General features: G+C 39.4%; 10 protein-coding genes across 20 annotated transcripts in view; 6 read left to right on the top strand and 4 right to left on the bottom strand.

Annotated features, from left to right (window-relative positions):
• The first annotated feature begins 44,429 nt into the window (after positions 1-44,429).
• On the top strand, positions 44,430-56,183 carry mier3b (mesoderm induction early response 1, family member 3 b). 6 transcript variants are annotated; one of them, XM_085475669.1, is made up of 14 exons: positions 44,747-45,058; positions 45,873-45,897; positions 46,110-46,255; positions 46,419-46,541; positions 46,697-46,820; positions 47,831-47,904; positions 48,029-48,101; positions 48,263-48,411; positions 48,580-48,661; positions 50,465-50,559; positions 50,652-50,779; positions 50,890-51,044; positions 51,136-51,537; positions 56,124-56,183. In XM_085475669.1, the coding sequence occupies exons 1-14, from the start codon at positions 45,050-45,052 to the stop codon at positions 56,138-56,140; spliced, it is 1,602 nt and encodes a 533-aa protein (XP_085331795.1). In that variant the 5' UTR covers positions 44,747-45,049; the 3' UTR covers positions 56,141-56,183. The 6 variants fall into 6 exon arrangements, with proteins under 6 accessions (XP_085331797.1, XP_085331798.1, XP_085331795.1 ...); XM_085475670.1 differs by lacking the exon at positions 56,124-56,183 and adding an exon at positions 52,100-52,839; XM_085475671.1 differs by lacking the exons at positions 44,747-45,058; positions 56,124-56,183 and adding an exon at positions 44,430-44,446 and having other exon boundaries at positions 51,136-51,831.
• Positions 54,074-59,291, bottom strand: elac1 (elaC ribonuclease Z 1). The gene is made up of 5 exons (XM_085475674.1): positions 59,012-59,291; positions 58,456-58,662; positions 57,195-57,253; positions 56,088-56,298; positions 54,074-55,912 (listed from the first exon to the last, which is right to left on the bottom strand). The coding sequence occupies exons 1-5, from the start codon at positions 59,166-59,168 to the stop codon at positions 55,434-55,436; spliced, it is 1,113 nt and encodes a 370-aa protein (XP_085331800.1). The 5' UTR covers positions 59,169-59,291; the 3' UTR covers positions 54,074-55,433.
• Positions 59,292-60,941: 1,650 nt separating this feature from the next.
• Positions 60,942-80,735, bottom strand: me2 (malic enzyme 2, NAD(+)-dependent, mitochondrial). 4 transcript variants are annotated; one of them, XM_085475664.1, is made up of 15 exons: positions 80,584-80,735; positions 75,001-75,169; positions 68,170-68,303; positions 67,913-68,062; positions 67,280-67,355; positions 66,956-67,117; positions 66,614-66,827; positions 65,980-66,077; positions 65,590-65,703; positions 65,330-65,441; positions 64,969-65,111; positions 64,744-64,846; positions 64,544-64,614; positions 63,711-63,809; positions 60,942-63,465 (listed from the first exon to the last, which is right to left on the bottom strand). In XM_085475664.1, exons 2-15 carry the CDS (start codon positions 75,112-75,114, stop codon positions 63,304-63,306), a joined length of 1,752 nt encoding a protein of 583 aa, XP_085331790.1. In that variant the 5' UTR covers positions 75,115-75,169; positions 80,584-80,735; the 3' UTR covers positions 60,942-63,303. The 4 variants fall into 4 exon arrangements, with proteins under 4 accessions (XP_085331790.1, XP_085331792.1, XP_085331793.1 ...); XM_085475666.1 differs by lacking the exon at positions 80,584-80,735 and adding an exon at positions 80,482-80,500; XM_085475667.1 differs by lacking the exon at positions 80,584-80,735 and adding an exon at positions 80,068-80,087.
• A 2,783-nt stretch (positions 80,736-83,518) lies between these two features.
• Positions 83,519-102,345, bottom strand: mapk4 (mitogen-activated protein kinase 4). Of its 2 annotated transcripts, none has more exons than XM_085475660.1 (9): positions 101,705-102,345; positions 98,519-100,170; positions 98,056-98,231; positions 90,606-90,750; positions 89,207-89,289; positions 88,613-88,691; positions 88,169-88,388; positions 87,771-87,936; positions 83,519-87,247 (listed from the first exon to the last, which is right to left on the bottom strand). In XM_085475660.1, exons 2-9 carry the CDS (start codon positions 98,883-98,885, stop codon positions 86,276-86,278), a joined length of 2,208 nt encoding a protein of 735 aa, XP_085331786.1. In that variant the 5' UTR covers positions 98,886-100,170; positions 101,705-102,345; the 3' UTR covers positions 83,519-86,275. The 2 variants fall into 2 exon arrangements, with proteins under 2 accessions (XP_085331786.1, XP_085331787.1); XM_085475661.1 differs by having other exon boundaries at positions 98,519-100,167.
• A 5,543-nt stretch (positions 102,346-107,888) lies between these two features.
• tspan36 (tetraspanin 36) lies at positions 107,889-113,924 on the bottom strand. The gene is made up of 7 exons (XM_085475663.1): positions 113,713-113,924; positions 110,614-110,805; positions 110,296-110,370; positions 110,044-110,142; positions 109,464-109,613; positions 109,104-109,187; positions 107,889-108,715 (listed from the first exon to the last, which is right to left on the bottom strand). Exons 1-7 carry the CDS (start codon positions 113,764-113,766, stop codon positions 108,641-108,643), a joined length of 729 nt encoding a protein of 242 aa, XP_085331789.1. The 5' UTR covers positions 113,767-113,924; the 3' UTR covers positions 107,889-108,640.
• Positions 113,925-116,924: 3,000 nt separating this feature from the next.
• Positions 116,925-117,772, top strand: LOC146697137 (histone H1.5). The gene has a single exon (XM_085475659.1). The coding sequence runs from the start codon at positions 117,008-117,010 to the stop codon at positions 117,566-117,568; it is 561 nt and encodes a 186-aa protein (XP_085331785.1). The 5' UTR covers positions 116,925-117,007; the 3' UTR covers positions 117,569-117,772.
• A 5,379-nt stretch (positions 117,773-123,151) lies between these two features.
• LOC146697136 (macrophage-expressed gene 1 protein-like) lies at positions 123,152-126,567 on the top strand. The gene is made up of 2 exons (XM_085475658.1): positions 123,152-123,637; positions 124,433-126,567. The coding sequence occupies exons 1-2, from the start codon at positions 123,188-123,190 to the stop codon at positions 126,104-126,106; spliced, it is 2,124 nt and encodes a 707-aa protein (XP_085331784.1). The 5' UTR covers positions 123,152-123,187; the 3' UTR covers positions 126,107-126,567.
• A 5,732-nt stretch (positions 126,568-132,299) lies between these two features.
• Positions 132,300-135,716, top strand: LOC146697135 (macrophage-expressed gene 1 protein-like). Its single transcript, XM_085475657.1, has 2 exons — positions 132,300-132,749; positions 133,585-135,716. The coding sequence occupies exons 1-2, from the start codon at positions 132,300-132,302 to the stop codon at positions 135,253-135,255; spliced, it is 2,121 nt and encodes a 706-aa protein (XP_085331783.1). The 3' UTR covers positions 135,256-135,716.
• A 1,964-nt stretch (positions 135,717-137,680) lies between these two features.
• LOC146697134 (macrophage-expressed gene 1 protein-like) lies at positions 137,681-138,853 on the top strand. The gene is made up of 2 exons (XM_085474234.1): positions 137,681-137,751; positions 138,130-138,853. The coding sequence occupies exons 1-2, from the start codon at positions 137,681-137,683 to the stop codon at positions 138,851-138,853; spliced, it is 795 nt and encodes a 264-aa protein (XP_085330360.1).
• Positions 138,854-141,929: 3,076 nt separating this feature from the next.
• The window catches only part of LOC146697133 (perforin-1-like), a 3,119-nt gene continuing 2,202 nt past the window's right edge, over positions 141,930-142,846 (top strand). Inside the window, exons 1-3 of one of the 2 annotated variants that reach the window (XM_085475655.1) lie at positions 141,930-141,989; positions 142,220-142,495; positions 142,668-142,846. The exon at positions 142,668-142,846 is cut by the window's right edge and continues 93 nt beyond it. In XM_085475655.1, the coding sequence (XP_085331781.1) occupies positions 142,226-142,495; positions 142,668-142,846 (449 nt within the window). In that variant the 5' untranslated portion in view covers positions 141,930-141,989; positions 142,220-142,225. Of the gene's footprint in view, positions 141,990-142,217; positions 142,496-142,667 lie in introns of those variants that run through there. The other variant, XM_085475656.1, reaches the window with a different exon arrangement.

Below are 142,846 nucleotides of genomic sequence, written 5' to 3'. Positions count from 1 at the left end.
TGACAAAATTCTTTCACCGTGAGCGACAGCAATGTCTAGTCTACCAAATTCTCAGTTTTCATGCCTGTGGAGCTTATTATATGGACGTGGTGACAGTGGAAAGACACCATGCTCTTCTGATTTTCAAACGAACCTTCTGAGCCATTTTAACATTAGAGTCTATGGAAGAGTTGGAGGGAGGAGGCTGTGCATTGGTGACATTTATGAAAGAACCATAACACCTAGGACAATAGTAAACACATTGGATGAAAGAGGACAGCCATGGCTACGTTTTGAGGGTAAAATGGCGGCTGTAGAGCAAACGCTGCGGACACAGCAGCAGTTTTAAAAAAGATTTTAAGATTAATTTTTTTGCTCCTCTCACTCTAGCAGTTGAGCTGCCTCACTCTAGCCCCAACATTCCGTCCCATACACACCCATTATAAACTCTGAAACGGGTGAAAAAACATCATGAAACTTAAACTGGAACTGAAGAAAAAGTATAATAGATATTGAAAAGATAAATACAAGTTGAATAGTTGAATGTCTTGTCTTCGTTTTAAAGTTTGAATGGTGGCTCTATGTGAACGTATGTTGAAGTAGTAAGAGTTTAAAAATGAGTAAGTTGAATGAGAATTTGAAGGGTCTCCCCATTGAAATACATGGGAAATTTTTGTTGAATAAAGTTGAATAAAATTAAAAATATAAATGTTAAAAATGAGAAAAATAGAAGCAATGTTGTCCAAAATAATAGGAATCTAACGATGTTTGAATGGTTTTTCTAAGTTGAACGGTTTTGAAGGAGTAGGCTTTCAAAAAACGTACGGAATACAGAATAAAATATAAATATAACTAGAAAGTGCATTTTCTGAAGAAACTGCAGTGTGAATGCTTGAATCTGAATGTATGCACTGAAATGAATTAATTGCTGAATTTTGAGTTAAAAATATTGAATGAGATAAAAAAAAAAAAAAAAACAAAAAAAAAAAACGAATTTAACCTGAAAACAAAAGTGCTGAACTGCTAAAAGCTGAAGGTTACACAGAAGAAGGAGTTGGAAAAAAACTGAAAATGTTTTAAATGTAAATTAGAAAACCCTAAGAAATGAGAAAAGAACATTTAGAGTCAGAAAACATCTGAATGAATATTAAAAGGTCATATTCTTTGAATCACTGAATGACTCAAATGTGATCCCTCCACTTTGATCCACACAGTTTAAAAAGTTTAAATGCCTGAGCTTTGAAAGATACGGTGTTGGAAAGAGAACAATAATGGCGACAATTTGAGGGTAAAATGATGGCTGTAACACTGTGGACACAGCAGCAGTTGAAAGAGAAGTGCTTAAGATGGATCTTGGTACAGTGGCAGGCAGAGCTCGTTAAGCAGGCAGGTGTGAGCCTGGTTGCTATAGTGACCGCACCCAATGGCTCCATACACACGTACACAGACATGCGCCTCACTTTTGCTGCTTAAAATGAACAGAAAAGTCAGGCCGAAACAAATCGCTCCCAAATGAAAAGTAAAAGTCGTATTGACAAAATTCTTTCACCGTGAGCGACAGCAATGTCTAGTCTACCTAATTCTCAGTTTTCATGCCTGTGGAGCTTATTATATGGACGTGGTGACAGTGGAAAGACACCATGCTCTTCTGATTTTCAAACGAACCTTCTGAGCCATTTTAACATTAGAGTCTATGGAAGAGTTGGAGGGAGGAGGCTGTGCATTGGTGACATTTATGAAAGAACCATAACACCTAGTACAATAGTAAACACATTGGATGAAAGAGGACAGCCATGGCTACGTTTTGAGGGTAAAATCATACCTGTAGAGCAAACGCTGCGGACACAGCAGCAGTTTTAAAAAAGATTTTAAGATTAATTTTTTTGCTCCTCTCACTCTAGCAGTTAAGCTGCCTCACTCTAGCCCCAACATTCCGTCCCATACACACCCATTATAAACTCTGAAACGGGTGAAAAAACATCATGAAACTTAAACTGGAACTGAAGAAAAAGTATAAAAGATATTGAAAAGATAAATACAAGTTGAATAGTTGAATGTCTTGTCTTCGTTTTAAAGTTTGAATGGTGGCTCTATGTCAATGTATGTGGAAGTAGTAAGAGTTTAAAAATGAGTAAGTTGAATGAGGATTTGAAGGGTCTCCCCATTGAAATACATTATAAATTTTTGTTGAATAAAGTTGAATAAAATTAAAAATATAAATGTTAAAAATATGAAAAATAGAAGCAGTGTTGTCCAAAAGAATAGGAATCTAACGGTGTTTGAATGGTTTTTCTAAGTTGAACGGTTTTGAAGGAGTAGGCTTACAAAAAACGTACGGAAAAATAAAATATAATAATAATAATAATAAAGATTAGAATAACAATACTGTGAATGCTTTTCAAGCATTCACACTAATAACTAGAAAGTGCATTTTCTGAAGAAACTGCAGTGTGAATGCTTGAATCTGAATGTATGCACTGAAATGAACTAATTACTGAATTTAAGTTAAAAATCTTGAATGAGATAAAAAAAAAAAAACCCGAATTTAACCTGAAAACAAAAGTGCTGAACTGCTAAAAGCTGAAGGTTACACAGAAGAAGAAGTTGGAAAAAAGCTGAAAATGTTTTAATTGTAAATTAGAAAAACCTAAGAAATGAGAAAAGAACATTTAGAGTCAGAAAACATCTGAAAGAATATTAAAAGGTCATATTCTTTGAATCACTGAATGACTAAAATGTGATCCCTCCACTTGGACCCACACAGTTTAAAAAGTTTACATCTCTGAGCTTTGAAAGACAAAATGTTGGAAAGAGAACAACGATGGCGACGTTTTGAGGGTAAAATGATGGCTTTAACACTGTGGACACAGCAGCAGTTGAAAGAGAAGTGTTTAAGATGAATTTTGGCAGAGTGGCAGAGAGAGCTCGTTAAGCAGGCAGGTGTGAGCCTGGTTGCTATAGTGACCGCACCCAATGGCTCCATACACACGCACACAGACATGCACCTCACTTTTGCTGCTTAAAATGAACAGAAAAGTCAGGCCGAAACAAATCGCTCCCAAATGAAAAGTAAAAGTCGTATTGACAAAATTCTTTCACTGTGAGCGACAGCAATGTCTAGTCTACCTAATTCTCAGTTTTCATGCCTGTGGAGTTTATTATATGGACGTGGTGACAGTGGAAAGACACCATGCTCTTCTGATTTTCAAACGAACCTTCTGAGCCATTTTAACATTAGAGTCTATGGAAGAGTTGGAGGGAGGAGGCTGTGCATTGGTGACATTTACGAAAGAACCATAACACCTAGTACAATAGTAAACACATTGGATGAAAGAGGACAGCCATGGCTACGTTTTGAGGGTAAAATCATACCTGTAGAGCAAACGCTGCGGACACAGCAGCAGTTTTAAAAAAGATTTTAAGATTAATTTTTTTGCTCCTCTCACTCTAGCAGTTGAGCTGCCTCACTCTAGCCCCAACATTCCGTCCCATACACACCCATTATAAACTCTGAAACGGGTGAAAAAACATCATGAAACTTAAACTGGAACTGAAGAAAAAGTATAATAGATATTGAAAAGATAAATACAAGTTGAATAGTTGAATGTCTTGTCTTCGTTTTAAAGTTTGAATGGTGGCTCTATGTGAACGTATGTTGAAGTAGTAAGAGTTTAAAAATGAGTAAGTTGAATGAGAATTTGAAGGGTCTCCCCATTGAAATACATGGGAAATTTTTGTTGAATAAAGTTGAATAAAATTAAAAATATAAATGTTAAAAATGAGAAAAGTAGAAGCACACCATTCCAAAAGAAGAGGAATCTAATGGTGTTTGAATGGTTTTTCTAAGTTGAACGGTTTTGAAGGAGATAGTCGGCGAAAAACGTACGGAATAGAAAATAATAATAAAGATTAGAAGAACAATACTGTGAATGCTTTTCAAGCATTCACACTAATAAAGATTAGAAGAACAATACTGTGAATGCTTTTCAAGCATTCACACTAATAACTAGAAAGTGCATTTTCTGAAGAAACTGCAGTGTGAATGCTTGAATCTGAATGTATGCACTGAAATGAATTAATTGCTGAATTTTGAGTTAAAAATATTGAATGAAATAAAAAAAACAAACAAAAAAAACAACCCGAATTTAACCTGAAAACAAAGGTGCTGAACTGCTAAAAGCTGAAGGTTACACAGAAGCAGAAGTTGGAAAAAAGCTGAAAATGTTTTAATTGTAAATTAGAAAACCCTAAGAAATGAGAAAAGAACATTTAGAGTCAGAAAACATCTGAAAGAATATTAAAAGGTCATATTCTTTGAATCACTGAATGACTAAAATGTGATCCCTCCACTTTGATCCACACAGTTTAAAAAGTTTAAATGCCTGAGCTTTGAAAGACACGGTGTTGGAAAGAGAACAATAATGGCGACAATTTGAGGGTAAAATGATGGCTTTAACACTGTGGACACAGCAGCAGTTGAAAGAGAAGTGTTTAAGATGAATCTTGGTACAGTGGCAGGCAGAGCTCGTTAAGCAGGCAGGTGTGAGCCTGGTTGCTATAGTGACTGCACCCAATGGCTCCATACACACGTACACAGACATGCGCCTCACTTTTGCTGCTTAAAATGAACAGAAAAGTCAGGCCGAAACAAATCGCTCCCAAATGAAAAGTATAGGTCGTATTGACGAAATTCTTTCACCGTGAGCGGCAGCAATGTCCAGTCTACCTAATTCTCAGTTTTCATGCCTGTGGAGTTTATTATATGGACGTGGTGACAGTGTAAAAACACCATGCTCTTCTGATTTTCAAACCAACCTTCTGAGCCGTTTTAACATTAGAGTCTATGGAAGAGTTGGAGGGAGGAGGCTGTGCATTGGTGACATTTACGAAAGAACCATAACACCTAGGACAATAGTAAACACATTGGATGAAAGAGGACAGCGATGGCTACGTTTTGAGGGTAAAATCATACCTGTAGAGCAAACGCTGCAGACACAGCAGCAGTTTTAAAAAAGATTTTAAGATAAATTTTTTTGCTCCTCTCACTCTAGCAGTTGAGCTGCCTCACTCTAGCCCCAACATTCCGTCCCATACACACCCATTATAAACTCTGAAACGGGTGAAAAAACATCATGAAACTTAAACTGGAACTGAAGAAAAAGTATAATAGATATTGAAAAGATAAATACAAGTTGAATAGTTGAATGTCTTGTCTTCGTTTTAAAGTTTGAATGGTGGCTCTATGTCAATGTATGTGGAAGTAGTAAGAGTTTAAAAATGAGTAAGTTGAATGAGAATTTGAAGGGTCTCCCCATTGAAATACATGGGAAATTTTTGTTGAATAAAGTTGAATAAAATTAAAAATATAAATGTTAAAAATGAGAAAAATAGAAGCAGTCATGTCCAAAAGAATAGGAATCTAATGGTGTTTGAATGGTTTTTCTAAGTTGAACGGTTTTGAAGGAGTAGGAGTACAAAAAACGTACGGAATAGATAAAATAGAATAACTAGAAAGTGCATTTTCTGAAGAAACTGCAGTGTGAATGCTTGAATCTGAATGTATGCACTGAAATGAATTAATTGCTGAATTTTGAGTTAAAAATATTGAATGAGATTAAAAAAAAACAAAAAAAAAAAAAGATTTTAACCTGAAAACAAAGGTGCTGAACTGCTAAAAGCTGAAGGTTACACAGAAGAAGGAGTTGGAAAAAAACTGAAAATGTTTTAAATGTAAATTAGAAAACCCTAAGAAATGAGAAAAGAACATTTAGAGTCAGAAAACATCTGAATGAATATTAAAAGGTCATATTCTTTGAATCACTGAATGACTCAAATGTGATCCCTCCACTTTGATCCACACAGTTTAAAAAGTTTAAATGCCTGAGCTTTGAAAGATACGGTGTTGGAAAGAGAACAATAATGGCGACAATTTGAGGGTAAAATGATGGCTGTAACACTGTGGACACAGCAGCAGTTGAAAGAGAAGTGCTTAAGATGAATCTTGGTACAGTGGCAGGCAGAGCTCGTTAAGCAGGCAGGTGTGAGCCTGGTTGCTATAGTGACCGCACCCAATGGCTCCATACACACGTACACAGACATGCGCCTCACTTTTGCTGCTTAAAATGAACAGAAAAGTCAGGCCGAAACAAATCGTTCCCAAATGAAAAGTAAAAGTCGTATTGACAAAATTCTTTCACCGTGAGTGACAGCAATGTCTAGTCTACTGAATTCTCAGTTTTCATGCCTGTGGAGTTTATTATATGGACGTGGTGACAGTGGAAAGACACCATGCTCTTCTGATTTTCAAACGAACCTTCTGAGCCATTTTAACATTAGAGTCTATGGAAGAGTTGGAAGGAGGAGGCTGTGCATTGGTGACATTTATGAAAGAACCGTAACACCCAGGACAATAGTAAACACATTGGATGAAAGAGGACAGCCATGGCTACGTTTTGAGGGTAAAATCATACCTGTAGAGCAAACGCTGAGGACACAGCAGCAGTTTTAAAAAAGATTTTAAGATTAATTTTTTTGCTCCTCTCACTCTAGCAGTTGAGCTGCCTCACTCTAGCCCCAACATTCCGTCCCATACACACCCATTATAAACTCTGAAACGGGTGAAAAAACATCATGAAACTTAAACTGGAACTGAAGAAAAAGTATAATAGATATTGAAAAGATAAATACAAGTTGAATAGTTGAATGTCTTGTCTTCGTTTTAAAGTTTGAATGGTGGCTCTATGTGAACGTATGTTGAAGTAGTAAGAGTTTAAAAATGAGTAAGTTGAATGAGAATTTGAAGGGTCTCCCCATTGAAATACATGGGAAATTTTTGTTGAATAAAGTTGAATAAAATTAAAAATATAAATGTTAAAAATGAGAAAAATAGAAGCAATGTTGTCCAAAATAATAGGAATCTAACGATGTTTGAATGGTTTTTCTAAGTTGAACGGTTTTGAAGGAGTAGGCTTTCAAAAAACGTACGGAAAAATAAAATATAATAATAAAGATTAGAAGAACAATACTGTGAATGCTTTTCAAGCATTCACACTAATAAAGATTAGAAGAACAATACTGTGAATGCTTTTCAAGCATTCACACTAACTAGAAAGTGCATTTTCTGAAGAAACTGCAGTGTGAATGCTTGAATCTGAATGTATGCATTGAAATGAAATAATTACTGAATTTAAGTTAAAAATTTTGAATGAGATAAAAAAAAAAACCCCGAATTTAACCTGAAAACAAAAGTGCTGAACTGCTAAAAGCTGAAGGTTACACAGAAGAAGAAGTTGGAAAAAAGCTGAAAATGTTTTAATTGTAAATTAGAAAAACCTAAGAAATGAGAAAAGAACATTTAGAGTCAGAAAACATCTGAAAGAATATTAAAAGGTCATATTCTTTGAATCACTGAATGACTAAAATGTGATCCCTCCACTTGGACCCACACAGTTTAAAAAGTTTACATCTCTGAGCTTTGAAAGACAAGATGTTGGAAAAAGAACAACGATGGCGACGTTTTGAGGGTAAAATGATGGCTTTAACACTGTGGACACAGCAGCAGTTGAAAGAGAAGTGTTTAAGATGAATCTTGGCACAGAGTGAGAGAGAGAGCTCGTTAAGCAGGCAGGTGTGAGCCTGGTTGCTATAGTGACCGCACCCAATGGCTCCATACACACGGACACAGACATGCACCTCACTTTTGCTGCTTAAAATGAACAGAAAAGTCAGGCCGAAACAAATCGTTCCCAAATGAAAAGTAAAAGTCGTATTGACGAAATTCTTTCACTGTGAGCGACAGCAATGTCTAGTCTACCAAATTCTCAGTTTTCATGTCTGTGGAGTTTATTATATGGACGTGGTGACAGTGGAAAGACACCATGCTCTTCTGATTTTCAAACGAACCTTCTGAGCCATTTTAACATTAGAGTCTATGGAAGAGTTGGAGGGAGGAGGCTGTGCATTGGTGACATTTATGAAAGAACCATAACACCTAGTACAATAGTAAACACATTGGATGAAAGAGGACAGCCATGGCTACGTTTTGAGGGTAAAATCATACCTGTAGAGCAAACGCTGCGGACACAGCAGCAGTTTTAAAAAAGATTTTAAGATTATTTTTTTTGCTCCTCTCACTCTAGCAGTTGAGCTGCCTCACTCTAGCCCCAACATTCCGTCCCATACACACCCATTATAAACTCTGAAACGGGTGAAAAAACATCATGAAACTTAAACTGGAACTGAAGAAAAAGTATAATAGATATTGAAAAGATAAATGCAAGTTGAATAGTTGAATGTCTTGTCTTCGTTTTAAAGTTTGAATGGTGGCTCTATGTTAATGTATGTGGAAGTAGTAAGAGTTTAAAAATGAGTAAGTTGAATGAGGATTTGAAGGGTCTCCCCATTGAAATACATTATAAATTTTTGTTGAATAAAGTTGAATAAAATTAAAAATATAAATGTTAAAAATATGAAAAATGGAAGCAGTGTTGTCCAAAAGAATAGGAATCTAACGGTGTTGGAATGGTTTTTCTAAGTTGAACGGTTTTGAAGGAGTAGGATTACAAAAAACGTACGGAATACAGAATAAAATATAATAATAATAATAAAGATTACAACAACAATACTGTGAATGCTTTTCAAGCATTCACACTAATAATAATAACTAGAAAGTGCATTTTCTGAAGAAACTGCAGTGTGAATGCTTGAATCTGAATGTATGCACTGAAATGAATTAATTACTGAATTTAAGTTAAAAATCTTGAATGAGATAAAAAAAGAAAACCCCGAATTTAACCTGAAAACAAAAGTGCTGAACTGCTAAAAGCTGAAGGTTACACAGAAGAAGAAGTTGGAAAAAAGCTGAAAATGTTTTAATTGTAAATTAGAAAAACCTAAGAAATGAGAAAAGAACATTTAGAGTCAGAAAACATCTGAAAGAATATTAAAAGGTCATATTCTTTGAATCACTGAATGACTAAAATGTGATCCCTCCACTTGGACCCACACAGTTTAAAAAGTTTACATCTCTGAGCTTTGAAAGACAAGATGTTGGAAAAAGAACAACGATGGCGACGTTTTGAGGGTAAAATGATGGCTTTAACACTGTGGACACAGCAGCAGTTGAAAGAGAAGTGTTTAAGATGAATCTTGGCAGAGTGGCAGAGAGAGCTCGTTAAGCAGGCAGGTGTGAGCCTGGTTGCTATAGTGACTGCACCCAATGGCTCCATACACACGCACACAGACATGCACCTCACTTTTGCTGCTTAAAATGAACAGAAAAGTCACGCCGAAACAAATCGTTCCCAAATGAAAAGTAAAAGTCGTATTGACAAAATTCTTTCACTGTGAGCGACAGCAATGTCTAGTCTACTGAATTCTCAGTTTTCATGTCTGTGGAGTTTATTATATGGACGTGGTGACAGTGGAAAGACACCATGCTCTTCTGATTTTCAAACGAACCTTCTGAGCCATTTTAACATTAGAGTCTATGGAAGAGTTGGAGGGAGGAGGCTGTGCATTGGTGACATTTATGAAAGAACCATAACACCTAGTACAATAGTAAACACATTGGATGAAAGAGGACAGCCATGGCTACGTTTTGAGGGTAAAATCATACCTGTAGAGCAAACGCTGTGGACACAGCAGCAGTTTTAAAAAAGATTTTAAGATTAATTTTTTTGCTCCTCTCACTCTAGCAGTTGAGCTGCCTCACTCTAGCCCCAACATTCCGTCCCATACACACCCATTATAAACTCTGAAACGGGTGAAAAAACATCATGAAACTTAAACTGGAACTGAAGACAAAGCATAATAGATATTGAAAAGATAAATGCAAGTTGAATAGTTGAATGTCTTGTCTTCGTTTTAAAGTTTGAATGGTGGCTCTATGTCAATGTATGTGGAAGTAGTAAGAGTTTAAAAATGAGTAAGTTGAATGAGGATTTGAAGGGTCTCCCCATTGAAATACATTATAAATTTTTGTTGAATAAAGTTGAATAAAATTAAAAATATAAATGTTAAAAATATGAAAAATGGAAGCAGTGTTGTCCAAAAGAATAGGAATCTAACGGTGTTGGAATGGTTTTTCTAAGTTGAACGGTTTTGAAGGAGTAGGATTACAAAAAACGTACGGAATACAGAATAAAATATAATAATAATAATAATAATAATAATAATAAAGATTAGAAGAACAATACTGTGAATGCTTTTCAAGCATTCACACTAATAAAGATTACAACAACAATACTGTGAATGCTTTTCAAGCATTCACACTAATAAAATAAAAAAAAATAAACAGAATTTCAATGCCAACACTCAGTCAAGTCTGCAAATTTTCTATAAAAAAGGTCAGCAAAGATCATAGGTCTGCCCAAGATTGCACGTCTTCAGTGTTGACAGGAAAATTATGACACTGTTTTATAAGCCTATTTATTGAACCTGTGCTTTCTTGTTCTCTAATTGCATGGTTTGGAACCTTAAGTGTGCAAAACAGACACAGATTACAGAATGCTGTGAAACAAGCAAATAAAGTGAACAGTGTAATCGCAGAACTGTTTTTGACCAAAGGCCACTTTGGAAAATATTTACTTATCTTCATGATGAAGTTTTAAACTAAGCATCACAGGCAACCCAGATCTGGATTTTGTATTTTGCAGGTTTAGATGGCATGTAGTGACTGAAAGGGCACCGGCCCCTAAATTGCATCAGCTGCTCACCAACATTATGGCAAGGATTGTAGAACAAGGGAAGGCGGTGCACTCCCACGACCCATTGCAAGTCTGTCATTTCAGTTATCAAAACAGAAAACTAGATATAGTGTAAATGTTTTCCAGAGACATTGTGTTATGGAAAAGTTGTCTGCCAGTTTTTGCATCGCACTGGGATTCTGTGGATTCTCCTTTAGGTCTGAAAACTCCAGCAAGAATAAAAAGCCCAAACTATGCATGTAAATGGGTTCGATCCATCTTCTTCCACCTTTTTCCCCTATACATTATTGCAATCTAGAACGATTTTCTGGATGTCATCTGGGTTGATGTCCTGGACATGTTGGCCCTGGTTGTATCTTTGTCACATTGACAGCACTGCAGTGCGACACAGTCAAAGAGATCATTCAATTTCACTGTTTTTTAACATCCATATTCATCTACTTCCTGTCTTTTGATAGGCTGGCTGCTGACCAGATTGTTTTGCTCAAGGTCGATTGCATCCTCATCCTGAAACTCACTATCAGACTCTGAAGTGCCAGAAATGTGATCTTTAAATTCTGAAAACTCATCCTCTTCATTATCTCCTGCAGCTTCACTCTTTTCGAAAATCAGTCTTGCGAACAGAGACCTTTTTTGCCATCTTAACTGTGATGCACAGACAAAGCTATTTATTTGGTGTGCCCCACCTCCTGATTTGCTGAGTGTGAGAAAATATAGAATGGTTCTCTCAAGACAGTCAGTACAAGACAAGGCAGCACAGTTTTATGCAATTCAAAATTTGTTGTGTCATATCACAGCAAATTGGGCAAGGCCAGGAAGTCACAGGTTGAAATAATACTAAACTCAATTGTGTACCTGAGCACCACAAACGTTTAACCGATGACATGTTCAAACACATCAGTATCTATCGGCTTCTTTCTGATGTGACAGTTAAATGTTTAAAGTAAGTGCTTGTTGTGTTGTAACAGGATCAGGAGACTGCTCTGCTAAGGCTTTATTTTGAGCCACAATTACAGAGGTGGCCCAAGCATGTCTCACATAAAGTTCAAGAGCATGAAAACAAGCGCGAATACTGAAACTGCAGGTTTTGCAGATTTTATCTATTGTCTTTATGATAACCTTGCCTTCCTGCTGTCAGCTGCAGGTTTGAACTGACAAGTGATTTTGGCACAAACTAAAGATTGTTTAGTAAAGCAAGAATGCCATGGTGTTTCCTGCGTGTGACTGTTCCTTTGAAAGCTTGTTCATACCAGTTATTAGTTGCTCAATGGCATACCAACCTTCCCAAAACTGACTCACCTTTCTATTGCAGGCAGTGAGGTGAGAATTAAGGCGGGGTTGCATCAGTGTTTACCTGCAGTGTCTTAATATTTCAGAGGTAAAATGGCTCTCTCTCTCTCTCTCTCTCTCTCTCTCTCTCTCACACACACACACACACACACACACACACACACACACATCAAAGCCCACATTACTGACAGTGCAGGACTGTGTTTTTTCTACGAATGAAGAGATAGCATCAGCATGCCAGAAGTGTTGCTTAAACAAAACAAAACAAACAAAATTTCATTTATTTATTAATTTATTACAGAAAAAGACTGTAAAATCCAGTTGTGAATATAACCTTATTTTCCATATATACAGATAGTTAAGGTTACAATATATGTACCATTTTCATTTTCAGTTCGGTCATGTGTGGGGTCGTTATAGCAATGTGGCCAAAACAGGATGTTGAGGCGATGGTATACCTGTTGCTCAGTGTATGGCTTTTTGTCGGACTCAGTGGTGTTGTTTGTTGTGCAGCCATTTCCCTCACTGGTAGCTTTTAAAAAAATGGCGGTTTTGATTTTCGTGAGGGAGATGCACTGATGACTAATCGAATGATGCCATATACTAGCCAATCAGTGTCATGCAGTCTGTTGATGTCACATTTTCAGATGGCCTCAAATCACTTAGAACCCCAGCCGAGTAGGTACTAAAAAAGTACCTGGTACCAAGGTATTACTACTTAATGGAAAGCCCTAAAAACAGAGTGGAAGTTGAGTTGAGCCAACCTGAATAGTTACTAGTAAAAAAAAAAAAAGGCTACCAGTTTGTGACACACATTGCACCTACACATAAATGACAACACACAACACTCTTTGATTTAATAAGAGATACTCAGTTTAAGAAATTTACTCATCATATTTACTCATTGAATATGTCTGATATAAATCCTCTGTCGTTCGTGTCCTCTTTTTCAACAGTGTTTAGCAGTTGAGGTTGCTCCTAACAAAGATCGAAACCTTCTTCTTCTTCTTCTGTTGAAATTTACAGTAAGCTAGACACAATTGCTCGCTGCTTCCTTTTTTTTTGCAATTTTTTGTCATGCCTTTAGTTGAGCTATAACTAAGCAATCTAGATTTAAACAATAAGTATTTCAATTATTTAAACAATTTAACATACAATGCCTCATTAGGGTTCGGTGTAAGGTGTGTTAATTCCTATTGTTATCGCATCCCCTTCACAAGCCTCTGTAACAATGTTACATTTTACATAACTGTTACAACTACTACTAATACAGGCCTGGTGATAGTCCTATAACAAAGGTTGATCGTTACCACTAGTTTCATAAGGACATTTGTTGATTCATTTATTGAATAATAGTTTTAGAATGTGATTTGTGTAACACGTGTTAATTCCAGTGACTGAGAGTGTCACTCGCTATGCTGTTTTTATTTGACTCATGTCTTGCACATCATATTATAGGAGTGCCAAAGACCAGTACAAAATATGTAAAGAATTTTAACAGTTTTAATCATTTTCCCGTAATGATCAAATAACAGCAAGACACCACTAAGATATGACACAAGCAGCAAAACAGTGGCACATTATCACAGTGGCATATGTCAGTATGAAAAAGAATTTGCATGCGAGATGTAGTTTATGAAACTGGAATGAGTAAAGGATAGGAGATTTTTTTTTCCAATGACAACTTCGCTCATAATTGAGAGGTGGTTTATAAGACTGCTGCTGATCATGGTGCGATGGAAAAAGGTAATATTTAGTATGTTTGTTGTTAGATTGTACTTTATGAAGTGACCAGAAACCACAGATGATGCCAAATTAGTGACAAACTTAAATGCATCTTTCCTCTCTAATGTTGTTCTCTTAAAATGATTCAGTTGAAAATTTTGAGCAGCATGCAACTTACAAGTATGTGTTGAATATGAGAAGATCACATGGTTTGTGTGGCGTCAGTGTCATGGTCCCAGGTTTGAGTATGAGAATATATCTGAATATATTTGAGTTTGAGTTCCTGTTCGGAATTTATTATTTCTGAAGTTTTGAAACTTTGGGTTCCTGATTTCATTTCTTATTCTATTAGATTGTGACTTTCATTTCTGGCGATTTTATTACAGAGTTTTTGATTCCTTCATCTACTTTATTTGGGTGATAAGTTTTATGACCCTGTGTTTTGGTTTTTCTCTTGAATTTTATTACCAGAAGTAAATTACCTGTAGCAGCTTCAGTTCCTTCAGTGTTTCCCTGTTTATTCCTCCGTCGCTCTCTTCTTTCTGTGCCTGTTCCCCTGTCTACCTCTTGTCTCTGTGATTAGTATTTGTCTTTTGTTTGGTTTAATTTCCTTCAATATCTTGCAATATTTTAACTTCCTTCCCCGTCTGTTTGGTTTACATCTTGATTTTGTTGTATTTCCTGTTTTACTTTGGCAGTTTCTTCTCGTTTTGCTTCCTCCTTGTCTGATTGTCTCAATCAGCTTCAACTGTGTCTCATTCACCACCTTTCTTCACTCGTCAACTCTCAGCATATATAAATAGCCCAGTATTCTTTTCCATTTGTTTCTTTGGACCTCAGTTTATTTTCTTCTTTCATGCACATCACACAGTTTATCCTGCCAGGTCTCTGCAGTGCCTTTTGCTCATATCTGTTGTCAATAAAACTCTGCCATCCAAAGATTCAGCACATTGTGTTTGAGTTTTCTTCCAAATACAGCCTTTGACAGTGAGATGTGAAATCTGCAGAACTGACCACATTTTTTCCTGTAATAGATCCCAAGGACAACATCAAACCTTTGATACCTCTTCACAGTGTTGCCCGAGGGCCAAAACTCTGCCTTTATTTCTCTGAGCAGCCCTTGTGTGCAATAAATAGCGAAAAGAGAGTGGAAAAACATGAAGGCTTGGATGTTGTAGCATCACTGAAATTATGACATTTGTGCAGCAGGGGCTGAAGCACCCTTCTTTGCTTGAGTTGGCACTGAAGTGTGAATTACCATATTCTGCTTCAGTGGATATTTGAATGTCTTTACAAATGCCATCTGGGTTGCTAAGATGCAGCAGGTATTCAGTGAGAAAAAGAATAAGTCACAGCATGGTGCGGCCCAGTCCCTCAAGGGTGTAGTGTTTATAATATGTGCATGGACATCGCGTGGAATGTTTTAACTTGCATACTTGCACCACACACATTCATCTATGATTGATGGTAAATGAAAACGCTGTTGCTATCGACTCTGAAAATTCAAGGTGACTATGCCACACTATGCCCCCTCCCCCACCCACCCTCTTCTTTTGCTTTGTCATGCTGTATTGTAGCGTGCTGTTGAACACTGTGTTGTGTGTCGTGATGTCTCAGGTCTGCATTGTCCTTAAGGACTTATCACAGGCAGAGACTGAGACAGGCTGCATTACAGCTCTAATGAAATCTGTCAGAGCAGACTGCACTCAGGGGCAGCTTGCAGCAGCAGCAGCAGCACTACTTACCACCACGCAGGGGAGTGAGAAAGATAGCGGGGTGGGTGTGGGGGGACAGGATGACAAACAAAGCTGGGTAGATATTTAGCAAGTTGGGTTTTTTTGTGAAGTTATTTGTTTGTTTGTGTGTCTCTTTCAGTAATTAAATTCTGATGAATAAAGCTTCCTGCCATGCCGGGGTGCCTCACTCCAGTGGCTTCAAACTAGAGGAGCAGACACCCACAGCTTCCCCGCTTAGACCGACTGGGACTGAACTGAATACTAATGCGAACAGGAGGCAGAGAGAAAAAGAGATAGAAGAAGCCGGATGCTGGAGTTAGTGGGGAGGGAAGAAGAGAGAGCTAGTGTGACAGGAAAAACACAGGGAGGGATGTTAAAGAGTGGGTGCGAAGAGAAATCCTTAAGACCTGAAGACTATGAAGGGATTGTCGAAAGAAGATGTGACGTGTGAAGGTCAAGAATGTGAAGCATGACTCATGAATTATAGCAGCAAAACGGGAGAGTTCAGGATGATGAGAACAGCACGCAGTGATATGAGGACACATCTTTCTTAACGTCAGTGATGGAGAGCGTTAGTTATTTTAAAAAAGCATTCTTAGGATTATCGCTATCCTCTGTTATACCCAGATGGGTGGTCCTTATTTAGTATGCACCTTTATGGTATTTTAGTGACCTGTTGTAGTGTATATAATGTACAAGACAGATTGTTAAAAAAGTGCAGCTTTCTCTAAAAAACCGTCATAGCAGAGGGAATACTGTTGGAATTTGAAGAACATCTTGGTATGAATCATGATTACAGCCCAAACTGATTGAAACCATGTGATAACAAAACAATGGTGAGTACTGAATGGGAGCGAAGCAGCCTGGGGTAATGCTGCTGAATTCAAATTCTGATGCAGTGTCTGCTTCTTCTCTCTCTATTTACAACCTTAAGCAGCAGCTAAAATTTCGAGCGCCTATAACACACACGCACACACAAATATTTCCATTAGAGCACATGAATGAAATATGACATCATCCCTGCTCACCACATAATCTTCAAGGTTAATTAATATTCATTTTTCACTTCAGCACTGATCGCTGAATGGGAAAGCAGGTGCTCTCTGTTCCTCATCTGGTGCATTTCCCCCATTTTCATACAGACAGTTTGCAACGTGTTTGCAGGCATAAGTGCTTTTTTTTGTGATGATGATTCTCTGGCTCCCATGACATTTTATGCCCTATTACCAAAAGCAGCCTTTCATTTTTAATCTGGACGGCTGTGATTTGATTTAACCACCTTTCGTTTCTGTTTTCTGGTCTTTGTCTCTGTTGCATCCTCTTCTTGCTCCTGTAGCGATCAGCGCCCCCCACCACAAAGGTTACATTGCACACGTTATGCAACCACAAAGAAACACTATAAATGAATAGAGATCTTTGCCAGGGTCCATTAGAAGCTCTGAAATTCATCTTAGAAGCGGTCCTGTTGAATTATTCATCATTAATGAAGGCTGACAACATTATCGAACGCCAAAAAATTTGATAAATGAATTAAATTTTTTTTTGTATTTTTGTTTGGACACAGCTGAAATACCAATATCAAAATATGCTAAAGGGCATGTCAGCATTATTAGACAGTGTCCCTGGATCAAGGCACAGAGAGCTTCCATCCCTATCCACAAAGCGATTCTCCTGTTAGACGTGTTAAAATTATTTGCTTGGTAGTCTATTTTGCATAATTTTGTAGTGAAAAAAATATATACTGAGCTAAATATACCAGAATATATGAAGACAAAACAATGTAAGTAGTGAAAGAAATCAAGCAATGGAAGAAAATCTCTAATCAAAAACAAAAAAAACCCCAACAAAAAACCTGTTGCAATACTCTTTTGGTGATCTTTAGCACTGGCTTCTCCTGTGCCATGCTGTGCATAAACAGCTGAAGCACATGTAACACTAAATCAGATTTGTATAGCCTCATTGCAAACCTCATAGAAAAGCATTGTCTTTGTTATTGTGACAACTCTTAACCAAATTGCAGTCACTGATGCTGAAAAATTATGATTGCATGAAAGTGCTAAAAACTGCTGTTCATCATATTGCTAGTCATAGCCCCAGAGACTCATATACCCAATCTTACTATGTAGTTTTCAGTGTAACTATTTTCATGCAAATTGTACAGGGTACAATTTTAGACTCATTTGTTCCAGTTTTGTTAAACTTGGGCTGTGGCTGCTTTGAGTGACAGACCCAAACCAGATGCTAGCTGTTTGCTAGGTGTTAGCTCAAGTCCCTGAACTGGCCCTCTTGACTCTGTTAGTGGGTTAAAATAATAATAATAATAATAATATGGTCATGCAGATAATTGTCCTGACATACTGTCCAAGGAGTATGTGCTCTGGCATAGAGAGGCACCTTGGAGGGGGGTTGACATAGTTAATGTAAGTGTTAGCTTAGCAAAACATGCAAAATATACTCAATTTTGATGTGAAAAACCAAGACGAACAATTCAAGAATTTCCACAAAGTAAGGTTACGTCACAGTGATTACATATCCATCTATCCTTCTATATATGTACTGTTTATCTTTCTATCTCGGTTAGGAACTCAGGCTACTGCATGTTCCTTTGTGTTCATTTGCAAGTTTTGCTAGTCAGTCATTATAAAGCTAACTTCAATCAGTCATATATTTGCACTGTTTTGCAGTTATGCGACCTAACATGGGCGAGAATATAATGGTAAGTGATGTAAAAAAATATATATAAAATGATATATTTGTAATTGTTCCATGAGAAATGAATAGACTAACTTTTAAAGCCCTTTACAACTTGGTTATGATGTTCAATAGAATTTAATGCACCATCGTTATTATGGCTTCTTATGACCACAAAAGAAATGCCAACCTTCACCAAAGTTGAGAGCTTTAAATAACAATAAAATCAGGCATAGGTTTTGAGCTCCCAAAGCTTAAAACATGCCTTGAAAGCATTTTATGCAATATACTCATTGCACACAATGGTATTGCTGTCTTTTCTTTTTCTATCTCAAATGTTGGTCTAGAGAAACTGTTAAACAGTTGCACTTGTAATATCTTGCTATGACATCATATCCTTCCCTTGTTAACAAAGCACCATTTATACTGGCAGAATAAAACAATCTGCTCTTTTACTGTGTGCAGTGACTGAATTATTACTGTTCATTAAACTCAATTACACGCGGAAATTTGGGCAATGTAGAAATGTCATCATTCCTGAAAAATCTTGCCTCACTTAGAACAGCTGGCACATTCATAGCATTATTGGACTGAAAATTAAAACTACCAAACAAGGCCATTCAGTTGCCAGGACGCATCACGTTGGTTTTAGATCATCATAGCTCAAGTTTGGCCTGGTTCCCGTTGTAGTATCCATGGTGATACACAGATAATGTGTCAAGGAGACGTTCATTCTTAAGGTCATCCCCATCAACTACGATTAGTTTCCTTGCTCGGATGAGTCACTGCTAGTGTTAACATTGCAGCAGTTCACCTAAAACAATATAACTATAGTAATCAAATAAAATTATTAAATATTTTATTGTAACAATCTAAACCGGATATATCTGCATGTATATCTCATAGCAAGTTATTGGGGTTCCAAAACCAAATATATGTAGCAAAATGTACATAACATCGTCTGATAGGACAGAACACAAATAGGAAGTTAGAATGATGATTATTCACTACTAAATCGTGGAGAAAATAACATAAATAAAAACAATAATATATAGAAATATTTGCTGATGATGCCTGATGATGTGTTTTTGTATATTGTCATTAAATTAAAAATAGTAACAATATGATGAAAAAGAATGACTACTTTTGTTAAAATTGACAAATGTTATTTTTGTGCCTTTGAGCAGGTGTTATCCCACATGTGTCTCTGCTGATATCGTCCGTGTCGATGCTGCTGAGAAAGAGAAGATTTTCTTTTGAAAGTCATTTTCAGTCTCTTCATGTCTGTGCAAAGCCTTGGGGCTTTGGGGGTGAAGTTCAGACAAAGAAGCTTGGAGTTACTGTCAGCTCCACTGGAGCCTTGGTCCCTTCAGCCACACACAAACACATTCATGTAGAAAAACAACCACACAGACACTTTGTCAAGAATCATCATGTCCAACCAACCACCAAGCAACACTAGCCACCCTTACCCCATGTGGCCATTATTTAACACTTTTGGGTAACATACATACACACAAGCACAGACACACAGTAGCGCTCACACGCACAGATGCATCCTGTCACGCATTTACAGAACGTCCTGCCCTTCCTTCTTTCTCTTGCACTAAATAGCTTGCATATGTAGCACATAAAGTACTGACATTACTCCACATTTACATTTAATACGCTTAGTCCAAGGCAATTGACTTGTAGAAAAAAAAAAACACACCCAAAAAACAAGAAAAATAAATTGGCTCAATGTATGAAATCGTATTAATTTTGTGTGCAAGAAACATGGTCTACACAAATCAAAACAAGCAGGTTAATGCGCCAATTTAACATTTTGAAAAGGAGTATTGCAGAATAAACACTTGAACATTTAGGGCTTAATTGAAGTACATTTTGCTGCCAAATTTAATTATAGACTAGAGTACTTTTGCACACAGTGCCAATCACTCCGACTCACTTGCCCTAGCTGACTGCTCTGTCCTCTCATCTAGATGGACTAACATGTAATTACAATGAGTTAAGCACCCAGAATCCTCTCTGGCTCTTCAGAGAGCTGGAAAAGATTGTGCTGCTCTTTCCAAACTACAGACTGTCAACTAAAGGTCACACACTGTCTCTTCTTCCTTTCTCTGTGTTCTTCTATAGCATGCTTTCTGCATGGTAACGGCATATAAGACAGTTTGAAGACTGACCTTTACTACACACAAAATCAGATGTTTTTTTTCCTCAATAAAACATCTAAGTGGGTGTTTTTTTCTTTTTCTTTTTTTCCCCATCAACTTGAATACCATTGCCATGTGGCTGTGAAAGGGAAAACTTCTTACAATGGGTATAGCATGTACTGCTGTTAGCACTGTGGTATGACTGACAGGTCAATGGTGTTTAACTCGCGGCTTTCAAATGTGATGAACTTCCATACTAACCAGAGTTCAGGGCAACAACTGCCCCCACGTTGTCCAAGCAACTGCACTCCACTTTTTAATGAGGACCCAGATGATGGGTTGAGGGTATATAGAGGAGGCTCTCTTGCTCGAGTGCATAGGTAAACAGGATGGGAAACAGCACGGGAGAGGGGCTACGTCAGGCATAGTGAGACAAATATTTATGAACTCAAGCTGACCTTCTGTCCAAGAAATGTCACATTTATACTGCTCTCCACGGTTTGTTGTGGGGACATCTAACAAATAAATGAATGTAATTTCAGCACTACTCTGTTTTAACCATGAGGCATTATGTCAGCAAATGATTCTGGGTTGCTGCAATCAGTGAGTGCTGGATTGAATACGGAGATGAGAGACCGCTCCACAGATGATGCAACACATGTCCGACTTTTGCAATTATTTTTCAGAAACCTGCATGCAAGAGTATCTTGATGCATCAAGATTTATATATGTCTTCTCTCTAGCTACAAAATGTATTTTAGCCTCTCGTGCTGGCTCCCCACTCATTACAAAGGTGATGCAATGTTTCATCCAGGGGGCTAGAATAATAAAATTTTGCATGCTGCGACCAAAATGAAATCAATCTGTGGTTAAAAAAAACAACAACAACAAAAATAGCAATTGCAGCTCATGAATAAGAATGATAGACTACAGAGAGTAGAACAATAACTGACAAAATAAAAATAACCACATGTCAATGTTGGATGCCAAGAACATTGCTTACCACCCCTCTCGTTCACTTATTTCCAGTCTTTCTGATGACTCAGAGGACACTGGAAGCTTAGAGCGGTGTTAACTGATAATAACAAGAATGATGGACGTTAATTAAGCTTTACTTCAACTGATTTTCATTGAAATATAGCACATGTAATTGGGGATGTTTATATTCAGAATTATTTTATGATTTTTTTTTGTTGTAATCTTCCAAAGTCAGGTTGTAATAGCAGCAGACTAAGCAGAGTATTCCTGGGGTTCTTAGTCCCAGTCACACTTTCCTGTTCCTCTTGAGGGATCCCAAGGCATTCCTAGGCTAGATGACCTATATAATCTCTGCTCCCAGTTGGGCTGGATAACCTTTAAAGCAGGTGCCCAGAAGGCATCCTAACCATCCTAACTAGGTTGTCCCTCAACCGACTGCTTTAGACAGTCTGCCTGACAGTTTATTTATAATTCATGCAATAAAACGTCCATGTTTGTCTAACTGAAGTCAGCAGCCTCAGTACCTCTGTAAGGCTGCACTTACAGGCACAGCAGTGTTTTGAGGTAAGTGCTAACATAGTAATCTGGGAATCTAACATCAAAGTTAAATGTTAGAATATGAACACATGTTACACATGTTACTGGCTCCAAGCTGATTTGAACCACCACAGCTCTCCTCGCCTACAGAAGGTCCGGGGTGGAAATTGGCACCATTTTAAACTAGTGTATTTTTAACCAACACAATCATGCCTAAGTCTAACCGAGTAGTGCCAGTGCCTAAACCTAACCAAACAACATTTGAAAGCTGGGTGTGTTTTTGCTACTACTGCCCAACCCAACTCCTTAAGGGGACTTTCTGGTTCCTTTAATGTTGGTTCATTGTGACTGTTTAGTTTGGGGATTTATTAGAAAAATGTCAAAATGTATCCAGAGACAGAAAAGGTCTCAATATAACTTTATGGTAAGTCATTTAATTAATAACGGGATCACTGTAAACATCATACCGCATTCTCTTAGGATCAATATTGTCTGTGTAATGGTAATTTAGACTCACTGGTCACTTTGTGATCAGTGCTAGTACCTAGTATCTTTACAAGACCTTAATTCCAAATGGCATAGATTCAACAACGTACTGAACATATTCTAAGATTTTGGTCCATCTTGACATGATAGAATCACACAGCTCCTGCAGATTTGTTTGCTGATAAAGTGAATCTCCTGTTCCACCACAACCCAAAGGTGCTCTCTTTAACTGTGAACTGGTGACTGTGGAGGCCATTTGAGTCCAGTGAACTCTCAGTTTAAGTTTGAGATGATTTGTGCTTGGTGACCTCATGTGTTATCCTGCTGAAACCATGTGCAAGGCACATGATCAGGTAGGTAGTGGTGTTTAAACAATACTCAGATTGACATTGACATCACTTTCCTCAGAGACATGCTTCTAGCAAGCACACTAAAAATGTACAGCTTTCTTAGCTTAGCAATAAAAATGGACACCGGACCATCTGGTTGCCTGTGCTTTCTCACCGAAACTGACTTTGAAGTTAATTATTTCTGATGTCATGACAGCTTCAAGTGATGGTAGTGCCTTAATCACAGGCTGTCATATTATCCTCCAGGTACCAGAGGGGCTTTCCTGAGGGAGAGGTCATATTTATTCCTTTCACTGTTTGTTTTGCATTATTGTTTCGCTCCTGCAGCTGCACACATTGAGAGACAAGGCCTACAAGGTCCTCCCCTTCCTCTCCTGCCTCCCCACTGACAATGCCCAGCCCCTATCCTGTGTGTTCAAAACATCCCTAGAAGACTTTTTGCCAGCAGAAATTACCTCATCCATTATTTCCGGGCTTAGTAATTTAGCTCTAAACACTGACACAGATGACATCGACCTTAGACTGTATTTTGTAAACAGCTGGGGGGGGGGGGGATACAGTGTTTGTTGATAGAAAACACTGTGCCTGAATCAGATTAGGTTCAGAGCAGAGGAATCACTACCACTTAATCACTTAAGACTTTGACATATTCAATGTGAAACTGTAAAGCTAATGATGATAATGTTCCAGAGTGTTATATGTTTAGAGCAAAGATTTGGATTTTGATTAGCTCTTTACATTTTGATATTCAGAAATATCGCTCATGAGAGAAAAACATCCAGTGAGGAAGCTCTTTCCACATCCCGCCTTGATCTACGCCTTTTCGATTGTAGAAGTTAGGTTCAAGATAAGTAAGTTTCACACTATAATTCATAATTTTGCAGTAGTAGCATTGCTTAGGAGTTGACCAAAACAATAGTTAACATAACTACAAACAGAGTTTGTAAGATTGATAATATTCACTTTGCAGATGGGCTTTAGTGCAGGACTTTCAAGCGCTCTCTGTGTCAAAGAAAATTTGCAAAGTTGGAATTTCTTAAAGGGGTAAATGTCAGTGTGGTTGATATTTGGGATTATTATATAAAGGACTGTCTGCCCATGCACCTCAAATGCCATGTGCAGCCACTGGGCTTTTGGGGAAGATTTGAAATACAGTAAATACATATATTTTATATGCATATATATATATATATATATATATATATATATGCATATAAAATATATGTGTGTGTGTGTGTGTGTGTGTGTGTGTGTGTGTGTGTGTGTGTGTGTGTGTGTGTGTGTGTGTGTGTGTGTGCATTTGCATCTTTGACAGCCTGTTTCTTTGATCAATCAGCAATCCAAAATGAAGCTGATATCTTATCTTACTGTTTTAGATGGCTGAAATAGGACATTTCCTTTAGCCACAAAAAATATCCCTAATTGAGCAGTACCCCACCTAGCTAAGTGTTGTCACATAAGCTCTCACTGGGAATGGTAACATAGCTAACAGAGGAAGTACAAAAATAATAGCAAATCACAACAAACATTTAGTAAACAATTTCTGTTATTATACTAAAGAATGTGTTAACGGTGATAAACTAAAAATACAAATCCAGCTGACTTCCAGTGCTTTACTATTTCCTGTCAGATTAAATAGTCAGTACGGTATTGCAGCAAACTCTGGACCCAAACTGCAGTGTCCAGCTGAGTCTGACTCCAAAAGTAAGTTAGTCCCCAGTGACTCCCATGTTTAATTGCCTTACTAAGCAGCATACAGCCAGGTACAAAATACAGTTTGGGCCTTCTGGCATTGAAAATTAAAGTATGTTATTTTTATACTTGCTATTAATTAATGGGTATATGTGCATGTGTGTGTGGGTAGCATCTATTCAGTCTATGGATGAAGCTTGCTAATGTTAGCTGATAATTCTCCACCTTTCTTGTCCAAATATTGCAACTTCTGTCTAAAAAATTGAACCCAACATAGCAATGGGCTAAATGCTAACACTGAGGCTGAAAAATGCATCACAACGTCAGTCGGTCCATCTTTTATCTACAGTCTATACGTCATGATAAGCTTTGTGTCTTTTTGTTTCCTTGTAACTAAAAATAGAATGCACAGTTTTATTTTTGGACAGGAAACCGAATGGTACTTTATTCACACAGTAGTTGAACTACATGTAGAGCATGGAGTCATTTCTAATAAAGTCTTTGAACAATACTTCTTCTTATAACAGGGCTTTGAATATACTGTTACCTTAAATATGTCGTACTACTAGTTGTAACTGTGCCACTTGAATGACATACTTTTCATGCCTCAGCTACTGAAATTCATTAAACGGGCACAAAGGTTATTTAACCAGAGTAGAATTTAACTCTGTTTGCCACATTTTAGAGATATTTTCATGTATTTCATATGACATGCATCACAGGATTTACTTTTCTGTTGCTGTGCTCTGCTGGATGTTCACATTAAAAATTCTGTTTGCAAGTTGAGATTGCTGAAAGTGCCAATGACATGAATTCCGGTTTACTACATAACCACGCACAGGTGGGTGAAAACTACGTATTCACACATGTGGGGCCACATTCACAGGGACATTCCTACACACGTGTGAAAAATCAGCATAAGCCTTTCAGAGGCTATGAAGTAACATTTTAAATATGCCAGAAATGTAGACAAGTAGCCTTTGACAAATTGGGGAAATGTGGGCATGCATTAATTTTCTTGAATGCCTTTTAAGTGAGCTGAAAGCACCCAGCATTAATCTTTAATGACTCTGATCAGGAAGTGGGCTGGCAGTGAGCTTCAGGTGTTTTACAGCATCCAGGGATTCTGATACTTCTTGATCTGAGTGATCCCAACTTTATTCACACCTTTTCATTTTCAGATGACCGAACTTTGAAGTTGAGGTGAGTGCTCCCCTGCAGGAGGAAGCTCTCTAGTTCTTGCATATTTGCCCTTTGGGAGATTCTTCCTCTGAAAGTGATATGAGGGAGGCTTCACCAACCACTCATGGAATCCCTGTGATGACTCACTAACCTTCCTTGGTCTCGAGCATATTATCCTCTCCTTTCTTTGCCTGTTCCGACTTTTCACTCCTCCTCTTTCCCTTTAGTCAGAAAGCCTTTCCTTCTTTTTATTTTCAGTGAGTCACAAGTAAATCCACGGATATAGATGCCCTGTGTGGGCAGATTGTGCCCCATGTGCTCGACTGCTGTTATTGCAACTGCAAGCCTCATCCAGCCATCTTTAGAGACTATGAAAAAGAAAGTTCCCCCACATTGTCCTCATTTCCACTGAAATATGCTTCGCATGAATTGTCTGCAATATGAAGTTATGTTGTTCTTCTGGTGTGTCAATAAACCAGTTATTGCTTTCCAAGTTGAATCACATACCAATGCAGAGATTTAATTCCTTAAACAACATATCCTGATCCCTGGAGTGCTACGGCTTAGTGTTACATTATAAAATCCGGGCTATGTTGCATAAGCTTACAGAAGAACTTCATATAAAATGTCTCAAATTGGATTTTCTTTTGATTTTTCTTGAACTACTTGTGACTTTCCCAGACTGTTTAAACAGCCCCTTGCACACAAAGCACATATATTTCCCATTCACTCAAAAAAATGCACAGGCACACACCCATAATTAACACAGATGTGATTGGGATTTAATGTATGAAACAATGCATTACTTAATACTTCACACCCAATCCAGGATCACTGGGTCAAGGGTTTTAAGTGAGGAAAGGGTGGAACCCTCCGAGTGGAAGAGGTGTGAGTGGCATCCTCCTATAAAGGAAACACATGGAAGAGGTCCTGAAGAGGAAGCAAGTTTCCCCAGAGGGTAAAACAAAGGATATGGAGAGGAAGCCCAATTAATTATTGGAATGTGAGAGATCCATTTTCTTTTTTCTTGAAGTCAGCAAGATTTTAAACACAGCAGCTTTCTTTTATGAAGGATGTGCTTGAAGAGTACCTTGCAGTACACCCTTACTTAGATGCAAAAGATAAATATGAATAACACTTGAAGAGTAATTTGATTTCATTAGTCACCATTGTTGCTCATCACCTAATAAGTGATGGCTGGTTAATTGTGTACTTGTACTCAAATGTACTCAGCCATTGTGTTCTTTGCAAAGGAAGAACCACAAATGAAATATTTGTCTGCATTCTTGGTTTTTTTTAGTCCTGAGTGCTCGTCTCGAATGGCCCTGTTGTAATTTCTCACCTTTTGAAAACACTGATGTGGACAGATGAGAATCAGGAAGTGAAATAAACGTTATAATAAAAATTTCCACTGATGAACTTTTACATATAGTGATTTTTATTCTTTAAATATGCAATACATCATATGTCATATTGCAACCATAGAGAAAAAAATGTTAATTCAGTTTCAAATGTCTTTTACGCAGCGTTTTTCTTATACCGTGAGTAATCATGCATACTACTCAAGGACAGAATAATGTCAGTGTTAATTAACATCAAACCTCCTACTTACATTTTGCAATGGGACCTTTAAAATTATGTAAAGTTTCATGCATCTATTTTTTTAATGGGTTCCCTCCAAACCTTTATTTCTCCTCTCACACTCCAACTCAAACGGACTGCAGCCTAAATTTTCCCTCAGGTATGAGAGAGGATGTAAAGCCTGATGGATTAACAAGATGTCCAGAGTATTTTCCTGCCACCCCACCCTATAAATGTGCTGATAAGCTAAAATCCCCTGTGACCATGGGAAAAGTGGGCCAAATGAGGACCAATATCAGTGCAAATACTAACTGTAATGGGATCTGATGCAACTAGGCAATGGATAAATAAAGAATTTAAGTGTTTGTCATTTTTGTGTTGGAGAGCTGTTTACTCCAATTTAACTACAAGGGAGGTTTTTCTTTAAAAGCCGGTGTTGATACACAGAGTGCAATGTCGTACTCTGTGAAAAACAAAATACAGTGCTGATTTCACAGGATCTCATTAGTGTTACTTTGAGCATTCTTTCAGACAATGTGTCTCTGGACCAGTATGTAATGAGGCTATTTTACAGCACTATAGTTGTGTAGTACATTTGTGTTACTGGTCTTCCCACCTCTACAGAGTTCCTCATAGCTTACAGTTGCTGTCCATGAAGAATTTATTTTGTACCATGAGTGAAGGGGGATTAATGATATAAAAGCAGTAAGCTACTTTCACAGCACAGTGTGTGTTTCCAGGGTGTACCCAGTTTTTCATCCAATGACACTTGATAGGCTCCACCCCACCTGCAACCATAAATTTGATGTGTGGTTAAGAAACTGGATGGATGGACATCTGTTTAATATAATTTTGCTTGAAGTACAAACTTTTTTGCAGTAATATTCTACTGTGCGTGGTAGTTGACCTTATAGTATTTGAAATGTCAATCAGTGCTACAAGACTTAAAAATAAGACTTCAATAAGTCACATTTGCAACTCCTTAATTTTAATATGACAGAGTCGTGATTAGCGTTAAAAATAAATATGACGGTGTTAATGTTTGCTAAAACACGCTCATCTTGCATAACGTCAATCCTGACCTGTGTTGACAAGTGTTACATTTCAGTTATTAAGGGAGTCTCTGCAGCTCTCATGGTGTAAAGTATCTGACACATTTTTAGATGTGTAGTTTTAACTCTCTGTGGTGTGGACCAAACTTTCAAAGTGATGAATTTAACTCTACTGGTGCTGAATGAACAATGCTGCAAATTTCCAGCTGATTTTTGCTCTTATCTTACAATAAACAACAGATTGACACCCGGCTGCAGAATCAAGAATTCTGTGTCTGCATTTGGTACTTTTGCCTTTAAAGCCAAAAACGTGCATTTATGCTTGTGAAGGCTGCTCATTAGCATCAAATAGCCTATGTGATCTTTATGTGCTGAAAGAATGTGAGTGATTGCAAACCGTATGGTTAAAGGACTGGAAGACAAAAAGGGTTATCAAGAGTCAGTGCAAATGAGGTGTCTGAACAATTGTGTGATGTAGTTGTTGATGCCAAGCTAATATCAACATTCATTCTCCAGGAACTTTTTCAGCATGGAGACTTGAGGGCATCAGCTTCTCAGTAAGAACAAGGTCATTAGGTGTCTTCCCACGGTTGTAAAATTGCCCAGATTCTGTGCTATTGAGAAGAATCACGGTTTCATTTACATTTTCACGCTGCGAGAAATACTAAATACAAAAGTAATGATTCTGAGAACACATTCCCGGATAAATGAGAGATTTCTGGAAAGATCCTACAACATAATGCATTTTGTTTTATACTCACTGTTACATTACTCTAACTGCTAATATTCCTAGCGTTGGAGCTAGTTCAGAAGTACCTGTATTTTGCAATATTTTTGCAAGCTTTTTGCACACGTAGCGCTTACGTACAAGAAGCGATGCTGTCCTCAAAAGAAAAGCATACATGCGTTTGGCCTCATCCCATCATTCCTGGGGGTCATCTTCACATCTGAAAAGGGCATCCTGAGCACAGGCTGAGGGGAAGCACAAAGGAAGGGGATGTGTGTTTACTGTTGTGTTTTAGTGTGTGTGTGTTTTTGCCTGCAAAGCTCTTTAGTTCGCAATGCTGGGAACAGCTGCAAGCAGGACTTCCTGACCTGCACAGGAAACAAAATGGCGGAGAATGGGAGGCTTGGAACAATGCTGTGAAAGTCAGCCACCACCCAGGTTAGGGGGTGAGGTGCTTGTGAATCAGAAAGCAGAGAGGTGAACGGAGCACGTCCCTTCGCTGCTGCATAACCACGTGTTGGAACACCTATCGTCTAATAACCTAATAAGAGAATTCAAAGATGTCTGTTTCCATAGTTTGTACAACATAAACACACAGACTGGAACCATTTTCCACCTCAGCCTTGACAAATCTTCAGTTAGAGATATTTTTAGGGGGAAAAAATAAAAACACCACAAATGTTTAAAACGTAAAATTAAGTGTAAATGTAATTTTATTATATTACTAAGGTATCATTAAAACACAGATAGTTAAAACCTTCATGCTTTTAAATTATTTTATGTTCAACATTACAGCACATTACAGTAAAGCTGCTCAGCAGTCAAACTAAGACCAAAATAATGAAACTGGTCCCACACACTTGCTAAAAATTTCCATTTACTGCCGCCGAGTGTCCGAGAATCCAGGCTATCTGCCAAAAAGACTTTTGTCATGAGCATTCTCACGTTTCAAAACTGATCAGAATAGCAAGGAAGGTGGAAGTTTACAGCCACGTACGTCTTTGTTTGCAGGATGTTTCACAGGCACTATATTTAGTGTCGTTGGGATATAACGATCTCCTTTGTGCCTGTTTTGTGTCTTTTGTGGATGACAAACCGGCTTTGACACTCTTCTGTGACTGTTCTCAAAAGACTGATATTAATAGCAACAGCAAACAAGTTGATGCACTTGAAAGCTGAATTCGGAGCATCATTAGATATCTTTAGTTCCAGCGGTGCATTACTAGGGCCGTACAGAGGAAGAGATGGAGGCAATACACGGTACAAGCTGGTGTACAGCTTGTACTGTAATACTGAACTATTATGTAATGTAATAGTTCAGTGCTACTCCACCAGGGAGTTCCATCCTTTATTCCTTTTCCAATTTAACCACCTACGGTCTCCCGATAAAGCCACGGAAAATAGAGGTGTGATAAAAGCAGGATTCACACATTTCGAACACGTACGTGTAACTTCAAAGACTCCATTCTTCAGAGGTATCAATGAGCTAACGCTCGCCAGTTATAAAAAAAGAATTGTACAGCAAAATATATTCTTTGATAAGCACTTTGATTGAATTTCTCAGTTGTTAAAGTTTGGGGAGACTCTAAACTCGTGCATTTAGAGCTACTCTCCTGTGAGCCAGTGTTTCAATAAAGAAATCCCTTATCATTTCTTCTCACTAAGTTCCTTTTTTAACCATTTTTTTTGGCTCTTTTCTTCCTCTTTTACCAAATTTAGAACAGTGTCAAAAGTCTGACAAGTGAATAGAGATATTTAACAATCAGATAGCTGCACTGCTTTTTCGTCACCCATCAGATTTCTTTGTGAAGCAGCACAAAAGGCAGCGACACTGTCTGCCTTGGCTGAGAACCCATGGGATAAAAAATTTCAGGTGAGGAAATAGTTATAGATATATATATATTATCCTCTTATCACACTTTGCAGACGGCTTTTATATAAAGACACACAACTCTGGATACAGTTGAGTGCTCTTTAAATGACGGGTTTTCTGTTTGAAGATAGCATCAATTATTTCTACTTCCTTCAAAGTCAAATTCATTAATTTTTCAATTTAATTAGGCACCACAACTGATTCCTATCAGTATAACTGACAACATCAGAAGACGTTCTTACTTTTAGTGTGTGATAATGACAATCTTCTAAGTTTATTTTTAAGAAAAAGTCCTCCCACAGATTGGCTTTCATCCTTTAATCACAACTTAATAGAGAACCATGGCCAGATGGCTGGACATCAAAAGATATAGTCACTCAGAACTAATTGTTGACCTAAATTTAGGTCATAATGTTCTCTTCCAACTTCAACTTGCATATAGTACTGTGCAAAAGTATTGAACCGCCTCTAATATTTTTAGATTTTGTAGGAAAATGGGAAATAGGTACAGCAATTTACTGACGTGTATTAAAATACATAGAAACACAGAATACACATGACCACTTTTATTCTTTAACACAACCTGAACTCTTCTAGGTAAGCATTAAGTTTTTAGAAATAGTTCCCCAGGCTTCTCAAAGGACATCTAAAACTCTACTATGATCATTGTCATCTTAAGAAATGAAGCAACTGGAAATCAGATGGTATTGCATGGTGGATCAGAATCTGATGGTGCTTTTCTACAGCAATTTTGACAAGATCCCCCACACCACTGGCTAGATTATGACCCCAAACCATGACAGAGCTCCTGCTGGTTTTTACAGGTTGCTGTAGACTCTCACTATTGTACCTCTCTCCTGACGTCCTCCATACATATTGACAATGATTTGAACCAACAATTTCAAATGTTGATCATCAAAAAAAATTCTAATTTGTACTCAACACTCCTGTTGCCGCAGATTTTTACTCCAGTTCTTGTGTAATTTGGCATACCTCAGTATTTTCTCCCTGTCTTGTTTTCCTTCCTTGAGAATGCCTTTTTGACAGCAATGACTGTACAGTATACTGTACAGTAATGCCACTGTTTTGCACATGTCTCAACTCTGTATATTTTTATATATTTTATTTATTGTTTACTCTATTTAATTTGTAAAATATGTGTATACACACACACACACACACACACACGTAGAAAAATATTTAGTATACACATCCAGAAATGCATATACTATTATATATTGTACATATATTTATTAGTTTCAGATGTAGCCATTCTTGTATTTTGCTTGTTTACATTATTGTATTTTGCACAACTCTGTTGCTTGTGAAGCTCGCACACAAGAATTTCACTCACATGTACTGTACCAATGTACCTGCACATGTGATGTGACAATAAAAGTGATTTGATTTGATTTGATTTGATTTGACAGCTGAGGCCATTTCTAATGAGGTTTTCGTGAACAGTAGATAGATCAGCTGTGCCAGATGTCTCAGTTCCTATGTCAGATCTATATAGATAGCTCTGCCACTTCTTCACTTGTCCAGTTCCCTCACATTTTTTTTTAAGGACACAGTGCACACCATAGGGCGATCGTGGCTCAAAGAGTTGGCAGTTTGTCTTGTAACCGGAAGGTTGCCGGTTCGAGCTCCGACTCGGACAGTCTCGGTTGATGTGTCCTTGGGCAAGACATTTCACCTACCGCCTACTGGCCAAGCCTAGCTTCTGTCAGTCTGCTGTGGCTACAACTATAGCTTGCCTCCACCAGTGTGAGAGTGAATGAATTGTAAAGTGCTTTGAGGGCCCCGAAAAGTGCTATATAAATGCAATCCTTTATTATTATAGACACACACCAAGACATAGTTGGATTTTGCAAAAGAAATGGGAACAAATGATGGAATATTATGTTAAGCATAAAGTACAAATAATGTTGCTATCATAGTCAACAAATCTTTTCTGTGCTAAACAATATCATCATCTTAGGATGTGAATTCATGTGCGTCTTCTTGGATAAAGAAACTATCGCAAGCAAAATATAACAAAAAGAAAAGTTATACTCTGTACAACCAAAAATGAAAGATTCAGAAAAAGCCCAAATAGTTCATTGTAAGTGCACAGCTTCTTTGTGGAGTTATCAGAAGAAACCTTTTTCCCATTCACACAGTAATTTTCTCCTTTGTTGTTACAAAAGAAGTGATTAATATGACTTTGAGAATTAAAGTAATCTAAAGCAGTAGCTCTCAAATTTCTAAAGGCTCGTTCCCCCTTCAAAAGTATTTGCTATTTTCAGGGTTGTATATGGCTTTCATAGATGTGAAAATTAGTCAAAGAGTAGTAGTTCAAACCATTTCACTTGTTCCCCTAATCGAAAAGCCAGCTGTGTCCTTAAGGCAAAAGACACAATTGTCTAATTAGTCTCTTTTTCGACAATCATTTGGGAACGATCGAGTAGGTGGCTAAACGCGACAGCAGACCATTGTAATAAAGAAACTGTAAAAATGTCTCTGTTAGGAGTGGGAGTTGTATGTGTGATATCTGAATGAAATTATACTCAAAGAAAGGAAAAGAAAAAAAGTTCAAAAACATCCCAAGTTTTCAGCCTCAGCATCTTCTGTTAAGATAAGATAACCTTTATTAGTCCCACACGTGGGAAATTTGTTTTGTCACAGCAGGAAGTGGACAGTGCAAAAGTTATGAGGCAAAAATTAGAATACAATAAGAATAAATACAGTACAGTTCTCCTCCTTTCACAAACTGTTCTAGCGGTTGAATCTTGGGTTGCCATGGAGACAGAATCACCCACATGTCTCATCATGAGGATGCTCTTATCGATGACAACACAGCTGTTTCCTCTATCCTTCACATTTGGTACGTTGCTCATCACTTTGCATATTCTGCACAATACTCAAATTAAAGGATCGTTTAGAGCACGACATCCTGCTCACACTAAAAACCTTACCCACTGGTGAGAACTGGTGCTTAGTAATGTTCACGGCTACAGCTGAATCAATACTTGTATAGGGAGCATAAATATAAGAAAATAAACATTACACGAGCCTACTGCTGGATCCAGTACCTCGTTTTCTCTTCTCCACTTTGTGTTTTTTGAGATTGGAAATTCTCTCAAGCGTTTAGTGCCCATCATTCTTACAAATATGGGCATTTCCATAACTGCTATTTAAAACAAGACTTTGAAAGAAGTGATCTCATATTAAAGTATGACGCAGGTTATGGATATATACAAACACCTCCACAACTGCGTCTGACTACAGAAAGAGAGGAAATTGCAGTGCCCACTCACTGTTACTCCGCCTTGAAGTGAGCTCTCACTACTCAGTGTTCCAGCATTTGCAAAAATGAAGAGAGCACACGCTGAACTGCCAAGCTTTTACTACTGGATTTATTCAACATTTGCAACCTCTAACACTGACTGTGCACTGATAAACAGTGTAGTAGGATGGATTTAAAGCACTGTTAAATTAGACTGCATTCATACATGATGTTTTAAGTTAAATCAAATCAGACAGTTAAAGATGAGCTCTGTGGTGTTCTGCTGTGGAGCTCAGCATGGGTGCAGAGATGGAGCTCTGCTAATACTCTCAGTTAATGCATGCCTCGAATTCCCAACCAAAGCATCACCTGAAAATATATAACAGATACCCAACAAACTGGAGAAGTCCGTGTACCAGCCCATGATGGCTGCATTAAAGTAGTGTCAGTGGGTACTTTAAGGGCTGATTTAATGAAAAATCTCTCAGTCTGTCAGTCTCAGTTGCTACCATCTGGTACAGTCCACTTAAGTGTGAATGAAATGCCAATTTTCACAAATTGTTTGATGCTGACTGAACTAATATAAGCAATAATGATAAGGTAAGGACAGCCATTAGCAAAGTCTGTGATCGTAATCACGCTATTTCTGACCACTTAAGGTTATTTTCAACTATGCTTTACATTTTTAATAATCTGAGCTGGTGTCGCATCTCAGGCACAGACAGCGATGTAAACGTACTACAGAGTATTCTTTCATTTTCAAAGACCCCTCTGCACCTATATGTACCAACTGCTGCTAAAGGATTACAGTATGTTTATGGCATTTATAAAACATAATAATCTCCCAGTGAGTATGTTAAGATTTCCTTCATATCTTCCTAAAAGAGCATCTGACGGCACTAAAATAATGGTTGCACCAGTCTTGCAACAACAGTTACATTTGGACTATTCTAGCAAGCAAAAGCTGTTGATAGAGTTAAATTTAGTGCCCTGTAAACTGTTTGCTTGCATTTGTAGCCACTTCATGTCATATTATTTTACAATTATTAATGTGCGCAATCAGTATTACAGGATTTCATGGAAATTGCAAAATACTACAGGAAAGAAAGCAGCTTGTTTGTGTTACTGGTGAATAATATAAACGTTTGAAATGGCCGAGTACTACAGAAAATTTATTGATGCTATAGAACTTGCTCTGCAGCTGCTGACTGTTTAGTGAGCAGCATGTGGGAATAAATACTGCACTTCCAAACAAAGCTGTGTCATTGCACATGCTGGAGTTTTACATGATTCATGTTAAAATATCAACACAACACATAGTCAGTGCTCACACTCACTGTTGAAGCCTGAAGGATGGTGTTTGGGGCACAGAGGAAATGGAAAAGGCTAAAGCTGAGTCATGAGGAACACAAATCTGTCACATATTGCCACCTGGTGGTGCATAAATGTATTGCCTCACTTAAGTAAACAATGAATTACTACAGCGTTTTCTATAAAAGAACAGCTCATATATGATGTATGTATTTTTATAATTCTGAAAATACATGATTATGAACACATTTAATTTAACAAGTGTGCAGCCACTTTGAATTTAGATTTAAAAGACCATAATGTACAAACCCCACTTCCAAATAAATAGGTGTGTACAAATGTAAAGAAAAAGAAAAAGCAAGGATTTGCAAACTTCATAACCTCCAGTTGTCCTCAGTTCATTTTAAATGAGTTTTGGCCCAAAGAAGACAGTTACTTTTTGCATCAGTGTTCATAGCTGGACTTTTAATTTATCTATTTTTATAACAGTATAAACAATGAAAGGTGATGGATTGGCCAGATGCGGAGTTTCTACAGCTGGGTGGGTGCTATGTTACTGATAGTGAACTTTATTTTATTCATAAGGTTAGTTAGTAGAGTTGCCAACCGTCCCCTAAAAAACGGAATTGTCCCGTATTCCGAGAAAATATTACGCGTTTCGTATTGAGGTGAAAAGGAACACAGTTTGTCCCGGACTTCAGCTACAATGGAAAAAGACACAAAGCTGGAGTTTTTCTCTGTCTTTATGCTGTCAGCTGTCTCTTCTTCTCTCATTCAATCATGAAACTGATCAATTGCTTGTTTATCGCCCACTTTGCACCACAGGAAACCAGCGGTTGTTGTGCTAAACAACAGCAGCATGTTCAAGCTTGATCAGCTGTTGTTAGAATCTATTTAATATTAACTTCTATTACTTTCTAGTATCAGCTGATGTTTGCTGGAGCCACAGCTGTAAAAGCTGCTGGTCATGATATCGGCTTGGATATGTGGTGAGAGGGAAACATGAAGATGAAACCAGGAGATGTCCTTACTGAATCATCAGAGCTGAACAGGTGATGGAGAAACGGGTTTACCTTTAGGTGACATGAATGAGTTGAAGGGAAGTTATGAACTGTTTCTGAGAGACAAATAACACCAGGATCCTTTTCTAAGTAGCTGACAGCTGGTAACTGTGCAGGGGCGGATCTAGCAAAGTTTTGCCAGGGGGCCAGGTAGGGCATTAACAGGGAGAGGGGGGCACAAAGAAATACTTTTCTTTCTTATTCTCATTTACAATCAGTGTTGGGGAGTAACGGATTACATGTACCGCCGTTACGTATTTAAAATACAAAATATGAGTAACTGTATTCCGTTACAGTTACCGTTTAAAAAGGTGGTATTCAGAATACAGTTACTTTGTTGAAATAAATGGATTACACTGCGGTACTTTCCTGTTTCATTTTGTCGCGGGTCAGGACTGTTTGGGTTTTGTTTGACAGCTACGTTCTTTTGTTCCAGGCGGCAGCGTTACGGTTGCCATGGTTACAGGGCGACGCTCTCTCTCTCTCTCTGCGACTGTGTGTTTCCTGGGTGAGAGAGCGCCTTTTCGTTGTTGTTGTTGTTGTGCTAAGCTAACAGGCAGAATGCTACAAGCATAGCTCTAAAGAATGTAGCATCATAGGCAGTGTAGTCCGTGTTGCAGGGAGAATGGACTGCCATACACGTTATGTGTCTGTGAGCGCGAGGAGGGAGAAAAAGGGGAGTGGAAAGGTACGAGTTGTCATCGAGGAAAAACGGGAGCTGGGAGCATGTAAATATAATAATAACCACTGCAGCCAAGAAGAGTGCCTGACGAGCCCAGCTGTAAGTAAGCTATTAAGACTCGACTGTACACTGTGTTCGTGTTTTCCTCCGAAAACAATAAGTTCTGTTGGAGCAGCCTTTCAACGCCTGTCTCTCTCAAGAAAAGTTGACCCACACAACAAAGTAAAGCTATTTTTCGGCTACGAGCCGACAGGGACCCCGCCGTATTAGTCAGAGGTCCCTTTACTACAGTTTGGAGTCGCGGACCTTCAGTAATAGTAATAAATCACACAGCAATAGTACATTCACGTTGTTGTAAAAAGCATGATAATATATTAAGTAATCCAAAGTATTCAGAATACATTACTGTCATTGAGTAACGTAACGGAATACGTTACAGAATACATTTTGGGGCATGAATTCTGTATTCTGTAATGGAATACATTTTAAAGATAACCTTCCCAACACTGTTTACAATATCTAGCTTTTATTAAATAATTATCTGAATCTTACAACCAAAGTTTTTATCTGATGTACAACATATAGAAATCATACATACAAGACTGTACATCACTGTCACAACAGCGTTTGTTTTCATTCAAAGACTTTATGGTTTTTCCTATAATACCTGGTGGACCGGTCTCTAGTCAAAATGCCCGGGCTGATTTTTTGTCCCAGTCCAGCCCTGTCAGTGTTCATGTATGGCTTCTTCAGTTTTTACCGGCATTTGTGGAAGGCACAGGGAACTGTGTCCAAAGAGTGTGATTTCATGCAGTGATTTCCATGGCCGAATCATGCCTGTTTTTCATGCAGTGCTATTAGAACAACCATCCAGTATTAATTTTCTGTCCTGTTCTTGTCTCCACATTCACTGAAATGTTTGATATTATGTACTTTATGATGAGCTATCCAAAGCCTGTGCAATTTTATGCTGAGGATGATAATTCTGTCCCAGTTTGCAGATTGTTTTGTTTTGCTTCATTTGCAAGAAGGTGAACCAATGCTCATCTTTGCTTCTGAGAAAAACTTTTTTTTGGTACCCAGTAATGTTTCTGACTTGTTATGAATAAAATATGTGTTTCATAAATTTGCAAATTACTGTATTCGTTTTTTAATTGTAGGGTCTTTACCTTATAATATAAAGTACCTCGATGGTGATTTGTCTCCCTATACGGTAATTAAAATTGAATTGAACTGAATTTGCATTTTACACAGCATCCCATTTGGGATTGTAATCTGTGTACAATTAAAGGTATTGCATGCGCTGCATTTTCTACCTTTCATTAGTTTCAGTATGCAAAAAGAATATTGTTATTCTCATACAGTACGTTGCAAAAGTCTCGAGCCGAATAATTCAATAACAAAAGTTAAAAACAACACCTAACACAGTAGATGAACCAGTTTTGTGCCCACAAATAACACACACACACATTTTATCTTTAGGTACTTCAGGGCCTGAAAACACATAATTAGTTCCTATTTTCTTTGTTTAATCTATGAAAAATACCAAAGATAACTGTATTTTTATACTGTGTTTTTGGATCAATAGTTATGAACATAGAAAAGTACCATCTAGAAAGTGTGTAATTGGCAACAGCTTCATTTCTCAACATGACATTAACCCCAAACACACTCCCAATGTGGTAAAAGCATACCTAGATAGAAAAACACACAATTGAGCACTGTCAGTCATGGATTGTCCTCCTCTCATAGCTCAGGCAACAAAATTATTGAACCATTGTTGCATCATCAAAACATCAACAAGCCAACATCCAAAGAAGAGCTTTGGATGTCCTTCAAGAAGGCTAGAAAACTATTCCTGAAGACTTTATAAAGAAATGCCCAAATAAAATGTTTGGGCTTTGTGAAAGAATAAAGGTGGTCAAACCAAATATTGACTGTAAAGCTTTTTAGAATTGTACAAACTTAAAGTTATATGCATGCATGTTTGCACGTATTTTCAATTTTCCTAGCAATATATAAATAAATGAGAGGTGGCTTGACACTTTTGCACAGTAGTGATTTAATGGTCTTCTTGACAAAATTGAGGAGTCTGTTCCTGTCCTGCCACATTTGCAAAGAAGCATGGTTATCTAACACATCATACTGCGTTAGATAACCATGCAAATTAGATTACAATTTTTTTTAGTGCTTTAGGGTACAGAATCAAAAAATAATAATACTAAAATTTTTCAAGACTAACAGTTCATTCAGTGCAACATCCTCCAGTGACGTCTAAATCACAGAATATGTGGTTGATGTTTTCAGATGGCCTGAAATATAATAGATAATTATGCGTTATTACAGTTACAATGTATTGAATAGCACATCAGTAGAGTGGGCATTTGCCGGGAAGCTGAAAAAACAGTGTAGGTTAGCGTCTGTGTTAATTAGCCACATCCGTTTTTACTCTGTAACAATGTACTGTGACCCTTTATCACCGCCTCCCCATAACCTACGTCAGAGGATAACTTGTTGACCTGGCAGCTTCACTCATTGGGTAAGGGCCCACATCTTCCTGGCTACATTGTTGTTGTTTTAAAACTGGGCTTTCAAATAATTATGGCAATCATAAATTATCTACAGAGTAGAGAAGGAAGAAAGACATTTTACTCTGCTTTAATTATTTACTCTACTTAGTATGCACTTCCAAACATGACCACCTGTGCAAAGAGAAACATAAAAAAGAAGAATCATCTGCCGGATACGATGACCTAAACCTTTTGGGGAGGTTATTCATTCATTTAAGATGTCAACTCAATGCAGTGTATGCATCAGTGGTTGTTTAACTTTTAGTGGTCTAAAGTAGCTTAGATAATTAGCAAATGTGGTGGCCTACAGAGAGATGGGTTTCTGAACTCTCCGAAAAAACAGTGACTCATCTGTTTGTAAAGTCCTCCAAACGAAGCCCACGCTGCCCTCTTCCTACGCCTTACTGGGGATTCTGTTTTGCAGACACAGAGGTGTTTACTTGCTACAATAAGTTTAAAACGCCCACCACTTGAAACTCACAAATCAGTGTTTATTAGTTAGATATTACGTCTGGTTTGCATCACAAGGTTAAGATGTGTTTATCCGAGTGTAGTCTTTGTATATATACTAACCACCTCCAATGAATACAAGGTTTTTGGTCAAACACAGCAACACCATTGCAATTCTGTGTCATCTAATTCAGTGCTGGCAACCATTACGAGCACAATCAAGCAGTTCGACCCTCTTCTACGTGTAATGTGGATTTTAATGTCACATCACTCCTGTGGAAACTCCACTTTTTTGTTTGTGCTCTGAATGGCCAAACGGGACAAGCGGAAACTGGAATATTAACTTTTTTAAATCCTTTTTTTGTTCTTGTTCTTTAAATCATACAGACACAAAACCCCTTCCCCAGCTTTTGACACAAAAAAATGTATTCACGTCCCCAGTCTAAGACAAATGTAGTGGTTGACATGGCAAAAGCGCACAGATAACTTTGTTATACTGCAGGAAGGCCCCTCACCTCTGCTCTGAATCTGACCCGACCAGGAAATAAGCTCCTTTATCTTTGACGTGCTGTGTACAAACATTTGAAGGCTTTAATAGCAAAAACTCAAGTTACAACTTTAAGAAACCTTGCTTACTGCCTGTGAACCCAGTTCAAGAGCTTGAAATCCCTAAATAAATACAGAACCAACGACAACAATTGCCTGTTACCTTATAGATTGAAATCTAGATTCTCCAACATACACCACTCCTTGCCAAAACTGTCAGTTTGTTTTTATATGTGACTGCATGAACAAATAGGATAAGAGCTTTCACGACTCTTATCCCATTTCCCTCTTTTCCAAAAACAGGAAAAGAGGGAAGATTGTGTGGGGAGCTCAGTTTTGTGAACAAACTCCTATATATTGTATATAGTACATTTTATATTGTTTTAGTATTTCCTAAAAGTAATTCTCTGGTATGCAGAACTCTTGCCTTAAAGAGGTAGTTCACATTTTATGTCATACAGAAATAATTACAACAGCAATTCAAACAAAATTCACACTCTAGTATTTAGGCGAGCAGACACGCCCAATACAACCTGCCGAAGTGAATTGAAATTTTGAGGTGAAATTGTTTGAACTTGGGAAAGGTTGTTAAGGCCAGATGGACTGGTCTGAGTATTTCAGTATCTGAACCCCAACAACTCTAGGGTTTACAGAGAAGAGTCTGAAAAATAAAATACCCAGTGAGTGGGTGAAAATGCCTTGTTGATACCAGAAATGTGGAGAAAATGGCTTGTCTACTTACAGCCGATAGGAAGGCAACCGTCAATCGAATAATCACACCTCAATCACTGGCATAGATGAATTGCAGCAGAAAGCCACAACAGCAGTCCGTCCTGAACAGGAAACTGAGGCTACAGTTCAAACAGACTCACCAAATTTGGACAACAGAAGGCTTAAAAAACATTGTCTGGTCTGATGAGTCTTGATTTCTGATCCAGCCTTGCTGATCATGTCCCTCTCTTTATGACCACAGCCTAATGTTCAGATGACTGTTTTCAGCAAGATAATCTACCATGTCACAAAGATCAAATAATCTTAAAGTTGTTTCTTGAACCTGTCACTGAGTTCATCTTAGTCAGATTGTCTCCACAGTCACTTGATCTCAAACCTATAGAGCACATTTAGCATGTAGCGGTGCAGAAGATCCATATCACGGTATGCAGCTAATAAATCTGCAGCGACTATTTGGCCAAAAATCTCAAGAGAAATGATTCCAGCACCTTCTTGAATCTGTAGTACTAAGGCAGCTTTAAAAGAAAAGGTGGGCGCAACACAGTGTTAGCAAAGTGTTGTTAATAAAGTGTCTTGTAAGTGTAACCAGTGTCAGTGCTGGGCATTGTACAGCCTGGAGGCCACATCCAGCCCATTGGTAGTCTCTTACCAGCCCACGTGATGTAAAAGGGAAATTAGCATTTAACCTCCTAAGACCCGAACTCTTCCACGGCATGCATTTTTAATTTCTCTTTGATATTTGGGCTGATTGGGCCCGATGAATGTAAAAACAAATAATTACCAGATTTTTTTTACCTTATTTTTGTTTTTAAGAAAAATAAGAGCCACATATGAGGATATTCGTTTAAAGTTTTGATAGAACGGTAGCAGTATAATGTCCTCGTACGTGGATATCAGGCCCTTGTAGAGCAAAATTGAGTATTTTGGTCTAAATAACCCAAAATGTGATGTTCACATATGTGGACGCCAGGTCCTAGGAGGTTAAACATAAATACACTATAACTATTAAATCACTGATCCAAATTGTTGAATTCAGGTTTTTCAGTTAATGCCATGGTCTCTGGTTTATGAAATCAAGCACCTAGGCATGCAGACTGAAGCTGCAAAAGGGTGAAAAGGGTGGGCTGACATCATATTCAACCCCATGGTTTAAAAATGGAATACATCATGCAGTTTGTCCCATTTTAGCCCCCAAACACTCCATAATGATCCCCATAAGAAAATGATTTACTGGTTTTTGTGATTTTGTGGGAAATCATTATACAAATGTATTGCTTTTGTTTTAAAGTTGCCGGCTATTATTTTTTAAATTTACATACAAGCAAATGCAGCGTCATGTTTGAGAGATGTGAGTTTGCCAGCGCCGAAAGATGCCAGCTCACACTAAACAAAGAAAGACCGATGCAGAATGTGGACTTTTTAACAAGACTTGGACTTGTAAGAATGCGTTTACTCAAATCAGAGGCAAAACCGCATGCTTAGTTTGTGGAGAGCTGATTGTGTGTGTAACGATTACAATCACATTCTCCATTATGAAAGTAAGCACACACCGACAAGCTCTTGACTGATGCAGAGTGCGGACAGACATCTGAACCTTTGCTAGCAAAGCTGCAAAAGCAGCAAGGACTTTTTACCAAGCTTTACACATCCAGGGATGGAACTTTCAAGACCAGTTTTGTGATTTCCCACAAAATTGTAAGTTTATCAAAGAATGTTTGGTGGCACTTAACTTTAAAGAAAAAGCAGACAGTTTAGTCTGTTTTCTCCTTGGCTCCAGATGAGAGCTCTGATGTTCACCACACACCTCAGTTACTCATCTTTGTACATGTGGTAACGAAAGAGTCTGAGATTACAGAGGAGCTGGCAGCAATGCACTCAGTGAAACAGACTCTGATAGTAAGTGAATTGTTCATGGAGGTTGAAAATGGACAAACCGGTATCGCAGCCAATGGCTGTCCAAATCTGACAGGGAAAAATTTCAGACTTTTGAAGTGGATGCAAGAGAAAGAGACATGAAATGACAGCAGAACTGAAACTGGAGGTGTTGTGTGACTCAGTGCTAAATATTAACCATGTTGTTGATGTGGTAACAAAAATAGTTACCTTTACCACAAGCACTTTTGATTCACTTCTGGCAGATCACTCTCAAATAGAAGAACTTTCCACACATGGTCAGAGACATGCTCAGAAGATGTTGGTTCTCTTTGGATCTATCTTCATATGAGAACAAACAATACAGATCCTCTCTCAGCGGTGAGCATGTGTACACTGTCTTTAAAATTCCCGTCCAAGCAAAACAGAAATAGCACTTTGGATAAAGTTAAAAGTCTCTGAAATTTTGCAAAAGTATGCACATTTCATTCACAATTGTTTTGGGGGATGTTGATTAAATAACAATAAAATGCTGGGAGACTTCAACGCTCATGTGGGCAACAGCAATGAGACCTGGAGGGGTGTGATTGAGAGGAACGGCCTCCCGGATCTGAACCCAAGCGGTGTTTTTTGGTTGGACTTATGTGCAAACCGCAGTTTGTCCATAACAAACAGCCTTATGTTGAACATAAGGTTGTCCATAAGTGCACGTGACACCAGGACACCCTAGGCTGCAGGTCAATGATCGACTGGGAATGCCTTGGTGTTCCCTCGGACAAGCTGGAGGAGAGGGAGGTCTGGGCTTCACTGCTTAGGCTGCTGCTCCCGTGACCTGGTCCCAGATAAGCGGAAGAAGATGGATGGATGGATAAAATGCTGCTACTATTTATTTCACATTTTCATTGCCTAATTGTAACGTCTAATTTACTCTTACCAGTAGGTATTTATAAAGAAAGAAAAAGAGCTATAACAGAGATAAAATAATTATTGAGCAGAATTAAGTTGAGCTTCTCATGAGAAAGTTAAATATATACCAACAGTACAATATATCAACATATAAAAAAAGATTAAAAACATACTTAAACTGTAATTATTGCTATGTTTATCTCTAAAATAATTAGTATGGTGCTTTATAAGAGTATTATTTTTCAAATAGAAATACAACAAATTGCTCTTTGAAGAGTTTGAGGAATGTGCAGACCAAGGAGTTTGATTGGTAAGGGATCAAAATTCAAGTAAAATAATTTTATGATAAATAAACGGTCAACTTAATAAAAAATGTTTATCTATAGCTAAATTGTGCATTATTTTTATTTAAGAAGACAGGTGTGTTAACAGCAATATTACAGTAGCATACACATTACTGTCCTAATATCCAGTGTTACAGCTGGAAAACCTTAACTGATTTCTATTTGAATTCCGCATTGGACTGTTCTTTCAGAAATACAGCGGAAAAACAAGACGGTGTTGACAACACAGTAGTTTAGATGCCATAGCTTCGATAAATACGGTAAGGAGAACAGGAAATCAGCCGGGATGTGCCGGGAATGTTCCAGTAAACCGTCTTTGTGTAAGGCACCGGCCAACGCCATGACACCGATATGTTGTAGGTAGAATGTGTATCGGCAATTTGACTTGTAATCTCAGTTTTTCACATTTTTATACCGTAAATTACCCGTTTATTAGTAATTACCGTTAGTCTGACCAGTAGATGGTTTGAACGGCGTCACGACTCAAGCAGTCACCTGGATCTCTGATTGGCTCAGAGCGCTGATCCGGGTACTGCGCTAGAAGGAGCCCATTAGCTAAAGGTACCAATATGGCGGAGGTAAGAGGGAAAACAGGGGAGAAGCAATCGATGTTAAATCGACATTTTTAAAATTTGTGTGCTGTATTTTTCATTTTTACGCAATCGATTGAAGAAACAATGCTTTTTGCCTTGTGTGTAGCGTGTTTCGTCTCATAATTGTTGTTTTTATTTCTCTTAAATATGCTTAAATGTCTGGACTGATCCTTCACTACGAGGCCTCTGCGCCTTCGCTCTCAGCTGCTTCGGTGAAGCGGCTGTGTAAATTCATACGTAAATTTAACGTTAGCTTGCTGGTTCAAGTAAATTGCAGACCATATAATCTTTATGGTGAATGGAAAAATATTTTTTGATGTTCAGGCTGGAGTAGCGGCACCTACGTTTAAAAGGTTGCTCGACTTTATCGATTGCAGTACCGCGCAAACGAAATTAGTGTTTACATTTTTCGGTGGACAGCGTTAACATTTGGATTTGGAAATAGCTTTCCGGCTAGCTAAGCAGTACTGGATCTGCAATGACATATACAACCGATTATACGAGGTTTTTTTTATTCAGTCCTCTGGGGAAATTTTTTATTCCAGCGTTTAAAAAAACGTATCTTTCCCTGAGTGTGCAGCTCGGCTAGCGTTGTATTAGCCACCTATATCGGGTAACATTAGCGACAATTGCAGTTTTCCTGCCCGGCTATTTCCTTGGGTCATATTACACACAACGTAAAAATATTTTATTGGTCATCCTGTTTTAATATTTGAGGTTAAAGCCCCCGAGTAATTTATTTTAATTCTAATTTTCTGTCTTGCTCCAATTTATGGTATTTTTTTCCCTTCTTTTCCAGGCTTCCCTAGGGAGTTCAAGTCCAGGTAATACAATTTACTTTTACAATTTACTAATCTATATTAAGGTGTACTTTCAAAACTCTATTTTTACTTTTCACAAATAATAGTAAACAGAAATATCGAGATGAATTTCTGAAAATGTTATGAGTTTGTAATATAGTAAGGTTTTGCTTATTGCACGATAACAATTTGGTATTTATAATTCTTTTATTTTTCTTTCCATTTTTCTCGTTCAGTTGGCTCTTTATCATCAGAGGACCATGACTTTGATCCAACAGCAGAAATGTTAGTTCATGAGTATGATGATGAGAGGACTCTGGAGGAGGAAGAGTCTCTGGAAGGCGGAACAAATTTCAGATCTGAAATTGCAGATCTGGAAAAGGTATTATAATAAATCAGTAAATCCATATGCCATTCCAAATGTCATATGATAGGTGCAGTGTATAAATTTGTCCAACTTGACCATCTTGTACTTCGTACATGAAAACGGTATAACCCTGTGAAATGGAATTGATACATTTTTCCATTCATTTTTCTTTTAACAGGAAGGGAACATGCCTTTAGAGGAACTGTTGGCCATTTATCGCTATGAGGCCTCAGCAGGCTCCAGTATAGACAGCTCCTCTGGAGACCTGACTGATGAGCTTCCCGACATGACTTTGGATAAGGTAAGGAGTTGCTGTTATTTGGTAGTTATACAGTTGCTAAGTAGATTTGTGAGAAGCAATTGGCAATAAATATAGCGTTAATTTGTAAAACAATGCTATATTTGTAACTTATGGTTTTTGTATGGTGTACAATTTATATTCCTTTTACTCACTAGGAGGAAATAGCTAAAGACCTTCTGTCTGGAGATTATGAGGAGGAGACCCAGTCCTCAGCTGATGATCTGACTCCTTCAGTTACCTCCCATGAGGCCACTGATTTCTTCCCAAGAACACTTAGATGTAAGTGATAGATTACTACTTTTAAATTAAAAGTATTTTATGTTTGCAACTGTCAGAATTAAATCTTTTTTAGTGTGTGCAATACAGTGATTAATGTGCTCATTATTTTTTTATATTAATATTATGAGAATACTGAGAATACTAAGATGTGTAGTTTGCTAAATTTCAAATTTAGATTTTGGTTGTGAATGCTAAATGTAGTAGCAGTTCCCTTCTTTTTGTCACAGATATTTGGTGCAGCTGACAAGTTTTTAATTATTTTAAAACCTAGTGTGTAATATGTCACACAATAAAACGGTAATTTGACTGTGGATCTTGGTGTTATAAAGGAGGGTCACTTACTGTTGTGCACTGTGAAATATTCACTTCTCCCACTTAGCTGTTGATGAAAAAGTTACTGTTAAGGTTATAAAATTCGACAAGGCTCGTTGTCTAACAAAACATTTAGATAAAGATGTGTTAAGTCTGCAGCTAATGCAGTTATTTGTGTAAGTTAAGCTTAGCTTATCTGTCTCTGACTGCTGTTCTAAATTTAATTTTTAGCATGTCCAAATAGAGCCAGAATCAAAAAAAGTACAAATAGGTTGGATTAGAAAAGTAACTCAAATAAAACCATAATTATAACACTGTAAAATAAAGACAAACAGCTGGGATTTGTTATGCAGTTTGCATAACAAAAATGAATCATTAGCTCAGTCATTTTACTGGAAAAATATTTTTGTCATAAATTTGTTTTTGCAGCTGTGTTACTCAGCCAACTTACCGTGGGTTTGTGGTTTGAAACAGTGTTGGTTCTTTACACATAACTTTACCTAAATTCTTTGGAAAGCTTCAAGTATGTTTGAGGAGATCTTACAACCTTTAGCAGAAAAACTGGAAAAAAAATCTTTTGGGTAAAACATCCGGCTTTGGCATTAAGCAGCTGCCATTTAAATTCAGGGTGTGCTAAAGTATTTAAGATTTACTAATTGTTAAACATTTTTTTTCTTTCTTTTAAAAAACCCCCCCAGCAAACGCTATTTCTGACGGTGATAAAGAGTCAGAGTGTGATGAAGATGGCCCATGCCCAGAGGACTCGAGAAAGGTAAATGATTTGTTTCATTTGGAAACATGGATATAGGATATAGTTTACTCGCCGTTTCATGTTTGTTTCATGTTAAGTCAGGTTGCTTTTGAATTCAGACATGCCCTCTTATGCTTTGTAATAGGAAATAATGGTGGGATTGGAATACCAAGCAGAAGTTCCTTCTTGCCTCTGTCACTACAAAGATGAGGAGAAAGGTGAATACTACTTTTTTTTTTTTTTTTTTTTTTTTTGCTTTCATCACACGTTCCTAATCTATTCTTTAATGTGGCTGCTTACAGTGTTGTTAACCATTCAATTAAGAATAGGTGATGTACACCTGGTGATTAATTTTAACATCATGTATTTGGTTGTATAGCATATGAAGATGAAGATGAGTTACTGTGGAGTCCAGGTGTATTATCAGAAAACAAGGTTAGAAGTTTCCTGTGTGAAGTATTGTCACGGACGACAGATGAAAAGACGGGGTGTGACAAACCAGGAATGCACGTGCGAGACAATGAGCAGGTCAGTCATGTCTTACTCAGTCCTTTACGTGGTTTGATAAAATGATGAATGTGTTATTAGCAGTGCACCTCAAGAAAGGTATTTTCTCTGACATTCATATCTGTTTAATTGTTTCTGATCAATTTTGGCAAATGCTATAATTTTTACTCTTTCATTCTTTCAATGTAGGCTTTACGTGAGCTTGTAAAATGCAACTACAACACCCGCGAAGCACTAGAAAGATATTGCAACCATGTAAAGTCCTCAAAAGGTAAGCAAGTGATTTCTCATAGGAAATGTCATTGTGATTCGTTTGCACCTCAAGACACTCAAAATGCTTCACATGTAGATTTCACTTTCATTCAAAGTCATTATTGTACATGGGGCCCCCCCTTTCAGTAATTAGACAAATGAGAATTGATGAACAGTTTCTTGATCATGTGAGGTCGAGCTGATTGCAAGTATTGGACTTGATGGCTGTTCACTGACATCAAAATATGAGAGATGTTAATGCAAATGTAGGATGCCATCATTAGGCTGAAAAACCAAAATAAACCTTTGGGACTAGACAAATTAGATGTCTTTGAAAAAGGAAAACATTGCCGCTCAGCAACACCAAAAGACTACATAAGACAACTAAAGCTTGGATTATAATCTGTTGCGGACACTGACAGCTGGAGGCCTGATGCCTGAGTTCTCGTTCCTGTTATACTTCTTTAAAATCAACTTGAAGTCCGCTGCTTGAGCGCATGCATGGTTGTATTGTCTCAGCAGACAAGTCTGCGCGGTCACAAAAAACAGGTAGGCATGCAAACTCTCACGTTTACTGTCTGATGACGACATTTACAAACCACTAGTTTCACTGAATAATAAGAACGCCTGATTAGGCCTGCCAAGGAATCCTCTAAAGGAGCAGTTTCTTCTGCCTAAAAACATTTAGACAGATGAAACCAAGATGAACTTGTACCATAATGATTGGAAGTGAAAAGTATGGGGAAGGAGAGAAACGACTACCAAATCATGTGTTAAACATGAGGCAATGTTATGGCATGTGTTTATTGATTATGGAGACTGCAACAAGATTTTCTCAAGGCAAAGAAATGGGATATTCTTCACTTGCCAAGCCAGTGACCTGATCTTAAACCAGCGGAGTATCCCTTAAGGACCCATTGTGGTCACTACATTGTGTATTTTTGCCTTCAGTCTGGCCAAGCCACCCGTTTGGGGTTACAAAAAGTGAGAGCTGAAGAACGAGTCGAAATAATGTCAATGTGTGACGCAGGACTGAGGATGTAACTGGAGATGGAACAACCCGATATACAGTATTGGTACCGGTCCAATCTTGACCTAAATTACTGGATCGGATATCAGGGAGAAATAAAAAAAAAAAAAAAAAAAAAATGAATTAAACATCACAAAAGCACCTCACAAAACTTTTGACATGGCATACACCAGCTCGCGACCATAGCACGTTGGAGCAGTATGTGTCACCTGATAGAGCGGCTGTTGTGTGCGAGACCTGTCGGCGGTCTGGAGTGACTTCACACTAAAAAGCATCGGGAGCCTCGCTACATGCTGCCAAACCGGCATTTCATCTCTGAGTAGGCTATCCCAGTGTATTTTTTATTTATTTTTTGTTATTGTTATCATGCGATCTCTAGTCTAGTGTGTGTTACAATTCGCAAGGTAGCCGCTGTGAGTGTTACGGGCCCTTAACATTTGCTGAAGATGGAGCTGAAGGCAGAAGATCCACAAACAAATAGAAATTGAACACGGCTCCAATGAAAGCATCGCGACAGAAATCAATACATTTGGTATTGTCCACGGGTGCTAGATCTGAGGCAAATTTAAACATTTGTTAAAAATTATTAGTTTGTCCAATTACTTTTGAACCTTTGGAATATGGGAGACTATATAAAAATGCCTGTTATTCCTAAATGGTTGATACTAAGTTTGGAATAATGGACCATTCAGTTGGGATGAATTTTATTGGTGGGACATGTCTTGGTTTCGACATGGCCTGTGGTTACCTTTGCACACCCATTGTTAAAATGGATTCATGGTTTCATTGCAGAAAAATCACCTCCATGGTCTGAAGAGGAATGCAAGAACTTTGAACATGCTCTTCAGATGTATGACAAGAACTTTCACCTCATTCAGAAACACAAAGTAAGTGTGAATTTATGGTTCCCTTTACAAGTGTATGCAAATAAAAATGTATACAAAGTTTTGTAAACTCTGTCCCCCTCCTCTCCTCTCAGGTCACAACAAGAACAGTAGCAGAATGTGTGGCATTTTATTACATGTGGAAAAAGTCAGAGCGCTTTGACTTCTTTGTGCAGCAGAATCGGTTCGGGAAGAAAAAGTTCAGCAACTATCCTGGAGTAACGTAAGTGAAATGAAACGGAGTGTCTGTCTTTATTGCTTTGCTTCAATAAAATGGAAAAAAGTTCACATAATATGGAAGAAACAAACCCAGTGACATTTCTTTGTTTCTAGTGACCTGATGGACAGGCTGGTGGATGAAGCGGAGGGGTTAGCTGTGGACAGTTCCTCCTCCGTGTGTTCAGGTGCTGGTGGTGGTGGAAGGCTGGAAACAACCACAGAACAGCAGCTTAGCCTGCTCAACTCCATCACTGCCAGCGACCTCACGGGTTAGTTACAGACCTTAGTTGTGCAGCGATGGTTTAAAAAAATAAAAATAAATGACTACTTCTTGTTGTTAACTGTTTTGTGTCTTTGCAGCTTTGAGCAACACTGTAGCCACAGTATGCAGTCCTGCAGAGGTTAGCTGCCTGGACTCCTACAGCTTTCCTCCACTGGACAGTCTCCATCGAGGTTCCCTGAACCACGAGGAATCCCTTGGGTTCCCTGCAAATGGTGCAGAACCTGACTGCCTCAATATGCTTGAGGCTGGCTTCTACCACTCAGATCTGGGCCAGCTGGGAGGCGTGTGCGTCAACAAGGACTGTGAGCGGCCCTCCAAGAGACTCAAGATGGCGCTGCCTGACTCCTTTATCAATGACGTATCCGTGGGTAACCTCGGAGTGGACTTTGATGCACGACGGACGACGACGCATCACCACCGAATCACCGGCGCCAAAATGGCAGTATCTGTCACAGACTTTGGGAGCTTGGCTGGGAGCGGTGAGCCCAACGGGTTTCTGGGAGCACATGCACGGCACCACACACAGCACACTGCAGCACTTCAGTCAGAGTGATCTTCCTCATCTTCTTCCCTGTTCTTCCCTTTTAAGATCCCTTTTTTTCCTGCTTGTACATAAGACTGACCTCACTGGAAAATTCAATTTGTTTAAATTCTATTATATATATATATATATATCTATATATATGTATATGACTATACTTTGTTTTCATTTTTTGTGTAATATGACATCAGTGATGTCTATCATATAGAACTAAAATCTTGATTTCTCTCAAGAGTTTATATAGTCATTTATTTTATTTTTGTTTTGCGGTCTTGAGATGTGTAACGTCCATGTACAGCAGGGCCCAGGGGCTGCAGTAGGAGAGATGTGTCTCTTCCTCCTTCACATCTACACCCACCATCTTCAGAGCTTCAGTACCTTATCCTGCCATTCTTCTAGCTGCCAAAAACTTAGTTTCCCCAGCTCTGGTGTTAGCATTTAGTTGCCTGTATTTGTTGTTTAAGGTGGTACTATTTTTTTTTTCTTTTTTTTGTTTACAGGTACTTTCCAGTAACCCAACTTGTGCAAATGGTTTTTATATGATTTGAATCTACCTGGATACATAACTGTACGAAGAGCAACACTAGCATGGAGATTAGCTTGGAAACCAGGAAGTGTCGTGGCTTAAGCTGCTAAGGCCATCTTGTTTGGGTTTCTTCTCTTTATGTTCTCTTGTGCTTTGTAGTCTGTCTGCTTATTTACCTTTGTTCAAAGTGGCCAATACTGGAGGTTTTTTTTTTTTTTTTTTTTTCCTTTTAATAATGCCCATGTAGTCAAACCCAAATGAATGGCCTTGTTTTTTGTTTTTTTTGTTGTTGTTGTTGTTGTTGTTTGTTTTGTTTTTTTCTTTACATTTTAAAATAGGTGATTGAAAAATACCGGCGCAAATTAATATACTGGGAGTCACCTTGTTTTACTGTTGAGTATATAAATATATTTTTAAAATCCTGCTACTTGCTAGAATATCAACGAACCATAACAGCAATATTGCAATGCAAAGATTTCTGGTTGGGTTAATAGCCATTTAAACCTCGACACAGTAAAGTATGTATTTATTGCATATACTTTTCTCATTCTAAAGTTTTATTTCACCCTTTCAGTTCATGCTTTCACTCACGCTACGCTTAGGCAAGTTAAGCTGTGTGTGTGTCCTAATTAAGTGGATATGTTCCTAAATCAAGTAGCGCCTTTTTTTTTTCTTTTTTTTTTCCCCCCCTAACCTGCTAGCAGTATTATTATTATTTTTTTTTTTTTAAAGCTTCTCTGAGTTTGTATTGAACCTCTGCCTAGCCTGTACTGCCTAGTTATGCCTTTTTGAAATCCGGTTGACAATATTTTGGAGCCTAGTAGCAGAAATGGAGCTGTTTTTCGCTTGACTGAAGTTCATAATTGTGAGTTGTAAAACGTTTAGCAGGTCAGTGTCAGTTGATTGGATGCAGTAGTAGTGTTTACTTAATTTATCTATGCATTGTGCTATGACTATTTAGTTTGTTTCAGGGGTACATCATGTTTGTTGTGTCCATTCATGCCTAATAATCCTTAAGTTTAATCAAGCAGTTCAGTTTCAACGGCCAGCGTCAGAGAGGATAATCACATCTGTGTTTCATGTAAATAATTAGCAAATAGCCTTTAAAAAGTCTATTAACTGACCTCTTACACTTGTGAATCTGTGTTGATAAAAAGGTTTTACTTTGATTCCTTGTCAGAAAGGCAATAATTTGTAGATATGTACAGATATTTTGGGTTTTGCATTTTACTGGTTGACTTGGTGTTTTCATTTCTTTTCTCTCCTTGGAAAGTCACCCAGACACCAGGACACAGCTGAAACCACGCATGCCAGCTGTGCCCTGTTTCAAGTGTACCACTGAAAACGGCTTTACCCGAAGACGTATTGATATTACTCAATGTTGCAATTTTTGCATTCAAAACATGCAGCCATGTGTAAAAGACACTCATGTTTCTTTCCTTAAGAGTTTTTACATGTTGTCGTCGTCTATATTTGTCTCGATGGTAACGGGATGGCTGCTGCTGTAAGTGTGTGGAGAGCTAGTTTCTCTTTTAATGCAATGTGCATAATGCAGTAGGTCCTCCAAGCTCTTCTAGCTTTAGCAGTCCAGTGATATTTATTTCACCTGTGGTTTGTACAAAGACTCAGAAAAACTGTCAGAATGTAAAGGCCATTAAGTAGTAGAAGTAGGTTTTTCACCACCCTGTGAACTCTCGAAAATGTGATATTTTATTGATATCTCTGGTATGAGACTTGTGTGTGCAAGCAAGCACTAAACAAATTTATTTTATATTTTGTATTGTGTTTTGAAGTTTAAAAAAGAAAAAAATATAGCAGTTGTGGTTTTGAAGAAGGAAACAAAGTCCTTTGATGAAAATAAAAACACCTTTGTGAATAAAAACCTACAAAACTTAAAAATGTATATCCAGAAATATAGACAATCAAAAACTTCACTATGAGAAATGTTCAAGAAGCTATCTTTATTGTTTATAAAAATTGTACATAAACATTGAGGTTTTTTTTGTTTGTTTTTTTCTTTTGTTAAACATTATTTTGTATTTTATGTTGTACTTTAATACCTTGTGTACAGATCCAGAAATAAAGCTCTGGAAAAGGTTCGAAGATTACTGCTGCATCTTTATCATTACGTTTATTCTTTACATGAGAGCGGCAGTTTAACAAAACTTGAGGCTTAAATTCCTCGTGATATTAAAAAAGAAAGTTTTAGTCATTAGTTTTTGGACCAAGTATTATTTACAGCCCCCCCAAAACCATTCTTTAAACTGACAAAATCTCAGCTCAAGTTCTGCTTACCTGCCTGTTCCATCTGAACCAGCCTAAAATCCTTACAACCACAGGTTGGTAGGGAAAATGTATTGCCTGATTGGTTAGCAAGTGGTTGCTGATTGTTGCTGGGTGAAATTGGTCACAAACCACGTGTTATACCAAAATAAAACTTTGCACTTACTTTGGTCTCTATCAGATTGCTTCAGGTGCCCACAGTTTGCATGGAAGACAGCAACATGTCTGCAAACACTTGTCAACTATTAAGTAGTAAATGAAAACATTTGTCTACAAAATAAAAGCTGTCCAATCAACACAAAGGTGCAACCTTTACTTTGTAGGCAAAGCACTAAAAAGTACTATTCCTAGTCACACTAGGGAAAACTGGCTAGAGATTGAATAATGAACAACATTATTGGGACTGCGTGCAATAAACTTGCTGTCTTTTTCTTTTAAAATTGTTCCTTCCTTGATATAAGATCAGGTTTGCAACCACTCACTGCCTGATTGTAATTCATTGATTAATTAACTGTTAAAAATCTGCAAAATAGCTACAGAAATTCTCAACAGCTACTTATATTCAGCCAGAACCTTACAGAGACATTCCTCCACAACCAGTGATATAGTTGCTGGAGGACAGTGATTTAACTGCAACGTGACATTGGCACTCAGCAATTTTGCTTTTAGGAACCAGAATATAAGACTTGAATAAAGAAAATTAATCAAGCCTGAGATGAAGCATATTGGCCACTGCAAAAACTGCCATTGCCAAGCTCAGGTTCAGAGCCAACATGTATTACAGGTAATAAAATTCCCTAAAATAGAAAAATAGTTAATGATAATATAGATTATCAACGTAGATTGCAAACAAGAGGACCTTGAGCTTGACTTTTTTGTCAGTTCACTAATTTGTCTTTTAATAAAATAAAAACAAGTTAGACAAAGAGCAGACAATTTCACCTTGCATCATAAAATATACAGACAATTCCTCTGCTTTTAGCCAAAAACACTACCAGCTTTATACTCACTAAACCAGCTGCTTATTATCTTGATCTTCTGAGAGAGATCTGTAGAGTGAGAAAGTCCTCTGCCAGAATCACATCTACCCCAGTGTCCTGCAAAGCCTCTTCAGCCTGTCTCTTTAACTCTGAAACATGGTCTTCATCTCCTTCCTTCACCATGGCGCTGGGTTTGTACCGCTGACTGAAGTGATTTAGCACCAGCCTCCGTGCACAGCAAGCCCGTGCTACTGCCGCTGCCATCTCAGGTGTGCTGTGCCCATGGTCCACTGCTTTCTCTCGGTGCTCGTTCCCAAGGGTGGCCTCATGAACCAGAATGTCCGCTCCGCTGCACAACCTCTGCGGCCCTTCCCCAAGCACCGAGCTACAGTCCCCTAAAATGCAGACTTTCCTCCCAGGAATAGCTTCTTCTAGCACCTCACTAGGCTGCACCACACGCCCGCTTTCAAGAGTTACTGACTGCCCAGCTTTGAGGCGCCCATAGAGAGGGCCTGGTTTCAGGCCTGTAGGATACAAAATGAGACCAGCTGCAAGGGTTGCTTTTCTGAAATTGTTTCTTGCATTAATAAATAATTGGTGACGACAGTTATTTCCATCTACTTTATATGCAGGGAATTTATATTTTTAATATTACACAAATAATGAAGAGATATTAAAAGAACAGAAAATGCCTCTCACCTAGTTCCTTCAGCAGTTCTGTTTTCAACCTTCCAGGTCGATCTCGCTCCTGAATGCAAAAACCAAAGGAAGGGATGCGGTGAAACAACCTGAAGGCTTTGACCGCAAACTTCTGGTCTTCAAAGAGAAGATAAGTGTCACTGGAGACATCCAAGGAGATTGTTCTGCCTGGTTGCTCCTGAGGATGGAGAGGACCGCACTCTGCTGCCATCTGGGGAGACAAGAGAGGTGCTAGTATTCGTCAGAAAAAAACAGCATACAAGTGGACAAAATACAAAATGTAAATGCTCAGGTGGAAACTGCCATAACTGGTGAGCTGAGGAGATATGCTCAAACATGTACCAGCGCAAGTCAAAGGAGGCATATCAGCAACAATTTGCACACTGATGTCTTTTAAATAAACAACTAAACTATCATGCATAGTAATAAAAAAAAAAAAACAGAAAAAAGCTACAATTTAAAGATGACCCTAAACACATCACACACAGGGAAGTGATCATGTAAAGAGGAAAGCTGTGAAGATGCACTTTCTCTGGAGGAAGAGTATGACTGTCCTGCATGACAGAAAATCATATATATTTTTATAAAAACATAAATGAAATGATGAACCCACAAAAAGAGATTTTTTTTTAATCTTTTTGGCAAACATAGACTTTTTCATACCTCTTCAAAGTCTTTTTTAGGGCTAAGATCAACTTTTAAAGTAAAAGTTGGAATTAGGTTTAGATTGAGGGTTTAGCACACAGTTAAACCTAGGGGTAAGAATCTTAAGAAGGTATTACTGTCAGTGAATGTCCTCACAAATATAACACTTACACTCTGTCAGATCAACACGATTGGTGTAGCTAGTGGTGTATTTAAGTCTGTATTAAAATGTTGTGATGAGCAGTACTGAAAGCTGCACTGAGGTCTAGCAGGACAAGGACAAAGACAAGACCACTGATAGAGGCCATAAGATCACTAGGAACTTTCACTACATCTTTATCATTTTCTAAATAGAAAATATGAATTCCAGATTTCATCATTTAGTAAAAACAGGGACTGACAGCAGGGAGAGGTGATATTCTACAACACAGGAACATCAAAACAACAAAATCAACGACTTACCTCTGGGTTAAGTTTTCCTTCTTCTGGGCTCTGGTCAGGTGTGGGCTCCAATTCATGCACTAAAAACCAAGAGAAAAGATGTGAACTATTATATCTTTAACCAGGATATAACTTAGGTATAACTTGAATTATTTGATCAGTGTTCATCAAGCAGCATATCTGAGCCATCTACTAGGTTTCTTAAAGATTCTTTTTTAAAATGATGCAGCTGCATTAAAAAAAAACAGCAGCAAATTATAAATAGCCCAGGGAACAAGATTCAGACTCAGAGAAACTAGTAAACAGAGCATCCACAACAAGCTACACCGTCTGCTTGTTCTTAAACCCCTGTATTGAATGCTTTCAATCTTGTATCAATACACCAATCAGGTATAACATTATGACCACGTGCAAGGGAAGTCAATAACACTGACTAACCCATCATGCCACATGGTAATCAGCGGGATATATTAAGGAACAGCTGAACATTTTGTCTTCAAAGTTGATGTGTTAATCGCAGGAGAAATGGGCAAGTGTAAGGATTTGAGTGAGTTTGGGAGCCAAACTGTGATGGCTAGATGACTAGGTCAGACCATCTCCAAAACTGTAGCTCCAGTGGAGCGTTCCTGGTCTGCATTTGTCAGTTTCTATTAAAAGTGCTCCAAGTAAGGAACAGTGGTGAACCAGCATATGGGTCATGGGTGGTCAAGGCTCACTGATGCACGTGGGGAGCAAAGGCTGTGTATAGGGCTGCATAGCTGCAGACCAGTCAGGGTGCCCATGCTGACCCCAGTCCACTGCCAAAAGCGCCAACAATAGGAATCTGAGCATCAGAACTGGACCACCGAAGTTGGCCTGGTGTGATGAATCATATGTTCTTTGACATCATGTGGATGGCTGGGGGGGGGGGGGTGTATGAAAAAACCTGGGAAACACCCATATAGCTTCTGTATTGAGCTTCCAGTTCATGGAAATGGTATTCCCTGCTGGCTGTGGCCTCTTTTAGCAGGATAATATGCACTGCACACTTGATGTGTTGACTTGGTTTCCAAATTCTTCAGATCTCAATCCAATTGAATCTGATCCATGGATGCCCACTTCGCAAGTTACGGACTTAAACGATCTGTTACTAACACCTTGACGCCACCACAGCACACCTTCAGTGGTCTAGGGGAGTCTGTGCCACGATGGGTCAGGGCTGTTTTGGCAGCAGAACGGGGCCAAACGTCAGGCAGGTGGTCATAATGTTGTGCCTGATCAATTTATCAGGCCTTGGACCTGCCTGCGTAAGGGAAGAGCAGCTGTGATCCAGTGATGCCAAGAGTGACTCTGAGAAAGTGTCTGAGACCCCGTGGCCCATAGATGTCCACACAGTTCAGGTCCTGCTGAGATTCAGGGCTGGTGTTGAGACTCACAGTGCAGAGGAGACCAGGTAAACCGAACAGGTGATCGCCATGCAAGTGGGAGATGAAAACCTTGGTGATTCGCCCTGTGTGAAAAGCACATCACATTTTTACACCTTCATATCAAGTCGGGCATTTTGCTGTAAACTGAATTAAACTATATGCACTTAAAACAGGTTCATGTCAAGATGGAGATGAGGATTTTTTTTTCTTTTCCTAAACAACACTGTGCACTGTTTTGTCTGTTTCATATTTATGAGCACTTATAAAAGGAAGTCTTAATTAGCCTACAAACAAATGATTTGGGGTATGGAAAGGCATGAACAGATTTGTTTCAATGACAGGAAGTTTATTCAGGGGAAAACTTTTTTTTATTTTTCCAGAAATATTTAAAGGACAGACAGACTGTGTGTGTGAGGATCTGAAGTGGCACACCGGCTCTGAGCTGGCTCTTCATTAGCTGGATCTGGGTTCCCTCTCCGCAGTCAAACAGCCAGCACTCCCCGTCCGTCCGCAGCACCAGAGCCGAGGCACCGCGGTGAGGGGACGGGTACGCCGAGCCCGTCCCGAGGAAAGTCAAATCCATGGTCATCCTCCCGGAGTTACAGAAAACTGTTTTTTACTATCTGCCACACAGTAGCAAGCATGCCATGTCAATGAAAATACTGTCGCCCGCTGATGACGTAGGATGCGTGACGTGTCCGGTTAGGTACGATTGGTCGTAATTTTAAGATCACATATCAAAGACGATGTTATATTCCCTCTGTATCCTATTGGGGAAACTGCGGGGAGAAATTGAACTGGGTAAAAATATGACCTCTTCCACAAAATTTCTTAATTCTTATTAAGTTAAAAAAGTTTCTTTTATCCAACCAAACACTTCCTTCTGAAATATAAAGCTTATGTAGATATCTCCTACTCTTTCTGTAAGCTTATCCGTGGACATGTATTCATTTTTTTTATTTTTTGAAAATGTACCCATTCACAGAACCTTCGGAAAGACATTGCTGCTCTGATCTATTAATGTCCAACCTGATTTTCTGCTGTTTGTTTGTTTTTGTTTTGATTTTGGTTGGAATCACAGAGCTCAATGTGAAAGACTCATCTGTTGTATTTTTTATCAGTCTGATTTTGTTTCATGCAAAATTGCTATATCTATAAAAGCAAAACAATGAATGGGAAACCGCTTTTTGACCTCTTTGTAAAGGATCTGTCCGGTAAATGGTGCAGAGAGTGTTCAGTGTCCTCCTTTCCACCACAGCTTCAGAAGTGTCCATTTTGCAGTGAATCACAGAGCCACCCTTCCTGATCACTGTATTTAGTCTATTGTTTACCGTGTTACCAGCTCCAACCCACCTCCAGCAGACCACAGCAGTGTGCTGGGCCCACCACGACTGAGTGATAAGAGTATCACCATCATTTCTGCAGCTTACTTCTCACCCCCTTTTGGTATACAGCCTCTGTATCGGTTTTCCAGTTCAGCTTGTTGTCAGTATGGATGCCCATGTACCTGTACTTCTTCAAAACAAAGGACGTCACAGCCTCGGGCCTGATGCTGTCAGGGCCAGCAGCCTTGCTTTGGTTCTCAGGCTGTCTCCTAATCTGGCCAGAAGTCACACTCAAACAGAAGGTGTTTAACCGATGTGGGGGTGTTATCTACAGAATTCACTTGAAGAAGTGCAGCGTGGAGGCCAGTGTGTGGTAGAGAAGGCAGTAGAAAGCTGTGAACTAAAGAATCTGTGTAGCTCTTTGCTCTCTCCATAGAGTGCTCACTGGCTGGCTGTCACCTTAAACCCAGAGATCTTCTTTCCACACCACACATCACTTATGTTGTTCGGCTTGAGCTCAGCCTCCAGCTTCCTCCTGTAGGAGTCCTTGCAGTTCCTCAGCTTCCCCCTTAGGTCGGGCTGCACTCTCCTCAGTTCTCCTCTTTCAGCTTTCTTCTTTTTATTAAGCAGTTAAGATCAGTAGTGATCCAAGTCTTATTGTTCTCAAAGCAGCATGCAGTCCTGGGCTGGTAAGTTGGCATGTTTACAATTTGATGCATTCGGTAATGCAGCCATGAAAACTGTTAGTGTCCTCTTTAAGTGGTCCACAAAATACATTCCAGTTGTTGACTCAAAGCGGACTCATGCATCGTCCTCCTAACAACTGGACACAGCTAGCTGTTTAGACGAACGTACTTTGGTATCAGCAGGATTAAATTATAGTGAGAATATAGAGAGAATTCAGTAAGGGTTCAAAAAGGAGGTCACTGTAGTAAACTGCCTGTTAAAAGCAGTTTAAAAGATGAATCTGTTAAGAAAGAAAAGGAAGAAAAATAAATGGGATTAAAAAAATTAATAATAAATTGAAAGACAAGGGAGCCGATGTAAAAATTGGTTTTATTCTGGAGTTTTCACACCTCAAGTATAATAAAACAAACATACTGCACTCTGGTATACAAACATGACTGCACCAAAAATCAGTGTCAGACTGCATGGGAATACTTATGAATACTGAAACCACTAAGAGTCACATGAACTAACCACTCATCGAACAAAACAGCAAAAACCTCAAACTGGACAATTACAGTCAACATCTTAACAAACACGTGAGCAACACACCGATGACATTACAGTGTTTACATATCATTAAACCACTGAAAAGTTTGCATTAAATCTAACATTTATTAGAGAAAGCACTGTATGCTCAATGCTACAGTTACACCATTTCATAACAAAACAATAATGTCAATAATTATAGTGTGGCTATCTGCATGGTTAACTTAATGAGGCATGGGAGTGACTATGAAGGGACACTGTAATTTGTGCAGGCACTTAAATGTATGCGGTTGGAAGGCCCTTGAGTTAAAGTTTTACAGTGTAAATCGATGGATGACAATTTAAAGGAAAAAGAAGGCGGCTTTTTGCTGGCATGGTTACAGGGAGCATTCACTGCATATGAACCATGAAGCACTTCTATCCTGATGTAGGTGCCCTCTCCTTGTTAAAATACTCATTTTCTTTCTTTAACCTGTCAACCATCTCCATTTTACACACATCTCTGAAGACCAATGTGCAATGCTGCCAATGCCCCTGTCATAAAGCAGTTTAAAGTCTTAGAAATATGATCAGAGCATAGATTGAATCCTGCATTTTACATGAAACACTGTGGTATACCTTTAGTTTATTTGCTATTACAATGCAGCAATCTGTCACAGAACTGAGCAAAAACAAAGCGCTAACAGAGAACCTCAGCAGGTTAACGGTCAGCAGTGTGTCCTACTGGTATTAGGTCAGTACATCAAACTGACACGTGGATTTGTACACTGTATAGCCGACTTGCACTTTATCACAAAGATATTTTGCCAGTCTATACAGTGCTTAGGCACCATTGCTATTCAGTACGAAGGACTTAATCAACCAGGGCTTTTCAGTCAATATTTTCTAATCCCAATAATATTTTCAAACAGTTCAGTTTACATCACTTGGCTGAGTCAAAAAAGACTTATTACATGAGGAGCACTTGTGCTAGAATACATAACCTGTGTTTTAACCTCGTGGTGGATCATAACACTGAAGAGAAGCTTGGCCTGTGAGTTTGTACAGTCTGCTCAGACGAAACAATAGTAGTAAAACCAACATACCTCAATGCCACACACTGCGCATCAGACCAAAAAAGTTCATTTAACAACATAAATGAGTATCTAATGATTATATACTGCACATATTTTCTTAAGTATTCATATAACACTTAAGCAAAATTGTTCATTTTAAGGGATACATTCTTCATGAGACCATTCCTTAAGGAGTGTTGAAGAGAGGCTTTTCAAAACAGTTGAATACAAAAAAAAAAAAAAAAACATGAATTCAAAGAAATAAATATTAGGTGACACAATTAATCAAACAAACAAAAGGCTGGAGTGGATGTTAAAAGGTTGTCTGCCTACATTTTTTTTTAAAATATATAACTTTCATGTATTTTCCCTTCAGAAAATCTCAATTTTAGTGAATCGGTCTTTGTTTGCCTCTAACAGAAAGGCTCTCCTCTTCAGTCCTCTGCTCTGCTAGATGTCTTATACTGGGTATTAATGAGAAGAGGAAAACTGACCAGAGCCTTATTTAAGGTGGACAAAGGCAATACACAAATACATACCGGATATTACTAAATGTTATGAAATTGAGGTCATTTCTTGCAAGCTTGCAAGAATACTAGAAGACGGAGTACAAGTAAAGAATGGAGTTTGTGCGTGCTAACTGAAGACAGCAAATATCAGAAATGTACACAACAAAATGACAGATTAGTCATTATTAGATTACAGATACAGTGAAACAATAACATCTTAAAAATTAATGGGAAAAAAAATTCATGAAATTTATGCAAATTTAGTGCTGAGTTTTTGATGGAGCAGCATGGAAAATAGATGTAACCACTGCCCATTTCCACCACCAGGTGGCCATCTGGCTTTGTGCAGGTTTCTACATTATGCACATAATGGAGAAGTGTAATTTAAAATGAGAATGGCTGATCTCATTTCAATGCCCTTCTCTTCACTTTCCACTTTGACTGTTCACAGATCCAATAAGACTGGTTTGGTGAAAATGTAGCAGCATGGCTACTGTGGTCTATTTTTAAGCATATGTTTAAAGTAAGGCAATCTTACAAAATCTGTGATTAGGTATAAAGCAGGAAAAAAAGGAAGAGAAGGCCATTATGACATGAGCCACAGTGAGTGTGCCCTATTTCTAGATGGACTTGGGGCTAAAGTTGACACCTGGCCAATCATAGGTGTCCGGCAGGAAAGATTCATAGTCGGTCTTCCAGACAGTAGCCCGCACAAAGGCGTCCTTGTCCACTGGCTCAGGGTAGTGGAACGCCATGCCTTTAGCATAGAGATACTCCACCACCTTTAGTGGGAAAGAGAAAATTTATCACTGACCAAACGTAAGGAGTGACACAGGAACTACAACATGACTTTGACCAAAAGGAGAACAGTGTTTGATAGGTTATGTTACGGTTTGTCCGGCTGCAGGGCATGAATTTCTTTTTTCAAAAAAAAAAAATCCGTTGAACACAGAGATTATTTCTTGGAGACTGTTAATATGTAAACTGACCTTGACAATAACCAAAATTTAAACTGGAGGAGGCTTACCTTGACAGCCATCTGGATAGAGACCTCCCTGATGTTGGACAGAGGAGGGTAGAGTCTGCCTTCTGCAAGCTCTTTATCTGTCAGCTGCTCTGCAAGTGTCTGAAAGGAACATAAGATTGCATTTACAATAAAGAATAATTTCTAGGTCACAAAAACCAGACAAAACTACTACTACTGTTTGTCTACCCACACTAGTCATGTGATTTTGGCCAGTTGTAATTACAAAAGTAATCAAACCCCTTCTAGTACTATTAACACCATGCAAATCAGTGTTTCTGACACTGAACAGTAACAAAAACACTGGCAACAAAGCACAGTGATCATCTGTTGCACTGATTAGTGTTAATGTATCAAATGCAGCCCAGCAAAGAGAAGCTCTTCATCTGTTATGCCAGTCTAAAAAGAGAGGGAAGAGGAGACATCGAAGGGTTAAACAGGGCTGAGATGAGCATATAGTGAATATAGAATAGAAGAACAGAATGCCTTTATTGTCACTATATAATTGTACAATGAGATACAGAGCATCTCCTACTCAGTGCAAACATGCTGGGGGGGTCAGTTTTGCAGCACTATATACATATGAACAGTATTAACAGAGAAAAAAAATATATAAAATGTACGAATATACAAACCAGTGTAAAAAAGTAAATATGTAATAAATAGTGTTATGTATATATGGATGGATATAAGGGTGGTTATGGGCTTTGGGAAGAAACTGTATGAAGAATATGCATACATGAAAGAGTCAGCAAGACAATACAGGATGGAGTGAGGGAAAAGTTAAAGATGAACTTAAAGAACAGGTAGAAAAATATTTAGTAGTGTCTTCAGACCTTGGCAGCCTCTAAGAAAACCGTGTCACTGATGTGTCTCACTCCACTCAGGATCACAGCCAGGCCCACGCCTGAAATGCATGAAGACCAATTACAACATACTGCATTCAAATTTGCAGGATGTAATGCAATTCATACCATCTTAAGAGTGCTGCATTTAATGTAAATAATGAATAATCAATTTTTTTTCCCCCTCTCACCTGGAAAAATGTAAGCGTTGTTCCCTTGTCCTGGTGTAAGGATGCGACCATCGCTCAGAGTCACTGGACCGAAAGGGCTGCCGCTCGCAAAAAGACATCTTCCCTGTGAGACACAGAAACAAATCTTGAGAGGTGATGAGGTAGGAAAAACACAATCTGAATGCATAACTTAAGAGTTTGTCAAAAAAGAGGAAAAAAGTTAAGCCTAGAAAAAAAAATGTGTACATCTGTCAGAGTGTAGGCCTCCTCTGCTGTGCACTCTGCTTTATTGGTTGGGTTGCTCAGGGCAAAGATGATTGGCCGTTCATTCAGGGTTCCCATGGACTTGATGACATCATGGGTAAACAGACGTCCAGCTCCTGCCACACCTGGAAAAAAGGAGAGACTGATTTATTATTACTGTTCAAAGAAGGTCTGAAATAAGACTACAACCTTTTTGTAACTGACTGAGTTTATTGTTTATTATTAACAAACAATATTTTAATAAAATAGATATTTGTATAATTCTTTCTGGTTGGCAAGCAGTGCTACAAGGCTACAATTATATGAATACAAAAAAATAAATTAATAAATTAAAGGTCCACACCAATGATAGCTGTAGGTTTGATGGCATTGACAGCATCTAGGAAGCTCTGTACATCCCCTGGACTCTCATGGGTAAATGCTTCCTGGTTAGAGTCAGTTCCCTGCTGTCTGCCCTGGAGTCACATGTGACACATTAGACACAATTACTAATAAACACTTGTTCAGTGAAAATGCCGTTGACTGTTTAGACCGTGGACCAGCCAGGAAAGTAGACAAAATTGTATCATTTTCTTATTATAAATTCCTGTGTCACACACTTACCTTTACAAGTAAGCCATCTTTATCATACATCCAGATTTTCTTCCTGGCCTCAGCTTGGGTCATTCCCGTCTCCATCATGGCCATCACAATCAGATTGGCAATTCCAAGGGCAGCCTACCAAATAATAAATAAAAGAATGAATAAACAAAATAAAAACACAAAAAAATTTACACAAAGAAAACATGAACGATTATTCTCTAAATAGACAATGGAGCAACTCCTCAGGTTTTTTGTTCTGTTTGTGGTCAGTCGGGAACAGTACGCTTCTTCCAATTGTGCCTTTTTTGCCATTTTCAAATACGTAACTTTCATATAGCAAAGTCAAGAGAACAAAAAAACAAAGAAAATCTTGAGAAGTTCAATTGATTAAAACGATGAATATCAGCTTACCTCTCCTGCTCCCAGGAACAGCACCCGGTGTTCAGTGATGGGTTTGCCAACTGCTCTCTGAGCTGCTAACAGACCGCCAAGAGCTACAGACGCAGTGCCTGGAAACATGTAGACAAACAGAAGAGTAAACAATCGAGTCTCTGCCTCAAAGACATCCAAACACTCATGATAATTTGTCTAAAATCAGAAAGATTTTCAAGGAAAACAGCTCATGAATGCATCTTATTTCAGCATCACTCACAACAGATGATTTCTGAAATGCTCCACAGTAATTTAATCCAACAATAAAAATTTACATTGAGTTTCAGGTGGACTCTAATAAAGCAGCGATCCTTTTAGAAACAGCTCCAGTAACTTAACAGTTAAGGCCGTAAGTCATTTGTATGGATGGGCCTAAACTTGCAAATCTTATAGAACTGTTCTTAGGAAATACTCCGATCTGTAAATATTGCTAAACTTTGAGCCTTTGAATCAGCTGGAAAAATACATAAACATAAAACTGTAAGTTAAGCACTTTGTGTGGTGTAACCTGAATGTGAATTAGGACGACAGAGTCATACAACAAGGTAGACATTATCTGCACCTATTTAACTACAGTAGTCTCAAAGTGCTGTGTCAGGGGTTATGTGTGAACCTTGGATGTCATCGTTGAAGGTGCAGTACTTCTCCCTGTACTTTCTAAGGAAGCGGAACGCGTTGTGGTTCCCAAAGTCTTCAAACTGGATCAGCGTGTCCTGCCCGTATTTGTCCACGACAGCTTCCATGAACTCATCAATGAGATCGTCATATGCTTGGGAGCGGTCTCGCTTCTGGTACAGCCCCATGTAAAGCGGATCCTTAAGGAGAGTCTAACGGGAGGACAAGGGCAACCATGAGAAGCCAAAGTAAACACAGTTATTATATTTCTCTTCTCTCACACATGCAATAAACAGAAAGAAAAAAAACAAAACAAAAAACCAACACCTAGCCTTCCTACCTCGTTATCCGTCCCAACATCGATCACCACAGGGAGACATTTCTCAGGTCTGATGCCAGCACAGGCAGTGTACAGGCAAAGTTTCCCAACAGGTATTCCCATTCCATAAACACCCAGGTCCCCTAATCCCAAGATACGCTCTCCATCAGTTACTACTACTACCTACACAAAGAAGAGATGGAGGAAGCACATTAGTTGGAAAACTGAAGATTAAAATTTGACATATTTATAAGCAACTGTCATATCTTTATGACATATTTTTAGACTTTTTTTCCAATGTAATATCTGAAAAGGTTTTACTATAGTGAGGATTTTGAGACTTACTGCAACATTAGTGTCTGGCCAGTTGTCAAGGATGGAGCGGATATGTCCTCTGTCCAGAATGGAGATAAACAGGCCTCTAGAGAGATAAACAGGATGACAGTTTAGCTATTGCAGCAATCGTGATTAAATCCTAACTTTAACTAAGCAGAAAAAGAAAATGCATCTTCAGCATAAAACCACTTTTTAACATTATGTGCATAAGATTCAATACGCCTGCCATCAAAAATAAAACACGTAAGAGCTTTTCCTGACTAAAGCAGGTCTCCCTTCACTTGGTAAGGTCTCAAAGGTCTCGCCTGAAAGGAGCTTCTGTCCTAATTTTAGAAGAATCAATAGGATCTTGCATACATAACATTCCTGCTCCTTTAGACTGAAGATAAGAGCTGTGTTAGCCATATTTGGATAGACAATCTCAGACATGAACACAGTATTATTTGTCCTTGTAAGGATATAGCCTTCAGAACTGGCTGTCAATATGCTGTGTCAAGACATATAGCAATCTCTCTTCTCTTCCATATCAAGCTTTTCTGCACACCTCTGGACGATTTCCTCCCAGCGACAAAATACCTGGCTGTGTAGAACTGGAGCAACAAAACCTACATTAAAAACTCAAATTATCTGCTAAGGCCTTACTTTGGTCTTCTAAAGATATGTCCATACTGCGTACAGGCAAGCCCTACAGTGGGAGTGTAAACAATCGGCATCAGCTCCTCTATGTCTTCCATCAACACCCTATAGAAAAGATTCTCATTCCTTTCCTGGATGCCCATCAGGTAGATGTACCTGTATGGAAAAAGAAAAGTTAAGCTGTGTACAGGAAGACAAATGCTCGGTTTTTATTTAAAAACATGTTTACGCTTTCCAGTACAACAAGAAAAATGCATCCTTACTTCTCCAGGGGATCGTGCAGCTTTTTGAGATTTTTCTGAAAGCGCAGGGCCTGAATTTCCTGAGTCTCCACTTTGGGAGGCAGCAGACCATGTATCCCCAAAATCTGACGCTCCTGAAGGGAAAAGGCCATACCCTGTGGAGGAACACAAAAACATGACATTTTAGCTTCTTCAGCTCTGCATTTCTTTTCCTGACTGCCACCGTCTCCAAACCACACACAGCAGGTCTCACCACCATCTTTTTCCACTCTTACTGCTATCCTTCTGTCACAAATCACCTCTGACACTTGCCTCCACCCGCTCGACCCTGCCTGCACTCTCATGAATAATATGAGGGGTATTTTTAATGTGTGTGGTCAGGGTTGTTTTCATTCTTCAGACTACTTAAAGAAATTGAAAGAAAACTTGTCTGAGAGTTCAGCCTGTATTATAGAATAAAAGGTGGCCTTGTGTTTATAAGACATGTTCATATAAATCTGCACTTGCTTCAATAAATTGCTCCACCTAGTTCCCATTTTTCTAGCAAAATATTAAGAAATAATGGGTGAGTCAAGATTTTTGCACACTACTGTATATTGCGTCTATTATCAACCTCTACTTGGGACGCTAAAAGTACTAACGCAACACCCCCTGTAACCGTCTGACATCAAAGTCTGCTGTAGCCATTTCTTAACAGGACCGTTTTTGTGAAATTTACTGGCAAACCATAAAAAACAGGACTCCTCCTGCAACCTGTAGTTGGGGGCAGGGCTTTATTTGTTTATGTCAACCATCCCCCTACTCATGGCTAAGGCATACCACATTTCTGTCCTGTTCTTTATAAAATATAGCAGTTTCTGGACTAACTGTTCATGTACTGTAATGGAGTTTGTTTAGACGGTGCACTGCCTCATTATGGGACCTTTAACTGAGTTTACCTTTTCAGCATTTACAGAAATAAATTCAGGCTGACGGAATGAAGAAAAACAAAACGAAAGCAATTTTGCAGCAGGACAAAGACGGACGGAGAGTGGGGGTAGTAGTGGAGGAGGAGGAGTAGCCTCAAAGAAACCAATGAAGACCACTGTGGGCTGAAACACCCCAATTTTTAAATGAGAGGATGGGGGAGGTGAGAGGTGGATGCAATGTGTTTGCATGTCCCTGCAGTGTACAAGCTCCTATCTGACTGAAATATGGGCGTAACAAAGAGGCCGCCATGCCTGGGGCTGCAGAAGGGGGCGGATTATTTTGTCAGAATGATGAATGCTGGGGCTCCCCTCGAAAAATGCTTAGTCATGCTGATAGAGCATTTCACTTCACACAGCTCTACCAATCAGTTCCTTTCAGCGCAATGCCACATGCTGCAAACACCTTAATCTAGCATTTGTCCTTTTGCATAAAATTGAAAGTAACATTTTTGTAAGATTTCAGGAGCTGAGCACTTCCCTATGAAAGACCATCTTGAGCAAGCCCATGATTAGCACTTTAGAAATGCAATTTCAACACTTCCAAGACAGGAATATACTGGATAAAGGTATTAATACATTCTGTACAGTGAACACTTTCCCTGCACAGCTCACCCTACATTTAGGGTGAAGGAATTTGAGATCCTAGCCCTTTTAACAGTCATACCAGACTACATTTCAAACACAGTGACCTTTACTGCTACAGTACACTGCTGATGCAAGTCACATCAAGTACTGCTCTTATATTTGTAATCTAGAACCAGCTGGCATGTTCTCGTTTAGAAACTGAGACTTTTAATGCAAGAAGAATTTCAAGTTGACTTTAAAAAAATTTTTTTTAAAAAAAATGCCGAACCAAACCATGGAATTAGGTTTGTGCCTCTTTCTTGAGTGCAAGTACATAAACTCAATTTGTAGAGAATTTACTATAATGCAATAATTTTAATTTGAGCAAATAAATAAATGGATTTTAAAGTTTTATCTAATGCTGTTTACTTATTATCTCAGTTATGTATGTGGGTGTCCTTTTCCTGGATGCCTGCAAACTCTCGGACTCCCACTCAGGATTTTTAATAGGTGCCAATTACAGTCATTTTGCCCATGCCTTTAACTTTAGAATACAGCATGCCATATATTGTCTGGCAGTGCTTGGTTGGTATGGTTGCTAGTTGTATTGTGAGGTAGTCAGGGAGGAGGGGAGTACTGACAGACCTGAAAGCAGCTCTATAGGCCTTTTATATCAGTGTTTTTCTATATACAGTCTTCATTGCAAGCCTGCTTTTACAAACCATTATTAAATCAAGCATGGAGCTATGCAGGAGCTCAAAAACTGGCTGAAAAAACAGTAGTTGAAACCCCAGTTTGTGGGACCACTGGTCAGCTGGTCTGTGTCCAGTTTGCATGTAGGTTGGAATTTCTATATTTATCTGGTATGGGCTAAGTTTAGCAAAAGGTCAAATCACCTCAAGCAGCAAAATGTACATGTTACAAATATCACTTGTAACTCTCAGTAGTTGGCAAACCTCCTGAAAAATCAAACCCTCCAAGCCAAATGCTTCACAGCATCATTTACGTGGAAGCAAGATGGCACCGGTGTGCATGGCTGACCGTCTCCGACCACGTCTTCGCCTTGGCGTTGTACTTCTCGTTGTTTTATCTTTGGTTTTATGTTCTCTAGGTGATTGTACACTAATAACTTATGACAGAGACACGCTCCTGAATCTTCGGTTTTCCTGTTCTCAACGACCTGACTGCCTTGGGACCGCCGGTGCCGCTATCCCCCTGATGCCTGTCTCCCCTACCTATGTGACCTATCCTCCTCTTCCCATGCTCCGTAGGAAACGCTTCAGGAAACGGGGTAGGAGGAGCGGCGTCCGTGTCCGCGTTAAGGCTTATATCAGAGCCATGGCTATGGACTTCCCTTCTACAAGCCGTGAGCTATCCTGTTTCTTCCACTATCTCAGCAGCCACTCTGCGGCTAGATTGCTAACCCACCGTTGGATTTGCTCCGTCGGCCTTCAAACCTACCCTGCTCGCCCAGTGGCTTACCACTCTGCCCGATTTTGGATAACACCGCCTGGCCGCGGTGTTCAACATAACAACCTTTGCTCCTTGCGACGGGCTACTACAAAGGTCCTGGCCCCCCGGATTCGGATGGCCTTATTTAATGTCAGGTCTCTTTCAAATAAGGCCTTCCTCCTAAATGACTTTTTTCGCACCTCGGGACTGGATGTCCTATTTCTAACGGAGACCTGGACTTCTCCGGGTGAGTTCATCCCCTTCTCTGAGCTTCTACCTCCTGACTGTGCCTTCTTTAGCTCACCTAGGCTAACTGGTAGAGGTGGTGGCTTAGCCTCGGTTTTCAATAATAAACATGATGCACGGCTGCTATCCTCTCCAACCTATTCCAGTTTTGAAGTTCAGCTATTGGAACTGACGGGCTCTCGGACCACTTTGTGTGTCGTGGTCTATCGTCCGCCTAAATATCATAAGATGTTTATCTCTGAATTTGCTGATTTTTTGGGATCCGTTCTTTTTAAATATGATTCTGTTATTGTTTCTGGAGATTTTAACATTCATGTCTGCTGTATGAATGACCAATTGGCTAAAGACTTTCTTGTGCTGACTGATTCTTTTAATCTTATTCAGTGGGTGAATGAGCCTACCCATGTTCAAGGCCACACCCTTGATTTGGTTTTTTCATTCAATGTGGACATTTGCATTAAGGAAATCAGGAATACTGGTCTCTCTGATCATTCCCCGGTCATCTTCGATGTAGACCTGGGTGATACTGGACAATACCTAAACTCTCCTCTTTATCCTACGCGCACTATTAATGCCAATACTGTGGTCAACTTTACTACGTCTTTTGTTAACTCCCCATTTAGTATGCTGGATTGTTCTTCCCCACACACACTTGAGAACTCTACTAATACTCTTTTTACCACCTGTTCCTCGATTCTTAACATTGTTGCACCCATCAAAATGAAACGCCCTAGAACTTTCTCACAATGCTGGTTAAATGATTCTGTTCGTGCCCTACGACGTATATGTCGGCGTGATGAGAGGAAGTGGAGGAGTGATAGACTTCAGTCTTCTTATGATATTTTACGTATTAGCCGCTCGAAGTTCCAAACTGCTGCCAGAACGGCTAAAGCGGCTTTTCTCTCTAAAATTATTACCACTAATGGTGATAATCCACGAATTCTATTTAAAATTTTTAACTCTGTGGTGAACCCCCGTCCCTCTATGCCACTGCTGTCTTCCCCGGGTCTTTGTGGAAAATTCTCAAACTATTTTTTAGATAAAGTTTTATCCCTTAGATCTACTCTTCCTCTGGTGACTGATTGTATGTCTACTCCTGATTGTTCGGCCACTTTTTATCAATTTGAACCCGTTTCTCTCTCCACTCTGAAGCGTCTAATTGATAAACTGAACAATACTAACTGTGTACATGATGCTCTCCCATCCCGTATTGTTAAGGATTGTTTCAGTGTAATTGGACCTTGTTTATTGTCCATATTGAACTTCTCCTTGCTTTCTGGCTATGTACCTTCAGCTCTCAAGCATGCCATAATCCAACCCGTTCTAAAAAAAAGGAACCTTGAGCTTAGTGATTTTGCCAATTTTAGGCCAATTTCTAAGCTTCCCTTTCTGGCTAAAATACTTGAGAAGGTGGTTCTGCTCCAACTGCAGACCTACCTTGATGAGAATAATATAAATGATAAATTTCAATCGGCCTTCAAACAACATCACAGCACAGAATCAGCATTGCTTCGTGTTTTCAATGATCTCCTACTAATGGCTGACAATGGACGCCCCTCAGTCTTAGTGCTTTTGGATCTATCATCGGCATTTGACATGGTTGACCATAATATCTTATTAGTGAGACTTGAGCACACTGTAGGCATCAAGGGCGCTGCCCTGGATTGGTTTAAATCCTATCTCTCCAATCGGCTCTCTACGGTACATCTGGCTACATCCTCTTCCTCGGCTGTACCTGTTTGCTGTGGTGTCCCCCAGGGATCTGTGCTGGGCCCTACCCTTTTCTCATTATACTTGCTTCCTTTAAGTGCCATCTTTGAGAAATACCATATTGCTTATCACTATTATGCAGATGATATCCAGCTCTATTTTGAGCTAAACGACGATCTTGCTCTGTCTCTGAATAGCCTCCGAGAATGCATGTCTGAGGCCAAGAAGTGGTTGTTGTCGAATTCTCTTATCCTTAATGAGAAGAAAACCGAGATTATGATTTTTGGTAGTAATGCCCTTCGTGCCAAACTCCGGGATGCCTTTGGTTTTCTTAGTTGTTCTCTCTCTGATACTGTCAGGAATCTGGGTGTCTTATTTGACAGCTCCTTTTCACTTGACAAACAAGTGTCTGCTGTTGTCAGATCTAGTTTTTACCAGCTTCGTCTTATCTCTAAGGCTAGGCGCTATATCCCGCATAAAGATCTCGAAAAGCTCATCCACGCCTTTGTAACGTCGAGGCTAGACTATTGTAATTCACTTTATTGTGGTCTCCACTCTTCCCTTTTACAGAGATTACAGACAGTTCAGAATGCTGCAGCTCGCATTCTAACCAAAACCAGCAAGTTTGCCCACATTACTCCTGTCCTTGCCGATCTGCACTGGTTGCCTGTCAAATATCGTATTCAATTTAAAATTTTGTTGTTTACTTTTAAAATTACTAACAACACTGCACCCAGCTACCTTAAGGACCTTTTAAACCCTTATGCTCCTGCTAGGGCTTTAAGGTCATCGTCACAGTTACTGCTGGCTCAGCCCAGATCTCGACTTAAGACTAGAGGTGATCGATCGTTTGCTCTTGTTGCACCTGTGCTGTGGAACAATCTCCCGATTGGCATCCGGGCATCTGATTCTATTCATTCTTTTAAATCACAGCTTAAAACATATCTTTTTAAACTTGCCTTCTCCACCTTTTAATTGCTGGTTTGTTTGTTTGTTTGTTTGGTTGCTGTGACCTATTGACCTCTTGTATTAATTCCCTCCTATCTTTCTATTGGTGTCTTTTATTATGGTGGTACAGCTTTTATCTTGCTATTACCCATGTGCTGTATTCATTCTTATTGGTAGCTTTTATCTATGAACATAACTCGTTATTTTTTATTTTTTTTATCCGTTATCAATGTTTGAACCTTTTATTGTTTTATGTAAAGCACTTTGGTATGCCCAAGGCTTTTAAATGTGCTCTATAAATAAAGATTGTTGTTGTTGTTGTTTCAATTTAGCAAATACACGACACTGTAATTGTCTCACTTGTATGCGCACTGCTAGATACCCTGCTGTGAGCATTTTAAAACAGACAGCGAAAATCACAAACGCCTTAAAGAAAAATTCAGAAAGCAGCCAAATAACAATGTGCTAGACAGGCATTGACAGACAGGCACCGTTCATCATAAATAGTCAATAGCTACAGATATGGGAATACAAATAACTGAAGCATAAACTTCTTTTACAACTTTTGTATTTTGGTTGCAGACTACTAAAAATGGTTATGCCAGTTTATATCAGTCACACACAAGCTTAGCTCCCCACTATTCTATTGTCTGAGATATAAACAGATATTGGCATCTGCAGTGGGATAGACTATGGCATTTAAACGTGTGGAAAATATACAGGCCTAAAATTTAAAAGATTACATTATAACCACTGTTATGACATCTTGCAGTAAATTTCTACTCATTTCTGGACACTGTAACCAAACAATAACATTTCAACAATTCATTATAGTTATTTTCTGTCCAGGCACACAGAGAAAAATAATCCTTCTTCACATAATGACATAATTAACATTGATCAAGACAAAAACGGGCTGTCGTCACCGTGTCTTAAAACCCCAACACAAGGTAGGTCCACCTACTTTGTTGGTGCGAGGGCTGAGCATGAGGGGCTTGCCCTTTTCTTTGGTGTGGACCCATCTGCAAAGAGAGATGCATGGCCTCAGAGACCAGGTTGTCCTTAATCTGGACAACATGGTAGACAGTCACCGGTGTGGGTCCACTGGTGCTTTCTAGAAGATCCACTGGTTTCTGAGGGAGACAAGACAGGGAAAGATGAAAAAATACTGACCATGTGCAAATGATATGCACAACCTGGCTGTAGAAATGATTATAGCTTTACTGACAAAAGTATTGATGTGCAGCACAGTGATTACATCACCATGGTGACACATTTCAGATTTTAAGTTGTTAAGTCTTAACTGTCTACATGTTGCATTACCATTTGGGCTTTTTGGCAGGTTAGAGTCAAAGACTTACTATTAATTATTCTTGTTTCTGACAGTCAAACCGTGCAGTGCACTGTTACCAAAGCCTTTTAATATGACAGTATCAGATTATCACATCTTAATACGTTATAAAGCTAACCGCAGTCAGTGCTGTCAGCTTACAGACACACACACCTATTCACAGTAGCCAATGAATCCTCTTTGTGTGCATGGACAGCACTTGAGGATTACAAATGCTGGAAGCAGTGGCCAACATTAATCTGGACGTGGCCTGAAGCGATTTAGTGTGCGCTCTAAGAAACAAAGCTTTGACAGATTGTCATAATCCCTTTCGTGATGAGCTCTGCATGAAGACACAGAACAAGATAAATCGCTATGGCATCACAACAACAACAACAATCTTTATTTATAGAGCACATTTAAAAGCCTTGGGCATACCAAAGTGCTTTACATAAAACAATAAAAAAATAAAACAGTTCACACATTAACATCAAATACATAAAGGTAACGAATTATGCTCACAGATAAAAGCCACCAATAAGAGTAAACTGCAGCACATAGGTTATAGCAAGGTAAGACTGTACCACCATGATAAAAGACACCAATAATGGAAAGATAGCAGAGAATTTAATACAATAGGTCAATAGGTCACTGCAAGCAAGCCAGCATTTAACTGGTAGAAAAGGCAAGTTTAAAAAGATATGTTTTTAGCTGTGATTTAAAAGAATGAATAGAATCAGATGCCCGGATGCCAATCGGGAGATTGTTCCACAGCTCTGGTGCAACTAGAGCAAACGATCGATCACCTCTAGATTTCAGTCGAGATCTGGGCTGAACCAGCAGTAACTGTGAGGATGACCTTAAAGCCCTAGCAGGAGCATATGGGTTTAAAAGTTCCTTAACTCATTCACTGCCAGGGTTTTTGAGCATTTTTACTCATTTTTGAAGAGCCACAGAAAACTGTGTGTTATGATCACATAAACGCTGAACCTACCAAAATGAAGAACAGACTCTCTTCTTCCATCCAAAAAAAAAAAAAAGCTTGTTTCTACCATTTTCCGTTCTTTAGTAATCAGCTGTAGAAGAGAGGTGGGTTCCACCAAAAATGCCTGTTTTGACCAAAAAAAGGGAGAAAACGAGCTTTTTGTGAAAAATACATTTCAAGCAGTCTGATGTTCACTGACAAGCTGCCCGAGGTTGTATTCTAGCCCCTCCCATTGAAAACGTAATTGACGTCTATAGACGTCAATGGCAGTCAACGTAAGTTTTTCAATTGACGTCTATAGACGTCAATGGCAGTGAATGAGTTAAGATAGCTTGGTGCAGTGTTATTGGTAATTTTAAAAGTAAACAACAAAATTTGAAATTGAATACGATATTTGACAGGCAACCAGTGCAGATCAGCAAGGACAGGAGTAATGTGGGCAAACTTCTTGGTTTTGGTTAGAATGCGAGCTGCAGCATTCTGAACTGTCTGTAATCTATGTAAAAGGGAAGAGTGGAGACCACAATAAAGTGAATTACAGTAATCTAGCCTTGACGTTACAAAGGCGTGGATGAGCTTTTCTAGGTCTTTATACGGGATATAGTGCCTGGCCTTAGAAATAAGGCGAAGCTGGTAAAAACTAGATCTGACAACAGCAGACACTTGTTTATCAAGTGTAAATGAGCTGTCAAATAAGACACCCAGATTCCTAACAGTGTCAGAGAAAGAACTAGTGAGAAAACCAAAGGCATCCCGAAGTTTGGCACGAAGGGCATTACTACCAAAAATCATAATTTCGGTTTTCTTATCATTAAGGATAAGAGTATTTGCCAAAAGCCATTTCTTGACCTCCCACATGCATTCTCGGAAGCTATTCAAAGACAGAGCAAGATCATCGTTTAACTCAAAATAGATCTGGATATCATCCGCATAATAGTGAAAAGCAATGTGGTATTTCTCAAAGATAGCACTTAAAGGAAGCATGTATAATGAGAAAAGGGTAGGGCCTAACACAGATCCCTGGGGGACACCACAGCAAACAGGTACAGCCGAAGAAGAGGATGTGGCCAGATGTACCGAAGAGAGCCGATTGGAGAGGTAGGATTTAAACCAATCCAAGGCAGCGCCCTTAATGCCTACAGTGTGCTCTAGTCTCGCCAGTAGTATGTTATGGTCAACCATGTCAAATGCCGATGAAAGATCCAATAGCACTAGGACAGAGGGGCGTCCATTGTCAGCCATTAGTAAAAGATCATTGAAAACACGAAGCAGCGCTGATTCAGTGCTGTGGTGTTGTTTGAAGGCCGATTGAAATTTATCATTTATATTATTCTCATCCAGGTAGGTCTGCAGTTGAAGCAGAACCACCTTCTCAAGAATTTTAGCCAGAAAGGGAAGCTTAGAAATCGGCCTATAGTTGGCAAAATCACTATGATCAAGGTTCCTTTTTTTTAGAACAGGTTGAATTATAGCATGTTTGAGAGCTGAAGGTACATAGCCAGAAAGCAAGGAAAGGTTCAATATGGACAATAAACAAGGTCCAATTGCATTAAAACAATCCTTGACTATACGGGATGGGAGAACATCATGTACAAAATTAGTATTGTTCAGTTTATCAATTAGACGCTTCAGAGTAGAGAGTGAAACGGGTTCAAATTGATAAAGAGTAGCAGAACAATCAGGAATAGACATACTATCAGTCACCAAAGGAAGAGTAGATTTAAGAGATAAAACTTTATCTAAAAAATAGTTTGAAAATTTTTCACAAAGACCCGGGGAGCACGGCAGTGGCATAGAGGGGCAGGGGTTCACCACAGAGTTAAAATTTTTAAATCATCCAGCAATGGACCGATGGGAAAGACAGACAAACAACAGGGATCGCATGACAGAAAGCAAGACTCCAACTAATAACTGCAGAAATGACCTGGCATGTGGACTGCAAACAAGAAGGAATGCAAAGATTTTCACTACTTTTAGACTAAAGCAGACAAAAAAAACCCCAGTAAAGAACTTGGAAAGAAAGCGATTGGACTTCTTTAAATTTTGTGAAGATGTTAAAAGAGATGTAAACCACTTCTTACAATTTTTTTGTATCTAGCAAAATTCCTGTTAGCCTTCCTTAATGTCACAGGAAATGCAATTTGACAACATTGCAGTTTCTATATCAGTTCCTTTTAAATAAGCAGCCAAGGCTTGCATTTCTGCAAAAAACATACTAAACTGAAATGCAAGACGCACAAGGAAACCACAGCAGATTATTAGAAATAAGAATTAACAAAGTGTATTTTTCCATTGCAATTTAATCCCAGTGAGGCTTGAAATAGAATTTGTATTCATTTCTCGGCCTGGAACAACATGCAGCTGAGCTCAGCTGGCAAAAAAACAAAGTTGGTGTCAGTTAATGTGACAAAAGGCACTCATGTGTGCGGTCAGTATTATCCTGCCTCCTTCCTTTCCTTGTTCATCCACATTTGATCATAATTAAAAATTACCAACACAAAATTAAGTTGTATTAAGCTAAACAAATATTAAAAATACAATATGCTATGCTGATGAGCAGCTATATCAAAACAAGAAAACAACTGAAAAGCAAATTAGCCTATCCTTTTCTGATCTACAAATTCAAGCACTTCACACTGAATTATGTATCCCTCTATTTGACCATAATGTCTGGATGAAGGAAACAACAAGTGGAGCCAGCTGGACGAGATGCTGCTTAGAAAGCAGCATTAAAGCGGCAGACTGCATAAGCAGCTCCAACAACCAGCAGACATTTTAATGATCTGTTGATTTGATATCAAAGAGGAAGCTGTCTCGATGCAGCGTCTGTGAAATGTCAGTCTTTATGACTCAAACTGTACAAAGATCTTTTCTTGTTAGGTTAGGTTTGCGACCTCTTTCAGAAGCAAAAAAAGGCCACGGCTAATGGGAAGGATAATATTTGATGTGGTGTAGATACCAAATAATTTTTCCATTTGTAGCAAACAAGGTAATCTTTGTACATGTGCCAGCTTCGCATCATTATTGTAACACAGAGCATGAATGCACACCATTACAGCCAGAAAGTGCTTGGGACTTTTTGTAGGAGTAATTGTCTGCAAACAGAGTATGAATGGAGACAAGAAACCTGCCTATAATTATGCACCTGGACTGCTCTAAATGGGAATCAAAATGATAGCAAAATTGTGCTGAGATCAGAAAATGTACAGCATGAGCTCACCAGTACTGCAGCTAGATACAGATGCTCTGTAAGTTTAGAAACCATAACTTAGAAACGTTTAATTAAATGCCATTCAAAATCAGGCATCTCACTTGCCATCTGTCTTCCTGTGGAGTACTGGTAATTTAATTTCTTTGTAAACAGGTGAGACAAATAAGGCAGTACAATTTAAACTGCTAATAAATCTTTTCTTATTGGTTCTGGAATAATAACAGGTGCAAACAACAACTGTGTTAACTAAACCAGTCATAATGTAATAACATGCATTGTATCCACCCTCTTGTGCACACTGGGCACCTTTTTTCAAGCTCCGAATCTCACCCACATGCATGATTTTAAGTGTAAATCTTTTATGGTCTCACATGATCAGGGTAAAGTGGTTTGAAGACAGATGATACTTTAGGTTATTAGTTTCCTCAACTGACCAGACAGACTTAACACAGCTGTTAGGTGTGGCCTTACTAACAGGTTATTGTTCTCAGTCTTTCTCACTCACCCTGTCAGTGTGTCTGATCACTGAACGTAAAAAACCCACCGGTGGAGGTTAAATATTAGCAGAACCTGCAATAAAAGGCAAGGAAATACTCAACTGTCCCAAGCTTTAACACTCAAGGGAATGAGAAGATAATTGGGGGCAAATGCCAAATGTGACCTTATAACATGTTGGAGATCTTTCAAAAACAAAACCCCCCAAAAACTGATATCCACCACAACTGCAAGCCATTAGCCTCACAACCACAGGAGCTAAAAGCTAACCTTTTGCTAACTTTAAGTTAAAATAAAGCAGAGGGTGTCGTCATTTGAACACCTCTGTCACCTAAGTCTTAATGTCTGAAGCTACTAAACTGATTAAGCACACCGACACTAGGCACTTTTTATTCGGATGACTTAGCTAAATGCAGTCACTTACTCATCACAGCCCTGCTTGCTGCCATCTCTCTTGGCTCAGTAAGCAGGAAGTTCTCAAATGACACACACTTTCTACAATTTAGAGAACAACGACTCCGCTTACCTGCTCTTGAGTAATATAATACTGCCGTTCAATGTCTGTTAGGCACAACTCTTATGATATTCGCTGTGCCTAACTTCTGTGGACTGACCCTGGGATTAGCCTGCCTGCCAGCACACATACACCAGATTGAGTCGCGAGGAGAGGAAACGCTGTAGAAGAACCCGGCCGCTCGACCAATCAGATGCTGGACGAGCCAGCTGGACGAGATGCTGCTTAGAAAGCAGCATTAAAGCGGCAGACTGCATAAGCAGCTCCAACAACCAGCAGACATTTTAATGATCTGTTGATTTGATATCAAAGAGGAAGCTGTCTCGATGCAGCGTCTGTGAAATGTCAGTCTTTATGACTCAAACTGTACAAAGATCTTTTCTTGTTAGGTTAGGTTTGCGACCTCTTTCAGAAGCAAAAAAAGGCCACGGCTAATGGGAAGGATAATGTTTGATGTGGTGTAGATACCAAATAATTTTTCCATTTGTAGCAAACAAGGTAATCTTTGTACATGTGCCAGCTTCGCATCATTATTGTAACACAGAGCATGAATGCACACCATTACAGCCAGAAAGTGCTTGGGACTTTTTGTAGGAGTAATTGTCTGCAAACAGAGTATGAATGGAGACAAGAAACCTGCCTATAATTATGCACCTGGACTGCTCTAAATGGGAATCAAAATGATAGCAAAATTGTGCTGAGATCAGAAAATGTACAGCATGAGCTCACCAGTACTGCAGCTAGATACAGATGCTCTGTAAGTTTAGAAACCATAACTTAGAAACGTTTAATTAAATGCCATTCAAAATCAGGCATCTCACTTGCCATCTGTCTTCCTGTGGAGTACTGGTAATTTAATTTCTTTGTAAACAGGTGAGACAAATAAGGCAGTACAATTTAAACTGCTAATAAATCTTTTCTTATTGGTTCTGGAATAATAACTGGTGCAAACAACAACTGTGTTAACTAAACCAGTCATAATGTAATAACATGCATTGTATCCACCCTCTTGTGCACACTGGGCACCTTTTTTCAAGCTCCGAATCTCACCCACATGCATGATTTTAAGTGTAAATCTTTTATGGTCTCACATGATCAGGGTAAAGTGGTTTGAAGACAGATGATACTTTAGGTTATTAGTTTCCTCAACTGACCAGACAGACTTAACACAGCTGTTAGGTGTGGCCTTACTAACAGGTTATTGTTCTCAGTCTTTCTCACTCACCCTGTCAGTGTGTCTGATCACTGAACGTAAAAAACCCACCGGTGGAGGTTAAATATTAGCAGAACCTGCAATAAAAGGCAAGGAAATACTCAACTGTCCCAAGCTTTAACACTCAAGGGAATGAGAAGATAATTGGGGGCAAATGCCAAATGTGACCTTATAACATGTTGGAGATCTTTCAAAAACAAAACCCCCCAAAAACTGATATCCACCACAACTGCAAGCCATTAGCCTCACAACCACAGGAGCTAAAAGCTAACCTTTTGCTAACTTTAAGTTAAAATAAAGCAGAGGGTGTCGTCATTTGAACACCTCTGTCACCTAAGTCTTAATGTCTGAAGCTACTAAACTGATTAAGCACACCGACACTAGGCACTTTTTATTCGGATGACTTAGCTAAATGCAGTCACTTACTCATCACAGCCCTGCTTGCTGCCATCTCTCTTGGCTCAGTAAGCAGGAAGTTCTCAAATGACACACACTTTCTACAATTTAGAGAACAACGACTCCGCTTACCTGCTCTTGAGTAATATAATACTGCCGTTCAATGTCTGTTAGGCACAACTCTTATGATATTCGCTGTGCCTAACTTCTGTGGACTGACCCTGGGATTAGCCTGCCTGCCAGCACACATACACCAGATTGAGTCGCGAGGAGAGGAAACGCTGTAGAAGAACCCGGCCGCTCGACCAATCAGATGCTGGGGTTTCCCCTCTCGATTACCGTAAATACTCCAACACGCGCATTTTATTTTGCGCATGTTATGTCATATTACTAGTTTATCCTAAGCTGTGGTACTGTATTGCGTAGAAAATTTGTGGCTATGTGGTGCGTGCGTGGTTTACATATTTATCTAAGAAGCAAAACATCCCTGTTCAGTCTTAGGAGAAGACATCTCTCTGGGATGTGTCAGGAAGTGCATCCAGGGTAAAGAATCTGCCAAATCAGACATGCGGAGCTACCAACTGTGCTCACCCCTTGTGAATAAGGAAGTATCTACCATATATATTTATTTGAAGGCTACACAGCACAGAAACTGGTAGATAATGATGAACTGAGTTTAATAGTGCCTATGCTCTGAGTAAACACTCATTGCTCTCCTAAACTAACCTACAATAATATTGACAGATTAACAGATGTTAGGATATTGCTAGAGGTCTTAACAGAAGAATGCAAAAAGATCACGAAAGGCATATTTATATATTTATCTGAAAGCAACAAAAATGGAATGTATATTTATTGGCATGATTTAATGAATGCTAAATGTAGATTGTACATAAAAACTGACAGTGTCTTTCAGTCGATATGTATGCTGATATTTTTTTAACACACTATTTTATACAAGAGAATGCATTTACATTTTAAATGCAATTTAAAATACAAATTTAGCGAAACAAGCCAATTTTCTAACAGTTTTTTCAACCCTCCCCCCAAGTGCATTATCATAAACTGAGTAACGAAATATACATTCTGTATTCTGATTAGTCATAACATTTCCCCCTCGTGTTGCCAAAACAACTCTAACATGTGGACATAGAAACTGTGGGGGCTTCCTGTGAAAGCTGGCAGATCATTTGGATTCTGTGGATTTTGGGCTGAGACTCCCATCTGTGCTTGACAGAGTTAGGATTGGAGTTGTGTTTCCTGCTAGGGAGTGTTGCTGCCTGAGTTTCCCCACCATTACATTATTATACCAGTGCAGTCAAATATGACATCAAAAAATAGTTTTAGTACTGTTTTATTAATTTTCCAGCAAGAACAGAAACTCCAAAAGAGATACTATCAATATAGAGAGAATTAAAAATGTCACAGATTCTCCCAAATGAAAAGCTGAGGCCTCCCTGAAGCATGGATACAACATAAATAGGTGCCCACAGAAACATGACTCTTATCACAAAGTGACACATGATGAAAACAACAACCGTTGAGCTTTTTGAAGAGCCATGCAGAAGGAAAAGGACACGTTACATTCAGCAAGCTGGAAGTATTGAGGTGTACCGAGGCACATTTTCTACATTGCTTTAAACACTTAAAATAATTAACTTCGGCTCAGTACCGACATGTGTTACAGATACTTTTCAGTGACGTTATTGCTGGCTTTGCTCTACCTGCAGCTCAGAAGAAATTTGCTAATGCAAAATATGATCCTTTGTGTTTGACTTAAAGCAAAATTCCTTTTGATTAGGTGGACCGCAGTTTACTGGCAAAAAATAGGGTGAACTCCTGTATTTCTGTATGTGCTAGTGACACTACCTGTGCTTCACTGTGATGTTTAAAAGAACCAACTCGGCTTTGCTGTCTCGTAGGTTGTACTTATGGCAAATCTCATGTATGGCTCAATTCTTTGGAAGTCATACTAAGTTGTGCAAGTGAAAATGTGCCTACAGCATCTGTATGTAGGCTACACCATGCATTACAGGTGCAGACAGCATGAGAGTCAACAGTTTTAGAACAACTTACATCTGCACAGTTAACAGCTAAGACTCGAGACAACTTCGACCTGTGTGTGGCTTGTATGGATTTTAAGGAAGGATTCAACTTATTATTTGATAATACGAAAGGAATAAAACATTCTTACTCTGTTGTGTTGCTGGCAGTATGTTTCACGTACACTATATGGACAAAAGTGACAGGCCACACCCTTTAATCTTTGAATTCAGGTGTTTTCAGTCCTGTGGTATATAAAATCAAGCATTTATACAGTCTACCTGTACAAACATATGTGAAGGAAGTAATAGGATGCTAAACACACAGTTACACAGTAAGAATGCCACTGTTGCAATGCCAGTTTGTATTTATGTGTGTCTGTGGATGGATTTTGTCACTTTTTCAAATGTATTTTATCTTCCATTATCAACTTTAAGGGTTATTTTTTGCACTGCTGACTCAATAACTGCAGTGATCAAAACCTCCTCTGGCATTCACATCAGGACAAAAACTGTGCACGGGGAGCTTCGTGGAATTGGTTTCCATCCCAGCTCCTGTAGGGGTAATATTTAGGTGCCCCAGTACTTCTATCCATAAAGTGTATTTCAGCATTACAACTCAACTCGTACATTCTTTGATCAGTTAACAGCAGAATATCACATTTCAAACAGTGACATTTGAGATGGAGGGATTGAGGCCACAGAATAAAAGGAATGTTAAATTAACTGGGTTACGTTTGGCACTAGCGTTGAAGAGTTTTGTAAAGCCAGTTTTAGCTCCACAGTTCAAGAGAATGTGAGAAGCTCTTGACTAACAGACTATGAGGCACAAGCCAGCAGCCTTCACCTACTGCTTAATGTTCACCTGCCATTTACCTGGGTCTATTTTTTAAATTCTTTTTATTTGAGTTTCATGTATTAATCTGGCTGCTGCAAACCACTAAAAAGTTTTGAGTACAAATAATTTCCTGCAAAGGTTGTAAAGTATCCATATACTTCAAAATATAGTAAACCGTTGTTTGCATGAAAGCTTTCTGTGTGGCTGTCTTGGAACGAGAGGATAGTATATGTTCAGTGTAAAACAGACCTTGCTTGGTGCATCAAGCAAACAAGAAACCATAGCTGTCTGATAGTCAAAAATTACTACCACAGGGCATTCCACATTCAACAAGAACACAATTCACTCCAAATAACATGAACATGGGTTGTAGCAATGAACAAAGAGCACAAGAAAAATACAAACACAAAAATACTAGTCATTGAGAAATATAGTATGTAATTAAATCTGACTGTATTTTTTACAAGTTGACAGGCCGTTTGGAGCAGTGACAAAATGAAGTTGCTGTTAGAGTGTTAAACTCCTTATGGGTCATCGTGTAGCATAATATGATGGATTATTTTTCCAATAAATACATTCAGAGACACACCGGAAAAACACCTTCTGTGTCACTATTATTAGCTGGTGAAACTCACCGCTGGAAGACCACTTGAATTTTTGTTCTGAAAAGGATTACAAACAGTAAGAAGTAGAGAATAAGTACAGAATCTTGTAAGAAAAACAAATTGAAAGCAAGCCTAAAACAGGCTTAAGCTATTAGTTATTAATAGCGTAGGGAGGTGATACCAGCAGATGACTGTTCCTTCTTTTGTCATTTGCAAATGTTTGTGGCACAAAATGAAATTGTTGTCTGATCGATCAGAGCAAACCTCAGTTAATAAGGAATGTCAGCTGATTGCTTTAAAATATGCTCATGTAAATCAAATCTTTGCTGCTTGCATTGGCAAATGTGGTCCACATTTCTGACCTCTAACTGCCTGAGAACATCTCACGACGAAGCTGGAAGATTGCTTGCTTAAGTCAGGGGGTTGTTTTATCACAGCATATAGTGCGTTGTTGCAATAGTACCAAAAAAGACAAAAGCTGCTAACACTATGGTCTAATGTTTAAGCAGCATATTAAACCACGGGCACTGCTCACAATGTAAAGCACTATGAGCATTTGGGAGTGCTACCCGGTATGATGCTGTGGTGTACCTGCAGTTGAAATTCAACATCAAGAGTTGGGAGTCTGTGGCGTCTGTGGTGATGGAGTCCTGTGCTCTGGGAAGCCGGGTACTTTTCGGTTAATGTTTGGCTGTTTGCTTTCTTCCATCCATCCTCCTTCTTTCGCTTTCTTCCCGCTTGCTTTCTCCTTTCTCTGCCTGCACAGTTTCAGTGCTCGGGATATAAACACATCTAGGTCAAACAGACGCTCTTTTTGTTTGACAGGAAGAGACTCCAGGGAGTCAGCGTTTACTGGCTGAGAAAGGGAAGAAGTGGAAGAAAGCGGCTGAGATTCTGTGGGCTGGAAAAATTGTGTGGTGGTGGTGGGGGAAGACACCGTTTGATATGAATGAGGAGGATGTAGGGAGGTGGGAGATGAAGGAAGAAGTAATGGGAGGGCATAAGAGGAAGACATGATAGGGCGAAATGGGCTTAGTCTGCCTTCATCGTACTCTGATGGTTGCCGTACAACCTCCGTGTAGTGGAAGACTGGAGTTGGGAGGTCAGTAGGGGACAGAGGGAGAGGTGGCGAGGAAGTGTAGCAGGAAGGTGACTGCTGCTCCAAAGAAGGACTGGGACTGGGTGAGTGCAGACGAGACTGGGTGCTCTCAACCCAGCGAGAGATTTCCTGGAACAAATCCCCTGTCTCCTTGTCTTCCTCTTCCTTCGCTGCCTCCTCCTCCTTCATCTCTCCCAGATCCTCCATGCTGCCACCAATAGGCTCAGGAGGCACAAGGAGGCTGTTAATGTTACGCTTCCAGTGTGACAGATCAAGGATGAGCTTAGGCTCTGAGTAGTGTTGAGGTTTTCCCTCTCGCCAGGCAATTTTATCCAGATACGAAGGAGAGCCCACTTTGTAATCACAGGAGCGGCCACAGTCAACCTCCCCGTATCCCAAACCGCAGGCACGTTCCAGAGAGGAGTGAGAGTTTTCCAGGAAGCGCTCCGCCGAGCTGCTGTGGGAATATTTGCGTGGATCAACCTATATGAGACAGTTGGTGAGGGAAAAGTAATTAATTTCAATAAGCAATTAATTCTAGTTGTGTTGACTCATATCCCATGTGTTCAATGAAACTTAAGCTCATGACAGAATAAATACTACAGAGAAAGGACAAAAGCATAGTCAAGTGTGACACAGTCAAAAGTTGCCAGAATAAGTTATCAGCAGGTCTGAAATATACTCAGAAGCCTGGCCATGTAGGGTTTTATATGTAATTAATAACATTTTAAATGAATTCTGAATCTCTGTGGAAGCCAGTGAGAGGAAGCAAGAAGAGGGGGGAATTATAGGAACTGAGACAATATGGTCATCTCACTGTGACAAGAGCCAACAGGGTTACAAGAACTGCTGACACTTGCAGTATCCCTGCTTTAAAATGTAGAAAAATTATTGACCAACATCCAACATCTTCACTTATGTCTTTGCATAACAAAGACATTACAGTACTAGTAGTGCCAGTACAGCAGTCTCCTAGTATCTAGAAAAGGGAAGAAGCATATCCAACCTGAGCCTCCTCTACAAGTGAGCTGGAACTGGCCCGGGGGTCTCTCTGCACCTCCTCTTCCTCTGTAGTGTCTCCCAGGTCAGAGGTAATGTGACAAGGGGGCACGCAGCGACACCTCCCACCTGATTGTTGCCAGCACATAACTGTTGATAAACTGTTTTCGTACCTGCAGAAAGGCAGAAATTACAAGTCAGGAGTAAATAATTTGTGCTCAAACACATACATTTAAGTTGTAATCTGAAAATACACGAATGAACAGCTGAGATTGGTAGTTGATTTGATGAGAAAATGATCAACAGATCATTTTTAGTAGTATTTTTATTATTAAAACATACTAAGAATGACTAGGAAAACATGATCCAATTTTCCCCACTGGTGATTAAAAAAAATCCACACACCTGTCCCACTGGATGCTGGAGGCCTGACTATTGCTGTTGCTGAGGCTCTGCTCAGTGATGAGGCTGTCCTCCAGCTCATCCTCAATGCGGAAGGGATGCGATGAAGTGGGCTCGTCCTCTGGACAAGAGTACTGCTGAAGGAAGGGGTGAGACAACGCCGCTTCAGCTGTCAGGCGATCCATGGGGTTAAAGGTCAAGATACGCTCAAGGAAGTCCACAGCTGGGAGGGGAAAAGAAGGTGTGGGAGTAAAGCCTAAATTATATGTGTTAGACCTCCAAACATCTTCACACGACTCCAGCATCACTTCATCTGTCACAGGTCAGAAGAGCTGTGGTTTTCTATATCTTTTTTTCTCCCTTCTAGCACTTCCATTATTTGTTCCCTTCATACTTTAAAGTCCTTGACCTTCCTCTTCTCCCCATCACTCAGTCCCCATCACTCACCCTGAGGATCCACTTCAGGCAGAAGTTCAGAAAAGGGTTTCTTCACCTTCCATTCATGACTGACATATGAAGGCATCACCTAGAAATGCATGGTTAAAATATTACTTATGTTTCATTATTTTATTTATTTATTTTGTTTACATTTAAGGCATTCCACGCTGAAAAAAGACACATTTAACCTTGTACAAAATTAAGCCTTTCAGAACATCAGACGTTAATAACTTGATTAATAAAAATGATAATATCTCACTATTCAAAGAAAATTTGGGGAAAAAGTAAAAGCAATAAAATGGTCGGGTGAATGAAACATATATTTTGTTTCATGCGTCTTATTGCGTCTTGTTAGATTTATTAAATTCAAAATGCAAGTTCACAGAGGTGAAGTGACATAGTCTTTAGTCTACATTCATAACAAAAACAGGGGGGAGTGCATGATTATTTCAGATATTATAATATGTGCAGTTCTTGACATAATCAATATTTCTTTAAAAAAAAAAAAATTGCTCTCCAAAGCTGGGAAAATGAATGTCAGGCTTAATAATCAGTCAGACATTATAATGCTAATATGACTTGCAGTAGCCTCTGATGTTTGACCTGTAGCAGATCCTGCCTGTCCTCCTCTCTCAGCACCGGCACTGTGTTGAGAATCAGCTGCATCTGCTCCAGCTCATGAGCTCCTGGGAGCAAGACACAACCAATCAGAAGCAAGTTCAGAAGAGACAGAGGATCAGTTACATAAGCTGGGGGGAAACGTCAACTTTAAGAGTCAAGCATGAATATCTGGGAGATGGAAGATGTCAATTTAAAGACACAGTAAGTTAACAACTAGGTGGAAATTACTACTAAAGCATTCAAATTTCACACCACACCCTGTGGAATCAGTAAACTTGAAACTTTGGGCACACTGTTCTTTTGGCCACTCTCACATTAAGGAATAAACATCCTGCAACCCATCTACACTGGCAGACATCTACTCTAACTACCCTAGCTTGTTGCTGTGCCTGCATCAACTGGGAGGAATCAGTTGTCGTAAGTTTCCACTCAGTTATAGTTCACAAAGAGCATTTTACCTCTGACAGCTGGAGGGAAAATTCATATTTTGAAGTCACTGAATGCGGAGTAATCAGAAGTGTAGCATGCTTCTGTGGCATGCAAGTCTTCTTCTAACACAGAGCAGCAAAGCAGCATTTTCAGCTCATCTGACACATGGTGAAGTTCCCTTTAAATGTTTCATAAAGCCAATGGACACCAGCAGGTGGAGCTATATCAACAGAGTCGTAGCTGCAAGAAATATGCAAGCAGTGGTAGTTTGTTTGGAAGGGAGAATGCGGTCTCCTCTCTGGTAAACAAATATATGCTGTTTCCACTCTAGTCTGCGGGTTAAGTAAAAGCCAAGGAAAACACCTCTAACATCTGATGTATGAAATTTAAAAAATGCAGGAACACTAAGGAACAAAGAACACCTATATGTTTATGATGCCAGCCCTGTGGTGTAGAGGGCTGATGGAGGTCAAACCAGCCTGTGAGGAAGAACTACATCTACTCTGGAGAGTGAGAATTTCTCTATCATCATTGTCATTCTAGTCAGGCAAAGAAGTAGTGTGCAGAAAGAGAGCAAAGTGTCTTTGGTGGAGGACACTGTCAAAGGAAAAAAAACCAAACTCTCTTTGCTCTAACTGGATGGCGTCACTAGTGTGATGCAATTATTATAATTATGTTCAGTTCAGTTCAATGACAACAACAGTTGTCTCAAGGTGCTTTATATTTTAGAGTAAATGCAAAAACAAAAACAAAAAACCCCCCCAAACAACAATCAGATGAGCAAGCACTTTGGTGACAGTGGGAAGGAAAAACTCCCTTTTAAGAGGAAGAAACCTCCGGCAAAGCCAGGCTCAGGGAGGGGCAGTTATCTGCGGTTTGGGGTGATATATTAGTAATAAGGTTGAAAATGACAGTACTTAAACGGTGAACGCATTAAAAACAGTAGACATACCTGCAAATAGCATGCGTCCAGTGAGCATCTCAACCAGTATGCAGCCCGCAGCCCACATGTCTATGGCCTTGGTATAATTGTTGGGTGACAGCAGCAGACGTGGGGAGCAATACCATTTAGTTACCAAACCTTCCGACAGATAGCCCTGGATAAGGAAAGCAGAGGGATAAAATTGTTGAAAGTGAGAAATACAGAAAATGAAAGCTCTGAGAATCTTAAGTTATTTTCATATACGACGGGCATGCATCAGATTGGACTGTTAGCAGGCTGCATGTACTTGAATACGTATAAAGTTTGCTGGTAGTTGTTTGTCTTTAAAATGGATTGCCCTGAATTTCCACCGAAGCAACAACATAAGTCCTCATTAGTGCTGCTCTGACAGGATTCAGAGGACTCTATCTAATTCTCTAAAAAATCCTCTGTGAATAATGATGTTATGCACAGAGATACGCCAGTCACCACAGAGATAAGTCCGCATATTCCCTGATGTAGAGATAATGAGATGTTTCTGCCTGTTGCTATCATTAACACTTTCCCCACCTCTTGTATATCACCCCACCTCTCACTCTCCAGCCTTGTAAAATCTCAAAATACCTTCACTTACTACATCATATTTCTATTCCCCTCGTAGTTCTCCTGAGCCAAATTTCACTGCCCCAGGCTCTTAAACTTCTTCACAGCCCAGCTTGAAAAGAGAGCAGACTGCACGAGAAAATGCGGTTATATTTCCCCTCACACATTTTTAGATTTCTTGGCAGGAAAAGGCAGATGTAGTCTTCACTGCTTTTCCACTCAGCTGCTGTGAATTGTTTTATAATGACTGACATCACTCACATAAACTTTTCATTGTGCTGGGACGCTATTCTGTTGCCCATCTCTCAGGCTAATTTGAATTTGATGACTAACTGGCAAAGATCAGAAATAGATAGAAAATGAACCCCACATTGGCTCATGGCATACATGTCTAATATGCCTCTTAGCACTATTCTCTTATCCTTTCTGCCTCTCTAGCCCTCATTTTTTTTTATCCTCGTTGCTCTTCTTTCCTTCTATCCTCCGCTCTCCTAAAGTAATTTTCTATTCTCCTTTTCACCAGTCTCCTATCTTCTTATCTATTTTTTGGGGGGAAAGAGTTACTCGATTTAAGCTAATAAAATACAGACAGCTTGAATTTTTTTCCTCATTCAGATAAGCTATCACACTTGAAACTCTTCATGTCAGTAAATCATCTGGGGGTACTATGCCAAAAAAGGGCTGGCCTGCTTTCTCACGCTTTTGATGCGTCCCAAAGCTGCTTCATATTTTCGACAGCTTGAAAATAAGTGCCTTCTCGATAGGAAAAAGAAAAAGGGTAATTTTTCTTGATAAGCAGGTTATGAGTATGACTCAGAGTCTTCTTCACTGTGGGCCACCCACACCAAGATTCCCACTTAGACATCGCTGTGTGCGGTGTGCCTGGCCGAAGTAGGTTTTCTTTGCATGTCAAAACGACTGTACGACTCTTTTTTAAAAAGTTAGACTACTCCTACGTGCATTGAATGTAACTGCTAAGTCACTGCCTGTTCTCTTCTTTGTGGCAGGAGACAGTGCAAAAAATGATGCTGACTACTCAGTGACCTTATCTTCTATCTGTCTGGCCCGCTGTTGCCTTTTCATATCTGAGCTCTTGTTTACGCTCCCTGGTGAGAGTTTGATAGATGTTTCAAAAGTACCAAAGTACATTTCTTTCAGGGCCAACCCAAGCCTGGACACAGTTTTTAAGGGAAAAGCAAATTTAGGCCTCAGTTTTATAAAGCAATGCATAGATGTGGTCACATATGTCATTTGTAGCTGTGTTTGCTTTGTTTCCAAAACTATCCCCACTTCTGTTTTAGTGTTTTTGCTACTCTTTAAGATTATGGGGTGATTTCCCCCATCTTTGCTTCCTCTTTGTCCCCATTGACCTTCTTCCTCCTGCTTTTTCCTCCCACTTTTTTTATCATTCGTTCATCCCAACCTCCCACCTCAGTATTTCTCTGCGTCATCATTAGCTGCGCCTGTTCCCCTTCCCTTCCTCTTTTCTTCACACTTATTCTCTTTCTTCTAGCCTTTAGTGCATCTCAACAAGCTTCCTTTACCTCCTTTCTCATCTGTTTCTTCCCTCCTTCTCTTCTCTCCAGGTACTTTTAAACACTCTGTCCTTATCCAACTGTCTTCCCCCTTCCTCTGCTCTGACCTTCATCCAGGTAATGAATAATTTCTGGGCAGATCCAGCACTGCCTCAGCAGGTGGCATTCACACATACACATTCACAGAAGCACCAAGATCTTACCGGTGTAGACTGTAAATAACATCACAAATAATGTTGTTTTCCCCCTCTGTTTTCTGCCTCTCTCCTCTCAGCCCTTCTGTCATCTCTCTCTGCCTGAGTAAATGTTTGCTCTGTGTAGTCAGAAACACACTTCCAGACAGCTCTTCAAACAACCTAATTTCAATGCCTGGACTGAGATACAGTACAAGTATTAAAAGGTATGGCTAATGCAGAGAAGAAGTCTGTCTGATCATTGAGTAGGAAGAATTACACATCACAACTTTCTTTCAAAAAAAACATGATATAAAATCTTCATAAGTTCTTCTGTGATACTAAAGCATTAACCAGTCTTATTTAAAGTTAACAGCATTTGTGAATTTCCATCACAGCTGAGGTTAATGCGGCCTACGCCCATTAACAGAAAATGCCTGAAAAGGCACTTTTGGTTTGCATTATTGAATAAGAGCAATAGAGAGAGAATGCTATTGTATTCACTGAAAGCATCTGCTTTGGTATCAAAACTGCATCACAAATAGCCCAAATAGCATCAGACGTTATCCATCCATAATAATTTGAGAAATCCTTTGCAGCATTATCTAACTTATGAATGAGATTAATCTTCTTTTCTTGAATATTTTGCAAAAATCTTTAGACGTTTTTCATTTGTGTGAGCTGTCATCTGAAGATTGGTCCATGTTGTTGTCAAAACCATTTAAAGCATATTTATAGAGCTTAAGTGCAACACAGATGCAGCACTTTGTGAACATACTGGATTCTGCCTAGATAAACATTCATGGGGGTAATAACCAACCACCTTGAAGATGAAGGATGTGATGTGGGTAGAATACAGAAGACATCCCCTTGTTGCAGTACAAGGAAGAGTATTAAGTGCTTGGTCATGTAGCCAAACAGAGGGACAGAATGTCCACTGGTTCCTAAGACTATTTTGCTACTATAATAAAGCCTATTTTTTTTTGGCATTGACAGTCTGCATGCCATTGTTCTGTTTTTATCTTTTTCCTTTTTCTTTTGTATTGCTGTATTTTACTTCATTTTCAATTATAGGATTCTTTTTCTACAACAAATACTAATCTTTTGCTTTATAAGGTAGAATTTAAAACCTTGAAAACAACATCCAAAGAGTATTAGCTTTGATTCGTATTAGCAGTCAGTTATTCTCAGCAAATCAATGGTCTGATACAATAATATCAGTCATGATACGCAGGACAAGAAACAGTCGTGTGAAAAAGAAGAGACACCATGTTTCAGTGCTGAGGACAATAAACATAATTTAGAATATTGTCTGTAGTCTATATTATTAAAATACAAACTCAGATGTTAAACAACAAAACATATTACACCATGTCATTATTTATTAAAAACTAAAGCCAAGCCAAATATAGAAGCAGTGTGTGAAAAACTAATTACACCCCATCATTCGGTGGTTTGAGGAAGCACCTTTGGCAGCAATAACTTGAAGTAAGCATTTTCTGTCTGACTTTATGAGTTTTTCACATTGTTGTGGAGGATTCCACTCAAATTTGAAATATTGCTTCAGTTTATTGAGGTTTGTGGGCATTTGCACAGTTCTCTTAAAGTCACACTACAGCATTTCAGTCAGGTTGGGGCCTGGACTTTGACTGGGCCATTTGATTCTTGTCATTGTGACTCATTCTAATGTAGACTTGGTGGTTTGTCTGAGATCATAGCCTTGCTGCATGACCCAGTTTCAGCCAGGCTTTACATGACGAACAGATGACCTCGCATTTGACTCTAGAAAACTTTGGCAAACAGAGGATGTCACGGCTGACTCGATAACTGTAAGGTGCCCACTTCCTGTGGCTGCAGAACAAGCCCAAATCATCATCCCTCCACCACCATGCTTGACAGTTGGTATGAAGTGTATGCGCTGATATGCTGTGTTTGGTTTTCTCCAAGAATCTGCTGTATATTATAGCCACGCATTTCCACCTTCGTCTCATCTGTCCAAAGGAAATTTTCCAGTAGTCTTGTAATGTGGTGAGATGCAGCTTTTCAAATCTAAGCCATGCTGCCCTGGTTTTGTTTTTTTTTTAGAGAGAGAAGAGACTTTCTCTTGTCTCCTAGCAACCCTTCCAAACAAGCCATACTTGTTCAGCTTTTTTCTAATTGTATTTCCATGAACTTTAACATTTAACATGCTAACTGAACTCTATAGAGTCTGAGATATAGCTGGTGGATTTCTTTTGCTTTTTTTTTGCAGGGTCTCTGAGCAATACACAGTTTGACCTTGGGGGGAATCTTCTGTGACGTGCATTCCTGGGAAGACTGGCAACAGACTTGAATGTTTTCCACTTGTGAATAATCTTTCTCGCTGTAAAATCACGAGCTTCAAATTGTTTAGAAATGGATTTCTAACAGCAGCAACAGTTACTTGTCTGAGATCATTGCTGATGTCTTTGCATTGTGTTAACAGGCAGTCGAATACTGCAGACCAGCAAAATGACAAAACCTCTGCTTTATAAATGTGCTCAGTTAATCGGGTTGATTTGATTAGCAGCACCTGTCTGTTACTTACTCTCTTAATTCCTATGGAAGTTGGTGGGTGTTGGAAGAGAAAGGTTGAATATGTGTTTTTCCACACACTGCTTCTGCATTTAGGCTTAATATTTGTTAAATAAATAATGAGATGTGACATGTAATATGTCTGAGGTTCCATTTATCTAATTGCAAGACCTGATAAGGACAAAAAAAATTAAAATTGTATCTTGATAATAAAAAAATCTTAGAACCAAAAGCGAGTGTACTTCACATTCACATGACTGTGTGAGTGGTGTTGGAAAACACTTTTTCAGTACTGAAATAGTGTTTTGGAGAAATGTGTTTGAAAAACTGTAGCCTCTGACTTTTTCTCGCCCTTGTCTGACGTCTCCGCTTTGAGCTTTTCTCCACGTTCTTTCTTTTTCTCCCTGCCTCTGCTTTCATACTTTTTTACAAAGCTTTTTAGCTCTTTCGCTCAGCCTTCCCCGGTTTAAAATTTCTCACTCTTGCTTCTCATCTGTTCTTTCTCTCCCTTCTCTTCTTCCCTTCCACCCCCCCTCTCCGAATGCACCCCTGTGTCTGCACCCAGCTGATCCCCAGTCCCGTGCTCTGAGCTGACAAAGATCGCCTTTCACAAGAGCTCCTCTTCACAAGCACAAACCCAAACCCCCCCACACACAAACATATAAGCTTGCACACACATTCAGTCCCGCTAGTGTTACAGTGTGGCTTTGGGCTCTTTGCACACAATAAAGCTGAACAATAGAGCAGTAAATCTTCACACTAATCTTTCAGAAGTCTTTATATGCCATTGCCAGACTATCCACAGAGTTTAATTAGTGAAAAACTTGATATCAGCTCTGGAAAGAAGACATAAATAGCTGGGTTCGGGGTGAAGGGGAAGCTTCTTGTGAAAAACGCAGGTTGGCAATATCAAACAGGGAGATGTGTAATCAGAGAATATATGAAACAAACATTAGCCTGCACTGCAATGCGTAAGGAGAGATACATCAGTTACACACTTCTCAAAATTGGAGATTATGAAATTCTGGCTGCTTGGTCCACAGGTGCACTTTACATACGCAGGATCAGACTATTGATAAGCATCCAGTTGTAAAATAAAATGGAAACATGATAGATTCCGCATTGCAAATTGAAATATAGAAAGAATTTTCTTTGAAAGGATTCTTTTACAGCACTACACTATTTATTGTGTGTGATCAGCTGCCTGATAACCACATAGGGTTTGAGGAATTGGTGTCTCTTCCCTAATAACAACTCTACCATAATGAGATGGAGCAGAGATAATGTTTGATATTACAATGTGCTGCCTAGATGTAGCCATCAGCAGTTGAATGGCATACGGTGCTTCAGAGAAATGAGAAGAGAGGAAAAGAAATCCCCCGCAAGTTGGCTGAAATGTTTGGTATGATTAGTTTTTGTAGAACAAGCTGCACAAAGTATTTCATTTTTTATTTTTTTATTTTGATTTCAAAATCAATGTGGCCAACAGAGCCCTTCGTGGTTGATCAGGGATTTAAAGATTTATATAAAAAAATGAAAAGGCATTAATTAGCTTCCAGTCAAAATAGATCTTGGCACTCTGGCTTTATTTACATGCCCTACAAAAACATTAAGTGAGAATAATTGGGATACATCTGGGAATGTTTGTGCACATATCACAATCTCTTCTTTGGTCATCACACCAGTATTTTCTTATAGACATGCACTTAAATAAAGACTACAAAAACTACAGTACTGTGCAAAAAGCTTGAGCACTTCTTATTTCATCATCCATCCATCGAGTTCTGGGTCACAGGAGGGCTGGAGCATATCCCAGCTGTCATAAGGCAAGAGGACATGATCAATCAAATTTGAAAATTTTGTTTCTAATCGTTGTCAATGATGTATGGAGGAGGTCCGGATAGAGGTACAACAATACGTCAAAACTGATGGAATTATGAACGCAGAAAGTACAGTCGGACTTTGATCCACCATTCAATACCATCTTGAAAGCATCTGCTTGGCAGCAGCTTCATTTTTCAGTGTGACAGTGATTCCAAACACAATGCCAGTCCAGTAAAAACATGCCCTGATAGAACTACACACTGAAACACTATCATAGATTGGCCTCTGCAGAGCCTGGATCTCAACATTATTGGATCAGTGTGTGATCATCTTGACAGAGGACGGAACAAAAGGCAGCTAACATCCAAAGAAGAACTTAAGGAAGCCTGGAGACTACCTGAAGAAATGACAATAAAATTTGCCTTGGAGAGTTCAGGCTGTGTTGGAGGATGAAGCTGGTAACACTAAATATTGACATTCAAACTTCTTAGAATTGTACAAACTCGTGTTTTAATAAATCGATGCACCAATCTCCAGTTTTCCTTGCAAAATATAAAGAAATGAGGGTTGGCTCGAGACTTTTGCACAGTACTGCTGTAATATGACTCATCCATTTACCAATTTGAAAAGACACTGTAGGCCATTTGGAAAACTTTTTTGAGCGAGCTATCCATGCAATGAGCTGCCACCTTGTCAGCATGAGTCTCCCTGCAGATCATGCACTTCTGTGTGTGTTTGTGTGCCTGTGTGTGCGTGGGTCCTTCAGTGGTCCTTGTGCGTCTTCATGCTTACCTTATGAGAATAATGAGGGTCGACTATTCTGGCCAGCCCGAAGTCTCCGATCTTGAGCAGCAGTTGGTCCGTGTTGATAAATGTGTTGGCTGGCTTCAGGTCTCTGTGCAGGACGTTGGCAGAGTGGATAAACTTCAGTCCCCTCAGCAGCTGGTAGAACAGCAGAGTAGCATGACCTGCTCAAGGGCAAAAATCAAATCAGCACATCACGATGTACCCCAATGTCCATATGCAATGTATAAGCACATATTTTCTTCTTTAAAAAACATCTATTATCATGTCTGGATATAGGTAATAGTAAAAAATAAATACGTATCCCTCTGGCCTGTATTTCTGTTTATCCATCTTGACTGTTTTGATGTGAGATTTCTGCCTTGCCAAATTGTTATAAAAAAACCCTGCTTTGTTTATAACTTTGTGGTGATTTGCTGGGCAAGTTTTCTGTATTCTTCCTTTTATTTACCTGTATGTAGCGGCCCTTGCTCCAGCAGTCGAGCCAGATCAGTCTCCATGCACTCCTGGACAATGTAGAGGGCGCTGAGCTGGGTTGGATCTCGGGGCAAGGGCCGTCCATATGGAGCTAAAACCTCGTGGACTCTCACCACATTTTCATGGTGCAGCCGTCGGGTGATCTTTACCTCCCGCAGGGCATGTTTCACCGTCACGGCGTCTCGCATCACCAGCTTTTTAATTGCTACACGCTTTCCAGTCCGCTGGTCCACAGCAGACAGGACCAAGCCTGTGACACCTGTACCGAGAGGTCGAGGGTCAACAAAGTGACCACCGAGGTCGAAGCCATGGAGAAAGTGCGGTGTGTCCTGTGTGGCCATCGCTGCTCACTCTGGAGGTAACAGGGATGTATGATTCGAGGTACCAGACGGTAGATTTAATCTCTTGATTAGCAATGATTGTTTCACTCTTTTATGCACACGTTACATCTTGCTGGTGAGTGGAGACCTGAATTTTATTTACTTAGCTGCTGCATTTAGATACATGTAGATAGATGTTTCCTTGTAGACAAAAGCACAATGCAGGACTATTCCTACGGAAAATGGTGACAATTCAAGAGACCAACCAAAACTTTAAAAGGGATTATTAAGAAATGCTTGTGCTGAATTTCAGAGCTATTCTTAGTATTGCAAGAAAAGAAATGATCTCCATGGGATCTAAAGAATAAGATTTTGTGCGTCATTTGACCTCTTCATTTAGTCCAGTGTGGAGCAATTCAAGTTGCACTTCACCATCTGTTGCCTGTGTGTCCCAAACTAAGGACAAAGAAGATGAACTCTGATGCCTTTGAGAAAAGGTGCAACTGAGCAAAACCTCAAACTCAGTACAGCTAAAAATATGCAAAACTGTAATGTTCGGCTTTAGTCAGTGATCACACAGGGACACTTTTAACATGCTGGTAAAGCCTCTACAGTGGATGTTTAAAAATAACTTATTTTTTTCCTCCAGCATCTTCCTCTTGACTCTTGATGGTGATGATGTCTGTCTCTCCCTCACAGATGTTTTATTTTAGAGCTGAAGTCTGCTGCAGGGGTGTACTTCTAATCTCTGCCTGTATCTTCATGCACAGATAGTCAGAATATCAGGGAGCCTTATTAATACTACTCAGGGCATGGGGTATCCATAGAAACAACCCTCCGTGTGGCTGATTCTTGACTTGATGTATCATGGGACAGCAGCAGCAGCAGCAGGCGGATGGTCGGCTCTGCACTCTTCTCTGTTTATGCACGCTCCGCTGTTTGTTACAAGTCATCAAGCAGCCTTTGATGGTGAGGCAAGGAAAAAAAAAGGGAGGAGCAGTCATGTGTTTTATATTCAATAAGACTCTGTTGGCTCCTCCTCTTCTTCCATGATACCAGTGAGTGCCTCTCTCAGGCACGCGAGTTCATTCAAAGGGAGCTCCACACCTGGGTGCCAGCCAAATCCTAGAACTGTGGTATCCGCTCAGTATGCATATGTGTACATGTGCTTGGGTGTAATCCCTCAGAAATCTGCTTCCTGTTGCCTTTTCCTGAATGTAGGGATTTCAGCAGCATCAGCATCAAGGCCAGTATAGGAAGACACCACCATTAGCTGCGTCGCTCAGCACATCTGCTGCTCCTGCTGCTGGGGAGGGAAAGAGGAAACGGGGTGAGAGCTTGGAGACGAGGAAGATAACAAGGAAAGTTAGACGGCAGCAGAGCCCGGGTGTTAACGTTGTCTGTTGCGGCAGAGTTACCATTACATAACACCAAATGGCAGTGTAACCTAATCTATGCAAGCAACTTTGAGTGCATAGAGAGAGGATGATCAATTTTATGGTGCTTTAATATGCGTTATATTAAAGCACATCAAATGTTATCACATCAAAGCAAAAAGTCTATTTGACAGGGTGGACTAGATTGACATGATTGCAGTTTCTTGTTCATCCTTTCAGTTTTTGATCTGCTTTAGACAATTTTAGTTCCAATTTCTAACCCAGGAAGGTCACATAGAGGTAGCAAACAAAAGAATTGACTTTGTCCTTCTCTTCAGCCCCAGAGGTGAAGTCATCAATCCATAAAACAAATCTCTGTGCTACCAGAAGCCTCGAGGCACGGTTGAGAATGAACTCATCCCTCTTTTAGCTCTTTCTTACTTGAATTGGAGAGCATACACCCTGTAACTGAACTGGACTGCAGGTGCTTTTACCCCCCCCCCATTTCCACAGCCTTTAAAATACTTACACACTCATGTTAAGCTCAGTCAGAGGCTGCAAGAGTGTAAGGTGAGAACAGAGAGACTAGAGAGGCAGCACTGACAGTGGGTCTGGGTGGGAGGTGCAGCACTGGGGTAACTTTATAAATAATGCATAACCACTAACGACATGTTGGTGCTCTCTCTCTCTCTCACACACACACAAACTGAGCATTTATTCTCTATATTTCTTCGGGTTATGCAACAGTGCTATATATTATGAATAACAATGCAGTGGCTTTATCCAGTCCAAAAAATGTTTATGTCAAAAACAATTGATTTAAATTCAGAGTGCATGCTTTTTAAAATAATATAATGTAGTTATTCATTCATATTTAAGAGGAGGGAAATAAAAGTCAACTCTTGGCATGAGCCAATATGATGTTACTAAATTTGTAGGTGATAGCAGATATGAGCAAATAAGGGCACATCTGTCATACTCCTGGCTTTGTGCTGATGATTTTCTGTCCCAGAGGAACCTCTGTAGCTTTGTTTTCTACTCTTTCTTTTCCATCTTCCTCTCTCTCTCTCTCTCTCTCTCTCTCTCTCTCTCTCTCTCTCTGTCGCGCTCTCTTTTATACTCGGTTTACTTCCCAATAAGCGTAAAGGCAGTTTTAGCCCACTTTACATCATGGGAAACACTACATGTTCTCCCTCTGCGCATGCTGGCTTGATGCAGCTGCCTTTGTGTGTCTACACACACTCTAGAAACGCCCCTCTGACAGAACAAAAACAATGTAATGGAAGTGCATGTAATAAAACATAAAGCCCAGTTTATAAGGGGAAAAGTATTCCAAACATTAACAACCCTATGTCAGACACATATCTCAGATATCTTATCAGAGCATCTGTTCTGTGGCAAACGACAAGAGGAAGAAGAAAGAAATACACGCAAAGATAACACCAGGAACCATCCAGCACTCACCGGGGCATTACACAGCCGCAGCCTGCCGTCCAGAAACAAAGATCCGGGGAAACGATGCGAGCTCCGTGCAAGCAAAGAAAGTGAAACACGACCGCAGCTCTGCCTCTATGGTGTGTCGGGGAGATTCAGTTGATAGAGAGGGGAACAGTCGGTGCGGGTCGGCACCGGGGCTGGGGGGAGATGAGATAAGCCGGAGGCTGCTACAGAGCCGGTTATTGTGAGCGACTGTCCGCTCTCTGTCAGCGCTTCAGAGCGATGATCTGAGTGAGGGGGCGGAGAGGAAGCGATCACCCCGATTCAGGTGCATCCAGCAGACCCGAGTGGCCTCGTAGGCTCTCTCACACACTGCACCACACACGATTAAGTACTAATCTCTCTCCCTCTCCCTCCTCACTTTCACATCTCTCCCTCATATCTCCGTGACTCCCGGCAGCATCTCCCAGACCTTAGTTTCCACGAGTGTCACAGTTACTGGTCTCCAAACCCGCTGAAGGATAAACAAAGAGAAAATTATAATTCAGACCCCATCTTTCTCATCCCTTCGCCCCTCCATCTCACTCCAGTTTCGTTATTATAGCTTGATGATTACCACGGCCATCTATCATCCTGACAGGCACAACATCTGTGGGTCTGAGATCCCCCAAGACAGGAAGCCAGAGAGGAGCCTTTGTTGACTGTGGGTTCTGCAGAACATCTACCTGGTGAGGAGCTGGTGAGGAGAGTGAAAATGAAAAACACACGGCTTTTGTGAGCATGGCATTGGTTAGTGTTTAAAAGAGGAACAGAAGAAAATGGCTGCTGATGAACTAAAGTGTGCCAGTTTTATTATATAAATTATGATGAAATTAGTCTATTTCACAAGCCATTTGAGCCATGCTGTTGTTGCTAAAAAACTGAGGGGAAAAACAGTGATGTTAAAGGTAAATCTACAGCTATAGTTGGATAAACGCAGTGTGACTGGTTCCTCATTCTCAAGCCATATTAAGATATGATTTCTTGCTTTCCTAAACCCTTTTCTGACAACTCCAGAAAACTGCGTGAGCTCAAAGTGTGTGGGTTGTTGACCTTTATGAAGACTAACAGAGCGGAAAAAACAGGAAAAAGCAAAGTTTCTCCAGCATCTCAATAATCTGTTGACTTACAAACCTCAGCAGCCGCTGGAAGGTCACGGTGAGCGTAATAATTATGCAGGGTTGCTTCAGCTGAGGGATTAATAAAGAGGAGAGAGGCTCCACAGAGAACAGATCCATGAGTCACCTAATGTAATGAACTGTGTGTGATGCTGTTATGATGTTGTGGGTTTGTCAAGGAGAAGACACAGTTACAGATACACTTCTGCATTTTGTGTTCCATTTCTGCCTCATTAGTGTACAGATATCTAAGCTAATGGGGATTCATGGCGTGAGAGCACAGATGAAGATGTCTTTCTCACCTCTAATCTGAAACATCGTGGCATAAAACAGTTTGATGATTGATGAATCATTTGCTAAACACAAGCCAGTAAGTGGGTCTGTGGTTTCTTTGTAATTACAGAAGGAGGTTTGAAACCAGAGAGCCGCTGCTATCGCTAAGATGAAAAGTGACAAGAAATATTTCCAACAACAGGATTTCTGTCTCTCGCTCTCCTTTTTTTTTTATGTATCTAAAGGGAATCTTGGTATAGTCTATCAAATTTGCATCTTACAGAAGCATATCTGCTCTTTGTCCTGCAAAAATAGAACAGGTTTACAAATGGAAAGTAGAAAACTGTCAAATGCTTTGGTTGCAGTTGCACCCAAAGAGACTTCCTCTAAGGATGGTTTTATTCAGTAGCAGGAAAAGAATCAGAATGCATGGTGACAACCATCCTGACCGATATCCCAGCTAACCTATCCCAGCTACCATAGGGCAAGAGGTAAGTTACATCCTGGACAGGTCAGCAGTCTGACACAGAGGAACAGGCAACCATTTGCACTCACATTCACAGTTATGGGCAATTTAGAGTCATCATATAACCCAACCCTACCAACTGCATTGGACTGTGTGAGGAAGCTGGAGTACCCGGACACAGAGAGAACATGCAACTCCCCCCCACATAGGTGGTGGAGGCGACTCAGTTTGACCTTCTTGCTGTGAGGCAACAGTACCACTGCACCACCCCCTTGTTTAAAAGCCTGTTTCTAGTCCATTGAATCCTTGTAAATGTAAAACAGAGATGGACACCTTTTGCTATGTTATGCAACTGGTGACCAGACATTTCAAAAACACATCTGTCTGCAGATTTTGTTTTTCCTGTGAATATTTTCTGCAACAAACTTAAATGACAAAAATTAAAAAAAATACTGATATAGAAAAGATGGACAAAAATAACCCTTTGTTTGGGGATATATTTTTAAAATTCATTCTCCATTTCTGTTCTGATCGTTCATGTGGCAAATCAGATTCTTTGTTGAGCAACATAAGCTGGGTGTAAAGGAAATGAGGTAAATAAATAAATAAATAAATAAATGAAAGGAGGAGACGATGGAATAATGAGAAAAAGGGCAAAGGAATATAAAAAAAGGAGCTAGAAGATACGGATATCTCCTTCAACAATGCATGCTGTGAAGATACACAATTATAGGTAATATGGACAGAGCTGTGACCTGCTGCTCCTCATGTGGTCTATTTCAGCCTCTGTTCTCTGTCCTGTGTGTCTGGGCCTCTTCTCTGGCTTCCCTCTCTAATTAACAGTGATGGCGTAGAACAAATGGAGACATCACAGCGTCGGTTGTGGATGAATATGTAGAGAAGCACACATAAACAGTAGTGGGCACGCTTGCTGTCAGTAGCACCTGCTCTTGGTCCTGACAATGCATATTTAATATTTGGTCTCAAAGGATGGTGAAAGGTTGGAAAATCAAATAAACCTTGACACTACTACAATTTGTTTGTATAACTTTTTAATAAAAAGGAGACAAATCCCACCTTTTTCCCCCTGCTGTACCTATAAGAAAGCAAACATCCCCCTAATCCACCATGTGATACACTTCAAGGCATGTTCTTTGTTAAACCTTTGATGGTAAAGCTGACAAAGGCAGCAGTTATGAAACAAATCCAGAAAAGACACTTAGTAGCTGAATAGCTGCACACATCATGAAGGAATTCTTCAGGTAAGTGTCCTCAAATCTTTTCAAAGAGGCAGAAAAACAGTCCTTCTGAACTTTTTGTCCATCTTCCTGCAGGAAGTGAGCAGCAGCACTGTATGTGCGTCCTCCTCAGGTTAGCTCCTGTCAAAATAAATAAATAAAAGCAAAGATCCCTCTCTAAGTAGGAAAGGAAATAAATAAATTAGAGGGCAGGCAGAAATCTTCTTGTGATGACATTTGGCATGTGCACTTGGGTTGTGAGGAATTTCTTCCTGTGAGTTGATGGCCCAAATTGGAAAGCGTGTGAGAGAGCGAGAAAGGGGCCACATCTGGAGGTGTCCACGTAAGACAACAGAAAATGCCACGGTAATAAATTATCCACACAAGTGACTCACAACCTCATGAATTCATCGCTCTCTGGTTGGTTCTTTTTATCTTCAAAGTGAACACGATACTGTCATAAAACAACAAACAAACCTAGTGTTTTCCTCCAGTATGCAAACGGGATTCCTAAAAAAAAGGTGTTTGGTCTGTGTAAAATATAAATATAATATTTCATTTTTAACAGAACACAGAAAACATGTCAGATGTTTAAGCTGAAAAAAAAAAGATTCTTGCTGCTCAACAGTTCTTTGTCACATTTGGTCCCTCTCTTCCTTAGCCCACAGAATGCAACGTGCATGTTTTCCAAAATGATTTTCAAATTTTGATTTGTCTGTCCGCATAACATTTTTCCACTCTGCGTTTCTGGATCATGTTCATACAGTATTTGGCTTCTTCCTTGCACGATAGAGCTTTAACTTGCATTTGAGAATGGCACGATGAACCGTGTTTATAGCAGTGATTTCTGGAAGTGTTCCTGAGCCCCTACATCGATTTCCATGACAGAATCGTACCTGTTTTAAATGCAGCGCTGCCCGAGGGCCCCAATCCAATCCAATATTGATTTTTGTCCCTTTTGCACAGAAATTTCTCCATATTCTCTGAATCCTTTGATGTTATTATTTACTGTAGATGAGATATTCAAAGTCTTTGCATTTTAACACTGAGGAATATTGTTGCAAAATTTGTAGATTTGTCACCAATCTGTAGTTTTTTTTACAGATTGGTGAACATCTGCCCAACTCTACTTCTGAGAAACTCTGCATCTCTGAGATGCTCTTTTTATACCCAATCACGTTACTGACCTGTTCCCAATTAACCTAATTTGTTGGATATTCCTCCAGTTGTTTCTTTTTAGTACCCCCTAAAAAGCCTTTCGCAGCCTTCTGCTGCAATAAAATTCAAAATGAGCTAATAATTTGCATGAAATAGAAAGAGTGTGTTTTCTCTGTTCTATAATAAAACATGCGTTCATCAGATTTCCATATCATTGGGTTCTGTTTTTATTTACATTTTACACAGCCTCCTAAACTTTTTGGAAACTGGGTTTGTATAAATATAAGAGTATAACACTGTTTTCACACAGGAGCTTTATTCTAATATGCATTTTATGCACTGATTAGACACAACTTCTAAATAGACTTGCTTAATATAGTTAAGCAAGTGCTTAATTCAAATTAACACCTTTTTAGTTCATGATTTTAATTAACTGACCTACTTTTTATAGACAGCTGCTGTGTTGAGAACGATTGGTATTATTCGCAGTATTCAGCAAGAGTGAGTGAGAAAGAGCACTATCTTCGTTGCTGCACCAGCTGATATGATAAGGGTTAACACTCGTGAGAGAAGTTCAGAAAAACAAGAAGACAGAACAGAAAACAGATGGGTGCTCCAGGTGTCAGATAGAGATGCAAATACACTTTTAAATGTCAACAAAAAGAAAAAGAATAAGAGCAAACAAAAATGTATGACAAGAAAGAAGAAGGTGAGGCTAGGGAAATGGCACAAACACACAAGAAGAAACTGCCATGAAAGCGAAAGAGAGAGAGAGAGAGAGAGAGGAGAAAAAAGCAGTTTGAGGAACAGGCAAGTCTCAGAGCTGACAAGGTTATCTAGGAGTGTGCGTGCCAAGTTCTCTCTGAAAAGGAACAGCCTGTCTAAATGTCAACACAGCCTGGGGCAGTGGGGATGTGCACGGCATAAGATATGCAGCCAGGAGATATGAGAGGGACCCAGAATGATGCAGCAGCAGGGTCATTTACATCAGTCGATGTCATTAATACAGCAGCAACCACGGAAAGATCCCAGGCAGACGAAGAGCAACTAAACTTTATCAGAGATGTGAGATTTGCGAGTGTAAATGTAACGGTTAAAAAAAAAAAAAATTCAGATGTCTCTTTAGGCTCTAAACCATCACATCTTACCTTTCAAGTAATTACTGACAAATTATGAACTATCTTCCACAGAAGTCAATGTTTTGAGGTCCCGGTCACAGCTACAGCTGATGGTTTAAACTTTAAACTCAGATAAAAGGTTCTCTAGCACCATATACAGGATTTTATATGTTATTGCAACTAAATACACAGCATCCAACATGACTATGCATTATCAAATGTCACAGCTGCAAACTGAAAAATTGAAGGAACAAATAGGGAAACGAATAAGGATTGAAGTGTGAACAGCTTGAATGTGTCATTAATTTCAAAAACGTAGTACAGGGATCATTTGAGATTAAATGGTTGAAAATAGTTTTATCTACAGCTTCATCAGTGACTGCTATATCAGTTTCCTCTTGCACATTGATTGAATAATGATCTCCTGCACAGGAGTCTGTATTATTTATCTCTTTGAACGCTAACTTTGCTTATGCAATATGAATACTCCTATCTTCTGTATGTGCCACACTGAGGGGCCTCTTTATCAGCAGAGTCAGGAGGTAACAGATAAATGCTTTGGGTCACGTTTAATAGGATGCTCTGAACACCGTGCAGCAGTGAATAGTAAAGCTAGAAGGCACTAAAGTGGCCACAGGAGTAGACAACTGCTCCCTCTGCCCTCAGTTCAGAACAACAGCAACAGAAACAAGAAATGCGATGCTTGCCATTTCTATAAAAATCATTGAATGTTGCAAATAAGTTGACAAAGAAAAAAAAAAAAAGAAAAAAAAAAAAAGAAAGTGACACAACCACACCACACGCTTGTGAGATATTCACCTTTTTTAATTTAGAAATATAATAAACACAGTAAAAGTCAAAGTGGAACTACAACTCAATTTACCAGAGTTAACTGACCATAAAGTGTTGCATGTATTCATTCGTGCAGGTGGTTATAAACTCTGCTGTCCTAGATAAGGCATATAACTGCTGTCTTTTTGTTTACGATCACATACAGCTTAAAACAAGGACAGAGCTCATTCATTAAAGTACAGTGGAAATGCAAAGCGTAATTTCCTCTTAATGAGTATCTACAAGATGCAGCAGGGCAGGAAGGGCCCAGCAGGATTTACAAGCACATGAGTAAATGTTCATATTCGTTCTCTTTTTTTCCCCTTTGATGAAATGGCAGCTATGACGATGGCCTGCGCTGGAAGCACAATCGAGCTGCGAACAACATTTATGATTATTTAAACTATTTTGAAAACGATACCAAAGAAATGAAGGAGAGAAAAAAAAAAAAAAAAAATTCCAAACCATAGCTGGAAAACAAAAACTACGAATAAAGAGCTGCGTTCACATTAACCAAAAAGATTCACCAAGATTTCTTTCGTGCAGGAATGTTCCGGTATGACCCCATTAAGGCCCAGACAATGATCGTCATGTAATTACTTAAATAGAACTAGAAGAGCACAACGAACAGATGCTTCTGTGCAATGTAGAGCAAGCACTCAGAAATCCCAGTGGAGCTAAATGAGGAGGAGGAGGTACAGTGGGAGGTTGCGGGAACTGTTTCAAGCGTAGAGGGGTTCGTAACCATTCCTTCGGCTTTTACAGGTTATCGCACACACGCTCACCATCCCAAAAAACTGGAAAAGGAAAAAATAAAAATCAGAGACACAATTAAAATACGTTTTCTGTTTAGGTTACATGAACCGACTAATAAGGGGGATGAAATTTTTTATCTTACAAACCTATCACAAAGTTTGGCTTCCTGAGTGAAAAAAAAAACCTTGAAATATATATTTATATATAAAATTGAATTATGTAACACCCTACAATAATACAGACATGCTTGCAGGAAATTTTTTTTTTTTTTTAGAATTTCTTTAACAATTCATTTTTTTTCTTCACATAGAAGACAAAATGATCACACAAGTGCTAAGTTAACAAATCTATGCACTTCAGAGTTTGAAAGACGCAGGTCAATGACATATCCTCATTTACCTGCCAAACCACATTTAAGCTTGGTCTTACCTTGATGATGGCAAAAGCAACAACGACCAGCATGGCGTAGGTCAGAACATCCTGTATGAACTTCTCCAGCTTGGGCTCACAACCCTAAAAACACATACACAATCGTTGTGAGTATACATACAGTACATGCACATCAAAGGTATTTACTTGACTTTAGCTCCTTTTTTGTTGCCTTTACTGCTGGGAGTTTTTGCAGACTTAAAAACTGTCATAATAACATTTTTTTTTAATCATTAAAAAAAATAAAAAAAATCTGAGACTGAATGACAGAAGTATCCAAACTGCAGGTGAACACGCAGTCAGAGTAAACATCGTACAGTCCAGAGAAAGACAAACACGTGTGACTCAAGTGTGATTCACCTCAGTGTTAAACTGGTCCTTTTCTTCCAGTTTGCCATTGCACTGTGGCGATGAGGAGTTTTTACAGCAGGACAAAGGCAGCGTTTTGTTTGTAGAAAAATAGGTGGTGTTGGTCCAGTCGGTGTAATTCTTGACACCGCAGCACTTTAACTGCAAAAAGTCAAAGAGAAGAGGGTCATGTGCAAACGGAAACTATGATAAAGGTACAGGTAAAGATAAAGGTCCTACAAGAAGTTGAGCTAAGGGAAATATGGTACTGCGGCTGTGTTGCAGTGTTTCAAGTTTTGTACACACTGGATCGGTTTCTTCTTCTAATCCAGTTATCAGTTTCCCACAGTTACGTTTGACAGACACAGGAGAAGTAAAAGTGGTGCATGTAGGTCATGAAGCTGTAAAGTGCAACGACTTCCTATGAACTTCATTTTTATTTTTATTGTTGTCTTCTGAAGACAAAATTGGAGGGAGAAGAGGAAGTGAAACCATGTAAGAGAGAGAATGCACACAACAACAAAAGAGACAATGGAGAATGAAAATAGAATCAAGAAAACAAATCTATTATCAAAGTGGAAAATACACTAACCAAAGTCTGCATGCTGTCCACTGCTTCGGTATCAGAGTTCTTCTCCCCATTATACTTGGAAAGAGAGTCTCTTATGGGCTTCTCAAGCTGTCCATTGATCTGTTGAGAAACAAATCCCCCCCCAAATGTAAGCAGTCATGTAAGTTAACCGTGAGCTACGACAAGTATATTTTCCCTACTGTTACTTAAAATAACTAAACACAGATTAATATTCTAGGATTATTTAGAACACCTGAAGCGTCCGTGACTCACCTTGCTGCGGTAGATGAAGCTAAACACCAAAGCAGTCACTTCAGCTGCAAAGATCAACATGATGATCAGAAAGAACTAAAATGAATGGAAAAAAGAAATGAGATGTAAATTTGGATCCTAAAACAGAGCGAAAGATCAACAGAAACAAACATAAATGTAACAGAAAGGATGGTAAGTAGCATCATAGCTGAGGTGATAAGGGTTTGCTCTTGGGCTTCTACCTTCAGATTTTACAGATGAGCATATAAACATTAAGGAATTGGGAATATGATTAAGGCACAAATCACGTCTTGTCCTAATTCCCTCACACACACTTACAAAGCTGAGGCCACATTTGGACTCGCGGAGGGTTGAGCAGCATCCCACGATCCCAACAAAGAACATCACCGCACTGATTCCGATGATAATGGCTGCTGGGATTAGAGTTGACTTATTTTGAATCAGACTGTCAAAGCTGCCGAAGGACTTGATCACGTAGTGACCGACATAGGCCAGTCCTGCTCCTGCAGCCTGAAGGAAATGGGGACAGAACAAAAAAAGATTCCACTATAAATAAACACAGGTTACAATAGATGCTAAATCATCTGCACCTTCACAAGTCATTCTGACGATTTCATGAAGAAACTGACGTTCTAAACATGAAGTTGCTAGAAACCAGACTGCAACCGGTTTTTAAAAGCTTACACTGTTAAAATTCGAGTCAGTCACATGCTCCTTGCTTTGTCAACACAACATTAAAACCAGACACACCGCATCATACTTCCTCCTCTACAACAATTCTGTTTCTGACATGTTACACTGGCCAAACCTATAACTGTTAAAATCAATTATTTGTTTTAGTTCTATTTTTTGTATTGATTTTAAAACTTTTTGTTAAAACTGAGCACAAAGATGTTTGTTCTTATTTTTCTGTCCTACTGGCTCTCATGTGATTAACATACTCTGTGAGGGTCACTGATAGTCTGCCCCATTGAACTTTGATGCATATCTGGCGTTAAGTCACACTGCCATCACGACCTTTCTGCTAGTCATGCTTTAGTAGTGAGATCACCAGTCATATGACCGCAGGTATGAGGGCCAAGTTTGTGCATAGGGAGTTCACGCCTAAAAACAAAGGGGAAAAAAAGAAGAAAAGAAATCACACTGATTCACAAAAAATCTACTCTAGCAATGAAAAAAAAAAAGACATTTAAAAAAGGCTTCATTAACTAATAAGCTAACATTTTTGTATCTAAATGGCCTGTATTTATATAGCGCTTTTCTAGTCCCTAAGGACCCCAAAGCGCTTTACATATCCAGTCATCCACCCATTCACACACTGGGGATGGCAAGCTACATTGTAGCCACAGCCACCCTGGGGCGCACTGACAGAGGCGAGGCTGCCGGACACTGGCGCCACCGGGCCCTCATCTAGTCTATGAAAGATTCTTTCTTCATACGTTGGTGATGTCAGTCAGAAAACAGGAACAGAGGAGGTGTTAACCAGCAACGTTTTCATTTCTGTAGCAGACGGAAAGTCTCAGACACAAAGTTTCCATGAGGTTTTCATTCATTCATGCAATTTTCAGTTTTACTTCCCCTCAGAGTTAAGCAACTTATACATTGGTTGCTTGTGTCTAGCGCATCCTAACAATTCACTTTGTAGCTCAGCCCCATGACTCACTTTTCTTGATCACTTCACGGTCACGGGAACCCTGTGGGTTTGTTACGCTGTGCCCCCCCCCGCCCATCCAGTGCTCACCCCCTAATCCCTCCAGAATCTCAGATCCTGGGGCTCAGAAGCAGCACAAAGAGGCTTACACAACGTAAAACGCAACCTCTCTGGAATGTAACTAGCTCTCTGAGGCCATGAGGGGTTCTCTGAAGGTCCAGCTTCAATCTGATTCCAGGAAAAGACAAGACTTACTGTAAATTTTGTGAACCAGGAACCATTTAACTTATCGTTTCCTTAAATCAGATACATGAACTTTATTGCTGTGAAGCAGCAGAAATCCTGTTTTATAAAAGCAAACTATGAACATGTTCACTAAATCTAACCATGAAATATCAGCAACTGTTTAAAACACGTGTGAGGATCTGTGTAATGTTTATCACTGTGGGTCATAGTTCAGTTCAATCTTTTGAATGATTTTCTTTAAACAATCCCCCAGAATGAAACTGGCTGTTTATCATTTAAAAAAAATGTTCACTTTCCCACAGAAAGCTGAAACTCCTTAATTTATCAAATTGCTGGGTATATCATGAAGGTCAATAGTTAATTCAACCGGATACGTGATTTCTTCATCAACTCATGTCTAATCAGGGCTCTTGCTCTGATAAATCAGCAACAAAAAAACAAAAAAAAATGTCAAACTTGCACATTCAGCCTGAAGCTCAAACACAGGAATGCTGTTTGTTGGCTAAACAATCTCAGCAGGTTTGACTAACTCCACATCTGAGCTGTGCAACAAAGGAGGAAAAAAAAAAAAAAAAAAAAAAAAGCAGAGGTGTTTTTAAAATATGGAGTCATTTGTTGTCTGTAATGCTCACATGCTGGGAGGGAGTGAACATTACTGAAATAAAGTGAAGGTCAGAGAAATGCAATAACACCTTCATTTAATTCAAAGAGGCTCGGTAATCCAACCCAAGGCTGCTGGATGTAAGATGGTAAGTGTGGCATAGAAAGAGAAAGTATACAGGCTGGAACAGAAGATAGGAAAACTAGGAAGTGGAGAGGAGAGGAAAAAAGGATTTGAATACTCAAATTAAAGCACGTCCATGTTGTCTCTGGTAAATAATCACACACACAGGCTGTTTCTGTCTTACAGTTATCCAATTAGACACACACATTAACCACGGAAGGGACAGGCTGGGAAATTTACCCACTCCTTTCAAAAGCCTTCGTAAGGTCACTGAAGAGGACACAGGCGGGGAAGCTTGGGTTTATTAAGTCAACATTAACGAGCAGCACACAACTGAAAGTACTCCAACACAAAGACAGACATGACTGCACGAGGGAGTGAATGGCCGGAAAAATAAGAGCAGAGTCGGGCAGGTCAGTGATCTCATGAAAATTTCCCAGGCCTTTTTATTTCAGAGCTACATACGTTAGAAGTCTATTAAAGGGTAGGTGGGGTGAAATGAGGAAGTGCTCTGTAATGCTGCGACTGTGCTAGAATAAAAAAAGGAGGGCGGGGGGCTGACTACTGGGATCTTTATCAAACCATAATACTGATTTGTTTACACCCCAAACAGCACAATTCACACAGGAGGAGTAAAGAGAAAACAAATAGCAGCAGATTTTTTTTTTTTTTTTGAGAAACACAAATAGAAAAGCCCCCACATATTTATTTTTTCCCTTTCCGCATCACAGAGCGTCGTCAGTAGGAAATAAAATCTCTGCAGGTGGACGAACGACAGAATTACACAGCGACTCACCCAAAATATCAAGCTGATAAACAGGAGGATGATCTTGGCGACTCCGCAGTCCATGGCGTCTCAGTGGATGGTGGAGGAGAGAAAGAAAAAGACCGAATGTCCAGCTTTTTATGTCGCTTTTTATGTACGCCGAGTTTCTCCAGCTGCCCGCCCGCTTTGGTCACAAGTTTCCGTTGTGTTCTGACTGTACCGACTGATCACCTGGTCACATGATGATGGGAGGAGAGCAAAGCTACACAGCAGATCCTGCAGCTCCCCCTCCCACTCCAACCCGTGCATCACGTCATACATCAGTCTCACACGAGGAAGCCCGAGACTCTATCAAGCTGCTTGATATCACACGCGTTTTATTTTGGTTAAAGGATTTTAACATAATTTTGCGTAGAAAGGATTCTACTTTTAAATGCCTTTGGCATTTAAAAATGTATTTTTATTCATTCCCCCCTTTAATTCAACATGCAGTTCAGTTAAGTTCCATTATAAAGCCAAAGATCTTATAAATTTGTAGAAAATAAAATTACCTATTTGCAGTTTGTGACAGCCATTAGAAAAATAAAAATAAAAACAAATACACAAAGGATGGAACTTCCAATGCTCGAGGCAAAGAAGAGTGCACATAAGCAGCATGCTTTTCATATCACTGCATGAGGAAGGTGTGTTTAAGCTTACTGTTTAAGCATACATTTTTTTGAAGGTTATGTCTCAAATTTGCATATTGGTTTTAATCCCACCGATGTGCTCCAGTAATGTAATTTAATGTTGGCATCAATTATACAGTCATTGGTTGTGAAATACAGCACAAGATTCATTGTCCTTCATTGTCTAAGTATGTGAGATAATAGGGGGGTCACATTTCTTTTTTTTTATTGTTATTAATAACAGAAAAAATATGTATTTTAGTCGTGTGAAGCATGCTTAAGTAGTGACTCTTTTTGCAGTAACTCTGAGGACAATAGGCAGCTATTCTTTCGGATTGAGTCAAAAGGTTATGTGGATGGGAGTTATAGAAAGAGAAAACCACAACACAGACAATTTGCAGCCACAAAAACAATTGTTTTATTCAGAGTAGTTCAGCAGAAGGCTTCGTTTGACCTGTATGCGCTCAGTTCTGTATCACTGCAAGAGATTAAAGCAACTGACACATTTAGATTAAAGCAATTGACACTCATTTAAATGAATGCGGGAGCGGCAGAAATATTCAGTTGCTCTTCCGACTGTGACATGGGTTATAACTGTTAAACCACGGCTGCACGCTATTCAGAGGAACACGTAGAAGCCTCGGAGTAGGTCTCTTTGCCTATAGAAGTAAAGGTTTTGTATTGATAATGAGGCCAAGATGACCAACAACTGCAAAATCAGTCAAGGCTTTGTTGTTAAAGAGGATGAAAGTCCAGCATCTGCCAGGGAGTTTCTCCCACTCTGGGTCCAAATTCCAAGAGTTTATTGCAGCCTTATCAGACGTGCTGCAGTATACCTGCATCATCCTGCTCTGCATACAAGCCCACGATTAAAAGCTTCCACACGCGAGAAATGGAAACAAAAACTACACATCTGAGGCTTTCAGTGGGCACTTCAAGCTGGTCTCCCGTGACAACACTCTCACCACCTACAGGTCTCCATCAGAACTGCACTCCAGCCAAACAAAACTCCAGTGTTTGTGAGGAGGCGCTATCAGCGCACTACAGAAGGCACGGAAACGTTTGCCAATCTTTTCCCTCGCGCGCAAGCACACACAAGTACATATATCTTATCTCACATTAATAATAAGAAAACAAACAAAAGTAGCGCGAGAAACCACGAAGAAGAGAAAAACACATCCCTCTTTCACTGGAGACGTTTTTGATGGATTGCACTAAGACTGTAATATTAAAACATTCCCAGAAGTATGTCTGATAATTGCATTCATTTTAAAACTGATATAAAAATAATATAAAATTAATATAAAACAAAGACTCCAATGTTGGACTACACGATTTAGTTTTTTCTGGTTTATTTTCCCGCTGTTTGGCTCCACCTGTGGCAGATTTTATTGCGTGTTTTTGTAAACAAATATCACAACCCCCCTGTCCCCCACGGGTATGTAACAATCCTGTAAAACCCAATAAAACCGATGGTTTATCATTAAAAGGTCAAACAGCTAAGCCGTGTAAAGCGCGTCAGAGTGCCTGAAGTTTGTTTTGGTTTCACAGATGCGCAAGTAAAGGATGGTTTTTGTACATTCATGTGTGCTGTGCTGTTTTACCAAAACCAATTAAGTGCAGTGTAATGAAACATGATTCGTGTTTTTGCATTTATATGCACAGAACTGTTATAATCTCATAAGTGAAGTTATTTTTGCACAATTTTTACGCAGCAGTTCCTCATAAAAGTTAATTGATGCATAAATAAGAAATGATCTAAATTCAAATTAATTTAAATGTATATTTATGTACAAGCACCCCACTGGAGTCATTCCACAAAGTGTCTCGTTAAAAAGAAAGCCCGGGAAATTAATCAGAAATTCGTTTCTTGGGCTGCCCCTCCTCACAGGCTGATAACTACTCTGGCTTTGGTCCATCTATACACAGGGAATACACAATGTATAGCCTTAATTTCACTTTCATGTTACATATATTCATATCAAACAAAATTTTCTATTAATTATACTTTAACACATCATCCCCAACTCAAAGACCGCCCTTGCTTTGATTCCAAGTTGAATATTTATCATTAGAAGTCTCTCTGTGGTTACCTCGAAATAGAATCAAGGGAAGTGTGTTTCTTGAGTCTTCTTTAGGTGAAAATATTTCACAATAACGGTGGAAATAAAACTAAATTTTGGGCTCGGTGTACTAGACACGTCGCTATGTTAGAGTTTATTTAATTGTAAAACTTTTTTCTTACTTATTTGGGAAATATAACATAGTCAAAATGTTAAAAGCACGATTCCCACATTGCATTCTTCGTTTGTCAGCTTCTAATCGCTCAACAGGCGCTAATATATTTGAACGCATGCTGAATAAAAACACACAGACAGACAGTTCACATTTCCCTGATTGCTGTGAAGTGACTTTTATATAGTTGTATGACAATTAACGTTGGAATTTTAAAGAATTATCCAGTTGAAGAAAACACAAATTTGATCAAGTGGCGGAGGAGGAGAAGAGGCGCACTGTGGCAGTGGGACTGACTCTACACGGTTCTCATTGGGGTTTTATAAAGCCTCAACCAGCCAAGAGGGCAAGCAGAGATATCACTCTCTACTGATTCTGTCTGTGGCCCTCACTGACTTCATCTCGGTATCACAGCTGTTACAATGTCTTCTGCTGCGATTGCTTTGACTCCGCCAGCTCCGGCCAAATCTCCTAAAAAGAGAGCTAAGTCTCCGAGGAAGAAAACAGGCCTGACTGTGTCAGACATGATACTGAAGGCTCTGTCCACATCCACACAGCGTGGCGGTGTGTCTCTGGTAGCCCTGAAGAAGGCTCTGAAGGCCGGTGGATATGATGTGGTGAAAAACAATGCCAGGATTCTCATCGCCGTGAAGCGCTTGGTGACCAAAAAGTCTCTGGTCCAGACCAAGGGCAGCGGGGCTTCGGGCTCTTTCAAGCTCAACAAAAAGCCCCCCACACCTAGGAAGAGGAAGGTGGTGAGAAAGAAGAAGCCAAAGGCGAAAAAGGTCAAGCGGGCCAGCGTCAAGAAAACAGCAGCAGCAGGAGCCACTCCTGCAGCCAAGAAGTCCCCCAAGAAAAGGAGAAAGTCAAAGAGCCCGAAGAAAGCCAAGAGACCCGCTGCGGCCAAGAAGCCCAAGAAGCCAAAGAGCCCAAAGAAGACCAAACGCAGAGTCTCCAAGACCAGGTCTGTTGCCAAGAAGTGAATGCTCTTCCACTGAACACTAAATGCCGGTCTTTGTGGACTCTATGCGGACTGAGCTGCATTCAAGTCAAGCTTTAAGTAGGTTTTTTTTTCTAAAGTAGAAAAAATGAACTCGCAGTTTGTACAAGCCTTTCTTTCCTGCTTCCTGTCATGATGTTTTAATGAACTGAATAGCACTTGCTTGAAATAAAATTATTTTCATTTACAGAGCGTACAGTGTGCTTTTATCTGAAAAAGAAATTCTCCAGCCTGATAAAATTTAATTGAAAAAACAAACAATATCGGGAAAAGAAAAAAATCGATGTTTTCTGAACGGCGGTTAACTTTTTTTGGTGCGTGACGCCTTAACAGCTGATTTGCCTGACTCACGGCTAAGTTTGGGAGGAGTGCGTATTACGCGCAATTACGCACAATTACGCACAGGGAGCTAGTTTCCCAGAGTTATATAGTTTTCAACTCTATGTAATCCGTTTCTTGGGAAGTGGTAGATTATCTTTTTTAGTCCCACAGTGTCAAACGATTTTATGGAAGATAGTAAGTAGTAAAACAAACAAACAAACAAACAAACAAACAAACAAACAAACAAACAAACAAACAAACAAACAAACACAAAACTTTGGGCCATCCTTATCCATATGTCACAACGTCGGGTTATTATCTCAAAATTCCTACTTAGTAGTCAAGTTTTTTCTCAGAAGTTTGAGTTATTAAATTAAATTGTTGAGATACTTATGCAAAGTTTTCACTTTTCCTATTATTCCACATTGATTTAAAAAAAAAAGAATAGATAAAGAAACCGGTTAGATACTCATATAAATGTGAAAAAAGGAAAATCGACAGGAAGTGACACCCATAAGAGTTCACCAATACTAAGAAGAGTGAGGCTTCATGGGCGTATCACAACATGGTTTCCGCTCATCTCCCAAAAGGGGCTTATTTTATCACACTCATTATCGCAGTTTATGACTGAATGTACACAGCAGAGGACAGCTGTTCCTCTGAGCTTAGCATGAGAACGTGATAGGGATGAAGGGGTGATATTGTTGTTAATTATTATATTCTGACTTCATGAGGTTTTAAACTAATGCGAAATAATCTACAAAACCATTCACACCAGGGGGTACCTCAAAAATAATTATTTAACTACTCAGAAATTACACCCAGTTTCACAAAGGTTTAAGTATAAATAGACTCCTGACTAAAAACCAAGCTCACAGCTTGACCAATTAAAGACACGTGATACAAGTAAGTTAAAATGACAAAACCATCAACAGTAGATTTCTATAAGGCCTCTCAAACTAAAGCCTACATTTAAAATCACACCTTGATTGCGTTTTGAAGGTGCTTTACAGAAGCAAAACAAAGAAAGACTGTAGGTATCCAAACAGCAGTGACTCGCGCCACTGTGCGATTCATTAGCTGAGTGGTTTAGTGTTGCCACCTGCTGGCGGGATTAATTAACAACTGTTAACTGGAAATGTAGGCAACGTTTATCTGGGGTCAGATGCATAGACTGTGTGTGGTTTAATTTCACTGTAACATGCAGATTACTGACGAAAAATGTAACCAACTAAGTATTTTACAGAACCCTATTGCACAAATACAAGCTGGCATCCCTCTCACTCAAAAAATTGTCATAAAACTGAGTGAGCTTTTTTTTTTCTTGTAAATTAAATAACAGATGAAAAATGTTAAAATTGTTTAAAATGGAGACAGTGCCCATGCTACTGTAATGTATTTCCTGTAACTCTGGAAGTTTTACTCCGTTTGTCAGTGGCAGAGCATGAGAGAGGAACTGAGAGAAAAGTGTGAACATGCTGATTTATTCAGTGCCAAACATTAACCCAAAATAAACCGAAACAAATAACAATCAGTTGTTCTCCCTTTGCTGTTTTGAATTGATGCATTAATTGAAATTCTGCAGTTTATTCGTACAAATCGTTTTCTTTTTGTTTATTTTTTCCATTAAAATATGTAGTTTGCTAAAGATTAGAACTTTATTGTTGGGCTTAGGAAGTACCAGGAGATCATTGGCCATGTAAAGTGGTGCATTTGAGTTTATGAACAGTTTTCAATTGTCTGCATTTCTTTATGAATATGACCTAAATCATCATCAGGTCTGCACTCAAATAGACCTGATGATGAATTGGATTCTACGGAACCGTATGTTTGAAAACAAAGCATGTCTATACATTTACTTCATGTTTTCTGTTTAATAATAAAACTGACATTGTGCTAGTCTTAGCTTAGACTAAGAATAAATGTTAGTTCCCTTTTCTGCTGCATACTTCCTCACTTGTATTTGAACAGGTAACAGTTTTTGTGTTTGTAAATACTAATAAAAAAGAAAGTAGTGAGTTACTTTTGAAATGAATAAAATAGATTTGACAGAAGAAAGCAAAGGTCCCTCGTTTACTTGCAACTCTCCTAAGTGGCTTCTCATGTTGTCCACATGGAACTTTCCTTTAAAACTGAACTTAGACAATTAAAAAACACAAATCACTGTGTTATCTGATAGTCCAATTGCACAACAGATTCAGCATCATGGCTGTTACCTAAACATTTAACCTAATAATCTCTAATGGTGGTTTTTCTGACACTGCCTTTTATTAAGGCTAGATTTTAATCTAGTCTGCTTGAAGTAATTTTTCTGTGACTGGAAATAGTCTCATTCTTCAGGTCCTTACAGTATACTGGTAGTCATGTGTACCTGTATGTAATTAAGTAGTGTGGCATGTCATAACCTGACGACATAGGATGAGGGATGAACACACAGCTAACGCAGAGGACGCGACAAAGGGCAGGGAAAAACACAGGGCTTAAATACATACTGGCGTAATAAAGGAATGCGAGACAGGAGGGAGACAGCTGGGACAATGCAGGGACGATGAAAGAGGGGGAAGCAACACTGAAACCAGAAACATGGGACAAGGATTACCAAAGTAAAACAGGAAACTGAGAATAACATTTTATAAACAACAAATAAATAACATTTTATTTACATAGCACCTTTCTAGACAGAATCACGAAATGCTGCAAAAAGATAAGTCATGAAAGGTAAAACAGCCTGTTTTACCTTTCATGACTTATGACTTACCTTATGACTTACAGGCAAAAATGAACCAAAAGCTAGGTTTTGATATAATCTAGGCAGTCATTCAGAAGCTGGAGCTTGGATAAATCTTGGGGCTTAAAACTGAATGTCATCAGCATAACAGTGATAAGAGATGTCCTTGAAGGAGCCCATTATATGCTGGAGGGGGAGAAGATATATTAAAAACAATAAAGGCCCCAAGACCGAACCTTGAGGGACACCATAAGTAAGGGAGGTAGAGGATGACATAAAAGCAGAAACCCCATAGAAAAACATTGGTGATGTAAATATGAGGAGAACCACTCTAAGGCAGTTCCACATACACCAACCCAAAGTTTTGGCCTTTCAAGCAGGATATGGTGGTCAACTGTGTCAAACGCCAACGTGAGGTTCAACATAAGCAGAACAGAGCATTTTCCTGCATCATTACTCATCAAAATGTTGCTAGAGACCCTAAGAAGGGCTGTTTGCGTGGAGTGAACTCTACGAAAGCCGGACTGAAACGTATCAAGAAAAGCTATCTTTGTCCAGAGCCTCTATAAGTTGCTTAGCCACAACCTCTTCTAGAAGCTTAGAAATTAACAGTAATTTAGAGATTGGCCTGTAACTGCCCCAAAGAGAAGGGTCTGACTGGGATTTTTTTAAAAGTGGGAGAATAGCAGCATTTTTAAAATAAACCAGAACTATACCAGATGCCAGTGAAAAGTTGATTAAAGTGAGCACACATGGACCAACAGACTGGAAGACATTTTTGAATAATGATACAGGTACAACAACAACAAGAGGATGCTTTCACTGAATTCACTAGTTTTACCAGCGCAGGTAGTGAAACAGGAGAGAAAGTATCCAAGATGATGGTCCGAGATGGGGTAGAGACAGACAAAACAGGTACTGATTGTAAAAAAAATCATTCTTACATTATTAATTTTTGCAAGCAGAAAAGACAGAAAATTTTCACAATCTTCATTAGAGGAAATAGGGGCTGCAGGTAGAGCAGGAGTAACAATGGTGACTAATGGTTGAATAACACCTTATGATTACCTCTGCTCTTTGTAACCATTTGTTAGAAATAGGCAGCCCTCGCATCTCTGATAGCATTATTAAAAGAAGCTAAAAGAAATTCAGTTCACAACATGTACCTGTGCACGGTACAAGCCTGTTGCAAAAACACATCATATGTTCACATTTCTTTAGTTGACTCTAAGTAGATTTTTATGTCAAAGACAACACTTTGGAGATATAAAATAGTATTTGTGCACAAACAAAATGATTTTGCATAAGCAAAACCGGGCATGTGGTGCAATTTAAAAAATAAATAAATAAAAGAGGGAAATGCACAATCACAGGACAAAAGAAGAAGTTGCAGGCCTAAAAAAAACATCAACAGCAGATGAACTGTATCTAAAAGTCCTGTCCTTAAGAAACAGGAAAGACTCTAAAAGACCTCGCACGGGACCTGAAAACTGCATCTGGGCCTTGAGTCAAAAGTTAAAATGATCTCATCAAAAGGGCGGCTGTCAAGCCATTCTTAAGGAAGGGAAACAGGGAAAAAAAGCCAGATGTATGCCAAATTACACAAGAACTGGAGTGAAAATCAGGGACAACAGGTTTTATGAAGTGATGAACCCAAACTTGACCTTTTTTAGTTGATATTGCATGTGTGGAGGAGGTAAGGAAAGAGGTAGAACAGTGGGGTGTTGCATTTCAGACAGTGGTGTTGGGGATCTTGTCAAAACTGAGGTCACAATTAAGGCTTTTTCCATACAGCAGACAGGAAACAAGAGCTGAATGTGTGGAGAGTGCCTACCCCCCTGCCCCTTTTTTTCACATAACCAAAAGAAGTCACACATCATAAATAAACTATTGGAAATGAGGTAGACATCACCATGCATGTAAGAGGAAACATGCAGAAAGCTTATTATCAACTTCTGGGTAGAAACTGAGAAATTTTCAGGAAAACCCCAATGACGTGTACTCATGTGACTTACTTGCAAATACGTGTGAAAACAGACACAACATGTTTTCAGATCAACTTTCAGTTCCTTTTAATATGAGGAAGACTTAACCAGTCTACCCGTTTCTGGTGCAGAGGTTTTTGATTTTACTTCTCTTACTTAAATATTATTTTCTTTTGCCAGATTATTGTGCATTTTTGCAAGTTTAATAAATATTTTTTTCCTCCTAGGAGCTCTCATTTACCCAACTAACTGCACTTTCCTATGAATTCATTCAATTTTGAATTCATTTCAGCACACTTTGCCACTGACTGATGAAATAACAGCTTTAAATGACCTGAAACATTAGATAAATCACTGCAGGTTTATGTGCAGTAGGTAAATAAAAGGTGTGGTGCCTTTACTGTGGCTACATTTTACTGATAAGACATTTTTATGTGTGGGCATAAGCTAATAAGCTAAAGTTGTGGAAAAAGATGTTCCTCTTTGTCATATGATAAACTGCCCAAAAGTAGGAGGGGCTTAGGGTTTATAGTCAGTGGTGTCAGCACTCACTTTTGACACAGTCATCATGAAAACTGCAGTGGCCCTCCTGGCTCTCTCTTTCCTTCATGTCTGCTCTTCAGTACCTGTGAGCCGTCCAACAAACTGGCTCAGACAATGCCGTGCTTCTACCAACCTCTCCATCACAGCACTGGAGGTGCTGCCAGGTGGAGGCTGGGACAACCTCCGGAACATGGACATGGGTCGAGTCATGAACCTCAGCTACTCCCAGTGCCAGACCACTGAGGATGGGCTCTACCTCATTCCAGATGAAGTGTTTGTCATCCCTCAAAAACAGACAGGTGTGGAGACCAGCTCAGAGATCATCAGTTCCTGGCTTGAGCAGAAAAGCTCAACATCTCACTCCATTAATGCAGACATATCCTTCCTCACGGTGCTCAATGGTAAATTTTCTGTTGAGAACACTAGAATGAAAACCCATCAGGTCAGAGACTCATCAACCACAGCCAGAGTGCAGGTAAGTTTTCAGATGTTTTGAATAAATAACAATAAAGGTAAAGGAAAATGCACAGTACTGATGTTGAGACTTTTTTTTATATTAAGCAATTTACCATTTATTAATCATACAGTATTTGTACAGTATGCTAAGACATTATATTTAGAATAGAATAGAATAGAATAGAATAAACCTTTATTATCCCACGAATGAGAAATTTGGGTGCTATACAACTCTTATAGCAAGAGGAATATAGACACAAAGTAGTCCTATATACATAAGCCACTGAGATATGCATAAAAGTGTACAGAGACATGTACAAAAGTGTGTGTGTGTGTGTGTGTGTGTGTGTGTGTTGGAGGGGGGGAGAGGGTTATGAATACCATGAATATGTACAAACAAGATGCAAATGACTAACAGCAATTAAAAACAAGTGATATGTCAATTAAACCGGTAATGAGTAAGATAACCTGTGTTATAGATTCTGACAGCTGCTACCAGTTTGTTATGTTTCCCCATGTCCCTCTCTGCCATTCCACCACGCCAGCAGACCACAGCATAAAAAATAGCAGACGCCAGCACAGTGTTGTAGAACATCCTTAGAAATTTAGCTTTAGCATTTTATTCCTTTATGATCCTATATAATGCACTTTTAAAATCACTGTAAAAATATTAGAGTTAGCCAAAAAAAAAGCTTTTTTAACTGTAGTCTCAGCACATATGTTAAAAGTAATTTTAATTACAGAAAATAAAGAAGAGATTGAGATACACAGTGATGTACAACAATAATTAATCTTATAATCCTTTCTTTCAAAGGTTCGCAACTTCCTCTACACAGTTAAGGCTTATCCAGACTTCACTCTGGACACACGATTTGTTCAGCAAGTCAGAAACATCGCTGATGCAATTGAGAACAACCAGACAAGAAGTGCAGACTATCTCTCGGAGAAGATGGTGCTGGACTATGGGACTCATGTCATCACTAGTGTGGATGCTGGGGCTGCTTTGGTGCAGGAGGACTATCTCTGTTCCTCTTATGTGTCAGACAGCCAGTCACAAAGCTCCTCTGTGAAAGCACAGGCTGGATTAAACTTCTTTGATAAACTAAAGTTTGACATTAGCAGTCAAAGTGCCCAACAGAGCTCATCACTTCAAACATATCAATCCAATATTCAGTACTCCCTCATTCAAAGCCACGGAGGCACAACTTTCTATCCTGGCATCACTCTGCAGAAGTGGCAGGAAAGTACCAGAAACAACCTCGTTGCCATCGATCGTTCAGGATTTCCTCTGCACTATTTCATAAACACCAACACTCTCACTGATCTGCCACACCCTACGATTGGAAAAGTTGCTCTTAAAGTCAGTCAGGCTGTAGAGCGCTACTACAAGATCAATACTCGCCCTGGGTGTGTTGATGTCAACTCCAAGAACTTCAACTTCCAGGCTAACATGGATGATAATTCCTGTGAGGGTCCCGCTACAAACCTCAGTTTTGGTGGTGTCTACCAAGAGTGTGTTAAAATCAGCTCAGATGCAGATCCACTATGTAATGCCCTGGCTCAGAAAAACCCAGATACAGGTGACTTCTCCTGTCGTCCACCTTACTCACCAACTTTACTCAGATCAGAGGTGAGACTTCAGAGTTACTCTAAGTATGAATGTCATAGGGAAAGTCATTCCTGTTGGGGTTTTTTCACTTGTCACAAAACGCGTTGTCAAGACAACAACTATGTTCGTTCTGCTCGCATCAACACCTACTGGTGCTCTATAAATGGACAGGCTCCAGAAAACTCAGGGTATCTGTTTGGAGGCATATACAGCCCCTCGCTCCTGAACCCCCTCACGAAAAGCAAAAGCTGCCCCCCAAATTTCATTCCAGTAAATTTTTTCTCAGATGGTGAGGTGATCTGTATGAGTAAAGACTATGAGGCAGGTACCAGATTCTCAGTACCATTCGGGGGTCTCTTCAGCTGTCAGTCAACAAACCCACTGGCAAGGAATCAACGCAGGTGCCCTCCCAAGTTCAGTCAGCACCTTGCTGCAATCAGTGATGGCTGTGAAATCCTCTACTGTGTTCAGTCTGGACTGTTCACAGGTGGAGAGCTCAAACCAATTCGTCTGCCTCCATTCACCAAACCTCCACTTATCAGCGTGCAAGCCACCAACACAGTGATGGTGATGACTGAAGGAGAAAACAGCTGGGTGAGAGTGGGCCAGACCAAAATGTGGAAACTTGCCAAACCAGAAGAAATCCAGGAAATTGTTCAAGGCCTTAACCCTGAACTCAGTCAAATGTCTAATGGAGAAAAGGCAGGTGTAGTTTTTGGTGTGATGGGTGTGATGCTGATGGTGGCCATAGTGGGAGTAGTCCTATTCAAGCGGAGGAGGAGGATGTCAGGGCTTAGAAGTAGAGGTTATGAGGAAATACGTGAAGAAGTTGAGAGGGAGTCACAGGAAGATGAGGCTCCTGAGCAGAACACAGCTTAGAAGTTTGATCACTCACATAGAGAAATGAAACCGGTGTGGCAGGTTTAGCTTTGAACTTCTCTTTTGATTGTCTCCACATTCATGCTTCTTACAGCACTGGAAAATATTTACATTTAAGAGCTTCTATTTTGAATCAGTCTTTGCATTACTTTAGTTTATTATGCTCCACATTTTGTACTTTAACCTGTAGACTATTAACATATATGCAGGGAGAAATGACTTTGTAGCAGTCTGCCTCTGAAATCACCAGATGGAGCCATCAAAAAGGGAAAGCAGGGGTGATTTTATACTAAGGCCCAAGATGCATAAGATCATGCTGTAAATTTTTTTTTGTAAATATCTAAGCACTGTATGCATGATTTTGTTTGCAAATACTTTCAAGAAAACATGTATAATAGATAATCTGAGAAGGGTTTTCATTTTTTCCACAATATATTCTAATAAACAAGCAAAGAAAAAGAGTTTTCTGTTTTGTGTAGTTTCTTGCACACCTTTTCTGTTATGTATCTTAAGCTGATTAAAATGAAAACTGTTTTTATTGTGCACATTACTAATATTATGCATTGTATGCTTCTAGCCCTGTAGAGGCCCAGAATGAAAGCGGCTATGAAAGTTTGTATTTCTTTTACATGACACCCCTTATGGCAGAGTTTTTAAAAACACTTACCGGTACAATTACAATAAAATACAATCTGCGCCAAATTCAAGACTTTCTCTGTAAGTCGATAGCGGCACAGAGAAGATTGTGCTATGGAGATCACATCATCATCAGTCTTGATGCAGGATGTGTTTGATGGAGGAGGAAGTGGCTATCTTTGGTTTGTACTGTTTCTATCTTGATCTTAACTTCTACTTCCAAGCTCTACATGTGTGAGGCTGACAAGAGTCTTATGCATCTTTGCCAACAATGGTTTGTCAACCATGCCGTCTTATTTTTGGGTACTGTATATGTGGACAGATAGCTTTGTCACACCATCTTTGAAAGTACTAAGTGGTGCTTTTAAAACAGAAATCAGAGATTTCCAAACTCCACATTGAACCAATACTGCCCTCTTCAGGCCCAGCTGCAGAATTCCATGTTGATTATAAATAATTTTGTACAAATATTGAGAGGTTGCATGAAACTTTGTTTAGAACTACGTTAAATAAAACACACATAACCAGAGAGCGGGAAGTAACAATTTACAAATACATACTTTACTTAAGTACAATTATCAGGTATCTATAGTTTATTTGTTTACTTTACGTTAACTTTTTAATTTTACTCTCTACATTCTTTAAACAAATATCTGTAATTTCTACTTCTTGTGTTTTCAAAACAGGCTCGTTACTTTTGGTTTGACACATTTGCGTTATTATTTCGTCACTGTGGGCCTTTAAACATCAAACTAATTTTCCTAAAAGTAACACATGAAACTCAATCCTGTTCCTGTATTAATCACCAGAGGATGTTGCATAAAAATAGATGAAAGAGGCAAAACTGAGTGCTATAGTCAGGGGTTTAAGTGGGGATGTTTGTCCTTTTTCCTTTTATTTATTTATTTTTTGTTGAACACCGGAACAACTGCAGGTGTCCATAAATTGCGGTACTTCAGTATCTTGCTAGCCATCAGCTCAACAAACATCAGTAAAGAAACAAACTGCTTGTATGCAGTTTGCACAGTGTGTTGCTAGCTAAAGGTCCAGCTGCTGTATTGCACAGGGAGATTAGTAACATATCTAATTACTAATTACTCTTTGCTGACTTTATAAACGCCCAATTAGGATAACCGCATAACGGCAATATGTCTGTGAAGGTTCTCAGTTATCCAGGTCATCGTAGTCTAAGGAGCTTGGAAAGAAAAGCGTCTGGACTTCTTTAAGTTGCTTGAAGACGTTTCACCTCTCATCTGAGAAGCTTCTTCAGTTCTAGGGTCAAATGGTGGAGAGTCCCAGATGGTTTGTATAGCATTCACACTCCACCTATAGAACATCTCCACACCCTGTTGCCAATGATGGGGATTCATTTAGCCTTCCATTAGGTGATGCATGAGTGTTCTGGCAAGTAGTGTGGACGTGGAACTTAAAAAAGTCTTATAATGTCAAAGTAAACCCAACAAGCTGCCTGTTGACTCCCTCAGCTCACTGACAAAGGGTCATCAGAGCTTTTAATCACCCGATGACACATATTGGTTAAACCATATCCATGCATGTAAAAGAACAAAAATACTTGGATATTGCATTTCACTAAAAATGTCAGACTTGATGTTCAATCAGGATGACCTGCAGTAGCACTGTGAAACAGCCTGGAGTCATTTTTGACCAGGACATATCCTTTAGTGCACAAATTAATCAAATGTCATTCACATGTGAAGGCTGGATGACTGGGGGACCAAGGTAGCTCGATGATTAGCACTGTTGTCTCACAGCAAGAAGGTCCTAATGTCTAATCCATCATCTGGCCTTTCTCAGTGGAGTTTGATTGGAGTGGAGGTGATTTTAAACTGGCCAATGTGAGTGTAAGTGGTTGTCTGCCACTCTGTGTTAGCCCTGCAACAGATTGGCAACCTGTCCAGGTAATCTTGTATGCTTCACATTGTGAACCTCATTATACCAGTAAATAAACAGTGTTGCAAGTGAATGTGTGTCACTTTGGCAGTAGAGGGCAGCAGAGTGCCTTGGAACTCAGTTGTTCGCATAGCCGTCTTAAACTTGCCATTCTGGCGAACAGCAGCATGTTTCCTCAGCTTGTTATCTCTCCTGTTTTACAGGATTGTAATCTGTCTTCATATCCACTATATTTGAGTATGTACAGCACTCTGAAAATGTGTTTTCTTATTTCCTCTTCCTTATTTATTGCACTTGTCACACTTATGTTTCAGATCATTAAACACATTTTACTATTAAAATTCATTTATTCAATTAAAGAAAAATTGAATAAATATAAAATGCTGTTTTTTTTAAATTATACTTTTATTTATTGAGGGAAAATAAACTACCTGTCCCTATGTGAAAATATACAGCCCATTATGTCACCACCATGACAGTGAATAGAAGACTAATGATACTGACAGTCGTGCAATACCAAAAACAAGAACTACACAGCTAGTATACCACAAAGTGAAACAGGGGAACATCAAAACACGGGAGAAATGTAAACACTACGAGTATTAATTGAGTTACTGAGTTTGTGGAACACATCTAATTCTTTAAAACGTCAAGTTTCTGAGGCATGTCTCGTGGGATTCAGCACAACCAGCAGCCGGCAGTAAAAAGAATAACAAAACAAAAGGGAAAGGTGGAGTAAGGAAGGGGGTTGGTGTGTTAAATGGCAAACAGGAAATCAGGGGGGCAGCTGTGACAAGAAGAATTGTCCGTAGTTTCCATAAATGAATAAGCTAAACACTGGATTTTGCTACTAAATAAAGAAACTAAGGCATAACAATCTTGCAGCAGACAGGAGCTGTGGTTTCAAACAGTAGAACCTGGCTTCAATGCTAATACATGACCTGATGATGACTCTAGGCCAGAGATCAAAGTTCTTCTTCATGTCAAGCAGTTCACTCTCACCCTTGTGGGAGGTCAAAAAGTGGAAGATAGAAATGGAATGGAACCAGGCATAGATGTGTTATATCATTATCCACAAATGGAGAAAACTTGGAACAGTGATGATCCTTCCCAGGAGTGACTAGCCTTCCAAGAATGTTTCGAGAGCACATCAATGACTCATCCAGGAGGTCACAAAAGAACCCAGATAACATCTAAAGAACTGCAGGCCTCATTTGCCTCAGTTAAGACCAGTGTTTGTAAATCAACAATAACAAAGGAGAAAAAACCACTGCTGACACAAAAGAACAGAAAGGCTCGTCTCACATTTGGTGGTTACATACAGTTCAGTTATCCACGTGACAGAGAAGCGTATCTGAGCGAGAGTGTCTGTGTGTGTGTGTGTGTATGCGAGGGTGTGTGTTTGTGTGGCCCCTCGACATACCATACAAGGCATGACTTTAATCAACCTCTCCAGTCGCCCCCATACAGAGTGTGCCCTTTCACAAACTAACATGTGTACAAGCCATGAAGAAAGCAAAAGTGAACAGTCTTGTAACTTATAAAAACAGGAACTTGTGGTTTCTAAATGTGCAACAGAAAATTACAGCGAAGAGACAGCTTCTTTCATCTTATGCATGCAACAGAAGCTGCAAGAAACATTTTGCAAGCAATGGTTATATATTTTTGCACAAATTACAATTTTAAAAGACTTAACTCTAACAAAATGTAAATAAAAACATAATGCAGTGATTTTCAATTGTCATAAACCCATATTTTCTTAACAGTGGAGCATAAAAAACATCAAATGTTTAAAATGAGAAAATGTACCACCATTGGTGCCACTGTAGCAATGGTGGTACATTTGAATCTTTGATTCCAGCAATATGTCACAAAAAAGCTGGAACAGGGCCATATTTACTACTGGGTAGTATCTTTTAACTTTTAAATGTCTGGGAACTGAGGAGGCCAGTTGCTGGATTTTTGGTAGAGAACTGTTGTCCTATGTTTGTGGGGGATTCCAGCTGCTCAACACTCCTGTATATGTTCTCAGTTGGTGAAAGGTTCAACTCAGAGAAAGTTTATTCAGTTATTCTGTTTATTTGGGGGTGAGCACAATTACATTTCTGGGATTTTCTTACCTGGATGATTGACCATGCATTGAGACAAAAATCTCAACTTGTGAACCTTTGCCCATCTTTACTTCTGTGAAAGTCTGCCTCTTTAAAATCCTCTTTTTATATCAAAGTAAAATAATAACGGTGTTACAAAAGTATAAAAAAAGTAGAAAGTACAGATATGTGTCTGAAAATGTAAGCAGTAGGCCTAAAGCAAAAAGACTGCCAGAAAAATAAATGATTAAATAAATTAAGATACCTGAAAATTCTACGTAACTGCTGTTACTTCTCACCTCCGGTTAACTAAAGGCACCAGCACACCATTTGGGATGGTTCTGCCTAGTTTAACCCTTGATTTGACTTGTTGGTACCAGAAAAGTTGATATTGCTGTTGATATCACTGTCACGGGTTGCTCTGAGGATCCACTCGCAGGACTCCGGAGTTGTGTTTTAACAGAGATGGTTTATTTACAAGATCTTCACCAAGTGTATTAACAGACAGTGCGAGGATAGGGCTATATACAAGATGTGAGAGGCAGGGTTCCAGGGCTCCAGGGAAAACAAGGGAATCACACACGCGCTCACTCCATCCTCTCTCTCTCCGCTAGTGACCAGTCACTCCTTCCACACTCCACACGGGGAAACATGGGGACAGGTCCGGGGAATCTAGAACACAGAGACACACGTTAACTTTCTGAGACGGAAGCATGCGAAACTTGGGCTTGACGTGTACTGACTAGAGTCTTCACAACAATCCGGCATTGAACAGCTGATCTCCTCCTTCTAATATACCAGCTGGTCTGATGAGGCCCAGGTGTGCATGATCCGGGAAGGCGTGGACCGAGGGCATGAACCCGCCATGAGTTACTTTTAGAGAAAAAGAGTATTATTATAGAGTATTTTCACTCTTCAGCAGCCAGTGTTTTTGTTCTGGTTTTGTTCACCAACTTTCTTTGTGTTTTTCTGCTCAACCTGTTCCCCTCACCCACCCCAGCCACAGAAGGTTCTTGAAAGGAGGTTTTGCCATACAATCCTAGGCTTGACTGTTGGAGTCTCAAAAATTCCCTGGAACTTTTCAGTGACGCACACTCATGTGACTGTTCAGATGTTAAAAGATTGTTTTCATCTGCTCTTTTACATGAGGACGACAAAGACTCTACCTTAAGGTGTCTGTCTGTTAATATTTTTAAGATAAAGACTGTCTTACTGTACGGGCAGGTTCTCTGGAGTTAATTTTAGAACACTATACACTTTGAATATGCTTTGATTGAGAAACAGTCAAAGCATAAAAACAATAATAATCAAAAAATTATATAACATAAAACTGTGCAGGAATATGCAAAAGTTTCAGGTGTACAAGAATGGTTTCTGGGGTAAAAAAAAAAAACTATTGCAGAAATGGGAATGAACACAAAACTTCAACCTACAGATATTAGTTGAAAAAGATGTCTGTAATATGATACAGTAAGGCAAGTATATGATAAGAGTAGGAGGGACTTGGCTAAAGCTGTATATATGCAGTGGTGCTGGTGCTCAAGTTGACAGTCATCATGAAAGCTGCAGCAGCACCCCTGGTGATCTTTTTCTTTCATTTCTGCTCTTCAGTACCTGTGAGCCGTCCAACAAACTGGCTCAGACAATGCCGTGCTTCTACCAACCTCTCCATCACAGCACTGGAGGTGCTGCCAGGTGGAGGCTGGGACAACCTCCAGAACATGGACATGGGTCGAGTCATGAACCTCAGCTACTCCCAGTGCCAGACCACTGAGGATGGGCTCTACCTCATTCCAGATGAAGTGTTTGTCATCCCTCAAAAACAGACAGGTGTGGAGACCAGCTCAGAGATCATCAGTTCCTGGCTTGAGCAGAAAAGCTCAACATCTCACTCCATTAATGCAGACATATCCTTCCTCACGGTGCTCAATGGTAAATTTTCTGTTGAGAACACTAGAATGAAAACCCATCAGGTCAGAGACTCATCAACCACAGCCAGAGTGCAGGTAAGTTTTCAGATGTTTTGAATAAATAACAATAAAGGTAAAGGAAAATGCACAGTACTGATGTTGAGACTTTTTTTATATTAAGCAATTTACCATTTATTAATCATACAGTATTTGTACAGTATGCTAAGACATTATATTTAGAATAGAATAGAATAGAATAAACCTTTATTATCCCACGAATGAGAAATTTGGGTGCTATTCAACTCTTATAGCAAGAGGAATATAGACACAAAGTAGTCCTATATACATAAGCCACTGAGATATGCATAAAAGTGTACAGAGACATGTACAAAAGTGTGTGTGTGTGTGTGTGTGTGTGTGTGTGTGTGTGTGTGTGTGTGTGTGTGTGTGTGTGTGTGTGTGTGTGTGTGTTGGAGGGGGGGAGGGGGTTATGAATACCATGAATATGTACAAACAAGATGCAAATGACTAACAGCAATTAAAAACAAGTGATATGTCAATTAAACCGGTAATGAGTAAGATAACCTGTGTTATAGATTCTGACAGCTGCTACCAGTTTGTTATGTTTCCCCATGTCCCTCTCTGCCATTCCACCACGCCAGCAGACCACAGCATAAAAAATAGCAGACGCCAGCACAGTGTTGTAGAACATCCTTAGAAATTTAGCTTTAGCATTTTATTCCTTTATGATCCTATATAATGCACTTTTAAAATCACTGTAAAAATATTAGAGTTAGCCAAAAAAAAAGCTTTTTTAACTGTAGTCTCAGCACATATGTTAAAAGTAATTTTAATTACAGAAAATAAAGAAGAGATTGAGATACACAGTGATGTACAACAATAATTAATCTTATAATCCTTTCTTTCAAAGGTTCGCAACTTCCTCTACACAGTTAAGGCTTATCCAGACTTCACTCTGGACACACGATTTGTTCAGCAGGTCAGAGACATCGCTGATGCAATTGAGAACAACCAGACAAGAAGTGCAGACTATCTCTCGGAGAAGATGGTGCTGGACTATGGGACTCATGTCATCACTAGTGTGGATGCTGGGGCGGCTTTGGTGCAGGAGGACTATCTCTGTTCCTCTTATGTGTCAGACAGCCAGTCACAAAGCTCCTCTGTGAAAGCACAGGCTGGATTAAACTTCTTTGATAAACTAAAATTTGACATTAGCAGTCAAAGTGCCCAACAGAGCTCATCACTTCAAACATATCAATCCAATATTCAGTACTCCCTCATTCAAAGCCACGGAGGCACAACTTTCTATCCTGGTATCACTCTGCAGAAGTGGCAGGAAAGTACCAGAAACAACCTCGTTGCCATCGATCGTTCAGGATTTCCTCTGCACTATTTCATAAACACCAACACTCTCACTGATCTGCCACACCCTACGATTGGAAAAGTTGCTCTTAAAGTCAGTCAGGCTGTAGAGCGCTACTACAAGATCAATACTCGCCCCGGATGTGTTGATGTCAACTCCAAGAACTTCAACTTCCAGGCTAACATGGATGATAATTCCTGTGAGGGTCCAGCTACAAACCTCAGTTTTGGTGGTGTCTACCAAGAGTGTGTTAAAATCAGCTCAGATGCAGATCCACTATGTGATGCCCTGGCCCAGAAAAACCCAGATACAGGTGACTTCTCCTGTCGTCCACCTTACTCACCAACTTTACTCAGATCAGAGGTGAGACTTCAGAGTTACTCTAAGTATGAATGTCATAGGGAAAGTCATTCCTGTTGGGGTTTTTTCACTTGTCACAAAACGCGTTGTCAAGACAACAACTATGTTCGTTCTGCTCGCATCAACACCTACTGGTGCTCTGTAAATGGACAGGCTCCAGAAAACCCAGGGTATCTGTTTGGAGGCATATACAGCCCCTCGCTCCTGAACCCCCTCACGAAAAGCAAAAGCTGCCCCCCAAATTTCATTCCAGTAAATTTTTTCTCAGATGGTGAGGTGATCTGTATGAGTAAAGACTATGAGGCAGGTACCAGATTCTCAGTACCATTCGGAGGTCTCTTCAGCTGTCAGTCAACCAACCCACTGGCAAGGAATCAACGCAGGTGCCCTCCCAAGTTCAGTCAGCACCTTGCTGCAATCAGTGATGGCTGTGAAATCCTCTACTGTGTTCAGTCTGGACTGTTCACAGGTGGAGAGCTCAAACCAATTCGTCTGCCTCCATTCACCAAACCTCCACTTATCAGCGTGCAAGCCACCAACACAGTAATGGTGATGACTGAAGGAGAAAACAGCTGGGTGAGAGTGGGCCAGACCAAAATGTGGAAACTTGCCAAACCAGAAGAAATCCAGGAAATTGTTCAAGGCCTTAACCCTGAACTCAGTCAAATGTCTAATGGAGAAAAGGCAGGTGTAGCTTTTGGTGTGATGGGTGTGATGCTGATGGTGGCCATAGTGGGAGTGGTCCTATTCAAGCGGAGGAGGATGTCAGGGCTTAGAAGTAGAGGTTATGAGGAAATACGTGAAGAAGTTGAGAGGGAGTCACAGGAAGATGAGGCTCCTGAGCAGAACACAGCTTAGAAGCTTAATCACTCACATAGAGAAATGAAACCGGTGTGGCAGGTTTAGCTTTGAACTTCTCTTTTGATTGTCTCCACATTCATGCTTCTTACAGCACTGGAAAATATTTACATTTAAGAGCTTCTATTTTGAATCAGTCTTTGCATTACTTTAGTTTATTATGCTCCACATTTTTTACTTTAACCTGTAGACTATTAACATATATGCAGGGAGAAATGACTTTGTAGCAGTCTGCCTCTGAAATCACCAGATGGAGCCATCAAAAAGGGAAAGCAGGGGTGATTTTATACTAAGGCCCAAGATGCATAAGATCATGCTGTAAAAATTTTTTTGTAAATATCTAAGCACTGTATGCATGATTTTGTTTGCAAATACTTTCAAGAAAACATGTATAATAGATAATCTGAGAAGGGTTTTCATTTTTTCCACAATATATTCTAATAAACAAGCAAAGAAAAAGAGTTTTCTGTTTTGTGTAGTTTCTTGCACACCTTTTCTGTTATGTATCTTAAGCTGATTAAAATGAAAACTGTTTTTATTGTGCACATTACTAATATTATGCATTGTATGCTTCTAGCCCTGTAGAGGCCCAGAATGAAAGCGGCTATGAAAGTTTGTATTTCTTTTACATGACACCCCTTATGGCAGAGTTTTTAAAAACACTTACCGGTACAATTACAATAAAATACAATCTGCGCCAAATTCAAGACTTTCTCTGTAAGTCGATAGCGGCACAGAGAAGATTGTGCTATGGAGATCACATCATCATCAGTCTTGATGCAGGATGTGTTTGATGGAGGAGGAAGTGGCTATCTTTGGTTTGTACTGTTTCTATCTTGATCTTAACTTCTACTTCCAAGCTCTACATGTGTGAGGCTGACAAGAGACTGTCTTATGCATCTTTGCCAACAATGGTTTGTCAACCATGCAGTCTTAATTTTGGGTACTGTATATGTGGACAGATAGCTTTGTCACACCATCTTTGAAAGTACTAAGTGGTGCTTTTAAAACAGAAATCAGAGATTTCCAAACTCCACATTGAACCAATACTGCCCTCTTCAGGCCCAGCTGCAGAATTCCATGTTGATTATAAATAATTTTGTACAAATATTGAGAGGTTGCATGAAACTTTGTTTAGAACTACGTTAAATAAAACACACATAACCAGAGAGCGGGAAGTAACAATTTACAAATACATACTTTACTTAAGTACAATTATCAGGTATCTATAGTTTATTTGTTTACTTTACGTTAACTTTTTAATTTTACTCTCTACATTCTTTAAACAAATATCTGTAATTTCTACTTCTTGTGTTTTCAAAACAGGCTCGTTACTTTTGGTTTGACACATTTGCGTTATTATTTCGTCACTGTGGGCCTTTAAACATCAAACTAATTTTCCTAAAAGTAACACATGAAACTCAATCCTGTTCCTGTATTAATCACCAGAGGATGTTGCATAAAAATAGATGAAAGAGGCAAAACTGAGTGCTATAGTCAGGGGTTTAAGTGGGGATGTTTGTCCTTTTTCCTTTTATTTATTTATTTTTTGTTGAACACCGGAACAACTGCAGGTGTCCATAAATTGCGGTACTTCAGTATCTTGCTAGCCATCAGCTCAACAAACATCAGTAAAGAAACAAACTGCTTGTATGCAGTTTGCACAGTGTGTTGCTAGCTAAAGGTCCAGCTGCTGTATTGCACAGGGAGATTAGTAACATATCTAATTACTAATTACTCTTTGCTGACTTTATAAACGCCCAATTAGGATAACCGCATAACGGCAATATGTCTGTGAAGGTTCTCAGTTATCCAGGTCATCGTAGTCTAAGGAGCTTGGAAAGAAAAGCGTCTGGGCTTCTTTAAGTTGCTTGAAGACGTTTCACCTCTCATCTGAGAAGCTTCTTCAGTTCTAGGGTCAAATGGTGGAGAGTCCCAGATGGTTTGTATAGCATTCACACTCCACCTATAGAACATCTCCACACCCTGTTGCCAATGATGGGGATTCATTTAGCCTTCCATTAGGTGATGCACGAGTGTTCTGGCAAGTAGTGTGGACGTGGAACTTAAAAAAGTCTTATAATGTCAAAGTAAACCCAACAAGCTGCCTGTTGACTCCCTCAGCTCACTGACAAAGGGTCATCAGAGCTTTTAATCACCCGATGACACATATTGGTTAAACCATATCCATGCATGTAAAAGAACAAAAATACTTGGATATTGCATTTCACTAAAAATGTCAGACTTGATGTTCAATCAGGATGACCTGCAGTAGCACTGTGAAACAGCCTGGAGTCATTTTTGACCAGGACATATCCTTTAGTGCACAAATTAATCAAATGTCATTCACATGTGAAGGCTGGATGACTGGGGGACCAAGGTAGCTCGATGATTAGCACTGTTGTCTCACAGCAAGAAGGTCCTAATGTCTAATCCATCATCTGGCCTTTCTCAGTGGAGTTTGATTGGAGTGGAGGTGATTTTAAACTGGCCAATGTGAGTGTAAGTGGTTGTCTGCCACTCTGTGTTAGCCCTGCAACAGATTGGCAACCTGTCCAGGTAATCTTGTATGCTTCACATTGTGAACCTCATTATACCAGTAAATAAACAGTGTTGCAAGTGAATGTGTGTCACTTTGGCAGTAGAGGGCAGCAGAGTGCCTTGGAACTCAGTTGTTCGCATAGCCGTCTTAAACTTGCCATTCTGGCGAACAGCAGCATGTTTCCTCAGCTTGTTATCTCTCCTGTTTTACAGGATTGTAATCTGTCTTCATATCCACTATATTTGAGTATGTACAGCACTCTGAAAATGTGTTTTCTTATTTCCTCTTCCTTATTTATTGCACTTGTCACACTTATGTTTCAACATTTTGAGACATGTCACTGAAACAAAGAATGAATGTTATACACGTAGCTATGATTGTGGGTTTTTTGACATGTCAACTTGTTATGATCATTGGTGTCGGGACAACACCTATGTTCGCTCTGCTCGCATCAACACCTACTGGTGCTCCGTAAATGGAAGGGCTCCAGAAAATTCAGGGTATCTGTTTGGAGGTATTTACAACCCCAATCTCCCAAACCCCCTCACGAAAAGCAAAAGCTGTCCTCCAAACTTTATTCCGCTAAAGTTCCTCTCAGATGGTGAGGTAATCTGTATGAGTAATGACTATGAGACAGGTACCAGATTCTCAGTACCATTCGGAGGTCTCTTCAGCTGTCAGTCAACCAACCCACTGGCAAGGAGTCAACGCAGGTGCCCTCCCAAGTTTAGTCAGCACCTTGCTGCAATCAGTGATGGCTGTGAAATCCTCTACTGTGTTCAGTCTGGACTGTTCACAGGTGGGGAGCTGAATCCCATCGATCTGCCTCCGTTCACCAAACCTCCACTTATCAGCATGCAAGCCACCAACACAGTGATGGTGATGACTGAAGGAGAAAACAGCTGGGTGAGAGTGGGCCAGACCAAGACGTGGAAACTTGCCAAACCAGAAGAAATCAAGGAATTTATTCAAAATCTTCATCCTAAACTGAATCAGATGTCTAGTGGCGAAAAGGCAGGTGTAGCTTTTGGGGTGGAGGAGGATGTCAGGGTTTAGAACTATGAGAGGTTATGAGAAAATACCTGAAGAGGCTGAAATGGATACACAACAAGATGTAATAAGAACGTAATACCTTGATCAACTAGATACAAAGATTATAGTAATGTGACTCTATTGGTTGTTATGCTTCTTACAGCACTGAAAAATGTTAAGAGCTTTTATTTTGGATCAGCCTTTTCAGTTTGTTTTTTTGTGTTTTGTACTCGAGAACTTTATACTGTTATACTATAGCTCTGGAAAAATGTTTTGACTCTTTTTTTAAAAAAGAAGGTGAAGAGATTTTCAAAGTTAACATTAAGCCCAACGGCTCCCCCTTGAGGTCAATATGCACATGCCATGTTTTATATTAATTCAATTTTTGCTCCAATAAAAGAACTTTGTGTATGATTTTCACACTGCTTGCAATAAACCGTGTATAATTCATAAACGAAGAACACTTTATTTGTAATTTCACAATGTCTAAATACAAAGTATATCATTATTTTTGTATTTAGATGCTGTTTGCATCATGGACCAGTTACTAAGATCTATGAGATGGTTTTTTAAAGTCGACTTAAGTAAGAACTAGACTGGTCTAACTCTAAGCCTTGTCTACAGTAATTGTCAAAAACTACTGTAGACATAAATCTGTGGCACCACACAGGATACAAATAATTGCCTGATAATTATTTGTATCCTAACTTTACTGTATTAAGAGCTAAAACCTCAAAAATGTCTGGAGTAATAAGTTATTTTAAGAAGTGTTTGTGAACTAAAAACCAAGAATGTGAGATACTATTTGTCCATGATTTAGACAGCTGCTGCGTGCTCCTGATGCAGGGGAATTTTTTCTGTTGGGGATACCTACCTTGGCACAAAACCGGGCAACTTCTTTTGGAGGATGCTGTTTCAATTTTAGCAGAGGGAACATGAGCTTTGAGAGTGTCTAAATTCTTCTTGCTGTCCTCCAGCAAGAAGAACTAGCAGATGTGTCTTTCTCATTAACTCAATGGAGGTTTGATTTACTTGCAACTGGACATGTTTTGACAGGTCCTAATGATTTTCATAGGCAAATATTATGCTACAGCTGTATTATATAGTAACCTGTGGTTGAGTGCGGGAGAAGGAGCCAAAAGTGGACACAAGCAAACAGAAACTAGAGTTTAACAAGCCTAATTGGACAAATACCTGGTTCCCATATAGTTTATTCTGTTCATCTGGACGTAGTGTTTTCAGTGGGAGAAATGTTTCATCACTCATCCAAGTGACTTCTTCACCCTCAGCTGACTACCTTATAAACAGTACATTGCACAATGACTGAAACTAGCACCACTTTGATCAGTAGTTGTTGATCAATGGTCATGAGAATTTGCACATTAATGATCAAGGAACTCACCTCACAGCCCATTGTTCATTCGGGTGCTAGTTTCATTGTGCAAATGCACTTTTTTTCAAGGTTGGGGAAACCTGCAGTCAGCTGAGATTCATGAATTCTCGAGTCTCAGCTGAATTAGTGACAAAATGTTTGTCCCACTGAAAACGTTACGTCCAGATGAACAAAATCAATCTTTTGGAGTACAAATCTAAAGTATCACATGTTTTTTTTTTTTAAATGTTGATACTTTCTGTCTCTAAGGCCTACTATAAAAACTGGTGTGACTCTGAAAGTGCACTAGAGCATAGCAGACATTATATGGATCAGTCTTTATTTTATCATTGTATTGATTAATGGTATTTCTCTAACCATGTAGACTCCCTTTAGAAGGCAAACAAGGTTCACAACTCCCACTCCAAACCATTTTTAATCAGTCATTAACATTAGTCAAAGTCAAAGTCAGCTTTATTGTCAAAACATATGTACAGCTCATACACAGGAACTTGAAAGTGCAGTGCTCCCACGGACCTCAGTGCTTCACTAAAACAACATGAAAGATAAAAATCTTATATACACAGCAGTGTCCATCACAATTCAAGTGCTGGTGGGCCAGAGTTCATGTGAATCTGGGACGGGGTAATCAGTGAAGGCCGACATTAAAACAAACACAGGATTATTAGAGAGATCGAGGTCAGATCTTGCTTGTACATTTGCCTCAAATAAAACATTTAATTCAGTTTTACTTTATACTTTGTCATGGTCAGCAAAGAAACAGCCCTCACAAAAGACTTACCTAGATCAGGGTGTGTATGAATTTTTTTCATGATACAACAAATGAATTTGTGCTAGATCTTTGACCTGATACAAAGCATATTTAACTGGAACTTTATAGTATACCTGCTTTATAGTTTGTATAGTGTAAAGAACAAAATTTTAACAGTGAAGGGAACTTACACTAGGAAAACTTGCATAAATCTGTGGCACCACACAAAATATTCTTTATTCAAATATGAACTGAATACCTCTTACACTGAATGAAACCTTTTGCATAAAGACATGTTTCTCTCCTTTGTCCTCACTGAGAAAAAACCACAAACACGCCACCCACATCCAGAAATAGACAGTGGCAAAGCTGAGCTCATGGTTTTGGTAAGGTTATCAGCACACAGACAGGCCAGCTCAGACATTATGTGAACGAAAGCACAGATTCAGTCCAGCAGACATACACCCGTGCACTGTACACTCACATGTACAAACATACATAAATACACGCCCATTTCCCGTAAAGACTGCTCAGACCACTGTTCATCTTTTCTCTCGTGACTACACAAAATTTCCCTCCCCCACAAATGCACATGCACGTGCACAGACATACAGGGCTGTGAGGGATTTACAGAACTGGGTCTTGAGAATAAAAACAAACCCGCTCATGCTGAGGAAATTGGGAAGGCCTTGGGGTAGAGAGGGAGAGAGACAGAGAGGGAGAGAGCAGCATAGCCAGGCAACTCCCTCCATGTTTTTTTTAAAAGGCAGATGATAGACCAAAGTGTGCACGCAGCAGGCTTCCAGCACAACCTCTCAGCAACGCTAAGGCTCGTCCAACCGTGATTTTATTTCCAGCAGGATCGAGACGTCAGCTTGAGGTTCCATTGTTCACAGCGAGCTGTGCAATCAACGGTGCAAATAAGGAGGGGGACTTAAAATCAAGAGATTTATTTTGGCTGTGGAAAAAATACTGGACAACAACGAAACGTAGAGGACAAAGAAAGCTAGGACAAGGTAAGAATGTATGCCACCAATGTGCACATTCTCAGCTTTAACAAAATATCTGTGGCCTGATTACAGCTTATATATTTAAGAGGATTAGAAGCTCATCTGCATTTACATCAATAAAAAAAATGACATTTTCTTTATTTCAAAGGAAAATAACTCAGTTACAAAAATGTGCTTATACACAGTAACCATTAATATCCACTGACTCCCTTTTTTATCCCTCACTGTACCTTTAGGTAACCATGTGTGCAGGAGGATACCAGCAGAGACACATTTTCCTGTTTATGTTGGCTTTGCCAATTATGCTGGAAGACTGCAGTGTCCAGGCCTGTCGGAGTGGCACAGGGTCCCAGTGTGAGAAAGCTCCTTTTGTACCAGGCCACAATCTGGCTGGAGAAGGCTTTGACGTGGTGCGGATGCGTCGGACAGGAGCATATGTCATCAATGTCAAAGCCCACCTAGCTGACAACCACACCTGCACACTGTGTCCGAACCGATTCCAAAAAGGAGAGGTGAAAACATGAAACCTACTACTTAACCTTCACACTCTTTATCAGCCTCAAGTTCATTCCTTCACCCTGTTTTTTTCTGTACTTTCCTGCATTTTTCCTCCCCCTCAACTTCCTATATTTTCCTCCACCACCTGCATCCCGCTCCACTTCCTGCCTTTCATCTGCTCCACAGATTCAGAGACTCCCAGCTTCAGTGCTTGACTGGCGTCCCTTCAGCCGCTGCTCTAAGCAGCTTTCCAGTGCACTTCACCACTCTGTGGACTCCCTGCTGCGCAGCTCCAACTCGCTGGTTAACAACAACTGGGATTTGGGTTTGAGCCTTGACAACATTGGAAAGGCAGTTCTGGGAGG

Source organism: Copadichromis virginalis, linkage group LG12 (genome assembly GCF_057382275.1).
Source record: "Copadichromis virginalis isolate Kocher_CV1m ecotype Utaka linkage group LG12, C_Virginalis_male_GT1.1, whole genome shotgun sequence".
Classification (NCBI taxonomy): Eukaryota; Metazoa; Chordata; class Actinopteri; order Cichliformes; family Cichlidae; genus Copadichromis; species Copadichromis virginalis.
Note: the sequence above shows the minus strand (reverse complement) of the source record. Positions and strands in the feature narration are given on the sequence as shown.

Coding starts and splice junctions, on each gene's coding strand:
- mier3b (XM_085475668.1), top strand. Junction 48,662..50,464: donor CCATGTAAAGTCCTCAAAAG/GTAAGCAAGTGA, acceptor GTTTCATTGCAG/AAAAATCACCTCCATGGTCT. Junction 50,560..50,651: donor ACCTCATTCAGAAACACAAA/GTAAGTGTGAAT, acceptor CTCTCCTCTCAG/GTCACAACAAGAACAGTAGC.
- elac1 (XM_085475674.1), bottom strand. CDS start 59,168: ATGACCATGGATTTGACTTTCCTCGGGACGGGCTCGGCGTACCCGTCC. Junction 56,299..57,194: donor AAGGAAAACTTAACCCAGAG/GTAAGTCGTTGA, acceptor TTGTCTCCCCAG/ATGGCAGCAGAGTGCGGTCC. Junction 55,913..56,087: donor AGAACTGCTGAAGGAACTAG/GTGAGAGGCATT, acceptor TGTATCCTACAG/GCCTGAAACCAGGCCCTCTC.
- me2 (XM_085475664.1), bottom strand. CDS start 75,114: ATGTTGTCCAGATTAAGGACAACCTGGTCTCTGAGGCCATGCATCTCT. Junction 66,078..66,613: donor CTTCAACGATGACATCCAAG/GTTCACACATAA, acceptor ACATGTTTCCAG/GCACTGCGTCTGTAGCTCTT. Junction 65,112..65,329: donor CAAACCTACAGCTATCATTG/GTGTGGACCTTT, acceptor CCTTTTTTCCAG/GTGTGGCAGGAGCTGGACGT.
- mapk4 (XM_085475660.1), bottom strand. CDS start 98,885: ATGGCCACACAGGACACACCGCACTTTCTCCATGGCTTCGACCTCGGT. Junction 89,290..90,605: donor TGGACGCATGCTATTTGCAG/GTATGTCTACTG, acceptor TCTTGCTCCCAG/GAGCTCATGAGCTGGAGCAG. Junction 88,389..88,612: donor GCCTGAAGTGGATCCTCAGG/GTGAGTGATGGG, acceptor TTCCCCTCCCAG/CTGTGGACTTCCTTGAGCGT.
- tspan36 (XM_085475663.1), bottom strand. CDS start 113,766: ATGGACTGCGGAGTCGCCAAGATCATCCTCCTGTTTATCAGCTTGATA. Junction 110,806..113,712: donor TTATCAGCTTGATATTTTGG/GTGAGTCGCTGT, acceptor CATTTCCTTCAG/GCTGCAGGAGCAGGACTGGC. Junction 109,614..110,043: donor TGGACAGCATGCAGACTTTG/GTTAGTGTATTT, acceptor GACTTTTTGCAG/TTAAAGTGCTGCGGTGTCAA.
- LOC146697137 (XM_085475659.1), top strand. CDS start 117,008: ATGTCTTCTGCTGCGATTGCTTTGACTCCGCCAGCTCCGGCCAAATCT.
- LOC146697136 (XM_085475658.1), top strand. CDS start 123,188: ATGAAAACTGCAGTGGCCCTCCTGGCTCTCTCTTTCCTTCATGTCTGC. Junction 123,638..124,432: donor CAACCACAGCCAGAGTGCAG/GTAAGTTTTCAG, acceptor TTTCTTTCAAAG/GTTCGCAACTTCCTCTACAC.
- LOC146697135 (XM_085475657.1), top strand. CDS start 132,300: ATGAAAGCTGCAGCAGCACCCCTGGTGATCTTTTTCTTTCATTTCTGC. Junction 132,750..133,584: donor CAACCACAGCCAGAGTGCAG/GTAAGTTTTCAG, acceptor TTTCTTTCAAAG/GTTCGCAACTTCCTCTACAC.
- LOC146697134 (XM_085474234.1), top strand. CDS start 137,681: ATGTCTAATCCATCATCTGGCCTTTCTCAGTGGAGTTTGATTGGAGTG. Junction 137,752..138,129: donor GTGATTTTAAACTGGCCAAT/GTGAGTGTAAGT, acceptor CAACATTTTGAG/ACATGTCACTGAAACAAAGA.